We start from the raw sequence: 144179 nt of genomic DNA, 5'->3' as shown, positions 1-144179 counted from the left end.
CACATAGCTTTGCCATACACTGCGACTATACAACAGAATGATGTTAGTAAGTTCATCCTTAATTATCTGCCCAATATAGTTCATCTTTGTAGTTCAATTTATTTACGGTGACATCCTTGTGTAGATACCCAAGAGAGATTCCCCTCCTTCTATGTCAGTTATATATATTCCCTCGATTCAGAGTCAGGTTTTATACAAACGTGTCCAGTACGATATCTTTCTGGCCTCGGGGAAGTGTCTCAGTGCATACATGGACTCTGCAAATGTAAAATGCAGTTATTTATGTATAATAGATATCAGCGTAGATGGTGTTAACAACAATCGGCAGTTGTTATCATCCAACATTTGTCCACAGTATAGAATACACTGAAAACAGCAAGTACTTGAGCATGACAATTTTAGTTATATTTTAGGAACACAATTGGCAATGTCTTTGTCAAATATACAAGCCTATTAAATTAGTGTCCTCAAAGAGATCATCATACAGAATTCAATTTACTCGTACAGTAGATTCTGCAATAAATCCAATTAATTCCCGGGTCTTCGTTTCACTAGTGATCATTAAAAAATATATTTTACCTTTTAACATATTTCTGCAGGTATCTGTCATATTACCTATGGGTGCTTCGTACATTGCAATTAACCAATCAAGAACCTTTGTGGGGAGAGAGTAAAAGAAAATTAAACATACGGAGATAAGAAAATGCATCACATTGCAGTCTTTGGGCAATGTTGTTTTGTAGAAAGCAATCACAGACAGTTACAAATTGAACATTGCGCAATGCTAGGCTGGGAATATCTAGAACGTGCACTGGCACATAAACGATGAAAGAAATGAAACAGATACAAATGCAACACATTATTACAAAATTCTGTGTTTTTTTTGCATTTGTTTAGATACTTATTGTTCTGCAAATAAAAATTATTTTGAACTGAGTAAAAGAAAGAAAAGTCACTGACAGGTGTCTAAATCAACAACAAATTTTGATAAATTTGTATTTTTTGGGTCTATAGCCAGTATTAAAACGACCCTGAACATTGACAATGAACGAATTCACCACTAGAGTATGCACATTGGTCTTGAAATCAGTTTTATGTTTATGCAATAGGTGACTGAAATAGAAAAAAAAATATTTTCCACAGATTTTCTTATTGGACTATGACTTAGATAAAAATTTAGTTTGGAAAAAAGTGGCATCCAGCCAGACGGGACGAAAATCTATCATCAGTCTGCTGTTACTGTCATCAGTGATTATCGCAGGACAGCTGTCACTTACTCATTTACGAAATCCCGACGAGAATAGGCAACTTTCGCCTATCTTTAATATTTTAAAAATATTATTTTGTTGTTTCAGTTTTGAAGGAAAAAGCGAGAGAATACTTCTGGATGTCTTACTCAACATTATGAGGCTGTTAAATAGTATGTACAAAATATTTTTTGTTATTTTAATACCTTTTCAGTGAGTTCAGCCCATGGTTGCTTTAAAAGTAGACTGCAGATTGCTAAGGGTAAATGAACGCTCATTTGTGAGAGTATCAGTTCTTTATACTTTTCATTTCCAATAAACATGTGGACAGGTGCGTTTGTCGAAGGAACAGATGACAAACTCGAAGCAGCGTCTCTCTCATATGAAGATGCCAACCCCCTCAGGCAGGATGTGAATCCAGTTGATAAGACAAGCTCTTTTGTACTCCATACCACAACCGCAGTCGTAAATGCGTACATCATGAATTGCGTTGCCTAAGAACAGAAAACTCATTACTTATTATATGCCATTGCAAGTACACTAGCCTGGAGTGTACACAAGATGCGCCGCGGTGAGAGAAAAACAGGAAATTACCAAACCAATCAAATATTTGCTGTGAGTTATAATTTATTGCATTAACTCACGAGGTTATATCATGCTGGAAGTTAAGATAAACCACATAATTATTAAAGCTTTAGCAGAATGAAAATCTATCGGAATAAAACCAATTAATTTACTGTGTCATCCAATCAAGTGTTAGTTATACATGATTTGCTTTCATATAAATGCATTCAAAGTAATGAATATACTTCCTAACTGCAAAGCAAGATCATTACACAAATAAATGCATGGCAGGAACTGTGTGGAAATGAGAATTTCCTTTTCACTACATATGAATCTAATAGATTTGATCACATTATTCTGCCAGTGTTGAATTGTTGTCACTTTTATAAACATATAAAGCTAGCTTATAAATGAAAGATGTTATAAAACACATCTAATGCCATATATTATATTACATTGCATTTACTGTTTTAAGCTAAGTATCATTGCTTCAAATAAAGAATATATTGTTAGTTTCAGTCACAGTGAAATCATGGATATCCATTAACCAGATTATAAACTGAAGATGACTGCACGTGTTTCATAAGTACAGCACTGATAAGTGTACACACTTGACACAGTGTGATGATATTTCGTTCTTGTGTATGAATAAACTGATAATATTTTATCACAAAAGTACTGCAAAATGTGCACAAAGGCAGTAACAGTTCAGAACGATGGCAAGCAGAAGTCAAGATAAAATAAAAGTGTAAATTAATCGCTTTATTTCTAGACATGGAAACAATCATATTAGACAACTATATATCAAACTAATATGAAGTGATGAGACTATGATGGTTCCCATGACGATCACTGTATGATTTTGTACACAGTGATACAATATACTTGCAAGGAACACTGTCAGGTTAAATTACAACTCTGGTATACATTGCACAAAATACAAAGACGTACTCTTACGATGATGAAGAACTATTGAAACATATTCTGAATGGTCTACGGGGGATATTGATTAAATGAACAGCAAGGTGCAGGCCAGGATTGTTTGAGACACTGATGTAATAGGAAAGTATATAATAATCGCCATGCATGGGTTCTATACAGAAACAACAAAACTACAATGTAGATAACAGAAGAGAGACGACAGAGTCATGGGTGTAAACATATTACAGACAAAACACTGAAACGTCTGATCTGGTTTATTACATACATAGTGGCAGGGGCATGTATTAGATAATTACCGACAGAAAAATGTTTGTGAAGTTTATATCATGGAGTGTGCGATATGAAAATAGTGATTATCCCTATATATGTAGCATTCTCCAAAGATACGTCTTCCACAATGAATAAGCTGTTTTGTGTGAGACTGAATTAATAAAACGATGTATATGCCTCTTTACTGGGGGAGAAGGTCGACAGTGATCTGAAGCTGTGATGCACTACATGTAATTCTGCAACTGCATCAATGCAGAATAGGTTGAGATGCACCTTTTTATGGACTTTTTTATTGAAAGTCACTTTTTGCATATATTTGCATATATGGGAATATGGGTAATTGTTTTATGCTCTGAAATTTCGAATATATTGTCTTTCAGAGGAGCACAGTTGAAAAATGAATCAAAAATAGTTGCATATGTTTTGCATAATAAATAAGGCACGCTAACAAGTTCAAGGATTTTCTTCATATGCCAATTATTCCACCTACTTAAGTATAATTTTATTGAACAATTCTGTGAAGAACTGGCGTAAACTTGTTTTAATTTCATCTAGGAATGAGAGACTGTAAATGTAAGCAAACACATTTAACTCACCATCCTGTGGTTGGTAACTTTCACATCTGTTACCTTTTCATATGCCACATTCTTTGCATGCCCCATCAGCTCCAACAACCACTGCATGCTCTGCTCGCTTGGGTATGAGACCAACTGGAGGAGAGATGCCCCCAACAACCAGATGACATGTAAGTGGTGACCTAGCTCCTCAGTTCCAATTGTAGCATCAATGCAAGGATTTAGCCATGTTATTGCCTGTTTTCCTTTTCCACATATGTAGCATCTCACAAAAGTTGCTTTCAACAGATTACCCTGCATGCATTGCAAAACATGAAGATTATTCTATGCATTTAAAAAGGTCCATAAAAACCAAAAGTTAGAAATGGTGTCGATAGTAGGGCAAAAAAAGTACAACCATAATGGATGTATAAATAACATTATTCACCCATTTAATATGATCAATGAATACTACAAGAACTTTAGCGCAACTTGTGATCTGTGGTCTTGCCTTAAATAATGCCATCAATATCAATCAATAGAATCGTCTAACAAGGAAAGCAACTATTGATTTCACTTTCAGAATTTAAAAATATCTCGAAATGACCTTTCAGTCGACAGAGCACTATAATCATATAGATAGTGAAGGTAAAGAAAGATAAATACTGATTTACACACAGGGTCTAACATCACCACCACTACTTTCACATCCTGAAATCAGATTATTATCAGTGTTCTCCCCAGAAAATAAGAAAGCTTAGAATTTAAGAACTCCAGTGTCCTGAGGGGTATTTGAGACATATGAAGTAGAAATTGGTTATATGTTGGCTAATATAAACGGTACAAGTTCCCAAAATTCTAACACTAACTTTTCCCCTGCCCCATTCTAATTGTATATGCTCCCCTTTCAGACATGTATAGTTACTGTACACATTGAAATAGCTACATGCCATTTTAGCGAATTTGACTCAATACATGAATTAACAAAATCCTAATTTAGCTAAAACGCCAACAATCTCATTGCAAGAATATACTTTATTCTAAATTAGCGACATCTTAAATTAGCAAAATTACACCTTAACTAAATTAGCTAAAATGATATTCTAGCTAAAAAGACGTGTTTTACAGTATCTGGAGGGTCATTTTGTCATTCTAGTTGTGTCAACACTATAGTGTCAACACTACACTGGATGAATATAAAACTATGCACATTTATATACACCCAACATTGCATTTACAGTAGCTACTATGTGAAAAGGGAGATTTAAAACATTTATGCATGTATGTATCCAGTGATTTTCATATTCATGCCTGGCGATTGCAATCTTTCCAAAAATACATCAAACAAAACCTACTTGCGATGACGCTGCATGATTTAAATACACAACCGAGAAACAATAACTCAATCAGTACAGTGCATTGTCAAATATCAATCACGGTTGTTGTTTTTATAACTAAATATGAAAGTAACTGACATAAATAACACATGATGTACAGCAATTGAAATGTAGATACAATAACAGGACTAGAAGACCATGGCATCACTCTGTATTATAAATAACACTACCGTAGTAATATGCAATTTACGATGGAGAGAACGAGATAGGAAAGCATCATTTGGTAAATCCACAATGACATTCGAATTACGCAAATCAATTCACTTTTGATTGAACCGGCAATTCACAAATATCGAGCCATATTACAAGAAAAAAAGGCTATCAAGATTTCAATTTAAAGCAACTGTTCAAAGTTAAATTACCTTTTGGGAGTTCTATGCATGTCATGATCAAATATTACGTGATCGTATAAACCTCTAAGCTGACCTTTATATCTGACAGGACAAACACCCAGAATGCTTTTGTTCATTTTAATGAACCAATCAAAGAAGTTGGGAAGGAAATTAAAACTTGACTAAGTCAGTTTTGAGTCATGTCTTCTATTGTGGCACAGGAATCAATTGTACAATTTAGAGGGACACATCATCACAGTTAAAAATAATCTTATTAAAATGTGACGTACTTTACAGGCTTGGTTTGACAAAGAAATAGGTCATGTCTTATCAAACTGCAAAACTTCAGCTGAGTCAAAGCATACATATATATACAAGGCAAAGTTTGAGAGGTTGAAAAAAATCGCAGCAAACAAGCTTTTTCTGATTGTTAAGTGTTATGAATGGGCAGCCAATCAGATACAATCTTATTATTTGCTTTGCATTGACATTAGTTAAGAAGATACACAGAAATTGCTCATTATTTACTTATTATTAATTTATGAAATCAGCCTATAGGCATCTAGCATGATTGGAAAAATAAATTGTTGATATATATATGTGCAAGGAAAACCATGATATAACTTGAAAACAAGAGATGATAATAATGTTTTAAAACTTTGCTCATGTGATACTTATATTAAAAAAATACTTGATTAATGATATATACCTTGACCACAACTAAATATCCATGCAATGACAGACAGAAGCAGTATTGATTCATGGCACTTAATTTTTTGCCACTAGAGGGTGCTATTCAGCAATTCTAAATTTATTTCGATTAAAGGAAAAGTAAACAGAGCCCACATTCATGATTATGTAGTTGCCATGGACTAGTATGCATAAGTTAAGTAGTTTTTTTATTATTGTTTCACACATTGTGTGAATGAGAGCCTTGTGAACAAATGTGTGTAAAGTTAGATGGGGAGTTTCCATATAGAGGTGCATGAGAATCATAAATCATAAAATAAGACAAACTAAAACACTAACATTAAAATACACTGAAATTCAACAAAAGAAAAGAAATAAAAAAATTGAAAATCACTGAAAAATTGCAGCAAGTAATAAGTAATACGACTTCAGTCCTGAGTTATTCAACATTCGTGAGCATTAAATGAATGTCCAGGAATGTCCATGCTGTCGAATGGGCTTTGGTTTATTTGTAGCCACTGTTGATCAAAAACCATTAAGGAAATCATAAATGGATATTTGACTAATTAAAGGAGCTGCTACAGCTAGCCCCTTTGTCTATTAGTCACGACAATTACTACCACTATTTGTTCAAGTTAGATATTTGTCTAAAGTAGACAAAGTGGGTTTTAGTCTAAACCTAAGAAGCCGCAAACCACAGTCATCCCAAGCCTAATCCTACTTCACAGTGTGAATTAAGTGCTGTCACACACTAGTGAAAAAACTGGGTAGGCATGAGATATGTTATTCTACAGAAATGCCTACACACTGAGTGATCTCAAAGTAAATAGACCTCTACCATTTACAATGCATACAACTCAACATAGCTAAGCTAAGGGGCTCCTGGGTGAAGGTAGGCTCCCTATAGGTGTCCCGTTAAATCCTTAAACCCAACTTAACATAAAGTCCAGTAGCAAGTCACTGTGTCTGTGAGTTTGTCATCCTCTGACCCACAATGATCGTATCTCGTCTGTGAGGAGGGGTCTCGCAGCTGATGAGAAATGAATGCTGCACCATCAGGATTTATAGCTATCTGCAAATTATAGCTCTCAGATTATGCTTTCTGGCACTCCTCCACATTGAGTATGAAAAGCTGATCATCTGCTGAATATATCTGGAAAGTGTAGTACAACTTGCTGGAGGCTATGGCTACCCATAAAACAAGAGCTCATACTCGCTGCATCTTTGCCTGAAGACAAGCTGTCAAGAAATAGTATATTTCATGACTAATCAGCATGTGATGCAGCATACTGCAACCCATAGGACGCCTGCTGAAGAGACTGCAACACTATACGAAAAGGCCCAACATGGTGTTGCCAGCCTTGGCATCACCACATAGTGTGTGAGATACAGCCCCTTGAGCAGTGTTTTAATGAATTCATATCCTCTCCCACCCAAACTGATAGACAACATGGTGTTGATTGCAGACTTCAGGTTCCCTATTGTGGATGGGGCCTTCTATCCATATTTGCTGTATGGTAAGGAAATTCTACCAGCTGGGACATAAGGGGTGAGAAAGGATGTGTCTGGTGTTGTACGGTAGTACCAGCGGTGGCAGTGGTAAAACCCAATGGTGCTATCTTGGAGGACGTGGAACATAGTGTTTACCAGTCCCTCTGAAAAACCTTGTGAACATTGTGTTCCAGGTTACAACAATGTGTGAAAATAGACTGGCACTGTCACACCTGATTGATCCAACTCCAGGTTGACAGATGATGAAGCTATAATGCCGATGACTGAAATAAATGTGGCTTCTTCAAATCGTCCAAGTCCACTCTAATCTTGATTAAACAGTTAATTAATGGAAACGGCATGGAAACATTAACCATTATGTCAGAGACAACACCTGGAAGTACGATCATCATTGTATCAGAAGCCCAATTAACACAAATAACACAACAGGAGAAATGCTCACACTCAAGATCACAGGAATAACACACAAGGTGCAGGTCATAATTACACAGATCGACATGGAATCTTCAGTGATTTCATTGGAGCTTTCCAACTTTTCTCCCGCCAAAACAGGTTTGTCAGCCATCTTGAAATTGACAGCTGACTGATGTTGGCAGGTAAGAAACTTCTTACTGAATAGGTGAATGCAGACACAGCTATATACAGCTCAATAACAGCAAAATTAATGACACACTAATGACAGTGCTAACTGAACTGTCTAGCAGATCCCCAACTTCCCGATTTCGTCTTCAGCTGGAAAAATTAGAAAACTGAAAGTAATACCCATAATCCATGCCGTCCACTTTGTGAGTGACACCAATATTTTGTAATTCCGGGGGTCAGTTGGCTGGCTAAGACCCACTTTGTCTAACTTAGACCAATAGTGGTAGTGATTAGTGTGACGCTATAAACTATGTTTGGAAATATAACTGTTGTCAAACCAAAAAACAAACAAATGAATAAACAAAATTTGTGTTGCTGAGAGGCAAAATGCACAGAAAACATACATATTTGTATAAATTAAGAGATTGAAAATTGGAGGTTTGTGAAGAGTTGAACAAATGAAATACACTCAAGAGATCTAGCGAAATTATCTGAGAAAATATCAGAAAGTATATCATAAAACCATTAGATAGTATCCCAGACAACCATTCGAAAGTACAAACATTAGAGAGACCACAGACAACCGTCAGAAAGTCCACATATAATGAACTATGACAAGGTAAATAAGAAATAATTTAGAAACCCTAAAGTCCATCAAAAAACTATTAGTTCCTGCAGCAATGAGATGAGGTCATGAAAACTTTAGAGGCATCTCTCCAAAAAAAATGGTTATTTGTTAGTTGCAGCAATTTCATTTCTTGACACCTCTCGTACAAAAAGATTTTAAAAAAATGTCAGCGAATAAATAAAATAAGATAAACCATATGAAACATAAATAATTATAAACATATTTAAATAACTATGAAAATAAAATAAAATAAAGCCCAATTAAACTAGAATCTTAGTTTCATCAGATTGAATTGGGTCTCTCAGTAAATTTCTTTTGAATCCCTTTATTTCAAGTTGTTTCCTCTCTGTAGCATTCCATTTTAACTAACAATGCATGAAATCTTATAAATCGACATTCATCAAAAATACTAAAAAAAAGGTAAGACAATATAACGTTCAGTTATTGACCCAATTGTTAAGTGTTTACGAAAATATCAATAAGACAATTCGGTGCTGAGGGTCATTTTAATGACCACAGGGAAAAATACAGCAGTGCACAGCCATGTTGCTAAGATATTAACAGGCCACTTTCTTGCTCAATACAGTTCAAGAGGGAAATTGATTTTGATAATAATAGGTATATGAAACATCTGCTTGACTACCATGAATCAAATTGGGGATTCTGACATTTGTTAAATGTGACGGCTGGTAAATGACATGAAAGTATAATATAAATGGAATGAATGGAACACTTACAGGTTAAATTTGAGCAAGGAAATTGTGTGTTTTTTTTCAAGCATATGATATATATTCTAGTTGTCAGCAATTTGTTTAATGATAAATGTCCAATTCTAATGTTCATAAAAGCATAAAATTGTTATTAAAACTATTACATTTATACACTAGCAAAACTAGACTAGAAACTCTACATGACAGCAACTTATTGGCTAATCGACCCAAAATACCTCTTTAATAAAAAATAAAGAAACATCATGTTTGTTTGTATGTTATATATTGACTCCACTACAGTCTGAGTACACTGCCAGCAGTAGCTCTAAAACAAAGTTTACGGGTTTTACCTGCTCAACAATTCATGAATTTTACCAACTCAACAATTTTTGAATTATCAACAAATTTATGGGTACCACCTGTTCAATAATTCACAAAAATTCCTAAATCATACCACAATTCTCATGACAGAAGAGGCATTTATATTACACACAAATTGTTCTATGAGGGATACATTCACTGTTAAATAAATAATAACCTCTTACCTTTTTTGCAGGAGAAGTGATTTGATCCATCAAATCTGAAGGCAGCAGACATAGACATTCACTCAATAACCATAGCAACGGAATGTGGTGATTCTGTTTTTCAAAAAAGAAATATGAAATGTATAATATACCTCAATTTTTACCATGGTAATGATAACAACAATATGACATTTGAATCCATCTTCAACTCCCATCAATTCATTATAAGTGTTTATTTATTTATTATTATTATACATCTGTCACCGTAACGCCATAAGTTACAGCGTGCCGTAATTTCGCGGTGTTTTACGGGGTATTTCATCCTACCATATAAGGAAATGTGAATTCCAAATATGGAATGATTACGCGCTTAAGCCGGGGGTTTGACCGAACTCCACACAAAGAAGTTCGCCGATTCTGTTGTAAACTTTTTAGATTTCGGCATTCCTATAATAAGGTTATTACGAGGATACCTCAAAGTATGCACTCAGACAGTACTGTACTCAGCTGTACTGTCGTTGTGCATACTTTGAGGTATTCTTTTAATAACTTCATAGTATCACAATGAATTTTTTACTATTTATTTATTTGTAAATTGAATAAAGGTTCATGCATTTACAAATACTCCATATAATGGATCTGATTGTTAACTTTAAGAGGGACCAATGTGTCCGCTGTTGGTGGTGCAATGAAAAAAATTAAAGAAAGAAAAAAAGTCTTCATAGTAGGACCTCATAAAAAAATAATTAAACCAATTAAATAGACAATTAAAAATTTAGAGGGAAACATGTTAAAAAATATATAAACGACAGTAAGTTCAATTGGCAGAAGTTGATCATAAAAAAGCACTCTCAGATGTCTGCTGAGTAACCAATCAGTGCAGCATGCCCTCTTATAATTGATTAGCTTCAATGCGGAATCATTTCATATTTTGAACTCGCGTATCACATCAATATGACCGAATTCACGCTCTTTTGAGTTACCGATCAATATAACATTTCACATATAATGGAATAAAAATCAAAAGCAACTAGACTCATAATCACCGCATCAGTTTCACATCGGTTCACTCATCATGAAAAGGTTTTACTTACGGACACATGAGCAATAATTTTTAAAATGAATTTTTTCAGCTGCATAATTTCGTGGATCCTTGAAAAAGTGGAATGATTGAAAACCAAAAATTCATAATCATAAAATAGCAAATATCTGAATTGTAATATGACAAAACTCAGTGGATGTTTTATATAATATCTGTTTTGATTACTTTTTACGTATTCGTGAGACAGATGGCATGGTTAGCGTGAAGCCCGTCAGCGCTAAAAGATTAAAAGCATTAAATAATAACAACCCCTATGGGTTTGCACGCAACGGACCATAATCACTGATAAAAATTATTGACATAAAAAACACTGCATTTGGGAATTGTTAATAAACAAAATGGAAATCAAATCCTTTCTTTGAACCAGTAAATTACCTACACTAATCTTTCGGACCAAACTACTCATTCTCAGGGGTGGAGGAGTCATTATACCGATCATGGACACTATTGTACTTTTCGTCGATTTTATTCATTCTAATATTGATCATTCTTCAAACCAATTATTGTTTCTTTTTTTTTTTTAAAGAAACCTTTTTTCGTAATTGGTAAAATAATTTGATTTTTTAACTTCCCGAAGATGTGCATACAATAAAATAGACACAATGAGTAGGCCTCTAGGAATCCCTGTGGGTAACAAATAAAAATAATTGATTGCCTCAAGTGGAGATTATAAGAAATTTGTTATAACAGATTCTAATTCCCTCAATGGAGAAAAACTGCACTTCCTGTTCAACGCAGCTGAGATTATTTTCAACTACTACTGGAGGAGGGCTGAACCGATAATCACACAACCTTTAATCCTATGTATGTTGTTTTTTAGAGATTTGTCAAAGCTGAACAATATAGTGGAGATAGATTTTAACCTTTTAAGTCAACTTACCCACATAATTTTTTTCATAATTTCTCCAAAATTTTGATTACCGGTAAAAGATTTCGCCAATAGGAAATTATGACCATTTGTCCAAAAAAACGAAAAACTATGTAAAAAGTGGCAAAATGTTTCGGGAAAAAATGATGCCGCCCATTTTTTTTTAAAATTCTGTATTTGTGTGTCTACTGATCACAATAAGTTATAATAAATGCATGTTTGGGTTTATGTATGCTTCTACTAAAAGAAAATACAATTATCATATTTATTTGTAATCATATAATAGCGATACAACATTTACTCTGCTGGTTGTGCATGAGTTTTAACGTAAACAACAGAGGTGTCTTTATTGTTGTAATACATCATATTTTAATACTGTAACAATACATGTAACAATACATGTAACTTTGGGTTTTTATTGGATTAGTAGTACTACAAATATGGCTGTAAAACCTGCCAATCTGTTAGCCCATGACAATTGTTGCTAGGTTACAGTGCATGACTTTGCATCAATCAATGGAGGTTTGCTATTAAACGTAGAACTATGCAGATTCCTACGAATTGACAATACACCACTATGGCTTAGGTACAATGCCAGTAATATCTCATTATTCGTTCTGATTTGTGCGAATGTAGACATTATTGGATGTCATGAATGTCACAAGAAAGAAAATAAGGCATAAATTTATTGATTTAATTATACATAAATGTCACCAGATGCCACCTTGATCCTTTAAAATTTCTAACCAATGAAATGGGATCTCCCGGCCACGCTTGGCAAGTCAGATGTAGAATGTTGCTACGAAATGTGTAATGTTGCTGTATACGCATCTTTGGAGGGGTTTTGAAATTGACTCACTGAATTTTCTATTTTACTTTTTTTGATTCACAAACCAATGTACAGCCAATATTTGATCGTAATAATATATTACTAGTATCATACCTAGGCATTGTTGGCATGACATAATAGACAGCATTTGGGAAGAGCAGATTCTAAGCTCGAAAAGTCTCTTTGAGTTCCTCACGTAGATTCTTAAAATGGCATATATCCCAAAAAAATGAAATAAAAATCTATTGTCTAACGTTGGTTACATTGCATAATAAAGGCTGAGATAGCTCCGCTGTTAGCGATACACATTTCAATTAAAGAACTGAAGATATCATTAGAAATTGAACAATATGTATAGTGTCGCATACGACTTGTTTACCACTTCCGTGTGACTGAGAATGTTCTAGAACCGTACTGTGTCTGGGTGGAATTTTTAGAAGTTGGTTGAATAGGTAATAGGACACTGTAGAAGGCAATAGAAGGTAATGGAACATTCTAGAAATTTGTAGTAAGTTCCAGACTCATTATGTATGCTGATGTAATGGTCTATTTATAGACAGTGTGGGTATATATAGGGGAGTTGTTCAGCACCGAGATTAGATCGGAGATCTCGTTGAATTGTATTGTTGTTTAAGTATCTAGTTATTGGAGTAGTGGAGTTTTACCGCGTTATTGTACTTGATGTTTGCAGAGTATAATAATACCAGTACCAGTTGAAACCTCATCTGTTGGCTTCGTGTTCGTATTTTATCATCGCCGCCAGGGAAGTCTTTCTGTTACTGTTGCCATTTTGGTATTTGAACCATCACACCTGTACTATACCAATTACGGTAATATTACGTTGCGTGATAGTATCAAAGCAATCAGACTTGCTGTTTTCAGGAAGAATTTGAAAATATCACTTTTTACCAAAAATGACATAAATATTCATCAAAATTAGATAATTAAAGATATCATCACAAAATGAACAAATCTGAGAGAGGTCCACATGTAGTACCTATATATGTAATATCAAAGCAATTGGACTTGCCGTTTTTTTAATTGAAGTCGAAAATATCACTTTTTACCAAAAATGACAAAAATATTCATCAAATTTAGAGAATTAAAGATATCAGCACAAAATGAACAAATCTAACAGGGGTCGATATACATGTATATAGTAGCTATATATGTAATATCCAAATAATCAGACTTGCGTTTTTTTATAAGAAGTAGACAACGACGATGACGACGGACATTCAGTAATAGCGGAGCTAAAAATCATATGATTTTGTAGAGTGCATGAGGTGCATTTTACACGAGAAGTTCTCATGCTGACTTCGTTTTTAATAAATTAATATTCCACGTACTAAGAATTGGTTTTGCAATATACAAAATGCAGTACTGCAGTGAATAATATGAGGTTATGCGACCGCATACTGTCTGAATGCATACCTTGCAGTATCATCGTAATAACCTTATTATTATACATCTTTTACTACCAGGAATACATCATAGGAATGCCAAAATCCAAAACGTTTAGAACAGATTTAGCAAACTTGGTTGTGTGGGGTTCGGTCAAACCCTGGGGGCAGCTATGTTTATTTTTTTTATTTTTAATAAAAAATATGGAAGGATGAAAAGTGCAATACTGCAAAATTACGGCACACTGTGACAGATGTTTAATAATATTAAATAACATAATTATGAAGCAATATTTTCAAATCATAATTTCTTCACATGCATGTAACCAACAGCCTGTCTACAGACACCATTAATAAATAAATGAATTTTTGGCATATTGGGACAATCCACACAATTTTTTGTTAAAAATGTTTTCAAATAAATAATCGTACATGCATTTTCAGTTTTATTTCTGTACATGCATCACACAACTCGAGGGCAATTTTTGAACAGCAAATTTGGGAGAAAAATGATGAAATTTCAGCCTGTATTAAACAAACTAGAAACACACCATGTGTATATCCTGCCAATTTCCTGAGTCTAATGTGAAACGTTGGCACTGACTTTGACTTCCATTACTATGCAGTCATGCATCAAATTGCCCCATTCAGTCATAACTATGAATACTGTAAACGCTATTTTTCTATGACCTTCACATTATTCATTTCACCCGCATAACTGTCAAAACAATAACAATTGTTTATCTGTCAAGTCTGATAAATTTGAATGGCAGGGATTTACAAGTTATTATAACATGTGCAATGATGAATATCTACGCCACCCCTTCCCCACAGAATGAATTTTCCATATTTTTTGTGACTTTTTTTTAATTTGAATGCTACTTTTAGACAAAACAGATAGAATGTGACATTGTTTGATTAATTATGATTAAAAATAACTGACAATTCTTACTAATGACAAAATTCATTTTTTATCTAGAAAATCTCAGTGAAATCCAAGAAATTTACTTTCTCACTACCATACATCCACCTTTCAAGCAGTCAGCTTTGGAATGTACCGGGTATTATGTTACAGTAAGAGTACTAAGGGAACGATTAGTTCCAGACAAGTCTTCATATGCCTGCTGACAAAACCAAATTTTGAGCATCTAAAATCCACATTTTTTTAATATTTTTTTCTAACATTTTGACCAACATCAGTAATCAATTCTAAACATACATGTACGTCCAATTGATTCAAAATTTGAAAAAAAAAGTTAAAGAGAAATACATAAAAATAAGACACCCAAATTTTTGCGAGAAACAATCTGGTGCTTAAAAAGTTAACCAATCATCAATAGTCTTATGGGTGTAGGTATGAAAAGAAGACAATTAAAAAACATTTAAATGTTATAAATATGGGGAGAATTTGCATATATGGTGGGAGGTAAAACTGAGCATAAGCGTGCATACCTGTATTGTGTTTGACATACTTGTGTATATATTTTCAACACTCTGGTGCAGTGACATGGTAGCACCTGGTGGAGGGTCAGGTAATTTTAACGCCTCCAATAATCCTTCCAAAATTGAACTGCAGAGGGCGGTATTGTCAGCTGTGCTGATTGAAAATGGTTGCGGGAGAACTGATTCCATGAATGTTTTCATCTTCAGTATTGGGATTGCTTTCAACAGTACATGTAGTGAGGAAAACATCAGTTTTTGACAATCTATCTGGAATAATAAAAAATAGATACAAGATTTGATTGTGTGGCCTCCAATTTGATAATTTCTTTAATTTTTTACAGAGATATTAAAATAAAATGTTTGAAAAATTTTACTTTAAGTATCCACTATTTAATTTAAACCAAAGATGTTTTTACTGAGTAGAAAAATGTTGTATATATTGAAAAAAATTAAAATAACGTAAAAGTGATAATCACTCTATGTTAATTTGTTGTTGTGCTCATGATAGGTGGCTTCTGGAGTTCAAATCTTACCTGGCGTGAGAACACCAATGGGCTATACCTTGGTTATGTGACACAGATTCAATGTGGAAGTCAAAGCCACATTGGAACGAGACTTTGGGGCAACCTTTGGGGCAACTTTTGGGGCGACAGAGCCACAGGGTCTGGTTAAGACACCAGGAAAGCGCATTAACATTTCTACATCATTTATCGCAGGTCAACTCACCTGTAAACTATGAAACAAAGCTGGAGACAACCACGACTGAAGAAACAAAGATGCACTTGGAGACGATTGACACTGACAAATGGCTAATTGTAAACAGAGACAGTGAACTTGAGCACCTATAAAGAAATATAACACGCTTGCATTAGAACGGATTGTACAGAGACACTGAAAATAATAATTCATCACCCGAGTTGGCTTTGTTAATTTTTTTTGTATTTTGTTTATTAGCTGGCCTTTAAATATTAACCAGGCTTTTATCTCACAAGGTAAATATACATCTTTTTGTGAGCCTCCCAGACACACATATTCAGTTACAGCATCACTTTAATAGATTAATCACTTTCAAGACTTTTGAGTTCCTTCAAGTGTATGGATTAATTTGACAAGAATCACTCTAGAAAGAGCAATTAAATCCCATCTTTCACACAATGGATACATACATAAAAAAAAACGATGTCAAAAAATTAATTTTATGAAATAACAAAACATTTGATCCTAGAGAAATACATAATTAATTCACCATCACAATTTGATATGAATGACTGTAATCATCCGAGTCAGAACACATTATAATTTGATTAACACCTGAGCGGTGCCATTTTAACCCGACTGACGAAACAAAATGCCGTATTAAATTGCAAATGAACTGCAATGAGAACTGTATAAAAGATTAAATTAAGCACATATAGCAAATGAGTTTCACTGAAAAAGAAATTTTTAAAAAATTAGGTTAGAGACGAGTGATTACAAATTTGTAATCATAAAGTAAATGTCAATCTGTTTTGTGATTCTAAAGCGGTTCATTTGTCACGTTTATACTTAAAAGATATTTATAAATCCAGAGTCTGAAATTTGATTGGTTATTGGGTCTACAAATATGTTTTTACATTGAATTATGACAACTGTTGAAATACTTGAAAAAAGAGATTTAGAGGAAATATTCAAAAATTAATAACGTATTCATCAAATAAAGCCTGTCAGATAATGATATTAATGTCAGTTATAATCTTATAATTCCATACCATACATTTAAATTCCTCTGTAAGATTGCCATGGCAACCATGAATCTGCAGAGTTACCTAGCTACACCTATCAAACGACTAATTTTATTTCCCACCAAAATATATTCAGATAATTTCCCTAAAATCAAAGGTAATTTTGAACCTTAAGTTCAGAGTATGATATTTGTCAATGGTCGGATGAAATATTTCCAATTGTGATAAACTCTTTCACAGAAAATTTCAGAGATTTGATCTGTCAACTTGATGGATTAATTGTCACAATAATTGGATACAACAGTGAAAGAGACACTGACAGTCGCACACGCTATTTAATATGATGAAATTATATTATCATGGGTACATTGATGTAACTTTTCAAAACCAGAATTAATATTAACAAAATGTGTAATTTTTGATTCTTAGAACCAGGTAACCAGAATTTCATGTCTCTGATTGTTGCAAAATCATTGACAGTGAACATCAAAGATGAATTATAGAAACAGACATGTAACTAGAATGGCATGTGATAAATATTTCACTGATCCTGTGAAACCATGGAAACAAATTCGTATTTTGAAAGCGTCACAGAACAGTCATCACACTGCGATGCATTTATCATGGGTCCCATGCTAGGTATACAATGCGTCTGAATGTTTCTTGTATTGAACATGTGTTGCATGACGAATGCAGTGCTCAATGTGAGGGAAAAAACAATAAGATCTTGTTTCCATGGAAACAAATATGGCTACTGTAAAATCTGTATTAGAAACCGCGGCTTCTATTAAAATGGTACAATGCAACAGAGGGGATGCGGCTTCTATTAGAGCATCTACACATATGAGAAATGATGAATTTTTGGTTCTCAAACATTCAAAAAGAATGGGTGCGACTTCTATTAGGGATGCGGCTTCTAATACAGATTTTACGGTACTTGCTCTTTTTTTCTCTATAACTGAAATCTGATTGATATAATCAATAAATTATATAAAAATCAAGAAAACCTGGATACAAGAACATTTTTCAATAAGATATACACTAACAGTAATAAATCAAAATTCTTAAAATGAGAATTAACTAAATATACTCACCAAATTCCATTTTTGACAGGGCTGACAAAATAGCGGCCCAGTTAACAGGTGGCAGATTGACCTTAGAGTTGTTGACAACTGCAGCTATGGCAACTCGAACTAAATCTGGGGAGACTATTTCTGGCCCTTGTTTTCCAGCAGTGATGAGGAAATCCACAATAGCTCGTAATAAACTTGTATCAGGGAGGTAACTGTAGTTGGATGGCAATGATACATTGGTTTGGTGACAGGAAGTTATTGTGGTGTAGAGATAAGCCAGTGACCAAGCTGATGTGTTCCTTATAGTAATATCCTCATTGAATGTTAACGTCTGTGTAAGAAAATATCTGATTGTTGGTACTATATATCATACTGTCAGAATCTATGCATGTCACTGTTTCTCATACTCGGACAACCTATAAAATGTCACCTATATAAATCTCACCCGATATGGCGGTTATTTTCAAGAATTTCCAACATAATATATGTACAATTGATCATGCAATATTTAAGTAATCACATGCAATAGTTAAGCAATCACATGCAATAGTTAAGCAATCACATGCAATATTTAAGCAATCACATGCAATATATTTAAGCAATCACATGCAATATATTTAAGCAATCACATGCAATAGTTAAGCAATCACATGCAATAGTTAAGCAATCATATGCAATAGTTAAGCAATCACATGCAATAGTTTAGCAATCACATGCAATAGTTTAGCAATCACATGCAATAGTTTAGCAATCACATGCAATAGTTAAGCAATCACATGCAATATTTAAGCAATCACATGCAATATATTTAAGCAATCACATGCAATAGTTTAGCAATCACATGCAATATTTAAGCAATCACATGCAATATATTTAAGCAATCACATGCAATAGTTAAGCAATCACATGCAATAGTTAAGCAATCACATGCAATAGTTAAGCAATCACATGCAATAGTTAAGCAATCACATGCAATAGTTAAGCAATCACGTGCAATAGTTAAGCAAACACGTGCAATATTTAAGCAATCACATGCAATAGTTAAGCAATCACATGCAATAGTTAAGCAATCATATGCAATATTTAAGCAATCACATGCAATAGTTAAGCAATCACATGCAATATATTTAAGCAATCACATGCAATAGTTAAGCAATCACATGCAAGTTAAGCAATCACATGCAATATATTTAAGCAATCACATGCAATAGTTAAGCAATCACATGCAATAGTTAAGCAATCACATGCACTAGTTAAGCAATCACATGCAATAGTTAAGCAATCACATGCAATAGTTAAGCAATCACATGCAATATTTAAGCAATCACATGCAATAGTTAAGCAATCACATGCAATATATTAAGCAATCACATGCCATTGTTAAGCAATCACATGCAATATTTAAGCAATCACATGCAATAGTTAAGCAATCACATGCAATAGTTAAGCAATCACATGCAATATATTTAAGCAATCACATGCAATATATTTAAGCAATCACATGCACTATTTAAGCAATCACATGCAATAGTTAAGCAATCACATGCAATAGTTAAGCAATCACATGCAATATATTTAAGCAATCACATGCACTATTTAAGCAATCACATGCAATAGTTAAGCAATCACATGCAATATTTAAGCAATCACATGCAATAGTTAAGCAATCACATGCAATAGTTAAGCAATCACATGCAATAGTTAAGCAATCACATGCAATAGTTAAGCAATCATATGCAATTCTATTCAACAAAGCGAGTAAAATAAAATGAGATGATCGCTTGCTGATATCATCAAAGTAAAATATTGATGTGATATGCATAAAATTGTTTTCTTGATTTATTTAATAGTTCTAACTCTAAGAAACTGTCACATCAATAATTCACTAGATTAGTACTTGATTGACATTCATTGGAATATCACCTTTCACTAAATAAACCTGCCTATCTAGCAATGGTGAAGAATCTTTCCCTAAAATTCCTGTCTGCATGGCAACCGGATTCAGATATCTCACAAAATCAATTGGTCCTTGTCTCGAGGGGAATCTCTCCTAATAATTTCATAGAAAAATTCATCCACAACTTTTCAAGTTACTATAGTATCTGGCAATGGTGAAGAATCTTTCCAAACATTTTCTCCAACATAAAAGAATAATTACATAAAAATACATAAATATGTTCAATTTGCACATATTTATGTTGATGATGTTGATGTGAAAAATGATGGTGTTTAAATTATTTATAATAAAAACAATTGCTCTTTACGCATTTTCGAAATAATTCTAATCTTGTTATGACAAAACTCATTAAATGGACTGAATTATTCTATTAACCAAAATCATTTAAACACAAATTACAACAGTGATAACAAATTATCTATATAACAGTTTGCTTGCAAATAACATACTACGATGCATTTTACCTGTGTGAGTAACTTCACTAACTGATTCTGTCTTATCTGCGTCTCCGGAGTCATGGTCAATTCACCATCTGTGCGTATAAATGTTGTATCCATAGAAACCAGAGATGCTAGCCCACTGAGGATTGCACTTTGCTCCAAAGATGGACATTCATGCTGAACATAACAAGAAAGAGACAATCAGTAAAAGAGTGATAAAAACACTTTTTACTTTAACTATAAATCTACTGGGGTTTTAATAATAAAGACTGATCCAGTTCCTCGCTGTCGCACATCAACAAAAATATGAACAGCCATGTTTATTTTTCATACCCATAATGCCCTAGTTGTAATGTATATAGCGAACATCACATTAGTTATTAAATGTACATAATGCACTAAACATATGTCAATTGTCAGTTGACTCCACAAGTTATCAAGCTTTTAATTATAGAATAAATGTGCAATGAAGTATTCAAAATATAGGAATGGATGAAAATAAATGAAATTGAATCTTGTATCCTTGAACTCATCACATGCAATGTTTGATTGGATTTAGAAAAATGTTATGAAAACAATTTTGAGTGCCCTCATTTTTGAGCTCATCTTTGTCATAAATTTGATGAAACGTTTTGCTTAGTGAAAAATCATAATTTGTTAGCATTTTCAAATTTTAGTCAATTTTTTGTATTAAACTGTGTCAATCATTAAAGCAGATTGATCGACTGTAGCCTGAAATGCACATGTTCACATTCTACATATCAATTACTGTAGAATACTTTATTTTCGCTTGGAATATATTTTCGCTATTTTCGCTGAAGGGATGATTTTTTCCTATATTTCACATTAAACTCATCAGAAATCAGTGAAAATAAATTCTATACAAAACACCCAAAAAGCCTTTTCAGTGAAAATTAATTCCAGCGAAAATAAAGTATTCCACAGTAATGCTCTTCTGCATCGTCTTTACAGCATTACACTCTATACACAGTTCATAACATAAACATTGCTCACATAATAGTAACTATTATTATAGTACTTTAGAACAGACTTTTTTTATTCCTTGTTTCTCAAGTTTTTATAAAAGGCAATTTTTTTGAGGAGGGCGAAAAAAAATAAAATTAATTCTTTTTTTTTCATTAGATTTGTGTGATTCTCAAAGAATTGTAAGTGAGATCATTGATCATTGCCTGGTAGTGTTATTTTTCCCCATACATTTCGGTTATTTGTGGGAGTTTTTAATAGGCAGCAGTGTTTACAGACATCTCCATAATTGAACACATGTTAGTATATGCAGATACATTTTTGAATTCCAGATTTCCTTATAAACAATCGAAGACCATTATTTGAAGTATGGACTGGGCTGTAACAATGTACCAATAATGCAGACAGATGTTCATGCCACGCACAGTGACTCAAATTAGAAAAAATATCAGTCAACAAATATATTCATATTCACATTTAGAGGTGAAAGTACTTTTCAGGTAGACACTGACACTAACCTGTTTACTGATTCTTTCCATCCATTCAGTGAATATTTTGTTAATGATATCATTACTGCCACCATGTCCAGCGACACTCAAACCATTGCATAGGACACCCAGGGCAAATTTAAGACCAGGCACCTAATCAAATAATCATAGAAAGCTGAGAAATATAACTTTACTGAATGTACTTGACTGAACTGAAAATATACTTAGAATATCACCATGATTCAGCTAAATATCATCATGGTTTGAACTGAAGAATTGGTTAGTTAATCTAAATATCGTTTTGATTCAAAATGGATAATTTATATGGCTAAATAAACTAAGCTAAATATCACTAATAAGTTCTGAAATTAAATTTACTCATGGGTTCAAAACAAGCAACAATACCTGTGGGTATTCCTTACAATAGGCAGTGATCTTCTCTAAAACTACAATGCTAACATCGGAGGAAACAAACCCACTACTGTAGGCAGATGCTGTTAAACAGGCCAATGACATGCATAACATCTGCAACAAAACACATGCACAAAACACAAATAAAAAAAAGGCAACAACTATGATCACAAAAAATACAAATAATTTCCATGTACTTTTACTGATCATTATTTAAATTGGAAGGGGTATATACACATTTTTTCGTTTAAATTATGCAAAATTATTTCAGACTCAAAAGAGATTACTGTACACTTGAAATAGTGGGAAAAAAAACACTGAGACGCAATTACTGACTGATCTTTGTAAGGGTTCATCAGATTATACCCGGCATTATTATGACAAGGTATCTGTTATATTCACTCTGCATCTGAAATCCGATCCTGTCTGACAGCTTTTTTAAATTGAGATTTGAAAAAAAAATGAGGCGACCTTATTAAACTCTTCATCTCGACTAGCACATGAGACAGCTGATGCCCTGTAAAACAATTTTTCCTGACACAAGAGGGCAGCCTTGAAAAAAAAAACTCAGAAAAATGAATATTCAGGGCGGGGAGGGGGGGGGGGTCTTATGTGAATCACAATATTATTAGCCCCAAAATAAAAGGTTTTGCTTCTTCTATGATAGAATGAGAAAATTTTGTCTTTTAGATCCAAATCAACATTAAATAAATGCATTGGCATCATTTAATAAATGTTAAACATTAAACATTTATGATTTGCCATGGTATTGAATAATCTAAAACAAGTCATGTCTTGACATGAAATAAAATTTAATGCATCATTTATTACAAAGTTATAAAGTTTGAATGTATGCCAGAGACAAGGCACTAGAACAGCATCTGCATTGGGCTATTATCTTTCTGTTAAATATTTGTTCACTCCAAGTACCAGGATGATGCCAAACGCTGACTAAAAAAATTAAAACTGTGCTACCACATCACTTTTCCCCTGAGATAAGTAGCAACTTTTTTTTTTTGGCCTTATCAAAAGCCATTCTCACAATCTCAAACTAATGTGTCCAGTCAGAATATACACACTGATGGGTTATCAGTCCGCTACCAGTATTAAACTAACAGCCCCACTTGTACAGGACAAACACGCTAATTGCTGTACCACACCGGGGTGATATATACTATGATGTCATATAAACTGGTCAATGGCTTTTGATTTAATCTAATTTTGATTAATTGTAATGCTGATAAGTGAAATCCAACAATATAACTCCATCATCGTTTCACTAGAAAGTTCTGCGAAATTAAAACCCAGTAAATATGAACAAATATGAAAATAGTGAAATTAAAAAAACAGAGAAAATAAATGATTTAACAGTAAATACAAATGGTTTGCAAAATCAGTATGCAAATGAAGCTGCGATTACCTGCAATGTTGTTCCTGATTTCTGTGTGTCATCCAACCCATCTAAAGCTGCTAATAACTTAGAATGGATGGAAGTGACGTGTACCCGATTTTCTATGTTGCCGAGGCCACACATTGAGGATAAAGCTAATCCAAGACCCAATCTACAGCCGTTAACATTCTCCATTCCAGCATCTAAGCTACATTTCTCTAGATTATCTAGAGCCTTCATGGTTGCCATGGTGCCCTGACATAAGAAATACATCAAGACATTAGATGCAATACAAATATACAGTAAAATGGTATAAACCAAACTCTGGAAATCAGTCCAAACTGAAAACAATTGTACTATAAAAATCAAAGTAAAAGTCTGTAAAACTCCCATGTAAATACAAAATATGCATTCATTGTTGTTTTATAAATTCATATCTAGGAAATTAAAATTCCCAACAGTAAGTAAAAAAAGCAATGGCATATTACAGGTTAGGATCATTAACCCACAGAGGTTCAGCACCAATGAATAACAAATTTCATTAAAATTCGTTCTGAAGTTTACAAGATTTTGCTTTATAGACAGACTGTAATGAGATAGTATGCAAATTAGCTACTTAATATGCACAGACATATTATGTCTGTGTATTACCCAAATGCACACACAGGAGGTAAAAACACCTCAGTACACAAATAACTAAATACATTTTTGGCCATTTTGGTGTTTGATTTAGACATAAAAATGTTGTACCCAACATTTTTTTATTTCCATGTTGTTATTGTTTTTGGCTATACTGAGGTAAAAAAAAAAAAGTGATAATTTAAAATGTGACTTTTGATTTAACACTCAGACTGAATTAAAATATTCTGAATGACAGAATAATAACAATTTGAAGATGACAATCGTTTATATTTAGAAAAACTACCATCTGTTAAACACAGTGTTCAATTTCGTTCATGAATAGCACTGTCACAATGTCAAAATTTTACTAAAAATAAAACTAATGTAACCATAGTACTTTGCTCAGAGCATAAAAGACATGAAGTAATGACAATGTGCTCAGCTGATAAAAACAATTTCATCTCCAACGATGTTACTTCACTAAGGCTTTTCAGTGTTAATCCTGAAGTGTATTAAATCCCAAGAACGTTTATTGACCTTGATAAATCATTTCAACTCCAAAAATCTTTCCACGGCAGAATACACTTGTCACTCTTATAATTTCTGTTTACTTGTTCGTTTGTCCAAATTGAACATCTTCATAAAATATTAATCACATGACGTTATTTGTGAAAGATGCTATAGAAATATGATTTGCTTTGAAATAATTATTTGACCTGTGTGAGAATCTTATGTGCAAGTTGTCATAGCGAATTACCATGAAAATGTAAATACATATAGGGAAAACTCATTTGATAGGAATACCTCGTTTCCTGTCACTTCACTGAAGTGTTCGGCATTAAGCTGACTCAGCAACATCCCTAAACCTAAACCACAGTGAAACTGAAACACTGGTGAATCATCCGCAGACGACTGTCCCGGCAACCCAGCCGATAATACATCCATCATCTGATAGACTCTTTCAGTATCCATAGTAACCAGCCAGGGAGCAATCTGGGACAAAGCGACCGCAGCTCCAGCTCTTGCTAGAAGACTTGACGTCATGGTATTACGACTGGATCTCTAGAGTGAAGAAAGGAAATAGGAGTGTAAGATGTCTTAAAGAAATCCATTGCTTTCCAGAAAGGTCTCATTATCCTGATCTCCAATTCTGCTACAGGCATTAAACACAGAAAAAATGAATCTGATATTTTCAGAAGTATCGGTACATAGAACGCCTAAATCTATTATTTCAGAGAAATTATAAGCCCAAAACCCGCACACTGTGATTGAATGATAACTTTTACAAGCAAAAGCAATTAGGGTAATCTTAATTTTTTAAATGAAACAGATTATTTTTAAAAACTAATATCGACTGAATTTTGTATAATAACTGTATTTGCTTTATTAAAAGCACATCACTATATTCTTAAAATATTATTAATTTTGACCATAGAAATAGTTTGTAATTTACATATAAGCTTATTCTCCACTAATAGAGAAAATACAGTATACCATATTTGCTCATGTATTTATGTATGCTGAATCATTAAAAAGAAATAAACAATAAAAAAACACTTTAGTGATTTACATAAGCATATATGGTATTTGTTCTATTAGTAGTGCATGGATTTAAGTACAGAGATGTATGTCTAGCACATAGTAAATAAATGCAATAATTAGAGCGCTTCTATTAGAGATCAAAATTCTCTTTTGTATCAATGAATGGAAACATTATTTGTTTTGGGTAAATGAAATAAAATGATTTGCAATAGATCATTTTCTGCTCACTGCGAGATCCCGCGTTATGCTTGAAATCGAATGTAAAAACAGAACAAACAAGGGTCATAGTGTCATAGTCGCGACAAACATATGACAAACGTGAAAGTATTTTGGGGGATATTTCCATGTGCTGTACACATTTGATGATGGTCAATTACAATGAAGTGAGCGTCTTCAAACACAATATTCCCCTGTCAAAGATTGGCCTTTCGATGTGAGCTACGAAATAAAGAATTTCGAGTTTAAAATGAAATCATTTGATTTTTGTGGCTGATGTTTGGCGTGTGTCTTTCACACAACTCGTGACATCTCGCAGTTGAGCAGAAAATCACCTATTGGTACACAGGAATTTTGTTTTGATGATAATTTGTTTGCCAATGCCACAACGTGTCTTTATTTATTCACAATTGATACAAGTGATGTAAGTGAACTTCCACTTGTAGGTGGGTGAAAGGTCATAAAAATTTACGACAACACAAATTTATACACTCACCTGTTGACACATGATAAAAACTCGTCCCTTTGGTGCAACATTTCCATCAAGTACAGTTATCAAAGTATCTGTAACCATGGCCAACCACTGACTCTGATTTGTATGTTCTGGTGCTAGTTTATGTGCAGCATCAGTCTCTGATTGACCAATACTAGCTGCATGTTTGGCCATCACAACAGCCAATCCAGCCAGAGCCATTACAGAGTTAGATTGAGTAGTGGGGTTGCCTCTAAAAACAGGGAAAAAAACACTTTATTAGTGACTGTATAACATGCTGTAAACAGAAAATGTTCACAATGACACTGGAAAACCAGTGGACATTTTATTTGGACATTTTATCTGGAATTACAGTGACTATCTCAAGATATCTATTTTTAATATATCATCTTCTTCAGCTAAAACAGTATCATTTGAACACAGATTTTTTGCTTTTATTTTTGTCATAAAAACATATGGGAATGCGATTTTAGTTTTCCATATGGAAATTCGACATATACACTGTATTTATCACAAGCTGGAAAAAAAAAGAGAGTATAACACCACACTTGCAATCTAAAATTAATGGTCCACACCAGAAATTCAAAGCACATGTGCATTTGATTCATTTGTTTTTTCATTAAATAAATACTGTTTTGCAATTCAAATTTATCAGATTGCATTGTTAATTAATTTAATTTGTGCTGTCTTTATTCATGTATGCCAACAAATAATATCAGAGAATGGGATACTTTTTGTGAAAGACGCCTGTTCAAATCTTAAATCACTTTTATTCATGATTTGCCTAATCACGATACGCAAACAGTCACATTATTAATTTTATTTGAATCAAACCTAAACAAACGTAATTTCACAAATGAACACCAGAGGGCGATATTCACCACCTTCGAGAAAAGTGACAAAACCTCTTTCTTACTCACTTAGCAGAAGACTTGAGTTGGTCAGTGATTTTATCACGAACCCACAGCCATATTGTCGTCTGTTTGATTTTCAAATCTTCCTCACTATACTCTGTGTGCTTGTGGCTTTGTTGCATCTCTAATTCAGCTCTTCTACCCTATATGGAAGATTGTAAAAATTCTACTATGCAAGAAAATATTATAACTGCATTCTTTGGGCGGAGCTACATCACAGAATGTTCTATGTTGCTTGGATTTTGTTAAAATTCACAATTAGAAAATTAGATCAATAAGTAAAACAGAACAAAAGTAAAAAAAAATACAAGAAATGTAAAATTGAGTGATTATTTTGGGGCAGCTGGTGGTTTTTTTCAGTGTAATATCTCTGCGGTTAAAGCAGTTAAAAATGTTTTTTGCATAGTCAGTGATTTCTTTGTTGTCGGTATGTATGTATGACATGAGACAAAAACAAAAATGGTTGTACCACAGTACATCAGCGGTGCACAATATCGACTTAGAGGATGCTCTGAGGAAAGTTTAACCCTAGGAATGCCAAATTTTTTAGAGGGAAAATTATGAATATTTTTGGTGATGGTTTTATGGTCCTATAGAGCAAGAGTTCTAGTTATATTTCTCATTGATATATTGATAAATTAGTTAAAATATTCAAAATGACAGCACAGGTCAAACTCGAAACTCAAATGCTGAGAAAGCAATCTTTTTTTACCTCAAGCATTGCGGCAAACAACCCATGCATGAACGATGTCCAAGTCTGTGGCATCAACATTGTACGTAACCATTCTGCAGGCTGAACGGGAACCTATAAATACACAGCGTCACACATAAAACAAATACATTTCAGAAAATCATCAAGAAATAAACATTCATATTCATTAACACTTACCTCATTCAATAAGACGTTCAGCATCTGTTGATAAGAACGTCCAAAGCTAACAAGGTGACGTCTTGCTGGTTTTCCATCTCTGCCAACATCCAATGTTGGGTCGTAGCATAACAATAGAGCAGCTAAAAAAAAATAACAAATAAACATTTGTATACTTTTTATTTATATATTCATAAATTAACCTTTTGAAAGTTTTAATTTTTCCCACCAAAATTTTACACATTTTTTTGTATTTTTTCGTCAATTTTCGGGGTAATTTAGAACCAAATGGGTAAAATTCTCCAATGCCGACATGTCTCAATCAGGATTATTTGAAAAATGCTGCAGGCTGATTCGATAAAAGGTGATAAAATTCAACTTCGCAGTTTAAAAAAAAAAAAATGACATATTTCCTGAAAGTAAATTCATCATCATTTTTCGTACCACATCTAAACATAATGCAATCTTACCAGCCAGCCCTTGCTTTAAGCTGGGTAGCCTGTTTTTCTCATACTGTTTTTCCATCAGTGAAGGAATACTAATGACAGCTCGATTTTGATTGGCTGCTTTGTTCTGTCCCTTCATAGCTGAGTGATGAATACCTCGTGGCATCGCTTTGATTTCCTGTGCAACTAGCGATGTCAGGAACATCTCAAAGTCTATAACATATTAACAGAGATACATGAATGAATTCATAGCAAACTTTAAAAACTAACAATATTTACCCATAATGCACTCCTAGGTGAGATGAGTGAACTTGGGAAAAAAAGAAAATATTGGTTGAAGAGTTCAAACACCAATGTAAGAGCAGTCCATTCTAAGGGTTATAGTGTTCCACAAGCTTAATACGAATCCAAAACCAATTGTCACAGATTTGATCACTTCCAGGAAAGACTTTTGTGAAATTAATCTTGATCAAGGGCCATTGATGTGTATTAAGCTGTGATAGCATATTTAACTACACAAAGTAACAAATCAAGCTGTATATTACTAGTAGTGTTCATGCACAGCTACTTTGCACGGGCTAAGAAGTCAAATACTTTAGCCCATGCTAAAAAAAATGTGCGTGAATGCTTACCACTGGCTGAGAAATTCCAAGTACAGATTGATTCTGGCCCGTTTTTAAAACTCGGTCCTGATCCTTAGCACAACAAAGCACGCATGAATGTTTAGCTCGGGCTAAGCCCCCAAAATGCCATTGGATTCAATATTCATTTGAAAGATTTACTATAATTATATTCATAAATATTTATTTCGGCAAGCCATTTCAGAAAAATCAATGCGAACACACATAGAGAGATTGTTCTCAAGAAAAATTAACTGACGATGAGACTCTGTGCTAGCTACTTCCTTCCTGGTATTCTGCAATCTGCACTTTCTGAATTTGCTTTGTTATTGTTTTACCTTCTTAGTTACTGTACTATTAATCATAGTTAAAATGACTGAAGATTTTTGTATATTATTATTAACAAGTTTGGCCATTCCTTAGCCTGTGCTTGTGCGTGAGCCTATCTTATATGCAAACATGTGTAGCATGAATACTACTATTGTTTCAGTGGGGAGGGTATCATAATCATACCAATTTGGTTTTGAGTGTGTCGAGAAGCTCCATTGTCATAATATTTTCGATCAAGGTTACTGGTATATATTCTGTACATGAGCTATGATATGACACTCACTTTTCAGTATATCACGGTGAACTTGACACATCAATTTAACATAACTTTCTCCAGGGATATCAAGATCTTCCAATTCTTCCTCTTCATCCCTATCATCCTCATATTCTCTCCTATTGGCTTTTATCCTCAGCTTGACTTCTTTACTCAGCTAGCAAATGAACGTAAAGTACTCCAGTAACACGAAAACAATTTTGGGAATTATTTTTGGGATATCACAGACATTATATTGTGAAATAGCCAGAACATTTTTGGGTTATGCAGGAAAAAATGCCAGGATGTACCTGTGACCTTTGGAGACACAACAAATTGCAATGACAACTCCTTTGATAGCTGTGTGTGCAGGTCTGTGATTATGGAGGTTCTTGTTTTCATTAGGACCTTGTCGGTACTCCACACAGCCCAGTGAACATCCATCCAGGCATTTTCAAAAACTCTGATGTGTTTATTTTAGGATTAATTTGTTCCTCACTTTACTTTAACTAATGCTCTACTGTCGCGTACTGTCAAGATGGCTGCTATGCATTGTTGACAGTAGCAGATCTGACAATAAAGCATATATTTTTCAAAATAGACAATCATTAAAGCGAATGTCTGAGAAACGATCAATGCAATTTATTGGTGAAGAAAGGTAGGGATTTCCCATGCCACGTCTGATGATGTGGTGTTTTGGAAAACCTTAATAACCACTGACATGGCTGTGCTGGCATGCAACCAAGTCCCAATGTAAATACCACCCCTAAAACAGCCATGTACATAGGGCTAACATGATATATGACATTTAGAGGTCAGGAGGATATTACCATGACATCTGACCTTTTGGGTCACAAACAATTGACATGTGTGACCTTTAGAGGTCATGGGGTTATTAACATGATATCTGACTTTTTGAGTTGCAAAGAATTGAAATGTGTGACGTTTAGAGGTCAGGGCGATATTAACATGATATCTGACATTTTGGGTCACAAAGAATTGACATGTTCTATGACCTTTAGAGGTCAGGGGATATTAACATGACATCTGACCCTTTGGGTCATGAACAACAGGAAAAACTGCCATATTTACATCATTCAGAGGTCAATGAGTATAACTTACATTTTCTGGTAAATCATCCAATCTAAACTCTTGTTCATCAAAATTAGCCAGGGCCTTATAAGCAGCTCCACTTATAGACGGGTCATAACTCTTAGCATATGACCACAGGATAGTAACAATATCATCACGAAATTCCTGAAAGTAAAGATAAAGACAATTTTTCACAATTATTTGTTGATTCCCATTCATTTTTTAATCATATCAAAAGCATTACATAATCTAATGATTAATTCATGAGAATAAAAACATCAAATAAGGTGATTGGTGCACTTTAAATAATTTATTCATAAATATGTATACAATCCAAACACTGCATTCATGTGTGTGACTTAGCCTTTAAATCTGAAACTGTACATGGCCAGATGATTGCATGGCTTGTATCAACATACCTCATACTCGTCAGTTTCAACGTTCAATACAGGTACCAATGAAAATAGTTTACACACTTTCCTGTTAACCACTTTCCTGGGAGAAAAAAAAAAATAATTGCCACAATTAAAGCAGATGCAAAAATGACATAATACACTGAAACTTAGAATCAGTGAATGAAGGTACTGGCATTTTTGTTGATTTCACTGTGAAAAGTATTTCTTGATAAGAACACTCACGTAATTGTTATATACAGTGCATTTCGAGCTATACTGTGACGTTATCAACAGTGAAATTGCCAGCTTTTTTGCTTGGACAGCTCACTTGTACATTTTTATTTTATTTTATCTTTCTGTCACAGCCCACAACAAAATATCAAGTTTTATCTGATTCATCACTTAGAATTACCGCTTGTCTTTATTTAGTTTGCGAGATAATGCATTCCATGTGGTTCGGATATCCACTACTTCTGATTTGCATAAAGCGTGGAGAGAATCTAATGCTAGCGCTGCTATGCTTTCTTCATGGTCTGCAGAGCATTCATTGAGAAACCATGACACGGTGGATAGCATATCGGCTCCATGTTGGAATGGTCTAGGTAAAATGAAATTAATTATAGTGTAATCCATGCAAGTGTATGTATGCGATCTATTGGTATTGAGGATTTGTGAAAGAAATTCAGAATTAAATTAATGAGATTTATTCAGATTTATCCTGGCCAAACTATAAACATTAAAATTGTAAATTTTATTCAGATTACTGGCTAAACTATACAAGTTAAAAGTGTAAGTTTTTATTCAGATTACTGGCCAAACTGCACATGCTAGAATTGTAAGTTTTTATTCAGATTCCTGTCCAAACCGTACACATTAAAATTGTAAGATTTTATTCAGATTCCTGGGCAAACTGTACATGCTAATATTATAAGTTTTTATTCAGATTCCTATCCAAACTATACACATTAAAATTATAAGCTTTTGATCAGATTCCTGGCCAAACTGCACATATTAAAATTGTAACGACACAACATGTCATTGAAACAAGATCACTAAACAACTTCAACTTTGATTTTGACCTAAATAGTAATGTAGTCCACTTTTTGAGCTGATGCTAAAGTTCACCACTACTGACCCGACATAAAAACAGCTGACATTTGTTCTTATTGATATTTACCCAAATTTTAGCGAGCTCATACAACTCATGCGATGAACATTCCATGAAATCATTTTCTTTACAATGTGAGATCCTGTGTTATGTGTGAAATCGAACGTAAAAACATGACAAAGGTCATAGCGTTGTATTGATGTCAAAATATCTTGTGGGATTCAAACGCGAAAATAAATTTCGGAATGTATTTCCACGCTTAATAATGTGCTATACACATATGATGAAGATCAATTTGGATGAAGTAAGGTTATCTCAATGCCATATTTTACCTTCAGAAAAATTGGCATTGAACTTTAAAAAAAAAATGTTAAGTTTAAAATCAATTTGTTTGATTTTTGTGACTCATTCAGTCTGTGCCTTTTTTACATTATACAAGCTTGTGCAGTGAACGAAAAATCAACAATTTTCATCATAGAATTTTTTGCACATACTGTATACGTATTATACAAACACAATAAATGGGGCATTATGATAACCATGTTGCTAAATAAAACATAAATCTGTATGTTTACAATACTTATTCACAGCCACAAATAACACACTTATTCTCAGACAGACATTCGTGTATTTTTTACCACCTGGAACATCACAGTGAAAACAAAGGCCAAAAACTCTAAGAAAACTGTACTTTGGGATAGTTGTTGCGACTCTCCTGAACAGTGTAACAAGATTGCCCCTACATATGCAATAAATTTGGCTGCTCAGGATTACTTCAAAGTTTAGTTTGTGTTGTTTCCTTGATTTCAACTGTTTTCATCAGCTCTTCAACCGGCGTTCCACAGCAGCTCGCACAGAGCTAATAGAAATACAGGGTACTGTGGTGCACGCCTTAGCAATTACCATAGAACATTTTATAACGTAGCTCCACCCACAGGATAGACGGAATTTAGGCGAGGGTTCTCCGAACCCGCCTATTCACATAGTTCATACCCACCATAGACTCCGGTCAGTCAAAATGATTATTTTGAACTGTAGGCATTAATCAGCGATTCTGCCGGTGACGGAGAGATAGAATCTAGGTCAGGGGAAGCCCCATGACCTCAAGATTCTTTTACCCCTTACATCACGAACCCACGTGACCAAGGCCACATGGCAACGCCATAGGTAGCCGTCCATCACTCTGGTTCCTTTCTCTCCGCCTCGAGGACTTAGACCAACGCGACGGAAAGAGTGGGGAGGTTGGGGGGGGACCCGGAGTCTATGGTGGGTATGAACTATCTGAATAGACGGGTTCGGAGAACCCTCGCCTAAATTCACTACGTTCAATTACCCACCATAGACTCCGGTCAGTCAAAATGACTATTTTGAACAGTAGGCAGAGTCAGACACCAATAGGTGGTGAGTTTTCCGAGCAAACAGAAAAAAAAGGAGAATGTTGAAAGACTTTTCCCCAGTCTGGGATGAAAAAAAAACACAAAAACCTAAGTTAAGACCCAAGAAAGGTGGTGTCTTACCTTGCCTGTGCTGTTCCCGAAGCAAGAAGCCAATGCTGCTGTGGTGACAGGGTTCGGTGTGCCCAAGAAAGCTAGACCCAAGCGGAATTCGGGGGTGATAAGCTTGAAGTAGGACCGAAACAGTTCGCATGAGGGCGTAGGTTGACAGAAGCGAAACCTGGGAGCTTCCAGGAAGTGCTAGTGGAACAGACAATCTGCCCGCAAAAATGCCGAGACTGACTTATCGCCTATGCGCAGAGGCTCCTGCGGTCGTTCGGGCTGGGTCAGCAAACAAGGCCTGACCCGCTACGACGGGGCCTAACCTGAAGAGACCCTGCTCAATAGATTGGGTGTCTCTTAGGTAGTAGTTGATGAAGACGTTCTGCGTTCTCCAGAAGCCTGCCCACAGAATGTGTTTGAGGGGGGCACCTGACGCTAGCGCTAGTGAGTTAGCAATCGCACGGACCTCATGTTCTCGTTCTTGGTGTCTCTGCAAGGTCTGTGTTGAGGAGGATAGTGTATTATAGCCCTCCAGTACAGTCGCAGTAATCCACCTGGAGACGGAAGTCGGGGAAGCCGGCTTATCCTGTTTGCCAGGGCCGTAACACAAAAACATGTATTTGATTCCCCGTCTATAAAACCTGGTATGGATCTCGTAGCAACTCAGCGCTCGGACCGGGCAGAGAAGCAATTCCTCCTGATCCTCCGGACCGACAATATTTGCCAGCCGGAGGATGACAATCGGTTGAGGATCGTGTCCTGGGATTTGGTTCTTGGCGAGACACCCGATTCGTGTCTTTAGTACAACTTGATCGTCCATAAAAGCGGCACAACCGTCCGCAAAGGACAGTGCGCGCCTAGCTCTGACCGGCGCCTACCTGAGGCGAGGGCCAGTAGGAAGACTATTTTCCACGTCAAAAATTTGAGTGGTGCTGATTGGAGAGGCTCAAAGGGTGGTCTGCTTAGAGCAGACAACACAGCCGACGAGTCCCAGTTGGGCGGCTCCCTTGTATGGGGTCTTGGCATCTGGAAAGCAGTAAATAGTCTCCTAATAATAGTGTTGTTCCCATACATTCTGAGTGATGGGGGACAAGACCGACCTGTAGTCAACGCTCGCTGCGTAGGACAAACCCACTTCGTCAAACAGGTGGACGAAGGAGCCTGCTACCTGGCCAATAGAGGGATGGTATGAATCCCTGTTCGCCCTGGCCAGGACGTTGGCAGCTCGCTCAGATAAGGCTTTCGTATGTGCGGGTCTACTGAGAGCCTCTATGCATGTAAGTGATACCTGCTGGGCTCGTTGGTAGTGCACTGTCTGGTTGGGACGGCCGGTCCGGTAAATCCGGAAGCACTGCTGGCGCTTTGACTAGCATTTCCAACAGAAGTGGAAACTAGGCCTTGCTTGGCCAATTGGGTGCAACCCATGATAATATGTGGCTGTGCACCTGTCGAAGTTTTCTCCGGTGCCCGGTGAACTAGCGGGAAGGAAGGAAAGGCGTACACGACTAAGTGGGTCCACGGGGCTAGCAAAGCGACCCTGGCCCAGGCTCCTGGAGTCAGCAGGAGTGTTACGTACGTCGGGAGCTTGGCGTTCCGGGGTGCTGCAAAACAGTCCAACATTGGACCGTCCCACAGCCGAAACAACCTGGAGGCTACCCACTGGGGTATCAGCCACTCAGTGTTCTGGAGACTGAGCTGCCCTGAAAGGGCGTCGCCAGACTGTTCCTCACCCCTGGAAGGTGGTGTGCGGTTAGCTCCACATTGTATTCCAGGCACCAAAGGAGGATTTTGCTCTGCTAGGACTGACAACGATGAGGAATGCGTCCCCCCTCCTTCTTGAAGGAGACCACCGCTGCGTTGCCTGTGCGGAGCAGGACTCTGGTCTCGAACTACGGGTAGAAAACGTGGTAGTGCTAAGTACATTGCTCTCAGTTCGAGCCGGTTGATATGGTAGTCCCGAAACTAATGTGGGGGCCATATCCTTGGGCTTGTTGGCCCAATAGATGCGCTCCCCAACCCTGGGGGAGGTATCTGTTACCAGAGTCATACCTGCGGCGAGCGGGCCCAAGGGGCTCCCCTGTCCGAGGTTGGCCAGTGATGACCACCAGGGCAGGGCTTCCTTCACTTGATCCGAGATCGAAACCCGCCTATCTAGTTCCCATAGGAGAGCTCGGCGTTATAACAAGCGTTATACCGGGTGGCTGTGTAGTGCGGCCTGGGGAACGACCCTTCGAACCGGGGTCATCATTTCGATGATCCGTATTAGTTCACGGAGGGACACCGAGGGAACGCTGACTAGGCATTCGGCTAGGCTGCTTAGCGCTAAGCAATACGCTTGAAATAGCTAAGCCAAGCTTACCTCTGTGTCAAAACTCCATGCCCAGGGACACCAACTGCGTGTTGGGTCGAGGTGGGACTTGTCGATTTACTAACGAGCCCAACTGGTGAAGTAAATCCTGTGTTAGCCTGACGCGTTTGGCTATTACCCCTTGCCCGGGTTGTAGGTAACCGGAAGTCTGGGTACGGATTGAGGTGTACCGACATCTGGTGAAGCAGCAGCACTACCTGTTTCATCACTCTGGTGAACACGTAGGGCGCTGTGCCTAACCCGAACAGGAGGCACCCGAAATTCGAATACTTGGCCTAGGTCCAAAACTGGACGCCTGCCACTTGTAGATTTGGTACTACGAACACATTTGGCCTGGCCTTAGTTCCGGCTGATGTACCCTGTGTATGGCATCTTTCCCCAGCAAACTGCTACTTCTTGTCTGATTGCTTCCGCCTTGCGGGAGTCCCCTGGCAGTGCCCAACAGGGGAGACACTGACAGGGGAAAAGGATATTTCAGCAGTATCCTGTAAACGGATGTCACCACCTGGGAAGGTCCAGGGGTCGGTCACCCACCGTCTCCAAACCGGACTACACCGGCGCAATCTGTGTACGACAGGGATATGTGGCCATGTGTTCGGCAGTTGCGAGGGGGGTGCTCCCTTTCCCCACGAGGTGAGTTCCCCAAGGCCTGAAGTAGTCACTAAGTTGTGACCTGGCCATTCACCGAACACGTGCCTGTCTCCCCGGTTGCAGAGGTGAGCGTCAAACATGCCTCCCCTGCTGCCGGGTAGACGTCCGCCCAGGGAGGGCGAGGAGCCACCACCTGGCCCTAGGGCGTTGTGTTTTCTGTGCTTGGGGTGCCCTCCGTTTGCCCATGGCAGGACCAACTGGCCAGCGGATTCGATCTGAACCCTGTGGTTCATTGCACTCCGAAGCTCCAAGACTGTACCCACCATTCCCTGAACAAAAGAAGGTGGAGGATGTCCAGTCTGCGTCACTGAGGTGGGGACATACCCTGGCTCAGCTTGTCGGCAAAAACACGTGCGTCTAAGGCCGCGTCTCGTAGCACGGTAGTGGCCCTGGCCAAGAGAGCCAGGCGACACTAGGGGGTGTCACATGTAGATGTGCGGTGGCCCACCAGTAAAAATGTCGCCTGGTCTAGGAGGCTGGTGCGTTCTGCCTCCAAGGTCTCCAGAGTGCTGGTCACGCATAATAATGTACTCAAGCAACTTTGCCCTCAGGGCTGGGTGGGTCGTCTTCAATTGGCAAAGACACCCATGAAACACAGCTATCACCCTTTGCCTGGTTTGCCAACTTCGTGGTACCGAGGTCTGGGGAAGGAGCCTTGGAATCCGGTTGGGGGCGTTTTGGTCTCATCCCACGCTATGGGGTCTGATCCCGAAACCAGTGGGAAGTGTTGCCTAATGTTATCCCCACCCGGGGGCCCTGAGAAGAGAATTGAAGAGTGATGGACAGCTACCTATGGCGTTGCCATGTGGCCTCGGTCACGTGGGTTCGTGACGTAAGGGGTAAAAGAATCTTGAGGTCATGGGGCTTCCCCTGACCTAGATTCTATCTCTCCGTCACCGACAGAATCGTTGATTAATGCCTACAGTTCAAAATAGTCATTTTGACTGACCGGAGTCTATGGTGGGTAATTGAACGTAGTGAATGTGAAGATGTTTAAAGATGCATCCCTACCTCACTGTACATATATCCCTAACAGAGGTTGCCTTGGAGAGTAAAACTATGTCAATGTCACCGCTGGACGTTGATTTATTGTTTGGGATTGCAAGTAGCTTCTGTAAGTGCGGAAAACAGCGATCCTACGTAAAAGAAAAAAATGTGATTTACATCACAATTTTAGAATGCATGTAGGAAATGTCAGATGATATATGCAATTTTAAAAGCTGTTCAAAATGAAAATACGCAAATGTAGTAAAAATATCTTCCTCCATTGTATGCTCTAGCGCATTACATTAGAATATTAAGTATTACGAAAAGCATACCTCTGACAGAAGCATATATTAGTAAAGTCACTCCCTAGGTCCCCAGTGAAAGTCACTGTGACCTCCTGAGACCCCCAGTGAAAGGCACTGTGACCCCCTAGGACATCAGTGAAAGCCAATGAGTCCGTAGGGCTGTTGAAAAAATTTACCATGATTCCCTAATGCTCCAGCTAAAGTCACTATCTTAAGGATATTATTTTACAGATCTCAATAAAATATTTAAAGAAATCACAGAATTTGTCTTTAGGAAACATATATACAGTTTCAGAGTAGAAGAATAGGCTTTTTTACTGATCACAACAGCACATTCAAATAATAAATTATACATGCATTACTGGTACCTACATATGGTGTGGCAATAAAATGTACAACATACCAGTGTGTGTGTGTGCACTTCTAAAAGCACTTCTAATAAAGTAAACGATTTACCTGCAATTTCCATAGTGACGTTACAAGTCTTATACCAATGTGTTGCATGCTGGGTAATGCAGCTAAAGTTTGTAAAGTTTTCAGTACGGGACCAACACATACTTTATGTGTTCCCAGCTCTGGCATCGCATACAGCAATTTCAATTTAATTTCGGAATTTTCAACTCTGCTCAGAATATAAAGGAGAAAAGACAAGAAATATGGTGCCTAGAAGATAAAAAAAAAAAACACTAAATATTATGAGAAGTTCACAAAAAGTATTTTAAAACTTTTAATTATGTTAGGTTATCAGCTAATTAATTACCTTTTGATCTGATTCACTTCAATCATTGTTGAGAAGAAGAATATAAAATGACATTTTATTTCTTATTTATTTCATAACCTTTGGATAATGTATTCAATGAAAAGAAAAGTATGAAAAAATGAAAAGTATTTCAAGTGTGATTTTTGAATTCAGCATTAATATGCAATAATGAATGAAAACATTCCGTGATAGTATGTTTCACACTTTTGGCCATTTGTTTCGCATCATTGAATTTTTGCCGTGCGCATTTGACGTTAAAGTTCCTAATATCCTCCTCAGACAGGCTTTCACATTATCACTTTTGGCATATCAAATTTACATTTTGGTTTGGTTCGCATATCTTTGCATTTTCAACTTGCAGATTCAACGATTTTGGATCCTCCTCACTTCATCTCAGACAGGCTTGTACTTTTTGCATTTTTGCCACGCTTCACATCTTTTTGCTGATTAGGGAATTGGAAAATAAAGGATTAATACGTCTTTCTTGTATAAAATAGATCTTATACTTCTATAACCAACAGTTCAAGATTCTATGTGCAGGACAACAACAAAGGGAAAGCTGGTAATTCCATTTTTTTTTATACTTGAATAGATATACATTGTATTTATCTTATTTAACATACACGAATTGAAACCAACATTTTAATAAATCTAACAATATACATCTATGTACTAAATTTTATTTGAATAACATAATAGTTTTGAAATACGAGTAAAACAAACATTGGCCATGCACACATAGATAGACTCTCTTTTATGCTTCACACACAAGAATAATAAACTGAAGCACTTGAAAACAAAGTAAATGTATAACAGGTCGCTAGTGGCACATGTCAGAGCAGGGTCTTGCCAGAGTTGGCACAGTATGAAGGTCAGGCGGGTCACAACCACACCTCAGTCACATACGAACAGCTACCATTTGTGAATCTGAAATTTTCAGGAGAACATTACAATGATATTTGGCAGCTACAACAAACTAAATACAGTCCATGATGGCATCTAACTTCCCAACCACTAATGAGAGGATCAAAGAAGAAATGCTGACATGCAGTCTTTGTTTAGAGCCTTTCAGGACTCCCAAGGTGCTGCCGTGTCAACACAGCTTTTGCGAACACTGTTTGAAACTTTGGGTGAAGAAGAACGCCGGAAAGCTGACATGCCCAATATGCAGACTAGAGATGCCAGACAATGACGTAAGTGCCTTGCAGACAAACTTTATACTAACAGGACTTTCTGAGTATATAGCAACAAAAAATGTTCTAGAAATAGAAGATAAATCTTGCGAAGCTTGTCAAGAAGCCGTCGCGGTATCCAGATGCACTGACTGTGCACAGAACTTGTGTAAAATCTGTACCAAGGCGCATAAAAATTTAAAATTCACAAAAGGTCACAGGGTCATAGATTTGAAGCATTATACCGACAACGCAACTACTGATATGGATATAGCACAACCCATTGTGTATTGTGATAAACATGAACAAAGTCCAGTAGAAGTTTACTGCACAGTGTGCCAGACACCGATGTGTACGAAATGTGCACTCGTTGAACATCCACCTCCACGACACAGACACCAATACCTGGAGGAAGCGGCAAAGGAAGGCAAGCAACGGCTGCAACCTCTGGCAGCAGAAATGAAGAACAAAATCCAAGCAGTTTATGTGGGAATGAATAATGTTGACCAAGAAATAAGAAAACTGAGAGAAAAGCATGACAAAACTGAAAAGGAAATCGACCAGCATGCACAGAAAGTCATGAATCACGTGGTAACAAAACAGCTAGAAGCCAAACAGCGACTCAGTCTGATCTTAAACAGCAGAAACAGCAATTTAGAATCACAAAGAAAGAACTTGGAATGGACAAAAGCAATGTTAGAGAGTGCACATGAATTTGTAGAAAATGTAATAAAATTTTCCAGTCCTTCAGAATGTTTATTTTCACTAAGAAATGTCACAGAGCGTGTCAATCACATCTTGAAATTAGAAATAGAAGACATACCAAATGTGGATAGCAACTTTTGTTTAATTGCAAATGAAAAAATGCTTCATGAAGAACTTGTCTATCAACAGGATACAGAGAATGTGGAAGTGGAAGGGATGAAAAAATCAATAAATATGGGGAAAGAACTCAATTTAACAATCAGATCCACCAAAGAGGGGCTGTCTGTGCAACAACAGTACATACAGGTGACAGTGATTACTCCAGTTGGAGAATATCAGAGCGTACCATTATTATCAAGGGGTGGTAAAGGAAGGGGAGTGATTCAATGCACAGTGATATTCAAACAAGAGGGGAATCATTCCTTAATGATAACATATGGCAACCATCAAGCTATAGGAGCACCATTTGATATTATGGTTTTACCATCAGTTGGTAGAGGATACCGCTTCGGGTCAAAAGGCTCAGCCCTGTCATATTTCAATAAACCCAGTGCAGTTGCTATAAATAATAATGGTCAGTTAGTGGTTGCCGATAAATACAACCATAGAGTTCAGATTCTTGACCGTAAAGGTCATTGTCTAAATTCTCTAAAATTTGACCAATTTCCAAAGCCATTTACACCAGTAGACATAGCTGTGTCAGAAGATAGTCGATATTTCATAAGTGACCGTGGAAATAAACAAATAGTCGTATGTACAGAACATCAGTTGATAACAACCTTTGGTCAGATTGAAGGGATCAATCCTGAAAGTATCACACTGACCAATGATGGATGCGTACTGGTTATTGATTCCCAGCAAGGCAGACACTGTATTAGAAAGTACACAGTGGATGGCATACACGTCATGGTAATGGGAAATACTGGATCCAAAAGAAGACAATTCAACCATGCTGTCTCAATCGTAATGAACAAAAACAACCAAGTATACATTTCAGATATGGTTGACCGATGTATTCAGATTTTGGATCCCAGTCTCCACTATGTGTCAAGATTTAGAACACACGGGACAGAAATTAACCAATTTTACTATCCATGTGGGATAGATGTTGACAAAGACAACAATATCTATGTATGTGATCCTAATAATAAGAGAATATGTAAATACACTGTAAGTGGTGAACTGTTAGGATACATTGCAGAGAGAAAGGTGAACTTTCCAACATGCATAGCAGTGAGTAAAGATTACCCACTGATAATTGTAGTGACTGAACCCAAACAACATGCCATCACAATATTGTATTTATAGAATAGTTGTGTTCAAAAAACAATGACGGACAATACTGTAAAGGGGGTAATTATTCACTGGGTTTTAATTTAGCTTATTACGCTGACTGGAGAAATGCGCTAAATTAAAACACAGTGAATATGTAAAATTTAGCATAGAACACATTATATAAATGACGAAGCCGTGAATTTAAAACCCACTAAATATGCCTGAAATGGTAAATCAGTGAAATTTAAACCCAGTGAAAATTAGTCATTTTACAGTATATACATTATTTCATAATAAATTTACTGTTGTACTGTTATACAAACATATATAGTTTGGACTTTTGCTAGCCCTTCTCCAAATACCAATTTTGCCGCCATCTTGGATATGTAACATGTATGGACAATGCTTCTTAAATAAAAAAGAAAATAATTGTCATCTGTCGCATTGTTTGGCCGCAATTTTGACAAAATTGACTAAAAGTTCGGGCATTTGTTTCTCTCGAATGCTTCAACCAATGAACTTGATATTTTATATAAAACGTGTATGGTCAATGCTTCTCACAAGAAAAAAATAACAAGACATGACATGTCATGTCATAGCCCTCGCTTAGAAAAAAATTTAAAAACTTATATTGAACTTAGTTTGTGTCAGAGTGAATTAATTCATTATGAGCTGTATTAAAATTCTGTTATTAAATGTTCAGAATTGATGTGTTACAATTTTAGGGGGTGGGGTAAAAATTTATTCATTTGGCTTTTCTGAGACAATTTATAACTTGTTAAACATATAATGCGATGTGCACTTGTAAACAATTATTACCTGTCCCTGAACCAACTTTGAACAAAACTGGATGACACATATCTGAGAAAAAGCTAGAAAAAGCTTCTTTTTTTTTTGATTTTTGAGGAAAAAAATGGCCTCCAAGTCGTAAAAATTGATCCAATCAAATAGGTCATGAATGACACTGCCTTCACTTGTTGTTATTTGAAAGTTGCAACATACAATTTGTTTTTGGCATGGACATAAATTGGCAAACATGATTTCTATGGCATTTTCAAGTTTATAGCACTCTCCATCCTGGTCTCAGGAAGAACACCAGAGCAACAAACAAGTACAACAGGTAAAATGACATGCAAGTATGCAAATCAGATCTGCAAATATGTTGAAGAGTCAGTGTTGTGTCTGTTTGGATAAACTTCCTTGTACAACTGTCAATCACAGAACTGTTCCAGCGAAAAACTTCCGATATTTTAGACAGTAACAGGGCAAAGATACCGTTTGTCATACAAGTACTAGCACCAGATGAGGAACTGAAAAACTGCAATGATCCTTGGTGTACATTACCTGTGTCAACAACTTTACTTCCCATGTACTTCATGTACAGAAATACATGTAGTTTGTGGCCCTGAATTAGTTTCAAGATCTCTAAATAAGGACAACAGTACTTCTCATATGACAATTGATACAAATAAAGTGCAAGAATCCAGAAAAATATTATCGAAGTTAATATTATCATACATTAATATTAACAAATCATGTGAAATTGAACTTTTATGTACAGAGAAACACATATTTATGCTTTGGTTGACAGCACTTTTCAAAGAAAAAAAAAAGACGACCTGCAAAACTTTATACAATTGTCAGACATGCAGCGAATAGTATGCTTTTGTAATATATGCAGTTTCAGTGGCTTTGCTTTCTGAGAAAAAAATTCTGGCTCTGCACCTGAAAAAAACAAAAAAACATTTAGTCAAAAGTAAGCAGAGGTTGTAGCATATGTGCTTCCATTAGCTGTTAAATTTAATTAAAAAAGATATTTGTGTACCGTCTTTTCGGTACGAAAAAATATTACTTAATATATTCATACCAGCCAGAAAGAAATTGCAGTTTACACTGAGCAATTGGGAATATACATGAACAATAATTGATGCATGTCTAGCAATATACTGTTTGAAAGGCCGCAAGATGTAATGAAATAGCAACCAATCACTACTCGAGTCAGACTCGCTGGGAAACTGCACAATACATACAAAAATGTATGCAAATGATATATGAGCAGCTCCACCAAATATAAAAATATTCTTTCCATAGTTATGACTCTAATGTGAGTGTGATTTTCCACTCCTTAGCAATAGTAGTTAGAGTATTGTATTGTACTGTATCATACAAGTTTATTGTGATTCTATATGTGTTTGTAATATTATTTAGCTTTATTGAGCATTCTGTTTAGTTGGTTAACTTTACTGTATTTTAATGTAGTTTATTTTATTTTTATACGACCATAGAACAACTCACTGTAGATTGCTTTAATGTTGAATAAAAATTAAAATCTGTCACTGTATAGTGGTGACGTATTGCGCGAAATTGTTGCAAGGACAATACTTTTCTTGATTTGTGTGCAGTCGTGCGTCGATAAAAAATGCATGGAATGGTCGGCAGTATCGATCAAGTTCGTCTAGTGTGACATTCGTGGCTGGTGAAAAGCAAGATGCCGTATAATCATTTAAATACGCGTCAAGGAGGAGTGAAAGGCCCTAATTTGGTTCTACAATAGGCGTCATGAAGTGTTGGAAAATTACAGTCATTCAAAAAAACTGTTCACATGACAACAAATGATCACGGTACGGTAGCTTACTTGTTTTCGAAGTGTTGTAATTGTTGATTAGTACTCAGTAGTGATTATATTAACGTACAAAATATAAATTCGTTGAATTAATATGAATTGCAAGTAAAATTCAACTTAGTTTTATCAAAAGCAAATGTTTTCAGTTACATGTTAACGCCCGAAGCGATACGATATCCGCCACGTTATCCTTCGCACGAATTAAATATGACAGTTCAGCGACCTCATGGTGAAAGCAACCCGGAAGACAAGATTTACCGATGTTTCAGTGTGATCTTTTGGCTTCGTTTTTCATGGGGAAAAAGGCATAAACGTACCGTCCCAAATAAGAATGTACCAGGTGGAATTTTTCTGGGAAAAAAATAAACGTACCGGTACGTTTATTTGGGACATTTAGCGTTGTGGGCAAGCTCTCCTGAGTAGCGACATATTTTTAACTTCGCCTATGGCGTGATCAGTGGATTACGTAAATAAACTTTCAATGAGTACATGCCGACCTAACTAAACTTGTTTATGTCTGTTTATGAACAGCGAGGACGCATCTCATAGAACAATAGCTGCGAAAATCATAAACAAATGTAAATGTTGCGGAAATCAAGCATGACGATAATGATTTTGAGCGAGGCAGAGTCTGGCAAGCGTCTCAGAGCAGCATTGCGCCGACACCACTACGACGTTTGAATCTCGGTGAGAGCACTGCAAACCTCTTAAATCACGATGTAAACTTTCAATTTATACAATACATAATCAGTTCCTACAACAATAATAGAAAGGCAGTTTTTCTGGCGAAGCTCTCGCCAGGTTAGCAAAAGTTTCTCACGATCACCAAACCCGAGACACAAACGATAATACAAAGTGTATAAATACCATAACAAGCACAGTTTCTTACCTTTGAAATTGACGAGACACAATTTTGTCCATATAAAGCGTTGCGCAAATAAAGATACAATTCCGGGATACAATATCCTCAAACAAAAACGACTGTGATTTCCACCGAGACGAGAACTGCGTTTGCGCCATCAAAACTCGAATTAAACTTGGGTAATTTCGGGAAAAGTCGAATTTTCCAGCAGTTTTGAAGGAAAAATGTTAAAAATCGAAGAAAAACACAGTGAAACTTTGAAGAATCGAAAAAATAACTTGATGTGCATAATAGCACCATCAATTTCTGTCTCTGTACCAACTCTGAACTGAATTGGATCACACATGTGAGAAAAAGCTGATAACATGAAAATGTGCACACACGGATGCACAGACACGACCCAAATTAATACCCCCCCGCCCAGATCACAGATCCGGCGGGGGCTAAAAAAGAATGTGGCCTGGTGAAAAACAAAATTGGTGCAATTACGTGTGGTGTGTTTGTCTGATTTGTCTGCAATTTGGCACATGCCATTTGCTCTGGAGATGCATTCTTTCCTAGGAATAACTGTCATATTAGAAACATATGCAACCAATGTCACAATAAAGACATTGAAAAAAAGATGTAACTTACATAAACCTCATTAATATGCATAAGCATATAGCTCATTATATTTTATTTGAAAATCAACAGGTGCAAGTCCATTTCCAAAATTCCACTCAGGGACTGTCAAGTTGATGTCCCTCCAACTGAACCTCACTCTCCCTACAATAAATGCAATGAGCCAGACACAAGCCAGAATATAATTATTTTTGTCACAGCTGAGTGACACTAATACTTGGCAGTCACACTTAACTAATGTGCCACATTTAAGGTTTTGGAATAAAAGATTTAAAAAGCATTTTTATGGAAACATCATCCACAAAACAATTTTATACAGTATACTTCACCTTTTTTGATTAAACACTAAAAGCGATATGTGAAACTGACTGTATGGTTAAAAATGATGAGGATATTTAGTGAAAACAAACATGAACATATTTGCACTAAATTTTGGGTAAAAAAAAATATTTGGACGAAAATGACTACTTTATACATTGTATGTAGTAGTAAATCACGAACAAATAATGGAAGGAAAGTGGTCAATGACATATGAATGACATTTACTTACTTTAGTAACATCTTTGTTCGCAATATCTGTCAAAATCTCCAGACACCGATCAACCAATCCTAAACCAGTGTTGGTCAGCAGACAGACAAGCAAGATGATGACATCATCAGGTACCTTGTCACCTTTTTTCAACTCTGATTGGATAGCTGTCAACCAATCAGCAGCCAGGTCTGAGTCCTCTTGAAACTGATTTGCATAGGTGGCACAAGTCTGCATTCTTCTGAACCAGGGATCAAGACATGGTAGTTCTAGTGATATGGATGCAGGCTGTATGTAAATGAGATAGAGAAGGATGAAAAGTGATTTACAGACTCGTACACAGGTGAAAAATTCTGAGAAAATTGTGTAGCAGTTAAAATCAGAATCAGAGAGTCACAGTGCCCCCCCCCCCCCAAATAAACAGTTAAGGTACATCTGTAATAAGTATTATTAAAATCAATCTCAGCTTTGGCTCCACATTGAGTTCATAACACACTCACCCATGGTAGGCAATTGTTCCCTTTTTTGTGTGTTAAACTTAAAGGGCGGCAGTCTCGCGCCGCGTTCTGTTCGACATGGGACTCATAGCAACATATACTTCGCATGTAAAATACATTGTTTATTTACATGAATTTCGAACATGCGCGACGACCACCGCGCTTTAAGTAAAGTCTATGAGTGCAACTTAACCATTATGCAATTTAGTCATGAATGAATAAAGATATCAAGCTGTGGAAATACATGTACAGGAAAAGTTTTAATTTCTAATTTTGAAAATAATGTACAGCAGGCAAATTAGTATAACTTTGACACTAAGTTAACTCCTTACCGTTATTCCATGCTTCATTGTGTTATGATCAATTTGCAAAAGAAGTTCTGTCGCAAGAGTCTGGAGGATTTGTTTTTGCTTGGTATCCATGACAATAGACGTCTGAGATATTGAAATTATCTGCAGTAGTGGTAGAATCATTGCCTTTGAAGTTGAAGAATGGAGACTTTTCGCTTGTACATTTTTAGCTATAGAAGATTAGAGATATTTTTGGGATTGCGTTATGACCTGTTTCACACTCACTCATCTCAATGTAATTCAAAAGATGCGTACTGTATTTGCTCTATTAGTAGCGCATGACTTTACGAAAATGACAAATCATATTTCAATGATAACAAGATTTGTGCAAATGTGTACTAAATAAAGTGTTTCTTTTCAAGAAAAAATAATTATTTTAGGAGATAGTTGATTTTTGATTATCTGTGTTTCTAATAGAGTATATACGGTAGGTATGTAAGTTCTCACAACAAATTACTTAAACTTACCAATCGTAAGCATTTCCTTGACATAATTTGTTGGCATTTTCATCAATAAAACACTGATCATGATAAACGTAGTCTCGTTTACGACCAGTATTGACTCGGCTATACGCTGCATTAATAACAACATCTGCGACAATTCACCACCCGTCTCTAAAAGTGTCTTCATAATACAAAGTATGTTAAGTATGAGAGTTGTCAGGTGACTTTCAAAGAGCTGTGGATGCAGCAAGATGAAATTGGTGAGACTCTGCAAATAACGGTTTGTTTCTGATAAATTGGTGATTGGCTCAACCTGCAGAAAAGAAAAAAAAATTTACAAAACAGAAGAAATATCTGGGAGGTTTTGATGTATTTAGTAATGAAAAGATGGGGAAAAGGTACAGGATTGAATACTGTAGAATACTGTATTTTAGCTGAAATTAATTTTCACTGAAAAGACATTTTGGGTGTTTTGTATGGAATTTATTTTCCCTGATTTTTGACAAGTTGAATGTAATATATAGGGAAAAAAGATATATTCCCTGGATTTTATTTTCACTGAATCATTTCTTCAGCGAAAATAAAGTATTTTACAGTATTAGAAATTGGAGGCGAGTATATTTAAAAGAAAAACAATATGCACAGAGGAACTGTTCAAAGAAAGCATCAAAGAAATGAAAGATTTCCTAAGTCAACCCATAGCAAGCTTCATACATAATCTATAGTCACATATTCTGGTACTTTCTCAACTATTTTTCAAATTTAATGCAATCAAAACACACCTATAAACTCTTAATGAATTTCACAGATTTTCTGATTTCAATGTAAAAATAAAAATGTAACTAGGTAAAAAAAAACATAAAAAGGGTTTTTTTTAGACATGAAAAATGAGAACAATTTGTCTCTGGTCCACAAATGTTAAAAAAATATGAATATTTGTGTTTTATTCTCAGGAGCGAACATCCAGGCATTTTCACCACCTGGCAAGCACAACTGATGATCAAAACTCTAATATACTTTGGGCTTGTTGTTGAGACTCTCCTGAACAGTGACTACCCCTACGTGTGCAACATATATCAATTTGGTTGTTCAGGATTGTCACATAGTTGAATTTTTGTTGTTTTCTCTAGTTTTTTTGCTCTTCGACCAGCATTCCATAGCAGCTCGCGCAGAGCCTATAGATATACATGGTACGGTGGTACGCGTCTTAGCAGCGTAGAACGTTCTGTGACGTACATTTGTAGCTCCGCCCCAAGAATATATTAAATTATTTTGGCACCTTACCTGCAGGCATGGTATGATAGACACCATGAAATCTACCAAGTAATTGACACATTCACTGCATTTAGCACGTCTCTCCACATTTGTTGCACAGAACTGAAGCAACACTGAGCATAGCATGGTTCTCATAGGACCATGGAATGTTGATGGGTTTGGATCTAACAACACATACTTCAAAAACGGCTCTAATAACTTAACTACACAAGAACCATATCTATGAGAAAATAGGAAAATCAAAAACATTTTCAGGGTCCAAGTCCATTTGTTTTTGTTCAATTTGTCTTTTTCATCTTTCATTGTCATTGTATAACTTGAACACCATAGACTTCTGAACTTTCTCAAGCTTATTGGGAACTATGAGAACTGGTTAACCTAACATTAGAATTTTCATTGGTTGACTGGTTTAGCAGCCATCATGGATCTTTTTATCCCTGTGTGATGGTCTAGGCATTCTGAATTTTTGTAGTACATTATTGATATATGAGCTACATATTTCATGAGTAAAAACATTAGCAATCACATGACTTAATCTGCTTATTATTACCATGCTTCCCCCCCCCCAAAAAAAATGACAAAAGAAACCACTTGTAAATCTTTTTCTTCAGAATCACTGAACACATAGGATCTGAAATTAATTTTTAGGTATATATGTATAAAGCTATTTTAAAGTTTGCAAAGCACAATTGATCACATGGTTTGGCTACCATCTTTGATTTCTTTAAACAATTGAATTTTGTATGTAGCATGTACAGGCAATGCTTCTTACTAGGAAAAGAAAATAATTTGATCAGTCAAATTGTTCGACTGCCATCTTGGATTTTCAGCAAAAATTGTCACAATTTGGGACATTGGTTTTTCACGATCAACTTCATATTTGCATGTATGGCCGAGGCATCGTCTGAGAAAAATAACATATATATCACCAGAGAGCATATTAAGGCATATTCTACTGTCAGCTTTCAAACTTGGACCCAACAGAGCGGCTCTACAGGTTTGATTGGATATAGTTTTTATTTCAACGAGTTCTCAGCACAGCCACCCCACCGAATATTTGTTCACATATTACTCTATACTTGCCAGCTAATATTAAACCCAAATCTTTTTTAATTTTTGATTTGCAGTTATTTTCAGTTTTTATATATCAAACTGAAATAAGACCTACCTGCTGCTACCATGGTTTAGAATATAACAAGTATGGTCTATCAAGTGGCACCAACTATTGGGAGAACTGGTCAGTACTGAAATAAACGGATGGGTTGGTGACCTGGAAAAAACAATCATAATTACTTAATACCTACATTTTATGCACTTAATACATGTCTTTACTTTAATGCAAATAAAATATGTGGTTTAAAACTGAGAATCATATTGGCTATTTTGTGGTCCAGTGATGCATACAGTATATTGTGCAGATGGCAGGCATTGCCATAGTTTGGCCTGTTTTTTGTTAATGTTGATGACTGTGATTGCATGTATAACATCAGAGGGGCATGCCATAATATAAATAATTTCAGGTAATGATCTTGTTTGCATGGTTTTTTTTTTGCCTTTAGCAACTACCAAGTTCACTACAACTGATGTCACTATTTCAACGAAGACTGCATCATATTAGATTGAACCATTTGAATGCCAAAGTTTACTTTTGTCACCTTTCTCAAAATAGTTTTATCTACCGTATGTGCATATTAATTAGGTATTTGCATATCATTAATACTTTGAATGCCAAAGTTTACATTTGTCACCTTTCTCAAAATAGTTTTATCTACCGTATGTGCACATTAATTAGGTAACTTGCATATCATTAATACTTTGAATGCCAAAGTTTACTTTTGTCACCTTTCTCAAAATAGTTTTATCTACCGTATGTGCATATTAATTAGGTAACTTGCATATCATTAATACTTTGAATGCCAAAGTTTACTTTTGTTACCTTTCTCAAAATAGTTTTATCTACCATCTGTGCATATTAATTAGATAACTTGCATATCATTAATACTTTGAATGCCAAAGTTTACTTTTGTCACCATTCTCAAAATAGTTTTATCTACCATCTGTGCATATTAATTAGGTAACTTGCATATCATTAATACTTTGAATGCCAAAGTTTATGTTTGTCACCTTTCTCAAAATAGTTTTATCTACCGTATGTGCATATTAATTAGGTAACTTGCATATCATTAATACTTTGAATGCCAAAGTTTACTTTTGTTACCTTTCTCAAAATAGTTTTATCTACCATCTGTGCATATTAATTAGGTAACTTGCATATCATTAATACTTTGAATGCCAAAGTTTACTTTTGTCACCTTTCTCAAAATAGTTTTATCTACCATCTGTGCATATTAATTAGGTAACTTGCATATCATTAATACTTTGAATGCCAAAGTTTACTTTTGTCACCTTTTACAAAATAAACTTAAACTTTTTTTTTAATTGCCAGCTGGAAATTATGTTCAGTGGGTCCTAAATCAACAAACAAATTAAGGGAACTTTTTTTGTAAATATAAATGCTTTCATACCTGAGAGAATATGATGGCTGGTAACTACACACATCTACACTCATCGACTGTAAAGTCACCGACAGCTCCATCAGCAGTAGATCACTCAGTGCTCGTACCAACACCGCCAAACATTTAGTGGATGGCACGATGTTGAGCAAACCGTTAAGTATGTAACTAAACTCAGCATGACCATTGCTAACTAAAGCCAGCAAAGCATCACAGCATGCGCTACATACGGTAGGGTTCGTATCTAAGCATTTATCCCACAATAGCTGTAATTCTGTAATCTGTGAAAAAAACATATTGTTTTACATTCAAATTTGGAAGTCAATGGCTTACAGATAAATTTTTACATTTAGGTGAAAGTATAACTGTAGATCCTTGCATTTCATTCTCATTGTACATGTAACCCTACATAAAGCTACGGTTACTAGAAGTAATCATGGTAAAGCGCTGTGTTGATTGCAGCAAACTAATGGACAATGCTCTACGAACGCATGTCCGAATTATGATACTAAGCCCCCGACATAGTCCGTGTACGCAGAGCTATTCTGGATTTAGCTATTTTCACATCATAGTCAGGATTATGACTTTTGGTAAACTCATAACCAACCCGTATGCACCAATCATGTGCAATGAAAATTCCCGGCCTTGGGAGCCGGGGTTGCAAATAGATCGCCTGTCCGTATTATGATACCACCGTCTGATACTAAGCCCCACAGTATATATACGCAGAGCTATGCATAATACTAGTTCTAGATATTACAACTCGTATTCAAAACATAGTTGAACTCTGGTGACCTTGCCCTTTGTTATATAATATAATTCCCTTTATCATAGTTTGATTCAATATAAATATGCATTGTCATAATTAATTTTGAATACAAACAAGTTTTGGAGTTGAACCAACAGTGGGGAATCAGTCTACCGAATGTCCTTGAAAGATGTAAATATCTTACAAAAACATTGGTGCATTATTTGTTTAATTATTTTAAGGGACATAATTTCCAGCTTTATTCAAAGTAATTCAGATATTTTAGTATAAAAACAAATGTCTCATTGCAAAAAAAAGTGCTGCATTTAGATGTGAATAGATTCATAAAACATGCAAGATAGCAGAAAATTTTAGCTGGCTTTAGTCCAAGTATTTTGTACAGGTGTCTGTCAAAAATTAATGATTTACTGAGACAAATATGAACTGCCTCATTGTATGACTACTGTATTATATGAAAAGTAAAAAAAAAAAAACACCCTTTATGAATAGCTATCATGTTGCAAGCTCTGCTTTGTATGCAAATCAACTTAAATAGTTAGTTGGTGTCCAGTGGAGGGAGAAGTCAACAGTACTGTTGCCTCTTGAGAATCTACATCTTCAAACACTGCAATCTTTGAAGTGCGTTTTTTAAACTAGTATTATAAAAACTATCATTCTGTTCTAATAGCTGAAACATATTCCTGTGAGTTTTCATTTGTCGAATGAACTGTTTGTCAAATACAGAATACATATATTTTAGAATAATTTTCTTTTTAAAATGTGGATGAAATGTTTTGCTTTTAATGTATTTTTTATGTATTGTTTTTGATTTGATAACTTTGAACTAAACAGATTTTCTATTAGCTTCAGATCTTGATCAAAGTTAGGCACCCAGTTCATAGGAGTGCTTATATTGATTTTCTGACATCTTGTTTTCTGTAAAGATTTTATTGGTAGGTTTGCAAATGTGTATCAGACTGTGCAATCTCTCCATGAGTTGGTTTTGAAACCCAGTATGGGATTCTGAGATACATTACCAAGGATATTATTACAAGATAAATCATTTGCTTCATTGAACACATACAACAATGCATATTTCCACTGAAATCAGTGACCTTTGATGTGTATCACCAGTGATCAGTCAAGTAGAAACAGTCAAAATATTTTATCAGATTTTCTCAATTTTTGCATGATATTTTCATACAGGACATCTGTTGTTCAAACTCAGGGAAGACTTTATACTGATGAATAAGGTGACCAAGTTTGATAAAGTTTGGAATAGAATTAGTAAAGTTATTATGCACACAATAACAATTATTAACGACAACGACGACGACAACGACGACGACGACGACGACAACAACAACAACGACAACGCCGGACAAAATTTTTCCCTTAATATACCTTTCCCTTCCATCTTTGATGGTACGGGCAAGGTAATTAAAAAGTACATAAAAATTATTCGGTCAATGATAAATTACCTCGGGAGTTGATGAATTGATTTGCTTTAAGTCAGCACTGCTCTTTTTTTCCAATATCTGTCTATACACACCGTTCACCGTAAGTATCCGAACTGTGTTATTGTCAAAGTCAAATCTGCGACGAAGTTCCTCCATTGTTGATTGTAAAGTAACAGTAATCTTGTCAAAGTTGTGGCACTTCCGGTAGAAGATCTATCGTAAACGTAGCAAAGTCCAACACATCAGGTAATGCATCGTTAGTTCAAATACTGTGAATACCTTGAGGAATCACTCTATCGGGTATGAGATTAGAGAATTACTGTATAATATGCGCATACATACATCGGGAAATTTTTCACGTGTAGCAGTAGCACGTCGCCATCTTAGTTGGTTCTGGGGATGCCCTCTGACGTCATTTAAGATGTTTCTGTTGGACCGTTGATGGCGCAAATCGCCTGTCGGTGCTGAGGGACTGTGAATGCACGTATAAAAAATGAAAAACATGTGGCATTTTTTGACAACCCTATTTTACCAGCAGTCTGTAAATACTAAAAACCCATACAGAGAAAGAACAACACAAGATCTAATCAAACTAATCAATTAAATGCAATAAATAATACTGATGAAAGCACTTTGAACGAAGAGATTGCTAAGCTTGAGAAGGAAATTAAACCAATTTCTGAGCTAGACCAAAATATTTCAGTTAGAAATACAAACTGCAATTAACAACTTGAAAAATAAAAAATCGTCATACATTGATAATATCAGAAATGAGATGATTAAAACAGGGAGAAATGTGCTCATCAAACCTTTACAAAAATTGTTTAATCTTATCCTAACGAGTAGCCATTTCCCTAGCTCTTGGAATTTGGGCATTATCACTCCAATATTTAAAAAGGAGAAAAATCTGATCCAGTTAACTACAGATGGATAACTCTTAAACAGTCTTAGCAAGCTCTTCACAGCCGTATTGAAACAAAGGCTGACCAAACATGTAAAAAGTAATAACATTACAATTATTAAGGTAGAGATGCAGTTTATTTGTGAATTTCAATCAAAAATAGTTTTTTTCGTTTTTTATATAGATTTTTATCTAAAGAACATTCTGTGAAAATTTGACCAATGAATTCTTATTGGAACACCGTTAAAATTGCTGTTTATTTTCTGGTTAAAAATAAAAAAAACACTCACACGTGGCAATGTTTATGTCCAATTGCCTAATTTGCATGAGTAACCAAATAACAGGACCTTTGATTGACAATATGCAAATCGAGATTGTACGGGTCATAGTTCATTCAATTCACGCGCATGTGCAATTATTCTCAAATCAGTTCTCGCTCGCTAGCAAACCAAACATTATATTTCCTCAGCGTTTTTTCCTAATTTTTATCATTACATTATGCGTGGTGTGAAAAGAAAGAGAGGTAGAAAGAAAATTCAGATGATTTCTATGTCGGAAGAGGCAAAAGCTACACTGAAGGCATCAGCCCACCGAACGAAAAACAAAATTGATGTGAGCGTCCAAACATGACTTTCCCTGAAGGCATGAATCCGAGTTTCTGATTGACTGAGAGATTTTATTTTTAAATAATTGTTCTCAAAAAATAAACTGAGCATGTGAAGAATAATTTAACATTGTTTACAGTGATAACTGCTCATTGTCGAAAAGAAGCTTACCCATTCACGCTAGTCACAATAAACATCATACTCTTGAATAGGCGTCAATGACTACGGTAAAACTTAGACTCTATTTTAGGCATCAGGAATGATTGAAATATCCGAAAATGACGCCAAAATACACCTAAAAAGTCCCATTTTATTTTTTTTCTAAATCCCATCCCGAATTTACGGCAGAATCTGGTCCCTCAAATAAGGGACACGTGAGCTTTGATTCTAACCGGATATATTGCACTGGGTTGGGGAGATACAAACTTTTGTGTATCTTTTATCCAATGGATACCTCTACTACGATCATTCGCAAGTTTTGCTAGGTGGTGCGAGACAGCTTTGTTTGCAACCGGACGAACTTCGTTTAATTCAATGAAGCAAACAACTGACAATGCTAAAATAAATTGCAGAGGTACGCTAAAATTAATTGAAAACAACCAAATAATTTCAATGAAAAAATAAATCACAGAGAGAGGTAACTTGATACATTACGGTAACAACTCTTTTGACGCGCTGACCGCTTCTGCGCGTCTGATGTTTTGTTTTCCTTGTCATAATACTTACTGATTGATGATTTTGTTTTGATTTTTGAGTTTTTTAGCCTGCAACTCGACCACGACCTTTGCTTTTTCCGTGAAAAATGGGGAAGTTTACGTCAATTTGACGGACATTCCATTTTTTTAAACTAACGAAGCACACTGTTTAGCACTCCTATTTTTTTTCATTTGCCGATTTCTATTCAGAAAAATCCGACCGCTCGAAAATGCACCTCAATTTTGCACTATTAAAACATGTCAGATTTCCAACACTAATTATTTAAAACCGGTCTAAATTTTAAATCTTTTACGTTAGGAGCTGGAGCTCTCTTCTTGCAGGCGACCGTCGCCGGTAGTACAACAGCATGTTTTGTACGTACATCCGTGCGCTGATTGTCTGCGACTGTCTTAGAAAATCCCTGAATAAGGCGTTGCTAAAATCGGAAAAATAAAAAAATGCCTCCTTAAAAAACGAACATAATTCAAATATTTCTTTTAACAAATATGTTGCAGTGGGAAAAATGGAATTGGAAACGATGAACAAAACTTCTGTGCCTCGCGTTTCAATCCTAGGATTACGCGATTATTCATTATTGTGCGTTCGCTTCCTGGAGTTGGTTCTCAATACTACATCAAAATCATCAAGGATAAATAATTTAATATCCCACTTTGTACTCTTCACGGTAAACCATAGGCTCTGAAATACTCGTAGATTGTTTATTGAAAATACATCGAAGAGAAGCCATGATGTTTTGATCGTGATAAAAGGTCACCTTCCTAGGACCGCCCCCTGTTTAATAATTCATGAGATTACGTCATATTTACTGGGCATTGCCACGTGTTTTTACCGACCCCATCAAAACACTGGTATGAATGACGTGTTTCTGATTTATATATTCAAGAGCAGTTGTTCTGGTCCAGCGATTTTACATAAAATGTCTATGTCTATACGTCAACTTTCAATTTCAATAGTCTAGAAAGTATGACAAAGTATGACAAAGCAGTAATTCCCGGTTTAACGCGCAAATATGCAAATTAGCCTTTTTCTCGTCTTCTATTTTTGGTGAATTCTTGGGTTTCAAATTAAAATAGCTGATAGACGCTTTGGCCATTTGCCCCGAAATTTTCACACATTATTGACAAGGTGTTTCCCCTTCAAAATGCGTCCGGACAGTTTATTACGGCGAGTGGAACAAAAATAACAAGTCCCCAATTAACATGGATATATAAATTATGCAAAAATAGAAAAGAGTGAACTTTGAGGTCATGCTGTGCGACTTTGAAAGTCGTTAGAGAGATGAGTGGACGCATTTGAATTAGTAGTATACCAAGGTATCCAGTGATGTAATTTTACCCACAAATGGACTTGAAGTTTTTAAGCTAATTTTTTTTAAACCACTTTTGTCCAAAAAAGCATATTTTTGACCCAAAATCAAAAACGCATTCTGGATATTTAAAATAAAGACAAGTTTTACAAAGTTTGTATAATAAGCTTTCAGAAAATATATAACATGTTGGATATATAATACCATCTTCATTGTCTAATTACTCAATTAAAAAGCAAGCCAAATAAACTGCATCTCTACCTTAAAGAGCAAATTGGTTTTCTTCCAAAATTCAGTAGAGCGGACCATATCTTTGTTCTCAAACAGCTAATAACAAAATATCTTAATAAAGGAAACTATTTATTTGCATGTTTCTTCGACTCTAAGAAGGCGTTTAATTCCAGTTGGCACCTTGGTCTTTTATATAAACTTCACAAAAACAGGAAATCTCAGGAAAATTTCACAACATAATTAAATCTATTTATCAGAATGCCACTGGCTGTATTAAACTAAAAGGTGGTTGAACTGCTAGCTTTCCAATTCAAAGGGGTATCAGACAGGAAGATGGTTTAAGCCCACCCTTTTTCAATCTTTTCATTAATGATATCAAATGTCAGATAGAATCATCCAATAATGAACCTTTTTTACTTTTAGACAATCATTTGTCATGTTTGATGTATGCGGATGACCTCCTATCACAGTCTAAAAATGGTCTGCAAAATGCAATACGTACAGTGTAAACATACTGCAAACAATGAAAACTAGATATCAATGTGTCAAAATCAAAAATTATCATTTTTAACAAGCCAGGTAAAATACTAAGTAAGTTCAGATTTCAAATTAATAGCCAAAAATTGGAAAACGTCTCATCATACACTTACCTCAGTGTTAAAATCAATGCTACTTGAAAACCGAACAGAGCTCAAGAAGACCTTAGTCATAGAGCAATGAAGGCACTTTTACTCTATGTAGACCCAAATATTCCAATCAAAACATATCTGAAATTGTTTGATGATATGGTTAAACCAATTTACTCTACTGTTAGTGAAATCTGGACAAGTGATATTATTAACATGCGCTCTACAGACTTGTTTAAACAATCCTTGCCCATGGAAAAATTAGATCACAAAATGTGTAAGTACCTACTACAAGTAAACTGTAAAGCTACAAACTTGGCATGTTCTCTTGAATTGGGAAGATATCCGCTTATCATCTCACGTATCAAAAGTATGATTAATTACTTGCTGAAAATAAAACATATAGATGAAAACACTCTGATCTCTGAGGCCTATACCCTTGGCACCAATTTGGACAAAGAAAACGTCAGTAATTGGACCACAGGCATCAACAAATTATTGAACCTTTTAGAAATTAGCGATGTTTGCGAAAAAATCAGTAATAATATTATCCCATTAGCTACCAAAAAACTAAAAAATATGTTTGAAAAATACTTCACAAAAACAATGCATAATGACAATAAAGGCACTAGTCACAAAAATAAACTACGTACCTACATACAGCTGAAGACTGGTTTTACACTTGAAAAATATCTTGAAATTATTAAAAAAAAACATTTACAGATCATCTATGGCTAAACTGAGGATAAGTGCCCACATACTTCAGACTGAAGTTGGGCGATATCACAACATAGATATCTTAAATAGAACATGCCCTGTCTGTGACTCCAATGAAATTGAAGATGAAGAACACTTCCTCTTTAATTGTAATCTGTACAAATCTGAAAGAGATGCTTTGTTTGAAAACGTAAACTTATCCGGTAATCTGAAAGCATTTCTCAACAAAAATTCTAAAACTGTCCAAGCAATTGCCAAGTTCATCAGCGACTGTTTCACTAAAAAAGAGAACTTCATGAAAAGCAATTTACCAGCTGCCTCAAAATAACACCAAGGTAATTATATAATAATATTTTCACAGTATTACTATTTATTTTACTATATTTTTTAGTATTATTTTTATTATTCCTTATGTATTTTATTGTTCCTTATATCCGTATTATATTCTAATCTAGATCTCAGAGGGATACGATATCAATAAACTTTAAGGTTGTTATTATTATTATTGCAACTACAATTTGTGTTGCAAATACTCCTTACCATAATTTGCGAGTGAAAAAAAAACATATCTCTCCAACCAGTTGACCTCATAGTCTGTGAACTACAGAGAAGAATAATTCAACTCACCGTGTTATCCCTAGTATGACCAAGCATACAGCGATCCACATAGAAATGAAAATAAAATAGATAAATTAAGATTTGTCTATGAGGTGATTATCCAACGTCACGGCATTCAGTTGTTTACACAAATATTTGATACATTTTTTAAATAGTTTATTTGTGCCAGGCGACATTTTCGGACTTTAAATGTCACTGTTGTCTCTCCTGACTTTTTTTGTATGTGCAAATTGCAAGTGCTAGTGCTGACACATTTTGCCACAGAAGTCATATTCATGTTTGGGACTACATGACAGGGCTGTGTGGCCATCTCTCTATCAAATGGCAATTTTAATGCGCTATCCTGGCGTCAAACCAGGCTCGGTCCACCAAGGTTCCCCCAAAATTGCATTCGTTAGTGAATGAATCTCGGCCAGTCGAAATGGTCTTCCCATTGAGTCCGTGGCACACTCACCCAGGGCAGGGGTCGACCCTTTTGATGTTCAGCCTAAGGCCTAAGGTAGGATTTAAACTTGGGTCTACCGGTCATGAGTCTGATGCGACAGTCACTAGGCTACCAGTGACCGGTTAATACATAGGCTATTTCGTGATATATGCATTCAGTTGTTTCAGAAATATTTAATATATAGTCACTCTGCGGCTAAGATCATATTACCATTGAACTCTTAGTCTATTTAGGCCGAAACGTCCGCCCTGGCCGAAACTCTTGGCCGAAACGTCCGTCCACCTGTCCACCAATCCTTCTACGGACGCAATCTTAGATTTTGCAGTGTAACATATGGATTTGTAAATTTCTTTTGCAGTTTTGCAGCTGGAAACACTAAAATTTACATTAGCAAATAATTAACTGACACTTTGCGATCGTGGGAATGGCAACAACGTTCTCATAATACCATTATATACTATAATGTGCACAATAATTTCACCAAACTTAAAACGTGATTTACAGTGAGTAATCAATATATTTCCCTGAGCATATCTAGCACGACACTGACGACACATATTTCGGTCATCAGTGATGTAATGACCCAGGTATTTCCAAAACCACGCTTTTTTTCAACCAGGTTGGTTTCCTCAAGTCAATGTCTATCGGGTATTGTATGGCACATTGCAGTGACTGTGACACACTGCATGCGTAAGTTCATATCATCTTGCGTACAATAATGTTTATATTACTTTTGGTGCTTTTGTCAGAATGTGGATATATAATTTGAGCTTTTATAAATAATTTATTCCATAAACATCGGGATATTTTTTAAATAACTATACATATTGGTAAAACTTGGACTCATGTGCATTGGAAACTTTCAGTATGTTCTCCAACGGAAAAAATAGGATTTATATTACGAAAAATCATTTTGTACGAGTTTACATATTAGCTCCGTTGTGTCCCGGGCTGTAAAAATGAAATAAAATTAATTATTTTTTTCCAGTAGATTTGTGTGATTCTCAAAGAATTGTAAGTGACATCATTGATCGGAGAGAAGAAATGAAATAAAATGTTATTCCATGTATAATTTTGTTTCTCATCTGCGCAAGACTTCGGTACTTTGATCATGATACTCCAACGAAAATGCAACTTGGATTTGTTATGCGGCGGGCGGAAACAAAATGAAGATAAAAATAATTTTTCTTAGTAATTTTTTGCACTTACAATTCGGCGGGCGCGAGAAATTACGCTGAAATAAAATTTTATTTTAAATTCATTTTCGGCTCCTGTTCATTCGGCGGGTTCGCGAAACAAGGGATGATAAAAGTCTGGCCTTGTCCGTCAACAGTAACATTTTCATATTATTGAAAACCAGTGGCCTGAGTGATTTGATATTTGGTATACAAGTGCCTTCTGTGGTTCTCTATCATATTTGTGAATTTCATGTTATTATCTCCAATTTCTGGTGAATATTTTAGATAATTTTTTGGTCAAAACTGATGTTTTCGACTTCTCCAAAACCGAGTGTACAAGTATCTTGAGTGGCTCTCTGTCAAATTTACTTTTTTGAAAACTATGGTCCGATTGCTTGAAACCTGAAAAGTAAGAACAGTTGGTGGCCCTATATGAAATAATTGAAATTGCCATGGCAACAACCATATACACTGCCAGGAATGTTACAAGAAAATTGCGGTAACTGTAACGGAATAACTAATAACTTTGTTTTGAGGAATTCTACAAGGACAGTGGAACTATTTCGACCGTTTCCGTGGGGATAAATTTCACCGAAACACCTTGACTTTGATTGGTCAACAGGTCCAGCTGTGTGATAAGGCATGTCAAATTTAATTTGTAGATTTATTCATTCCTCTTCGCGCATGTACGAGGTGTGATGTACTGCATGTTCCCGTGTGTCATACTGCCCTCAACGCTATTTATTATAAGTTTTACATGCGTGAGGTGATATCAAGCTGATGTCGGCAGTACGTGTCGATGTCGAATCGTGTTCCACAAATACCTCAAGATTTGGATGGATTGAAATGTAATTTGTACAGACACGTTTTTGATACAAATCCCCACATAGTAATGAGGTACTTTGCATAATAATCTGTTTCTTCCATACGTTTGTACAATGCATTGAAAATTTGTTGTTAGTATAGATTAGTATCTGATAAAAATTTATAGTTTCTAATTAAGGTAGAGATGCAGGTTCGTGGGCACTTTGAAGTGAATTTTTTTCTTTCTTTTTATTTTCCAAACAGTCTTGGCTATAGACTGTTAAAATTTTGTAGAATTGTGAATAGTGGAACATACTCAAAAGACGATTTTAAAATATAGATAAAAGGTGCAAACATTCTCTCTTTTGAATGCTTAGCAAGATTTAGCAAGGCTGTACATAAATAAAAAAGAAACATGGTGAAAAAAAGAAATGACGGGATCTCCATATTATGCACTATATTTAACTTTTTACAAAACGATAATACATTTAAATTTGGAACTGTTACAGCCATTTTAATTATTAGCATTAGCAAATTTCTTACCGAGTGAATGGTTATGCAAATTAGCAATTATCTCAGCTTCTCTTTAGTGCACATCCCTATCAGAACTTTAAAAACAAATAGCTCCTAGACCTTATGTTTTGAAATTTTCACAAATGATTGACAATGTGTTTATCTTCGAAACATCGTCGGGGCATTGTTTTTGGTTGAACAGTGTTACAACAATCATACAGACAACTAGCCTGGGTGTTAATTTATGCATAAACTTGAAGTAATGAAATTTGAGCTGCTGCCCTGCAAAATTGACAACTGGTAGACAGTTTTCAAGACTGCACTTTCTTCATAGTAAACAGATGTACCCATAAACCAATTTTGATAGGGAACAGAAGCATGGTTTAGAAGCTATTTTTTTTAAATCACTTTTGACCAAAAAAGCACATTTGTGTGCATATTTCAAACTACAGTGTCCATAAGAAAAAAAAATACTAACAAATTTTTAAATTCACGCAATAAGCTTTCCGAAAATATAGTTTTGTGGACAAGAGAGGTCATCTTGGTTTCCTAATTAACTAATTAAAATACCTGTCAGGTAAACTGCATCTCTATCTTAAACTGTTCATGTTTGCCAAGTTGCCTACTAATACTGATGATTTACTGGAATGAACAAACCATAGACCTTAAAAGACGGTCTATGAACAAACTTAGTAGTCTCAAACACTAGTACCAAATACTAATAAAAAAGTTTCTGTTTATATCTCAACAGTTTCAATATCAGTAGATGCAACTGCTTGTGAAGATGCACCATTGAATAATTTATTTTAATCAATCTTGGCTATAGCTAATGTGTATAGACTGGAGATGCACGTTTTGTATATATTTGCATATTTGTAGAGATGTTGAGTTTCGTTCAGTATATACATATTAATTAGCTAATTTGAATACTAATTATTGGTTTTATAGGTTATGTACGGTGTATCATAATGGTTTGCCCAAACTTTTTCACCAATACTGGTATAACACCAACTAAACAGACTTCAGACACATTCGGCACTACACGCCCGTTTTTGAAGTGAACAGTGAAGTGTATATTTTGTTTTCTCTCTCCATACTTACATTAAAAGTGCATTGCTTCAAGAAATAGAAATGAATTAATACAACCACACATAACCATGGTGAATTTTAATAGCCTTGAAGAAACATAAAATAACAGAAACAAAAGAAACTTGAAGGCTAGTTTATAGAGCAAACATGTACGTTGGAAGAAACCAACAAATATTCCCACCTACCCATGCGTGTAAAAACATAGACAAGTGACAAAACATGTAATGAAACGGATATGTGAAAGTTTGAAAACAGGACATGAATACCCCCCCCCCCCCCTTTGAAGTATTTTACATGTATACCTTTGGCTATATTGCTTCTAAAAATCCTAGTTGAAATGGACATGACATTTGAAAAAGAAACAAAATCTGTAATTTATCATCTGGCGAGTAACATAATTACAGAAAAATGAAAACAAAAAAATAAACTACTTATACAACTTTCCATTTCAATTTCAGTAGACTGTACATGCATAAATGGTTTCACTGTTTGGGCTTTTTAAATTTGTTGGTCCTTTATTTTTTGGCTTTTCGATTTGTTTTCCTTTTTTTTTTAATTTTATAGCTTTTATGTCTACAAAAAGGTCTATTCTAAAATGAGAAGTTTTCCAACTTGTCCATCATGGAAAGAGTTATGTAAATTTCTAGTCTGGTTTTAATTATTGATGTCAGTTGCACACTGAACTGCTTGCACATTCAAACCTTGCGTACACCACAGGAAAAAAAGAATTTGTACATTTGGAAATTTACACAAACAGAGTCGAGTGGTAAACCAAGGAAGATTTTTTTTTGTTTTTAAGAATTTTAATATCGAATATTCTCCTTCAACATATAGTTGCATACAAGCTGCAATGCAATGCAATTTGAGTAAACCTCAGACTAGTAATACTAGTCTGAGAGTAAACCTAAAATAAAACAGTGTCCACTTATCACAAGTGAATCTGACACAAGAAATACTGGTTTTAAAATTTCCTACATGGTACATATATTCCATAAATAATCAATTGTATGAAAACTCAAGCAAAAATGAATTCAGACAGACTTACTCAGCAAAATGGACTTTGGGGGGAAAAAACTTGACTGAAAGAGCTAAAAATAATTTGACTGACTGTGTTTTGTGATTCTAGCATTTCAGTTGATATGCAGTTTTGAACTCTCTTTTTCTTGGCAACATACCACCTCATTTGTATCTCCAATAGATGCACATGTGACCTAAATAAGTTTGTTTTGGTGGGATTTCAAATACAACAATGTATTTATAGCAGTTACTAACGGGGCATCTATGCAAGGTGTGTGTGCTTCTAATACAGCAAATACAGTGGTTCAAGTGCACCAAATTACAATGCAACATTGAGGGTTAATGGTGTTCACAGGCAATATCAGGGCTCATTACGTACAACTAGATAGTACAGATATGAAATCCTGACCACCATCACCTTACACCCGCCCACTCTGCTCAAAGCATGAAAAGGGAAATTTACAAAACTGCTGATGCAATGTACAACACATCAACTCAGAGCACCTCAATTTCCCATCAAACATTTCTATGTAGTTTTAAATAATTTCATTGTGAATTTTGGATTAAGATGGACATTATTAATTTAGGTCTTTATCAAAATTTCAGAAAAAATGTGAAAACCAATTGAGGTGGTTTATGTATAGGTACCACAAGTTGACTTCAGTGTCATGTAGGTATAGGTTACAATTTTTTTTATTGTTATTTTTGTTTGTTTATGAATATATTTTTGGTTTTACATGCCTTTATTAAGTTTTTATATATCTTAACTTGATTGCCGTAACTACTGGGATATGATAGAAAAAAAAAGAAAAAAAAAAGTCATATATGAAAAAAAAAAATGGAACCTATACCAACATCAGATTTTAATCAAATTGACTATGTGTTCAATGGTTTAAGATTGTTGTGGTCATTGTAATCCACTTGTTAACATTTTCACCCTATAAACAGTATGGTAATCGATACATCGTATAGGCCCAGATAAGAGATCATTACAAATAAGTTACATATGTCAAATGCTTAAAAAGTTCATGAATTGTATCAGATGGGGATGGAGATGGGGGATAAACTGGCACACAATGAATCTATCTAAACTATCTCTACACAGAATTGAAAAAAGCTTGTTGTACTTGTATCATGAGATTTGAATGAAATTCAATGACTATTTTTTGAAAGTCCCTGGGAAGTATTTTTTAATAACGGTCATGCATGATAAAGTTTATTCCTCACTACACATGTTGACAGCTCCATTTATCACAGTTGTACAAGTAACAACACAGTGTCATTACAACCGACAAGTTGGGTTGTTCTTTGAATGTGCAATTATTCTTGTTCAGTTCATGAAACAATCAGAGATTGGCGACTCTTCTGCATTTCTTCCATTATCATCTGAAGCAGCACATACAAAGCAATGCATGCTGGGTATCATGATTCACAAACTGACTTTGTATCCAGTCACTCACGACAAATTGATTGAAGCACGGTTTGTTAATAAAGACCAGCTGTGGCCAAAGTCCTGCACCTCAAACTTGAATGAGATATGCCAAGTTGGAGATAATAATAGTGCTACAAGCATAGTCTGGTTAACTAGTATTTGCTGATACTACAGCATATTGTACAATATTTCGACAGCAGGCATTCCCACATAAGATTGAGAATATTTCTCATGAGCTGTGACAGACATCTTAGGAGAAAATTATTAGTAGAAAAAGACAAAAACAGTTCATATGAAAGAAAAGCATCAAGTCAGATATCAACTCAAATCACTTTGTAAGATATTGACACTGAAAGTAATTTGCTTAGAAATAAAAATTTTGTTTGATGTGTTACATACATCTTGGAACCAACCCATGACATTATCTGCTTTACAACTATACCAAAGTTTAAAATGAAACTCTAGTTGGCAAAGTTGGCATGCCTTCACTGTGGGCACAAGCAACATTTTAAACCCGATTAAGATAATTTCAGAAAATTGCAAGATTGAACCCCCAGTACTACAAGGATCATTACAATCTTTTTTATTCATACTGTACGTCTCACTGTACAGTCAGATGGAATTGGCACCCCCACCCCCCCCCCAAGGAAGCTATTCTTCTCGTAATGCAACATACAAGGCTACCAAATAAAATACATGTACTGCAAGTCTTCAGCTGCATCTGCCAAACACATGAACAAGTGGTACTCGTATGAGTTTATAGAACATGTTGGGCACATGTCATTGAGGATTTACTTAAAGTGTTTCTTTCGGAATATTAAAAAAATCATTAATGAAGGAAGCAGTGACACGTACAATCAGGTATTTTCGTCACTAGGAAAGGCCCACAGTAACAGTAAGTTTTAATACACATTTATAATAATTTCCCACAAACACAGGAACAAATTAATACTAATTTAAGAAACAAATTCACCCACGGAACCCCACATCTACTCAGTTCTGTTTGTGACCCCCCCCCCCCCCACTTTCAACAATGCTGCAAAACTATACGTTTCATACATTTAATACTGCCATTTTTTTTTCAAAGAACCATTCCTGTAATGCATGTAAAAAGGGCAGTCTATATTTATATGTAACTTTCCCCATTAACTTTAAATTTGTGGATCAGAAGGGCACTGTCCAGTGTGAAACGACCTAAAAGCAAGCTGGCTAGCAATATTAAGTTTGATGAAGGTGAGGATTAAAACTATGATTTACCAAACAATAATCACAGCCATCACCAAGTTTTTCCTCCATAGTTACTTTTTGCTGTAAGAGTTTTGATAGACTTGGCACATAACTGGTCAAAAAAAAAAAAAAAAATCTGAGTAGTCATAACTGAAATAAATAATACATTATGATGCCTAATCAAACTTGAAGTGAAGTAAACTTAAAAGACGCGAGTAAACATTTACTTGCGAGTTTTCTGTTACATTGAACATAAATTCTTTTGCGATTCAAACCACAAACATCAAATCGCATTTCTCTGTATATACTTGCCCCAGAACAGCCAAAGTTTAATGTACGGCAGTTAGAAAAGTTAAAACCAATTCAGGCCATACATTACCATAAAAGGGACAGATTTTTTTTTTCAAACAATGGCTACAAAGGCCACATAGCTTGTACTATTAATTTGAGAAAAGCAGTCAGTACTCCCAGACGCGGCTCAGACCATATCAGAATCCCATGTAATATGTACGGCGGTGACGCGAATGCTTGAAGATGCAAACAATGTCAATATATAGTGCATTTTCTCCAGTGCCTCTCGCAATAAACAGTGTCAACGAGCTTCAGTTCCAGGAGATGACATCGGTGGATAATACAAGCCAGCTGATTGGACACGGTATTAGCAGATGAAAGACAAAAATGGTAGGAACTTTCTCTTTTCTGCCTTCCAATAGAATCACAACATTGTTCATAAATGCCACATAAATTAAGATTCTATACAGGAATTATCTAGAGACTAAAAAAAAACTATAAACCAGTCTAAAAACAAGAGAACCTAACACTAAAAGCAAGACTTGTAAAGTCCATCCACAGGCTCTTATCCGTCTTCCTTTGGAGGTGTAAACCAGCCTGCAGAGAGAGATAGAATAAAGAGCATCAGCATAAAACTTTTAAGATACCATACAAAGCATTTCCATGTTTCAAAACAGAAACCGAAAAAACTGATGGAACAATAAAATTTGATTAACCTATTAACCTTGGGATAATTTAGAAACTAGTAATCAGAAAAAATACTGATGGGAAAGAATCTGATGTGGATTGTTGTCAATGCAGAAAAACACCAAATAGCAGAGTTAATGAAGAAGATGAAAGGGCAACAGTGTTAGTAAAATAAATGACATAAACATAACTACACACGGCTTACCCTGTATATGCAATGGTGGGCAGACCATAGAATAGGGTGGGGGATATCATAACATAGGTGGGGCAGATCTCAGCATAAGTTTTTCACTTCATTATGAGCAAGCAAATAAAACACACTGAATGCTGTATAATGAATATTTAAAATTTGAAAATATTATCAGTTAAAACAAGTCTGAGATATAGGTCTAGAAGCCCATTCATTAAAACAAAATGGCAGCCAGATAGCCATTTTGAATCCGATCTGAAAAATAAATAATGTGCATCAGGAACCTGTAATGTCTAATATATGTACTAAGTTTGAACGAAATCCATCCATAAATGCCAGAAATGCTTGATATTTGATGATTGTTTAGCACAAAAAAGGACACCATTTGGCCATTTTGAATAGGATCGTCAAACCAATATATCTGTCTATCTATGACATGATGTATAATGAATATTTAAAATTTGAACATAATCAGTGAAAGCAAGTCAGAGATATGGCACAAGAACCATTCATTAATACAAAATGGCCGCCAGTCGGCCATTTTGAATCTTATCTGAAAAACAAAATAATTTGCATCAAGGTCCCATAATGTCTAATGTATATACCAAGTTTGAACAAAATCCATCTGTAAACAGCTGAGAAATAGTTGATTTTTAGGATTTTTAAGCACAAAAATGGCCGCCATTCGGCCATCTTGAATCAGATCGTAAAACAAAATGATGTGCATCAAGGTTCTATAATATCTAATGTATATATCAAGTTTGAACAAAATCCATCTGTAAACAGCCGAGAAATGCTTGATTTTGATGATTTTTAGCACAAAAATGGCCGCCATTCGGCCATCTTGAATCAGATTGTGAAACAAATTGACGTGCATATGTATAATATCATGTATAATGTATGTGTGAAGTTTGATTGTGATTGGTCCAGGCATTTCTAAGATACAGGTCCGGACGCACACACACACACACACACGCACGAACACACGGAGGTCAAAACATAAGTCCTCGTTTTCGGACTGCGTCCGAATGGGGACTAAAAATACAATTTTTGGATGATCAACTCCAAAATCTATACAATTCATAAGTTTGATAGCAATTTGCTAAAAATTATTGGGGTTATTAGGTCCACAAGAAAAGTTTATGTTGACAGGCATTTTGCCACTACTAAGACTTTTCTTTCACTTCATTATGAGCAAGCAAATAAAACACACTGAATGCTGTATCTAATATATGACCAGACATAGAAAAACAAATCCTAACTTACCATTCTTTTCATGTATCTGTACTAATGATTTAAATGATTGTTGTGCTCTTGCTAAACTATACTGACTCTGAAAATAAAATATAACATCAGGAAAGTATGAGTAAAACATATTATGACACAGACATGTAGAGTGCCCAATTGTTTTTTTCAATATTGTGTCCAAGCATGGCTGATAATTTACATACGAATGACATCTAATTAGCATAAATAATCATCAAACTTTCCAATCAAGCATGGCAGTACCGATCGTGGGATAAACACTGGCTGTTAAAGCACATAGATATAAATTGCAAGTAGGCGTTTAGCCAGTCACTTACCTGGCTGTCATTTCAGATTCTACAAATCAGTCAATTTTTGATTGAAAATTTCCATTTTTTTTACAAAATAGCTATAATAATCCCAGAATCAAAGAAAGCTTAGAAAGAACTCCTGTGTGCTGAGAAGTATTGAACAGAACAGAACAAAAAGATTATGAATTATTATGCTAATTAGAGAATTAATATTAATCAAAATTAATCAGGCCTGTCTATTGTCCTAGAGCATTTATGTACCAAATTCTCTTCAAATGTGATGATCAGTAATTGAGATATCAGTGTTAATTAGGTGATTAATAAGCATAAATATTTACCAAAAACTAATTGGGTTTCTGCATAGTTCTCTTTAAAAGTTTCATTAAAATCCAATTTGTGGTTCTTTATATATCAGTGGAACATTATGCAAATTAGGTAATTAATATGTACTCATATCACCCTAAAAACTATCAGGTCTGTGCAGTGTTCTATGACATCTATGTACCAAGTGTCATTGAAATGTGATGATTACTACTTCAAATATCAAAAGCTGAAAATTAATTAATTATGCAAATTAGGTAATTAATATGTACTCATATCACCCTAAAAACTATCAGGTCTGTGCAGTGTCTCCTATGACATCTATGTACCAAGTGTCATTGAAATGTGATGATTACTACTTCAAATATCAAAAGCTGAAAATTAATTAATTATGCAAATTAGGTAATTAATATGTACTCATATCACCCTAAAAACTATCAGGTCTGTGCAGTGTCTCCTATGACATCTATGTACCAAGTGTCATTGAAATGTGATGATTACTACTTCAAATATCAAAAGCTGAAAATTAATTAATTATGCAAATTAGGTAATTAATATGTACTCATATTACTCTAAAAACTATCAGGTCTGTGCAGTGTCCTGTGACATCTATGTACCAAGTGTCATTGAAATGTGATGATTACTACTTGAAATATCAAAAGCTGAAAATTAAATAATTATGCTAATTAGGTAATTAATATGTACTCGTATTACCCTAAAAACTATCAGGTTTGTGCAGTGTCCTATGACATCTATGTACCAAGTTTTATTGAAATATGATGATTAGTACTTGAGATATCAGTGGAAAAGCCGAAAATTGATTAATCATTATGCAAATTAGGTAATTAATATTGCACAGATTTTTACCCAAAACTAATCAAATCGGTGCATTACTTTGGAGCATATGTGTGCCAAGTTTCATCAAAATCCAATGAGTGGTTCTTTAGATATCAGTGGAACAGTCATGGAACAGCTAAAAATCAGCTAATTATCAGGCAAATTAGGTAATTAATATGCATAGCTTTTTACCAAAACCTAATCAAATCTGCGCATTGGCCCAGAGCATCTATGCACCAAGTTTCATCAAAAACTGATGTATGGTTCTTGAGATATCAGTGGAACAGACGGACAGACACACACACACACACACATACAGACACACTAACTGCAGAGACTCCCTTTTTGTGCTTTGCACACGGGAGTCAAAAATAAACTACAAGTCTGTAGGTATAGACCAGCAAATATTCTATTTCATTTCAAAATAGATTTTAGACAGACACATTTAATTTATTGGTATAACCCTAATTTGCTGGTACAAATATGTTCAAGATGCACATTTGTACTAGCAAGAGAACACAGTAACTGTTTCTATATCACAGAGCCAAGATGACAACTCCAACAGAAATCAGTATAGGAATAATCAAATAATATTGTATCACATCTATTATACTCACACTGACTTTAGATGCTCCAAACTGTATCCTAGCTTTTCCTTTCACTAATGTTGCTGATATTTGCATGATTACAGCTTCTATTGTGTACGCACTACTCCAGCCTTGTTTTGTTAGCAGCTCCATACAAATTGCGCCACCGCCGAGCACATAACCTCCAGTAAGAACTGGAAACACCACTCGCACAAACGGTGGTTCATAGGGAAAATTTTCCTGGGTGGTAAAAAAAAGAAAAAGAATCACGTTACCAAAGAGAAATATATCGAATAACTAATGACAAAGGTTTGAAATCAACTACCGGTAAAGTCAACATGACAACAGAAAAGAATGGAAAAATACAACAGGATTTGACTTCATGGCTCTCAGAGCGATTTGTGAGAAGTATATATGATACTGTGCAATCATACCACAGATGTACGAGAATCATGAAAACGTAGTGTAAAAAGACATATCAACATTTCTGTCATCAAAATGTGCACATTGCTTTCTATGCATACACTTGAAATGGTTAAGTGAAAACACTGAACTGGTGGAGACTGTATACTAACATAAAGTAACCAATGTACACAGTAAATATGACTACTGAAATAGTAGTTGGGAAAGTACCGTGAACCAATTTTATTTCACAAGACATACATTTCACAATAATGATGATCTAAATGTTTCCTGTCTAACCAAAGTAGAAAGTACTTCACACTGATTTAAACTTCTAATTTTATGCACATTTTGTGAGTGAAAAAAAATCTATAAACTTTACAAAAGTAGAAGTTTCACTAGGGTTCATTACGGTTATGTAATTTGAAGCACTACGGCCAGGGTGCCACATTGTTTCCGTTGCTATGGGCACCATCAGATGTACACAACTCACGTGAAATACATTGTTCATTTAACAAATTCAATAGAAAAGCAAAACATATTTTGGGGGCATTTATAAATATTAATAATGTGATTTACACATTTGATGATGTTTAGTTTTGATGCAGTAAGGATATCTCAAACCAAATTCTTTTCTGAGTTATAAAAAAAATCAAGTTCAAAATCAAATCATTTGATTTTTCGCGACAGCAACTTGGTTTGCGCCTTTCATGTAATGCACTATTGGAGAAAGAGGGAGAGGAGTTATTGGTTGTCATGAATGTACAAGAAGCATACAACTTACTTTAAAGGTCATATTGAGCAAGATATGATCTTTGCCTTCTTTTTCTTTTAATGTAAGTAAATCACTATGTAATGGACTGTCTGGATCTACACTATACCTGTGGGTAGCAAGTAAACAAAGACGTATTAAAAGTGCTCCAATCGCAGTTATAGAGTAGATTATAGGTAAATTGGCTCAGACAAATCTGATGATGACCCTGCGAGTCATCAGCTCATTTGGGATTACAGTATTCATATTTCTAACAAGAAGTTAATCCGACCAAGCATATCAACATATCGACTGCATTCATTTTGAGCTATCCATTGAAGCTTTCAGCAGGCAATTTTTATATGTATGTTTCAAGTGAAACAAATTAGACACTAAATCCTAGCAAATAAACAACATCATCTGACATTATTATTTACTATCGTTTCAGTCACTCTTTGAATGATATTGTATATGTAAATGTTGCTACACTGCTGTAAGTTATTATCAACATTGCTAGTAAATGTACAGCGATTGCTCTGAATGTTATTGAAGTTGTTTTGCTAAAATAAATATTGTTTTGATACATTCGAGACGCACCCAGACTTCATGTCACCAGCATCAGACCACGCACTGGACCACGCACGGAATGTGGCATTCAGAGTCATCATGTTGCGGAGTAAGCAAGGATTGCCGACCCCGTCTTCGATTTATGAAAAAATAGTCAAACTGTCATTGGACGGAATGTCTTAAGCTAACATAGTGAAAAGGATTGGTGTGATGAAATCAACTTCTTATAATATATGCAATAAATTCACATCAACTGGCAAAATTGATGATGTGCTGGCAGTCTCTCGGAATGCGTGAAGCTTACTGACAACTTATTACAGCACATCGAATTATACAAGAAGATCAAGCCAAGTATTGATTTGAAGAAGATTTATTAGAAGAAAGTTGACCGGCGAAAATGTGTGTACCATCGATACTGTCCTGTGTTTTTTCAACCATTCATTGTGCTATCACAAAAAGTTTGCCAATGAGGCAAAAGAAATTAACCAGTGTTGCCGCTGAGTCTAGGACAGAACGTAACTAAGATTGGACTCTATGGATACTGTCACCAATTATGATGTTGAACAACTCCACTACTTTGATGAATCGTCAGTTATTAAAACAACCGATAATCCTGTGTATGGTCACGCTGAAAGAAGAAAATCTGCAGTAGAAATCCAGAGATACGCCACCAATGCAAATTACACTGTAAATTTGTTTTTAAGCACATCCATGATTGACTACGCCGACATTATTGATGGGCATCCAATGATTTTGACATTCTTTGAGGAAGTGCGGAGAACTGAAAATGTATTTTAAACAACTGCGGGTTTCATCATGGCAGTCATGACGACTAGGGGTTGAACTTTTGTTTTAACCACCTTATAGTTTGCAGTTCAATATATGTGATATTTAAAAGTATGTCTGAAAGATAACGAGGAGTACATACAATTTCGCTGAATTTGCCAGCTGGTTAACATTGGACGGGGTGCATGCCGACACAAATCAAACAGCCCTTCAGAACCACAACATCCTTCGAAATAGAACTACTGTACTGTATGCGTGTGAATATGTCTGTGTATAAATTTGTGTGTATTTGTTGGTTTCAATTGTAGTATTGTACCTTAGTCGTCCTCAAAAGAAAACACAAAATATTGGGTGAACCACCTGTTTTTTCATTTATTTTGCCCTTCAGTATATTTCAAGAAAAATGGAAAATAACTGTCATACAAATTCGACATTCCGAAGTATTTCAGCCAGTTATATAAACAAATAAAATCAGCGCACAGTACATTTTAGGTTGGAAAAGTATTTGGCTGATTACTGTTCTTGACTATATGCATGGTGATATTTCCCTCTCGAAAATATAACTACATGTATGTGCCACAGGATTTGTGTTAAAAGTAGTGTAATGAAAACACCAACCATTCTTCATGTGAATTTGAATTTTTGTATCACACTGAAATATTCGGTCTTCAAGACTTCAATCTTACTTGTACAATCTACAAGGTTAAATTTACTCTTATATATTGTGATCAATATAGAGGTTTACTCTACTACTAATAATAACTTGAAAATAAATGCGTTGTCGGCTGCACCAATGTTGACGACATGAAGTCTGGGTGCGACTCGAATGTATCAAAACAACCTTTATTGTAGCAAAACAACTTCAATAAACATTCAAAGCAATTGCTGTACATTTAGTAGCAATGTTGATAATAACTTAGTGTAGTGTAGCAACATTTACATAAACATTATCGTTCAAAGAATGACTCACTGAAACAATAGTAATGCAAACACAAAGAAAGAAAGAGTAGCCGGACAACAAGGTGATGAAAATATAATACTTACGCCATTAACTTAACATTCCAATCATACAGACTATCATTGACTAGATCCACTTGGTAGACACCTTTTTTGTAACTATCAGACCTATATACATCGCGTAATTCTTTCATTAACCTATCTGTTGCTTGCACAGACCCAGATACAGCACCCTAATAATGTATAAAGACAATATTCAGTATAAGTTAGCATGCTCCAACAACAACTGTAATGCATGGAGATGATGGTATAGGAGTATGTTTCAATCTAAGTACAGAGAACAAACAGGTCATTTTATCATCTGTATCCCCTCAGTGTCAATGAGACAACATCAAGACATGCCAATTCAGGCCAATTAATGGGGATTCCAAAACTATTAATGAATCACCAATAATACAGTATTTTCAACTGACGATTGTGATTGCTAGTAAATGTAGTATTTACAACCTGTAAATTTTAATATACATACATGGATTTGTTGTCTGAGCTGCACACTGAAAATGATGTGATGAAAATTCAACAACAAGGCATTATGTAAATTTAAGTACCCAACCCTTCCCAAAGTAGTGAACATGTGAATATGTTTTATAATATGTCAACATTTTATTACAAATCCTAGATGAAGGAAATGAAATCCTATATAGCCTATACACAAGGAAAGATCATCAAGAAGGCAGGGAATGATGAGACTGCAAAAAAGAAAAAGAAAAAAGGAATTGGCCAGTTGCATCACAGTTGACAACTTTGGAAGAAACCAGAGCTATGAAAAGAATATGGACAGGATGGTGTAAATGATCATGCTTATTACCTTCAAGTAATCTCTCCTTTGATTCAATTTTATTCTTTCTAATATTTCCATATTTTGACTGTCAATCTCTTCATCTTTCTTGTCAGCTGCCAAATGACTAGAAGCAAATTAGTACAAGGGTGTTAAAACATGATGTTCTACAGGATGTGCATGATATCATTATATATAATCCCACGATATTCAAATGGTTGACGTCAGCAGCCACAAGTGATTACCACCAGAGTTCTGTATCAATCTGAGCCACAGGCGAGGATTGATGCTACTCTGGCGGTAATCATGCGTTTCTACTGATATCAACTTAAGGTAGAAGCCTATTTATAAATTAAAAAACCCAGAATTTATTCATTTTGCAATAAATTGTACTCCAAGGCAATATAAGGATATTGACCTTAAAAAAGTTGGGGTCACCAGCCTTTTTTTCGAGAAATGGATGGTTGTATTTTAGTGGGAAGTCGCCATTTTGACACTATTATAACACTTTTACCACAGATTCCCATGGCAGAGATATTATGCAATATCTCAAAATCTAGCCTGGTGACATAGGCTGAAAAAATCATATATTGTTAATGATGGAGTACCTTTTGTTGTTCTGAATTATTAAAAAAATCTGGGTTTTAAAAAGTATCAAAAAATGCAATTTTTCTTTAACATTATGTTCTATGGAATTGTTCTAAAAATAGCAATTTTTAAGAAATATTGGGACACGTTTCTCAAAAAGCATAACTGTAACACGAAAAATAATGCTATTTCATTATACCATGGGACATTAGCTTCATGATTGTACATAATAAACTAATGAACATTGTCATGCGATTTATGACCAATTTTGTCAAAAATTATGACTAGGCTTCTACCTTAAGACAAAATATGGTTGGATCTTGTATTTATTACATGCACATTTCCACAGTGCGAAATAGTGAAACAGTGTGAACTTTTCTAGAAACACCACCAAATACAAATATATTATGCGCACATCATATGCTAATTTTGTCACAGTGTTCTATTATTTTGTCTTGCATATGCTGTGTGGCGATTCTGCTTGTTTGTGATTATTGCTCCAATTACCGATAGCTAGTATTGCAGTGTTCTCCACAAGGGGTTTTAGTTGGGTGGCCCGCCCATCAAGTTTTACGGCCGCCCACCAGGCTGAAATTATTTGTAAAAAGCTTGCATTGTTTTTCCCAAGCCTAAACAAAAGAGTAGTTGCCCAACCCTTTATTTTGCTATTGTTTCAAGAGTCCTGACATAAACAATGACCACTGGAAGTCTGCAAGCAGTTATCAAGTGCATTCATGGCAATGTGTCAATCGCCTGACATTGTTCACAATACGCAACTACAGTGGTTTCAATTTACAGCTGTATTTTTAATAATCGTCTTCCGATCACGAAAGAAAGAAGTAAATACGAACGAAATGTATATGCACAGAAAATAAACAAATATATTAGCAGATTGCATGTAAACTCGAACAAAAATTTTAATTCTAGCCGTATTTACAACGTTCGCACGATTTTCATCGTGAAACAGCATGGAGAAGGCAAACTGATGACCTTTTGGCCTACCCCATTCAGTGACCGTCAGCCCACCGTTGTTGGCGCTGTAAGGATTTAGTATCTAAGTTGCATAGAGAAACAGCACATTCTGGGTGTTCGTGTACTGAATTTGGAAAGCGGTAAAAAACATCAAACATGGCTGTCGGGTTCGTTTACCGCGAGTATTTGTAATTCAATACATATTTTAGTTATCTTTTCCACATACTTTTTTCAATTTATCGATTTTTTATGTCGAACCTTTCGAGAACATAGCAGATTCTTTTATTTTGCCGATTGCTAGCATTTTTTCTTGAATTCCAAAATAACCCTGTGTGAAAACACAACGTGTCGTAGCTGACAGTACATGTGTAAATGTATCGACCGTCGACAGTACGGGTGAGTACTGATGCCACAAATAAAAATGTTATCGGTTTTATTTTGACAAATCGTCCGTTTTGACTTCGGGGAAACCTCGTATATTTTCTACATTATAACTCAATTATGTTTTGTACTTGCTCTTCGTTACTCGAACTGAATTTCATGAACGTAGAATAATTTAAGAATGTATAAATCACAGATTTCAAACTTTGCATTTCGCAAATATATTGATTGTAACATGTTTAAATTAAATTAAAAAAGAATAGTAAATAACTTAGTGTGTATTGCAGTTCATGACATAAATGCTAGAATGTTGTATGTAAATGATACGCAAATTATATGTAAATTTATGCTAATTAGACCGACCACCAGCTATTTTGGATTGTGGAGAACACTGTATTGTTTGTTTTTTTAACATTTTTTGTAGGCACTGAATAATAATTCCAAAAATACACACATGAACTTGCCAAAATTACCATTTTTACCACTATCCATAGTTAACTTATATAAACCCAGAAACCCCGGACAACTTTGAGGCAGAGTATAAGAAAAAGGTTGACAACATGTGACGTCAAACTTTGTGATATGCATTTTCGATAGTCCTTTATTACATCACACTGGAGATATGCACATGATACTTAGCAAAACAAATCCATGAAAAGCCCGCTACCCATGAGCTTAATTAGCATAACAATTTATGTAATTGTTATGCAAATCAGCCATTACACCATACTATTATTTGGGAGATGACACTACTGGCCAGTATGACCTCTCGTAACATAATTACTACCATAGACCATTAATAAATCAAAGTAGTTTCCAGGGGGGCCCCTTAATTTCAGGCTGACTGTGGAATGACTAGATGGTTAGTTACCTTGGTTCTTCTTCCATCTCATAATGGTCTAAACAATCTTCCTCCTGTTGCTCCTCTTCTTCTTCCTCTTCTTCCTCCTCATCTTCCATGTCATTGTCCTCACTGTAACTCTAAAAAACAAGGATAACTCTGTTAGATTACTGTTCTGATTTTGAAATTAAGGTGGGTCTACTGAGTGTTCTTCCCAGGAAGCAAACAGTACCACCAGTACTTTGACACTGGTCTGACTCTCCTACAAGCATTATCCTGACAGCCACAGTGCTATTTCCACTGTGCCATTGCTGACTTTTTAAATGGAAGTGATAAGTTACTGAAAACATAAAAATTAGTGTGTAGTTGTAATACTTATGCAGCAATCACAATGTTGTGTTACTGAGTAGGTTAATCATCACAATTTCTCTTTGGAGTAATTATGCAATTAGTATGCAAATGTTATGCAATTTAGCATGTAAATTTTCACCACCACAGTGGTTTGAATTTCTGGGGAAAACACTGTGTCTACCAGTCCCAAAAAAGGCAAATTTTAAGTACAGGTAGATGTATAAACTGCCTGTCACTGTTTTTACTAACTTACCAAATGGGCAAGTTCCAAGTTGTGAATTTTATCACAAACTAATTGCTTTCCGAGATTTCAAAACTTAAAAACAGTAAATTTTTTGATACCAGAAATTTTTTTTCACCATATTTCACAGACCGTGGGAAACAAAACTGTATATGATGATATATACATGTACATTGTATATACCGTAAAAACTCTGAAAGTTGCCTACTCATTCTTATTCGGAAATTTCGAACAGTTTTGGTTTTCCCACAAACGAAAAAAACAAAACGATGTGAGCGTTCAAACGGGACTTTCCCCGAAGGCATGAATCCGGGTTTCTGATTGACTGAGAGATTTTTATTTTATTGGTAACGAAAATATATTATAAATAAACGAAGTTTCAAATAAAAACGAACACAAAAATCTCAGCATGCTGCGTTTCTGAATTGTTGATTATTACTCAGTAGTGATTATATTATAATAATGTACACAAAATAAAATAGGTCAAATCGCTAATTAACCAATCAAAAAGCTGGATGATGCCAACGTGTTCAAATTACCATAGCTTATTTAAATATGTTAATGTTATTGAACGCAATGCGGAAGAGATTGATGTTGTAGTACGATCTTTTGGCTTGGATTTTGATGCGAAAACGGCATGATTTTTTTTTAAATCAAAAAATTAGTTGTTTTTAAAAAATAAACTAACGAAGCACACTGTCTATCATCCCCATTTTTTCATTTGCTGATTTCTATTCTGAAAAATTCGACCGTCCAAAAATGCACCTTAATTTTGACTAAAAACACATCACATTTCAAACACAAATTATTTAAAACCGGTCGAAATTTTGTAGTTTTTACGGTACATGATAAATGTACATATGTAAAATTAAAAAATGCAGTATTTTTAAGAAATTTTAGACACACACAAAATTCACAAAGCTAATCTCAAAGACCATAATTTTGTCCCTATATTTAGTGGGAAATAAGGTATCCAAAAACATTGTATCAGGGGGACATTTGATTTTTTTCTAAGACAGAAATAAGTAACACATGAATCAATGCTTGAGTTAATTAATTTTAAAAACAAATTCTAATTAATAATAAAAAATAACTAGTTTGCAGTTTGTTTAAATGTTATGAATTTCACTGATATAAATAATTTTGTGTTTTCTTCTGTAAATAAAACTCTTTTTCAAAGCAACATCAAAAACATCAAATAAGTTTTCGTGTACTCTACTGTCTCATGACTTCAATAATCTATAGATTGAATGTCTTATCATTTACTGGGCATGACCCAGTAGTAAGGAGTGTGCATGCATGTTTATATTGCGGTGACCCACAACATGAAAAAAAAAACAGTTAAACTATGCATGGCTTGCCCTATATACGAACAAAAAGGTGACAATGTTGAAAATTTTGTGAGAATGCAAATCTATGCAAAGCCTCTTGCAGGACAATGTCTGATTGGCTACCCAACCCTAACACCTAACAGCTTGTTAACAGTTTTTTGCAATGTATCAGTTTCTGCCTTGAATGGAGAATGATGCATAGGCAGATTTAGCTGAAATTCTGTGTGCTTCTTTTTTATTAGTCATTTCAACGGAATCTCAAATGGAAATATTGTTCCCTAAATGTTGTTACACTTCTGTAATTGGTTTGTAACTTTATAGAGAGTATCATTCAGCACTAGAACAGGGGTTCCTAAGAATATCAGCGTATGAAGTTGTTATGTACTTTTTGCAGTGATAAATGCACACATATAAGAAATATTAGAAACCAATCGCAATACCATAGTAATACAGCCATTCAAAAATTTAGAACAATAGAAATCACTCCACTAACACAACAAAAGCCTGTTTTACATTTAGTGTGCCAACCCAAATTTGTTGTTTGTTGAATAAACAAGAATAAAATTTGGTTCGCTTTCACACACTACACAGTCAAATCACGTTTTCAGCATTTTCTATATTCACGCTATTTTGGCCACTGCAATTATTGTCAATTGCTTTAAAATCCGTGCACAGAGTCTCAACTTTATTTTCATTGGTGCTACCGTCATTCTCTCTACTAATATTTCAATATCTTGAATTTTTAAGGTGGATGTTCCGGCAAAGCACTCGACTATCACATGGTGTTGTGGAGGAAGGAATGTCCGAACGGAAAAACACTATGCAGGCGGACAATGATATTTCACTATCTCCTAACCAGGCTTTTCACACACAACATTTAGTAAAGCCTAATATTCGGATAAGCCTAAGGCCTGTCTTATTTTCAAATGTGAAGCCACCTAAAACGAAAAGTTTGGGACTTGTATTAACCTCTGAGGTCAATGTTTTGTATCAAAAATATATTTTTTACACTAATTTCACATATAAACAGCAACTTACCCTTGAAGGAAGAGCATCATCTAATTTATTGACTCCAGCTGGCACAGGCACATTATGGAAGTTGCATAGGTTGGTAACTAAATGTTTGGTCATCTTGAGAAGCTGTAAGGATTGAAAAAAGTTTACAGATTTTAGCGCAAAAATAGTAATACATGATGGTTGGGGTATCACTGTGATAATGTTGTATGATGAAAAAGCTGAATTTTAATGCAATCTGTAATAGCATGTCTTATCTATTATTAGCACATGTAATTAACACAAATGAGGCGCGTTACAGAGAAAGCTAACACATACAATCTCTTGTATACAATAAATACTGTTTTTAGTATATGTGTGCTTCTATTGTTTGTAACAGTGCAAATATAGTACATGTACATGTATATCTGTATTACTGGCTTTTACCAAGATCAGTCAGGAAAATACTTATCAAATACTTATCAAGCCTCCACTATTTATGGTGTTTACACACAATCCTAGTATAGTTTATACTATGAGGTTATTGTCCAGCACTGCACCTTGCTATCAAAATTATTGTATTATTAAATATTTGAAGGTCTCAATTAAAATAAGAGGGTTGGTTATCATTTGTTTTTAGACTTAAATCAAAATGTGTACTTGCATACACACAAAAACAAAACTATGGATCTTGATGAACATTTTTTTTTGTATTTTTGTATCTATTACAATTTTTAAAAGTTTTTTTTATTTGTGACAAAAGCATTATTTCCTTCTACATATGTGAATCCCCACAAAAAAGTTGTCAAATTTTCTTTGTAATAAAGCATTATTCGAATCTGTATGTAATGACCTTTTGCATGTAATTTAAAAGTACTGCACTGCACAACAAAATTGAATATAAAACCTGAATACAATTGAGTTACCAATCATCATCTAGTTATACAATAATATACGCCACTTTAACATTCTACTAAGTAAAATATGAAGAACAAATATTTTGAAGAAATACAAGTTTCAGAATATAATCCTGATCTTGCGGCAGAAATACTGGTTGAAATAAATTGACAATTAGAAATAAATATAGTAGTACATTTGTGATGTAATGGAATACTTTTTTTTGTGTTATGTAAGGTTACATTTACCTTCAGTCTCAAAGAATCACACTTTGCGTATACCTCTAACCACCCATTCACCCAAGTTTAGGACTTTCTTTACGTATGTTATTTTCAGTAGACGACTGGCTGAATGCAGCATAGTAGTGACGTAGATAAAGGCTGGTACTTGGGGCCCCCAATTATATACGCATTGCGACTGGCTACAAATACGTGCAATTTTTATGTATCAATTGCACAACACATGTACCGGGTACATAGAATTACCTAGGAACTTTTCTTTTAGTGTGACGGTTAATCAGAATTATCATGTCTGAGATAATCAAACTTCAGAATCATGTACGATTTATTTACTATTACTGTATTAGGTAATTAGAAACAACAATGAAAAGGTTGCCGAGTCAGTGTACAGAGTTCAACTATCTAATAAAATCCATCAAGACTCATTCCAGTAATAACTGTACAACTCTAGTCGGTCGAAGGTCAAAAAATGAACAGGTATTGTATTCCGAAAACACTGATATAACTTCAGAGGGATCTTCTGATGATGTTAAATATTTAAGGGTAAGAGTATGCATAGATTGTGGGAAATATTTGAGGATTCGCTCAGATTCAAAACAGAGGTTAAAAACTTACATCGAAGAACACAACTCAAAGTAAGCAAAGGAAATTCAAACAAATAATTATGAAATGGACAATTGAAACACTTGAAAACCTTCAGACGTGCTGAAGTCAGTGAGAGTGTAGTACACATATCCAGCAATCTATACAAATTCCAACGATCAAATATTTCACATAATTATCCTAAGACCAATATAAACTTTAGAAAGTATACATATTAGACGAAAAACAATACGTTAACATGCAATTTTTACTATACTTACATGTACAACATGGTGATCAGCAATGTACATGTACAAGGAAGTAAGAGCAACCTATTTATATTCACCTCATAGGCAACAACAAATGAAGGAATTACCCTTCGTAAACACAAAATACATCTATTATGAAAAACAGATGGTAGAAATACCAGTGAAAAATAACTTGCAGGTAAACAGAACGCTTGGTTGGAGAAAGACTTAAATGAAATCAAAGAAAGTTTAGAAAGAACTCCCGGGTGCTGAGAGTATTGAAGACACATTAAAAATCAAAGAAAGCTTAGAAAGAACTCCCATGTGCTGAGAGTATTGGAGACACATTAAATATAATTTGAAATTACTTAGCTGAAAACTAATTATGCAAATCAGAAAATTAACATGAACAGATTTGATTGTAAACTAATGAGGTCTGCGCAATGTAACAAAAACTCTATGTACCAAGTTTAATTGAAATGTGATTAGAACCAAAAAATTATGAATTATTATGCTAATTGGGGAAATAATATGAACAGAGTTTTACCCCAAACTAATTAGGTTTGTACATTGTCCTAGAGCATCTTTGTACTAAGTTTCATTAAAATGGAAATTAGTACTTTAGATATCAGTGTGAAAGCTTAAAATTGGTTAATTATGAAAATTGGGTAATTAATATGTACAGATTTTAACCCACAATTATCCAGGTCTGTCTATTGTCCTACAGCATCCATGTATAAACATTCATTGATATGTGATGATTACCGTAAAAACCCGCAAATAAGCGCCACCCTCAATTAAGAGCCACTCAGTGAAAATTTGTTACATTTGACCCTCCATTAAGAGCCACCAAGAGTTGAGTGGTTTTGTCAATAAGAACCCTGAAATAAGCGCCAGCCGCCCGGTTGTTTACAATCAGGCAGACACCGAGCTTGTCATGCCTCACTTCCACCTGCATTGTTTATTGCCCCACAGAAGGTGTGAGACAAATAAAGATTATCCCCATAACTTGCCTGATGTCCTGTGTAATTGAGAACGGAAGAATGATAGACGAAAGAAATGCACTGAGAGCGTGAATGTGACTGTCAACTTGTCCATTTTATATTTCTGACACACAATCGACCAATTCACAAACTATTCAGTAGTAACTACTAGTATGTTTTTTGCCGAAACACCGAAGGACACGTTGAGATATTCATTGTCAATGTTGTCTTTATAACCAAGTAAAGAACGTCACGATTTTAGAACGCCTTTATCGGAAAATCGGAGGTATCGAAAATACATTCTCACAGACGGACCGGAACAGGAAGTCAGCAGAAAACAAAAGATTTTTTCCTTAGCGTGGGGGGAATTTGGTTAGCGTGGGGGGAAACAGAGGTGTTAATCCGGTCCTGGCAACGTTTGAGGGATCGTGACGTAGCTCCGACTGTGAGAATGTAATGATTACGCAGCCCACTCTCGCTGATCGTGATTTTGGGTTATTTTTTGCATTTTATTTGAGACGTTCGTTTTTGGATGATTCGAGACAAAATGTTCAGGGAAGTAACAAAATAACTGGCATTAGTTTGGAGAGGACTCTCTTGCCGAAAATAATCAAAATTGAAGTCGAATGGATTAGTTCCACAAACTTGTGCGATCAACTTGTCTTACAGCAAAGTGAAGTCTACGTGACCCGCCTGACCCAAATATTTAAATTAGCTATTTGTGAGAATTGAAAATAATCTGAACTTGTACCAATCAGAAAATGCCTTGTAACAGGCCTGGGCTTTCGTGAATGATTTCGTCTCTCCGATTGGTCACAGGAAATTATTTTTAATACATGTAATTGTTACTTTCTCGGTATCGTTTCGTATTTGGTTATATAGGGGTGGGGCTATAGTTTGACCCTGTTTGCGTGGACTGTGAAGTACGTGAATATCATTATAAGCTGGCTTGATTATGAAACAGGAAATATAAACCAAAGCTGTACTGTCAGACGTCTAGCGCAATTAAAACAATGCCCAAGTACCCAAGCTGTACAAATCTATAGAAAAACGTGTTTTTATTTATTGTTTTTGCCATAAATACAAGTGATTGGGCATCATTTTTATCATTCGTTCCATGCTTCCTTTGCAAGTATGTCCTCTCCTGTTGCTGCTGATCAGATCAATTCTATCCGAAACTATTTTATATTGTCACCAAATCAACCACCACGCCAGCCACAGCCACGCAAGTTATTCCCAGTTTTCAAGAAAAAAGTTTGCCGTACCAAACTTGGTAAACAATTGTACAAGTGATTTGAGTGTTGGGTCAGACACTGAGAGTGCTACAAAATCCGACTTCAGGCATCGCTACGCATTGTCAGTGAAACGTGACTTCAGGCATTGCTACACATTGTCGATGAAACGTCGAATCGTCGTATTTATTTGACATTTGTTATTCCCATAACAGTATTTTTACAGAATAAATTAATTGCAATGATACATCATTAATAATTACTTGTCTGTTTTGGTTGTGTGTGTTTGCCTATCCCCTTCCCTATTTCACAATGAAAAAGTTTGATGACCCTGGTTTAAGAGCCACTGGCTACAGGGTTGTCAACATGTTACCTCAAATAAGCACCACCCAGAAATGAAAGTGTTACAAAGTGGCTCTTATTTGAGGGTTTTTATGGTAGTACCTGAGATATCAGTGTGAAAGTTGGAAATTGGTTAATTATGCAAATTAGGTGATTAATATGCACAAATATTTACCAAAAACTAATTGGGTCTCTGCATAATTTTAGATTCATTGAAATGTGATGATTAGTACTTTAGATATCAGTAGAAAAGCTGAAAATTAATTATGCAAATTAGGTAATTAATATGCACAATTATTTACCCTGAAACTAATCAGGTCTCTGCATAGTCCTAAAGGATCTATGAACCAAGTTTCATTGAAATGCGATGATTAGTACTTGAGATACCCGTGGAAAAGCTGACAATTAACTAATTATGCAAATTAGGTGATTAATATGCACAAATATTTATCCGAAACAATCAATCTCTGCATAGTCCTTGAGTATGTAAGTACCAAGTTTCATTGAAATGTAATGCTCACTACTTATATCAAAAGCTGAAAATTAATTAATTATGCAAATTAGGTAATTACATGTACTGATATTACCATAAAAACTATCAGGTCTGTGCAGTGTCATATGACATCTATGTACCAAGTTTCATTGAAATGTGATGATTAGTACTTGAGATATCAGTGGAAAAACCGAAAATTGACTAATCATTATGCAAATTAGGTAATTAGTATCCACGGATTATTACCAAAAACTAATCAAAACCTAGCATTAGTTCAGAAAATCTATGTACCAAGTTTCATCAAAATCCAATGAGTGGTTGTTTAGATATCAGTGGAACAGTCATGGAACCACTAAAAAATAGCTAATTATCATGCAAATTAGGTAATTAATATGCACGGATTTTTACCAAAAACTAATCAAATCTGCGCATATGTTCAGAGCATCTATGTACCAAGTTTCATCAAAATCCAATGAGTGGTTCTTTAGATATCAGTGGAACAGTCATAGAACAGCTAAAAATTAGCTAATTATCATGCAAATTAGGTAATTAACGAGCATGGATTTTAACCAAAACCTAATCAAAACCTAGCATTAGTTCAGAGCATCTATGTACCAAGTTTCATCAAAATCCAATGAGTGGTTCTTTAGATATCAATGGAACAGTCATACAACAGCTAAAAATTAGCTAATTATCATGCAAATTAGGTAATTAACGAGCATGGATTTTTACCAAAACCTAATCAAATCTGCGCATTGGCCCAGAGCATATATGCACCAAGTTTCATCAAAAACCGATGTATGGTTCTTGAGATAGCAGTGGAACAGTCGGACACACATACACACATACATGTACACACACACATACACACATACACACACACTAACTGCAAAGACTCCCATTTTGTGCTTCGCACATGGGAGTCAATTAATTAAAAATTAATTGTACTTGAGATATTGATGGCTGAAAACTAATTATGTGAATCAGGTAACTGATTTGAACAGATTTGAGTGTAAAACTAATAAGGCCTTCGTAATGTAATATCTATGTACCAAGTTTCATTGAAATGTGATTAGAACAAAAAACTATGAATTATTATTAGAGAATTAATATGAACAAATTTCAACCCAAAATTAATCGGGCATGTTTATTGTTCTAGAGCATTTGTGTGCCAAATTTTATTCAAATGTGATGATCAGTATTTGAGATATCAGTGTTAATTATTTTAATTAGGTGATTAATAAGCATAAATATTTACCAAAAACTAATTGGGTCTCTGCAGTCCTAGGTTCATTGAAATGTGATGCTGAATACTCTATAAAAGTTTCATTAAAATCCAATTAGTGGTTCTTTATATATCAGTGGAACATTCGTGTTAAAAAATTAACTAATTATGCGAATTAGGTAATTACCGGATTCGGCTGATACCCCGCCCTGGGCGATCTTATGGAGGATTCGATTTTTTTAAAGAAAAATGTGGACCAAAAGATCGCCCGGGCGATCTTTTGGCAGATATTACGAGGCCCATCTTGTCTAAAAAAAATAACCCTGCGTTGATAGAAATGGTCTAGAAAAAATAATGTTTCGCGTTGACCAAATATAATCATGCAAAGTATAAATTCAAAGTGTTTTAGAACATTGGTGAGAGGTCGCATTTTACGTGAACAAGAACATGCACTAAGAAGGAAAAGCAAGTCAAAGTCGAAACGGGGTGCATCATGGACATGACACAACACACGCTGCGACAACTGAGTGATTAGCGACATAATTTTGGGACGCAATTGAACTTGAAGTACTTCTTTGCGAAACTTGCTGCGCGGTGATGCTGGCATCAAGTGTGTGTTGACCGAAGTTTGACCCCAAGTCACGCGCTGAACTGGCGCGTTACCTTAGCAACCTTTTTCTTCTTAGCAACCTTCCGCGCATCGATCTAGTAAAATTTTTATTATATCCGACGGTACTGTAATTACGCAACTTGTATGCAACTCTGTACTGGCTTTGAATATATCAACGTCGTTTACTTAGTGCACTGCTTTTCTAATTACGCAAATTTGTTTACAATATTGTACCAGCTCTGAATATTTCAACTTTGTATTAAATGTATTGCTTTCATGATAATTACGCAAACTCAAGTTAATTTTTACTATTGTTAGGGCACTGACCCGGGGTATTGGGTCTGTGAATATTTCAATATTACCGACTTGATAATGCGTTGCATTCGTAATAATTACGCAAACATAAACATTGGCGCATTTAAATCATTAAAAATGATAGTAGTCGGGTATCTACGGAAAGTCGAGAAAATATTTTAAATACTTGTGATTCACCAATGTTCCAATGGTGATTTTTTTATTCGAAATGAAGTGAACATGTAATATAAACCATACCATGCGTCAAGTTAAATTTTACTATAATATAATAAACTCTGGACAGCGCACTTCGATCGCAATATTCACGTACATTTCGACTGAACTCTAATAACCACGCGTTTGAGTTCACGCACTGATATTTAAATTCGAGCCACCCAGCTTGACGCAAATCAATATAGTTACTTGTCATGTGTTCAAAAAATCTTTCAACTCTCACAAATACCATGAAGGCGAAGAGCTAACTGGGGGTTAACTGAAAGAGAACGTCTTTTTTGGAGAAAAAACACGTCAGTACAAGATTATGTGTACAAGGTTAGCTTTATAGAACGTACATGATCGCTTAACTGGAATGCGATACAGACAAAGATTAAACATTACTGATAACAACCAAGAGGCTCGAACCAGGAAGACTTGGATAAATAACATTCTTTTCAAGCGTAGACTTTATTAGAGTGTAATAATACGCAACAACAATTCGTTTACAGCATTGGTTTTATTGAAGTTTTTAATGCTTTTCGGCCTCACAGTGAATTATTTTAGCGTCATATTTGAAATAGGGCGCTCGATACAAGATGTCGGACGGGAAAATTGGGGTCTGTAAAAATGTTTGTTGGTTCAGTCAGGCAATGTGTGGACCAAAACATCGCCCACTATTTGAAACATCGCCCATGGGCGGGGTTTAGGATGGGCGGGGTATCAGCCGAATCCGGTAATATCCACAATTATTTATCCTAAAACTAATCAGGTCACTGCATAGTCCTAGAGGATTTATGTAGCAAGTCTCATTGAAATATGATGATCAGTACTTGAGTTATCAGGCAAAAAGCTGAAAATTAACTAATTATGCTAATAAGGTGATTAATATGCACAAATATTTACCCCAAAACTAATCAGGTCTCTGCACAGTCCTTAAGTAACTATGTACCAAGTTTCATCGAAATGTGATGATTACTACTTGAAATATCAAAAGCTGAAAATTAATTAATTATTCAAATTAGGTAATTAATATGTACTGATATTACCCTAAAAACTATTAGGTCTATGCAGTGTCCTATGATATCTATGTACCAAGTTTTATTGAAATGTGATGACTATACTTGAGATAACAGTGGAAAAGCCAAAAATTGATTAATCATTATGCAAATTAGGTAATTAATATTGCACAGATTTTTACCCAAAACAAATCAAATCTGTGCATTAGTTCAGAGCATCTATGTGCCAAGTTTCATCAAAATCCAATGAGTGGTTCTTTTGATATCAGTGGAACAATCATGGAACAGCTAAAAATCAGCTAATTATCATGCAAATTAGGTAATTAATACGCACGGATTTTTAGCAAAACGTTATCAAATCTGCACATTGGCCCAGAGCATCTATGCACCAAGTTTCATCAAAAATCAATGTATGGTTCTTGAGATATCAGTGGAACAAACACACACACACAGACACGCACACAGACAGACACACTAACTGCAAGACTCCCTTTTTGTGCTTCGCACACAGGAGTAAAAAAAATGAAACTGATTTAACCCCCGTATTCTACTTTTCTTGCTTTATTTTACGGGGGTTATCGGATATAATTGGAGGGCAAATTCAATAAAAGTTCACAATCAGTAGGCATTGATTTTACCTCAGGAAACAGATTTTCACATTCATGAAATCTGTTCTCTGTTGTTTTTTACACACATCTTCACAATTCTAAAAAACTTTTGAATGTTCTGAAATTTCAAACATGTTTAGGGGCAAGAACAACAAGAAAATATACTTACCAATTTAGTTGTACCGCCAATGTCTGTTAACTGTTCAATACTAGTCGATACTACTGGGTCCTCTGATTCAGAAAACCACATGGGCGGTGAGGAGGGATAAGTTTCCTATTAGTAGTGAGAACAGAATACAAGGTAATTCACAAAGCATTAACAATTATGTATGTTGTTGGGGGTATGCTGAACAAGGGAAGATATTGTCCAAGACACGAGTACAGGTTATTGTGTAGCGTAGGGGCAACATAAACATTTCAGTGTAACATAAGAAAAACAAAATTGCTTTAGTTTAAAAGTGGTCAAGGAAACATACAGTACAGAAAACAACCTACTTAACACTTTGACTGTTGAAGATAAGGAAGGAACACTTTTTTATCTTACATGTACATTGGAACGATTGGTGATGCCTCTTATTATAGAGGACATAATGTCAATAACGAGGAAGAGGACAGAGAAAACCATTCCTGAACTATAACAATTTCAAAACACTATTTTTGGAATTCTCACTATCTTGAATAGACACATGTGAGACGGTTGTACTCTGTTACAAATAAAACTGTATCAAACAAAAATTGTAAAGAACTCAAGCTTTGAAAATGTAATATTATCAGCTACACAACATGTAAGTCGCATATATTAATTAACCCTAATAGAGGATTTAGTTTAAGTTAGTTTAATTAATATTACACTTGCTGTCTCTAGAGCTAGTTGACTTGAACTAATTTGCTGATTGATTTTCTTAGATTTTGTAGATATACTTTATGTGCGCTAATCATTTTTAAATATGTAAAATTATTATATCCTTTTTTTTTTCAAATGTGCAGATGGTCTTTTAAGCCAACAATAGTTTTTTGATAGAAACATTATCTCAAATAGTTGATAAAATTTTTAATATTTTTAATTCAATACAAATATTGTTGTAATGAACAAGAATTATACTGAAAGTTTGACTCAGAATGACAGATGTAAGCAAAACATTGACATTCTGAACATTTGAGTCATTGATTTTTTACAACAAATTTATGCTTGAAATGAGACGACTTTCAGCCTTGTGTTGGTTTTTTGGTAAAGTTTGAAGTAACATTCTGTTAGAAAACTATTATATGGTGGACACATCCTGCTGATCCAAATAGGTACTATTGACTAATTCATTAAACTAATTATCTTAACAATGCACTGCTTGTTGTTGTGTTAAATTAATAAACACCTTTTATTTACCAATTTGAATGGTAATTGTGATAGAGCAATGCAAAACACTGCTGAAACAGAAACCAGACAGGCCACATCAACATTCAGAGCAATGCAAAACACTGCTGAAACCAGACAGGCCACATGAACATTCAGAGCAATGCAAAACACTGCTGAAACCAGACAGGCCACATGAACATTCAGAGCAATGCAAAACACTGCTGAAAACAGACAGGCCACATGAACATTCAGAGCAATGCAAAACACTGCTGAAACCAGACAGGCCACATGAACATTCAGAGCAATGCAAAACACTGCTGACCCAAGACAGGCCACATCAACATTCAGAGCAATGCAAAACACTGCTGAAACCAGAGAGGCCACATCAACATTCAGAGCAATGCAAAACACTGCTGAAACCAGACAGGCCAAAACAAAATTCAGAGCAATGCAAAACACTGCTGGAACCAGACAGGCTACATCAACATTCAGAGCAATGCAAAACACTGCTGAAACCAGACAGGCCACATCAAAATTCAGAGCAATGCAAAACACTGCTGAAACCAGACAGGCCACATCAACATTCAGAGCAATGCAAAACACTGCTGGAACCAGACAGGCCACATCAACATTCAGAGCAATGCAAAACACTGCTGGAACCAGACAGGCCACATCAACATTCAGAGCAATGCAAAACACTGCTGAAACAGAAACCAGACAGGCCACATGAACATTCAGAGCAATGCAAAACACTGCTGGAACCAGACAGGCTACATCAACATTCAGAGCAATGCAAAACACTGCTGAAACCAGACAGGCCACATCAACATTCAGAGCAATGCAAAACACTGCTGACCCAAGACAGGCCACATCAACATTCAGAGCAATGCAAAACACTGCTGAAACCAGACAGGCCACATCAACATTCAGAGCAATGCAAAACACTGCTGAAACCAGACAGGCCACATCAACATTCAGAGCAATGCAAAACACTGCTGACCCAAGACAGGCCACATCAACATTCAGAGCAAAGCAAAACACTGCTGAAACCAGACAGGCCACATCAACATTCAGAGCAATGCAAAACACTGCTGGAACCAGACAGGCCACATCAACATTCAGAGCAATGCAAAACACTGCTGAAACCAGACAGGCCACATCAACATCCAGAGCAATGCAAAACACTGCTGAAACCAGACAGGCCACATCAACATTCAGAGCAATGCAAAACACTGCTGAAACCAGACAGGCCACATCAACATTCAGAGCAATGCAAAACACTGCTGAAACCAGACAGGCCACATCAACATTCAGAGCAATGCAAAACACTGCTGAAACCAGACAGGCACATCAACATTCAGAGCAATGCAAAACACTGCTGAAACCAGACAGGCGACATCAACAATTTTGATACATAGTTTTTGTATATGTAGTAGCAGAAACTATCAACAAGTAAAAGTCACTGCCTCTTATCGACGTGCAAGACATACGGGACAGCTATTATTTCAAAACACGAATATTTAAAGTCAAATAAATTTCACAATTGCAGTGAAAAATTCATTGCAGTCCCTAAAGACAAAGTCACTTTGCCCTCACAAATGTTATTAAATCAAAGACAACAGTTTTATAGAACCTTATTTACTTGATTAGTAGTCTTAATATCTCAGAGTTTTTTTATGGTCAAATTAAAAGTCATATTTTTATGTCTCATTATACAAAAACTTTGGTTTATGCACAAGTTTTAGTATTATAAATCACACACTGGTTCCAATCGTAGGTCTTAACCAACTTTTGCAAAACAAATACAGATCATAGTACATGTACATAAAAACTGTCATATATTAATGTTAATGGTAGAAGCACGTTGGTTTGAAACTATAATAAACATTCACAGTTACCGGTGATTAGATCATGGGGGTAAAAAAAAAGTCAAATTAATTGCATTTGATTTTTTTTGTTTCCTATTGTTTAATCCTCTCAACTTGCAGCAATAGTTGTGTTCTCGCTACAAGATCCCGGTGCATGCCACATAATTTCAATCCTATATGTTTGCATACATTGTATTTGTGTTCATTCATGTTCACATTTATTAGGATTCTCTTGACATATACCAAAATCACACCTTCATTTGATTGTCTATTAATTAATTGACCTAAACATGGCAGCTGATATACAAGTTCGAAACACGTGCCTGATGCCAGAGAAGTTACTTAATACTTCTGCATGAGACAACATTTTTTTTTTGAAGAATTATAAATGGCTGTGTCCATCTTTGCCATTTGCTCTTAAGTTCATGACCAAGAACATGATTTCAGCATTAGCACGTTCCAAGTTTGGCTAATTCGAACTGGTCAGACACATTTTAGCACGTGTTAGCATATTTTTCCTTTCTTCTCAAGGGTGATCACTGATGTTTTCTTTCAGCCAACAATGCCATGCATAAACTGCAAGTTTTTCCACAGGGTTTAGTCCTTGTTTAAGGCCTTCCCTGTAAATGTGTCATTACATTAGGGCTTAAACTTTACGGGCACATAAAAGGCAATTGCCTTGATGCCCAATGAGTTTGCCTTGATACATATTCCCTATTCTATTTCTAAAATGCCTAAGCAATTCCATCAATTTTGCCCCTAGAAATTGGAATGTCAATAAATGCGATTTGTCTTTTCAAGAAAATATTAATAGGAACATAATTTTTCTTTTGCATTAAATTTTAAAATCATGTAGAACAGTTGTCTCATTTCCATGAAAAGTTTATTTTTATTTTGCTTCTCATTAAACGGGGGTTAAAATAGAAAATTTCACCAACATGCACAGCGAGCAAGTTGTAAGGAGAATTACTTGCATCAAGGTCAGAATTGAGAGTGGCACAAAAACACAGAGGATCCAGTGATGACTTTAATGTGTTAATTTATTTTAATCTTAGTCAGAACTGCAGTAAACTGCCCTAACCCAGGTACCATTAGATAAGATCAGAAAATACACACTTCCTGGTCAGCCATGATTATACAGAGTTGTAATCATCAAGTTAGCTATTGAAGTAATGTTCAACTTGGCAGTGATCACATATTTTCATCTCCATCAACAGATTACACTTGAATGTTCCAACTACTCCATGTCTTTAATCCCAAACTCTTATTTGTGTGTTTAGTACAAAATACAGGGAAATGTTATTAAATACTATCACAGAAACACTAAAAATAGTAATTGTTTATATACATTATAACAGGCTGGAAACGTGACTTTAAAAAACCCACATTTTATCACCAGCCAATCAAAATATTCACTGCTATTTATATGAACATTCACCTTGTTTTGAATCGAACATTTGTCAATCTCGGGAAATATTGTAACTGTTCCCTCAATCTCAAGGTTGAACGGAGAAAGAAACGTGAAACATGTCGCACGTGAATCACGCGACGGGTCATCGTACTCGGTACCCACACTAGGGTTGAATTCGGTGGTGGCAGAGGTGAGTGTGACGCAGTCGTTTCAATGTTGGCATTAGTAACCCACGTTACAGATAGTAATAATTTTGAAATAAAAGATGTTGATGTCGAACTACAAAAGGAAAATCAATCAGCTTTCTCCGTAAATAATTGGATACGTTACTCATCGCCACAGAACAAAGCGGACATTTGTTCGGACACGGATATGTGTTCAGAAAATGCAGTTTTGTTGATCACAGTATTGAACGGATTGTAATTATGTCGACTAAAGTTGATCACTATCTATCCCCTACACCAACTTTCAGCCTTCGATGTCTATAAACGCAATAAAGCGTTGACATTTATAAAATGGTACTTACTGTGATATTGCAATGAATGAGAAATTCTTCGCCATTTGAGCCGATGAACTTGAAAGTCAGTTCGTCTACAGTAGCTGACACTACCCGAAAACGACTGTCATCTTCATTGAATGCAGCTTCGAGTAGCTTAAGCTCTTGCTTGAGAGAATAGAAGCACGCCATTTTCACATTTTAACCACAAAAATACAAAATATTCCCTAAAATAGTACCTCTGTTTTCTCCTGTGCAAACTTTTATTTTCCAAAATGGCGGCCTTTGCCGGATTGCGCATGCCCCTTTAATATACCTCACTCAACAGCACTTATTTTAAAGAACAAATTAACATTTCTGTCTCTGAAAAAAAAAAAATCCATCACTTTTATTCATTACATATGAATAACAATAAGTGATAGATTGATATGTATAATACGTGGTGCGTGTAAATATGATAAAAATAGAGACAAATTTGCACTTGTACAAATTTTTGCGTGAGGTTAAACCAGCTCATTGACCACACGAGGGCGCCACACTTAAAAATAATTTAAAAACCACGATTTGCGATGTTGCAGATTCACTTGTCAATTTCCATCGCTACAAGGCGGCACGTTGCTGGGTTCGCGATGTCAGAGACGTGGCTTGGACCAGTAATCAATGATAGTTGATTGTATCGCCGCGTTCGACTTGTCATAGGTGACATGGCTTCCGAAAACACTGAGTCGACGCCTGACATTCGTAAATTCTTGCGGAAAAAAGTAACAACGAGAAACCGTCTGCTTCTGTGCGGATATTCAATATTCGCTGGCGCATTGGCAGTGGCATACATCAGTAAATCACTAGCGAGCTCAGGGGAACCAAACGAGCTTCTTGATCGTCTTAGGAAGAGATCTACAGGTAAGCTAAACTAAAGCAAATATGTGAAAACAATGTACGTTTTCGTTCACTAATTAATTTGTCACAACTTTTGACAGCGATTCAGAAATTCAGTGTTATAAAATTGATAAACATGTCCTTACATACGACATCAGGGATAAACGTAAACCAAAATCTCAACTAAATCAAAACCTACAGTCAATTCGATTTTAGCACAATTCATCATGACATGCGAGCACGCTCCATTATCGTATAAGAAAGTCCAGTGCATGATCCACTGAAACCTATATGTGAATACCCGCTACGAAATCGCCATACGAGTGGACCGACAATATGTTAGTAGTATACCGAGAGCGTGGGCATGAACCTTGTATTTTCCCGCAACGATGATTAAACGCTTTCAAATTAGGGCCATCCTTATTAAATTATAAATAAAAAAAAAATTAAAATTCATGATAAAGTTGGAAAAAAATACAAGTCATGTTGCCATGACTTTGCCCTGATAAATATTGTTCAGGTTTAGGCACCTACCAGCATATCCACTCTCGGTTAACAACCCTTTTCATCGGTCAGCTCATGTCAATATGGGGTTTCCATGTTAAAAATAGAGATGTTCACCTATCATTGAGTGTGTGCTGCATGCTATGTGTATACTAGCTCAAAGATCAACCAGGCAATGTATGTAGCTGTCATAGCGGGATGATCATCTGCAGGACAGTGCATGGTACAAACTTTCATACTTTGTCAGGTAATTAAATTTTTTTTTTAATTTAATAGTTTTGGAATCTTTGTTATAGGAGTCATAGGAAGTTTTATTTGTGAAGTTAGAAATGTTCAATGGTGCAAATCAACAAATGCAATCAAGGATATGCATTGTAATAAGGGGCTGGTGGTAATTAAAATATGTGCTTAGCAAACCTTATCTCTTCATTTTAACTTTCAACTCCCCATAAAGAATCTTTGCAATTACTAAAAAATAAAAATTATGAAACATTAAGCTTTATCTTGTCAGGCACAACATTGTGGTATTTGCACACTGTAATTGAAATTATTTTTGATCACTTTGTTCCCTGAACGAAGAGATTACATTTTGATGTATGTTTTTTTTTTAAATCGTCGTGGTCTCCAAACACTCAATGAGTATGAAAGAACTGTAGCAAAAAAAAAAACCCGAGACAGACACTAACAATTTCATGAAAAGATTTACGCAAATATGTTTTTGTTGCAATTTCTTGTGATTGCTTCCTTCATTGCATGTCATCTTTGCATAACCCTTATCTGTTGTCAATCTCTGTGCAGAGTATTTCCCATGATGCATTATTCCCCTTGCACCACTGCAACTTCAAATTTCATCCCAAATATGGATTATTTAATACTAGTATGAGTATCATTGTTGAGATCATCAATACCGTATTTGCTTTATTATTAACATGTATACTTAAGTAAATGATATAGATGCATTTATAGCCATGTCAGTCATATTTTAATGATCTAGTAATTTTTGTTTAAGTGTGCACTTCTAATAGATCAAGTACAGTGTATCTTTTCATGACAAAATAAAGATTTTTGGAGATGGCTGAAATTTTGGAAGAAAAATTAAAATTGTATTGTTTGAGTGGCTCAATTATTATAGAGGGGGCTTGAAAGAGATGACCCAGGTGACTTGATAGTTGTGTTCACGTTACACGAAGTACAGGCTAAGATTTAAGCTGATTTAGGCTTATCTAGCATATTTGCATTTCGGCTAGACCAAATTGCGTCCACGCACAGGGAGGGCCAGTCGTTAGCACGGGCTAAGGGGTGCCATTAGTCGGTGACCTTTGGTAAGCCGCTAATTACGAACGAAAAATGGATGACACGCGCGAGGTTCTATTTCTGCTGCTGGCATGTTTCGTTCTAATTTTGAAGTGACGTGCACAGGAACGCGAGAGAAGACGGACCCAACTTATTTGGATGCACAGAAACAGCATACAACGGGCGTAACAGAATACAGCGTTTTATTAATGCATGTCGTAGACAGCAAACCAAATTTATTTTGTCTACGATTGGAGCTGCTGTACGCTCTACTACAGTGACCCGATTAGTGTGGAAGTGAGCACGGAGTAATGACTGGTGGAATAGTGTCGTTATACGAACATGGGACAATTTTCACACCCAAAGGTCGCCGCAGAGGGTGCTTAGTCCTGGGCTAAGCGTTCACGCATACTTTGTTAGCCTGTGCTAAGGTCTAGACCGCGTCTTAAATTCGGATCAGATTTAACCCGTACTTAGCATTCCTTAGCCCGTGCTAAGCGTTCACGCACGTTTTCTTAGCACGGGCTAAGGAATTTGACCTCTTAGCCCGTGCTAAGGAGCTGTGCGTGAACGCAACTAATGTAAGAACAATAAAAAATGTTTGTGATTTAAAAAAAAAAAAAAAAAAACTGGAAGGGATTACAGAAAGATTAAAGTACATTTATTTTTTATCTGTGGTCACTCTATTGTGATGTGTTCAGTGTGATTGACATATGTTGTACAGTATGCTTGTCAATTGCATTGTTTACAAACAAATTTAAATTTTGTGATAGAGCCTTCAAGCAATACTAAAAAACAATTTAGAAATTCTTGTATACCCAGCCAGCCAGCCAGCCAGCCAGCCAGCCAGCCAGCCAGCCAACCAGCCAGTAATAAAGAACTGGCACACAACTGTATTCTCTACAGTTATTATATTGGAAGTATTAATTTAATAATTCATATCTGGACCTCCATTTATTTAAACCTTTCACCAGAGACAAATTTGATTTGGTAACAACAAATTTTGCCAGTTTTACAACCAGTGGCTTATATATTAAAGGCTGAATTAAAAAATAAGTTTGGTTCTAAGCCTACAAGAAACCTTTTTTCGGCCAAATATTGGCCAAATTGGCAAGACTTTGTTTCTAAAAACAAAATCCGTATTTAAACTATAGATTATTACAGTGTGGTTCTGATGACCCTACCCCACCTAAAATTTATTGTCTACCCTGTATTTTTTTTTTGCCAAGACATGTGCAAGGTAATCACAAGACAAGTGAAAATAAACATGTATTACTGTAAAACCATTTATTTTCACTATTTTGAGCATATTCACCGGGTTTTACGTTATTGAAAACATTAAGTTTGATTGTTATTTTACCCGCCCAAATGGATTTAATTTAGCCAATTTTCTAAAAAAAACCAGCTGAATAATTAATACATTTACAGTATTTAGAATGTTCGATGAAAAAAAACGAACAAATTTAATTTAAATCTGACTAACCTTACCAGTTTTTGAAGTGCATGTTATCAGAACCGAATAGTTTATTTTTCTTGGCCGTAAATACATCAGTTTCCCCTACAGGTATCGAACAGCCAGAGAATTTTATTGCAGTGCAGGTAATTAACTTATCACAAATTTCAGTAATACAAACCAGAATAGAATACTCTCAGCTTTAATTTTCAACATAACCTTAATTTCCAAGGAGGATATTGCAAAGCTTTGCCAAGAGACTTTCAGTTGTATCGTTAATGTCTTTTGTAATTTGTTTTTTATAAGTTTCAGTCACACATTAAAGTTATAGAACATCTCATTTCCTGGTTTAAATAATTCACTGAACCATAAAGAGCGTAATTACCAATTATGTATGTAATTAACCAAATTTAGCAGAAAAAAAACATATGAATGATTAAACAAGCATTAATCATAAAACTTAATTGTATCCATTATGTACTTTAGTTAAAAAAAACCTGTAAATCTGTTAATTTTTGCTTCAAGGAATTTTCACGATTGAAGGATTTTCTGGCATTCGTAAAGAATTTTTTTTTCCAAAACTCACTCACACTTTGTGTCATCGAACATCTGAAAATTTTCATTACGACAAAATTTGCTGACTCGTGAAAATATTTCTCGCCAAATTAAAGCTGTTTATTTACTGGGTTTAATTTTAGTGGATTTGATGCAGGTATTCACAATATAGGTTACTGAAAGGGAAACTGTATATTCCATGCGAGATTTATTCACTGGGTTTTAATTTAAGACATTTCATTTAGAATGGAATAAAACCAATTCCAATAATACAGTGCCTAAGGAAATTCAAGCACAATTCAAAATTATATGTAGTTTTCATCATACTTTTATTATTAAGAGTCCGTACTTTTAAAAAAAATGGAAATAAAGAAAAAAAAAAGGTCCCTTGTTTCTATGGTGAGATTATTTATTCATATCTCGAAATTTTGCTTGGCGACATGGAAGGAAAATCTTGTATTATTATTGATATAAAATTTAACATTGTGAAACCATTTGAATAAAATTTACATAATTTAGTGAGTTTCCAGGGTTAATACTAGTTTTCCATTATATATGATGGGAGGTTTTCTCCCATAATGCATTGCATTTATGTGCAGAAACATGCTCAGTAGAAGAAAATTTGAATTTGGCTGAAACTGCCTCAAGCAAAGTCATAAATGCAAAGGATACTGCAAAATCTTGAAATTTTACATAACGAAAGGTTAGCGTCATTAAGTCAATAAAATCTGTTGTAATTGTAGCTGCCGGGGTATATGTACCTGCTTTATACTGATCTTCACAATAACAGTGGTTACTGAACTTCTTTTTGCACAAAAAATGGGTCAAACATCCATGAAAATGGCAATTGTTGTACCATTAGTTTCTAAGGTCTCATTATATTTCAAAATTTTGTTCATAAAAATATCATAGAATACCATTTTGTTTGATGTAAATGACATCCATGATCAAAAAAGCTAAAGCTTCAACAACAAAATACATAACAATAACAGAAATTCCATTTAAAAATGGATTGGAAAAAACAATCATAACAAATTATTAAAAAATTGTGATGAATACTATTATTTTTTTTTTAAAATAATTCTTTAACATGGATTTCTATGGTAATTATTATTTTTTGAAAATTTTCAGCCATTTGTTCTGATCAATAATTAATTACATAACATAAATTGAAAACAAAACAAAATTGTGATGCTTTTCACCCCCATTAAATAATATATAATTTAAATTAAAGGACGGCCGGTGCTGGTACAATGTATCTTGTATTCCATATGGTTCCATCTGATATACGTAACATATAAGAAGACATTTCGCTGTTTACACAAAATTCAAACACTGTGTGATATCTACTGCTTTAAAAAAATTGTTTGTTTTTTTAGGATTTCTAGAAAAAATATACACTAATAAACTGAAATAGTAAATGTTCTGACGGATTCCTGGTGCATGTGATACTGTGAACTGGTAGATTTGTTATGCAATTTGATGATTACATGTATATGTCATTCATGAAGACAAAATTTCGTGAAAGTCTCATTTTTGGATTTTTACCAACTCACAAAATTAAAGTGGTTTACAGTATACTGTTCAATATTGTCAGCAAATTATATCGGTGATCACGACTCTCGGTCACTAATTTATGCATATTCAAATTCATCAAAAGACGAGAATAATTGAATTGCAACAGTCAATACATGTATGTACATGTGGCATATGTTTTGTTACCGGTATATTGTATTGTTAAATTTATGAAAACGTAAGACAAACAGATCTACATGTATATAATTGTATATAAATATAACTGCGTTGCAAATTATTTGTGTAGAGTATTGACTGCATACATCACATTTTTAACTAATTTTTGTATTCGTGACAGGTGAATCTGTCTCAAATTCATTACCGATTTCAGGTCGTTTTATCAGGTATGAATCAAACAATTCGGACGGTCAACTGTATATAACAAATCATTTACTCAAAAATACCTCCTCGACTGGGAATTGAACCCAGGCCGACCGCGTGACAGGCGGAGATACTCACCACTATACTATCGAGGAATTACCTGAACATACTTTCAACACTCGCGATTTTCAGTGATCTAATGCTCAATTTCTCCATCTGTAACTTCCTTCACTGCAACATGTGGAGATAATCACAATGTAACGATCGATTAATTGCATAATCTTCAGGGATTTCCAAGTCACAGATTCATTGAGTTGAAGAATTCTGTATTTGTGACAGGTGAATCTGTCTCAAATTTGTCTGTGTAAACAAAATCTCTATGTTCTGAGTTGATTTTGATTTGTGTTAATGCATATTAAGTAGCTAATTTGCATATTAATTATCTCGTTTCAGCCTCTGTATATGCAAAATTCACAAAACGTCAGAACAGATATTGATCAAATTTGCTATATTGGCGCTGAAAATCTGCTGGTTGATGAACCTAAACTGTAATGTCATTGCTCCTTCACTGACTGTTGAAAATTTTCATTTTCTAGATAATTTTTTTTATAAAACAACAATGATTGAATATATTCTGTATTGACACGGAAGTTTGGCATAGTTTAACTTTGATTGATTCATCAATGTACCGGTAATTTGTCTTGCATTGTTTCACAAAACCATAAAATTCAGGATTGTTTTTAACCGTCTTTCTTTTGCACATAAAATGTTAGGGAAATTGTCTAAAATCTTGATTGAATGAATTTAGTGAAAATTACAGAAAATTTGAACAATTATTTTGAGCGAGAGAAAACAATTTGCTGCTCAAGTGTTAAATCTTTTTTACAACTGGTATACACTTTCGAGCATTAAAATGTTCAGAATGTGTTGGTGAATTGATCAGAAGAATTAAATATTTGTTTCTGTGGATATATATAGACTATTATATAGATTATCAGACTACTGTTTTGCCCAGACTGCTACTATGAGGACCATATGCTGCATATTTTTCCCCTGCTTTTTTTCAGTCCCTGTTCAGACATATCGGAAATCTGATCGAAAACAGTACACATGTTTTTTAATCTTCCTGAAATGTCAGCTCCCTCATTTTGCTGAATGCTTTCATAGGTTCCTTTTTCGCAAAAAGTCGTCTGGCAAGAAAAAACAAATGCTTTTACCCCCCCGGTAAATGCCATACAGACAGCCTGATATGATAGGGCAAGCAGCCTGTCAGAATATCGGAAAATTGTATCGAGAGAGAGAGAGAGAACAAGAAATAGAACAATGTTTCTCTAGTGTGATAACTTTTATTATTAGTTCCCATTTAATGTTACACAATCATCATAATCATATTCCTGACATGGTTATATTCCAGCTCTATTACTATAAACAAAACTATATATCTTAAATTTGATAACTAACGGGGACTGTGCCATGCATGGCTTGTTATAATATTTAGTTAAAATGTTTGGTAAATATTGTTTTTTTCAACTTCTTATTGTAGACCACCAGTCTGATTGCTTTGATATTTTATATGTGAAGATTTTGATTTGTTCATTTTGTGGCGGTAACATCAAATTGCAAATTTGTGTGAATTTATTTTTGGTTGTAAAATGCTATTTTCAACTTCTTGAAAAAAGCTTGCCCAATTTGCTTTGATTTTTCTTTTACAATGTATATATGTCTGCCAACAGGCTGCCGGATTATTGTGAGCCTTTGACCATTTTAAAACAACTTTTGTTGCCATTATTGCTAATAATTCTGGGCTGAGTAATTACCTACAACTGAATGCAGTCTTAAACCCAACTGTGGATTTTACTTTATACAGCACATCGTAATACAACAAAATATTTTAAAAAGATAAAAACATATTGAAATTAGTCGAATCTATATTTTGGTGATTGAGGCAATATCAAATTGCAATGTTGTGTCATTGTCAGTAGGTCCAAGTTGAATGAATACAACAATTAGTATTATTTAACACTTGCATCCCACGGATTGAGTTTAACAATGATTTGATGAAGATTACAACTAAAGTCAAGTCTAAGTACAGTGCCTAAAAATTTACCAGAAAATGTTTGTGACAATCTTCCTGCCAGGTGACACCTCGCCCCTTCACTGATTATCTTTTTTCACAATAATTTGGCAAAAATGATGTTTCAGATTGAAATCACAACTGGGCACACCTGAACACGTTTATTTTAGAATCAGCCCACCATGCATATTTTATCCTCAGTTTTGCTTAGATTGAAAAATGTTTAAAAAAAAAAAAAAAATGAAGCACATGCTGCTTTAATGACCTTTGACCTTGACAAATGACATGCATGCATGCATGCATACATACATGCATACATACATGCATACATACATGCATGCATACATACATGCATGCATGCATACATACATGCATACATACATGCATGCATACATACATACATGCATACATGCATACATGCATACATGCATACATGCATACATGCATACATGCATACATACATACATACATACATACATACATACAAGTTTATTCGTGTGCCAGTTTGCGAGGCAATTACCTGGAGCTTAGCGTTGATTTGTATTTGAGTTGGCAAAATTGTTGGCATCATATTGTACAGGCTTTACATAAACCAACTTTAAAATAGATACATTTCCACACAAATTTATCTTTATCTTTTAATGTTGATGACGAATATCGGTACTTTTAATTTTGATAATTTAAAAAAGGGACGGCCCCTCCCATTTGAAGGGGGAGTATTTAGCATATCAGGTATGTGTCAAATACAACAAAATACAACTGGACAATGTTTTTTGTTTTGCAAAAAACATTTCTCACTTTTTAATAAATACACCATAATTTTTAATAATCATGACTTGTTGGTAATTTTGGAAAATATTGTCCATTTGACCCAAAGTTAATTAAAGCATCAAAAATTGGGTGTGAATGGTGTTTAATTTAGGGTTATAAGCAATACAAATCTGCAGCATACAAAAGTGTGCATTGTCAGTAGGTATGTTTTTCAGAAAAGTTCTTCTCAGACAAAACATTTAATTACTTGGATTGGAGAAACTATTTTTACTATAACAGAATTTAATAACTGTAAACCTTCATATTTTCACTGGGACAAATTTCAGAAAAGCCACGACTTCAAGTTTTAAAGATCCCTAATTAATGTCCTTCACGGCTACTAAATTTCAGGATTTTACCTGATTCCCGGAATTTGTGAATACTTGTCTCTCTTGAAAAATTAAATGGTATACAGTTGACTGCCAAATTTACACTGCCTGAAATTTATGAGTGCTTTATTGTAATGGATGTCATTCGATCACCAGCATGAAATTTTGCTGGTACACTATTTTTCTCTGGATGACAAAATTCACCAAAAAATTTTTTTAATATATATAGATAGATAGATAGATAGATATTATTTCTCTATAATAATGTTTTATTTTTCGATGCCAATATACATGTACATGCTAGTATTTAAAACTGTTAAATTTTCAATCCTGAATATTTACATGTGACTTGATCCAATGTATGAATGACCTTAGTGAAAATTTTACTTCAATTTTTTGAACTTTTTGTCTTATCTGAACAACTTCAAGAATTATTAATCACGTGACATACATGTAATGCTTAATGACATTTTTTTTTATAGAAACTTGTTGTAGTCTGTAAAAACTGTTATTAAAGAGTTGTCTTTATATTATTTATATGTATTTATATTATTTTTCTCAGAAACCAGACCCATTTCCATCATTTTTGAAAATAAAATTAGTCCCTTGGATGGTTTCCATCTCAACGAGGGTGTCCCAAAAATAAAATATTATTGAAAAAACAAATCTGAAGAAATAAAAACTGAATTTTCTATGCCTGAAAAATTAAATAAAAACTTAAATAATTGAAATTTTCTATATCAGGAAGTGCTTCTGTCGCAAAAATAGTTAGATCTACTTTTTAAGGCATTAACTTCCTTTAAATGAAACTAAATTGATAAAGTATAAGCCTGTAAAATCTGTCCAATGCATATATTCAAATGCTTCCCCCATTTGAAGGCATGTACCATGTGTTATAGGTAGTCAGGTCAGATTGAGTTCAATTCAATTAGTTTTTTCTAAAAAAATTTCTCATTTTCGCCATCATTAGTTCCCTGTGCAATGAAAAGAATGTAATTGAATTAAAACATTATAGCCTTCATCTAAATTCCTGTTAGATTTTAATAGACAGTTTTTCTTGAATTTTACAAAATGTGGCTGCATATGAAATGTTTTTGACTCCTCAAAACATAGATCACATATTATTTCATACTATTTTCATTATTAAATTCTGTCATTGATCAGGTTTCAGTTAGAATGTTGAACGTAATACTCAGTAAAGTGTCAGTAGTCTAATTTTGTCATGCTCAATATGTGACATGTACAATATGTGTGCATTGGTGACTTCACAATTTCGCTCCATACGTTTACAGCAGCATACAGAGCTGTATGCTTGTCAATGTGTTAACATATTGGAACCCGTGCATGCAAATGTTAGAATTTATTATTGGCAGTTTACAGGGCTGTGTGTGTGTGTGACTGTGATAAGGTTTATATTTTGAATCCTGTAAAATCAAGAATATTTTTGTTGGAATGAATTTCAGGATGGAATTTGTTCTTTGAACATTTCTTCACTATTTTATGTGCATGTAAACAAAAGTGTAACACGCATCATCTGCTTACAGGCTTCAAAATGGCTGAAATGAATGGAGAAAAAAAAAACGTCAACAGATGTGTTAATGTTGTTGGGATCTCATTGAGAGTGAAAGAGACGTGCTCAGGACTTGTTTTTCCCCTTTATAAAGTGTTCTACTCTCTTCTGTCATCATGTTCAGTTTCACATCCCAGTTACATGCATGTAGGTCAGGGGAATAGTACAATGCCACAATGATGAAAGAATATATAAAACAAATTGAGAGGTAAAGACAAGTCTCACAGCTCTCTCTCACTCTCAATGGGATCTTAGCGGCCATTAATGCAACTCTGCCCCTTCACTTATTGAGGACTTTGTCACCTTCCATAAGTATGTCTGTCCCCTAGAAAAAAAAATAGTTATATTCCAACACCCATCAACTCGGTGACACCCACCCCATCTGTACACCCACCAACTCAATGACAGCCACCCTATCCGTACACCCACCAACTCAGTGACAGCTACCCCCATCATACACTAACCACAGTCAGCTGGCGCACACGTGATACATGCGATATTTACTATTCGGGGGACGCCATCTTGAATAAAGAAACAAGTTGTGAAACACGTTTTTCAGATTCCTACAAATCAGGAAAAAAATACTAATCTTTCACAGCCAAACGATTCGCTGAGATAATATTAAGCCAACTGCTAACAAAATTCGACCTTAAATACGAACACCTAATGACAAGAAGAACATAGAACACTGTCCTGGGGTATTTGAAACTGAAATTGTCATCTGACTGTAAGGCTGTCACTGATTGGCTGCTGAGTTTAAATGACAATTTTTGGTTTCAAATACCCCAGGAAAGTGTTCTGCTATGTTCTTCGTGTTATTAGGTGTTCGTAGGTAAGGGATTTTTGAATCTAATAATTTTTGAATCTTAAATCTAATGATACAAGCTGACAATAAGTACTTATTACTAATCTTTACATCATAATTCACTCTGGAAACTAAAATTTAATTTTACATTTGTGTGATTTGAGTTAACTGAACAATATGATTATCCTGTCTCACGATAATGTGCTGTTCAGATTCATTGAGCTTCATTTACAAGACCCTTAGTGTTTAATATGGTTGATGTATTAAAATGTTATTTATAATATTTACCACATGATAACATGCTATTCTAATTCAATGAGACCAGATACTGGTTGATTAATATGGTTGATGTATTAAAATGTTATTTATGATATTGACTACACAATAATAATATGCCTACCTGATTCAGTGAGCTTACCAGACCATGGTTGTTTAATATGGTTAATGTATTAAGATGTCATATACAGACCTCCCAGAAATATGTATATCGCACTGCACGCATTTACTGTCTACAATGTCTGGTTTGAATATATTTATATATTAAAAAAAATATGCATTTCTACACAAAATAAACAGAAAAATACAATTGTCATACAGGATCAACAATCCAAACTAAAGTATGGAGAAGACTGTGTTAACACAAGCTCATGAATATTCATGAAATAATAGAATGTGTAGATTGTCAATAATGCATTTGTGTACTTCTTTGCTTAATAACTTCTCTGAGCAGTTTTGCCATGGTATCAGCGGTTTTGACACATGTTCACTTCAAACTTTTTCTTGGATGCACCTGTGAGTCGAACAACTCCCAAAGGTTCTCAATAAGGTTCAAATCTGGAGACAGTGCAGGCCAATTCAAAGTGGTGAAATTGCCAAAATGATATCTGTAGTCTTGTTGATTATTTACGAAATCTTTTGTAAAAAAACATTATGCATCTGATACTCGGACCTTGACAGGAATATTCTAGTCCTGAAGCGAGTTTTGAAATAATTTCTGTTCTTCAATTGGTTTGAATTTGCATTAAAAGGACATAACTGTCCCACATGTTTTATGGTGTATAATTTCAATGACATGCAAATGATATGTAAATTAAGGCACTCCCATAGACCACAGATTTTTGCTCACTGAAAAATCTTCTACATTTCATAAAAACTAAACGCAAATCAACTAAATTATTTTCACTAAAATGCTTGAGATCATCTAAAATTTAGTCTATTTTAAAGACAACACAGAAAGTTACCCAGAATTATTTTTTTTTTATTAGGAAAGCAATCAAATGATAGGTGTGTAAATACTTCCTGGTAGGTCTGTACATGTATAATATTGGGGCCATATGATAATGTTATAATATGCTAATCCGCTTGCATATAATGACTACTAAGTCGGTCAGTTCAAAGATGGCGGGCATGATCATTAAATCATTCATTATTTTCTTATTTTTTAATATTGTAGTGTCCAGATACTGTACCCATTTGATTTAATATAATAATGTCTATCAGTACTGAATGCATTCCTGTTATGAAACCAATAATTGGAGTCATTTGTTTACATTTCAACGTATTGGCATGCAAACATCAGACAATCGATGTCGTGAATGCATCGAGTGCTAGCTCACAGGCTATTATTTGTGAAATATGTCAATATTTTTCTTATTCCCCAGGAAACTTATTTTTTAAATGTGATATATTATGACAAAATTGTCAACATATTTTTGTGAAAGTAGAACACTATATTTAATAACAGCAGTATTGAGAACCATCATTAATTTTCTTCAAATGAGAACAGCATAGTTGGTCACTTTGCATGCGTAAAAAAAAAAAACTCAAAAAAACAAGTTTGTACAAGTACAACATGTATGGAACTCAACCAATGAACACCTTTTTATCAGTCCATTCCTGTGCTGGAAATTGTATACGTGTATATAGCTGGCACCAAAGTGATGAAATGTTTTAAATCAATACAATATATTCTGTTTACAGTGTAATCGTTACAATATACCGATTATTGATGCACATTAACCGATTAAACATTGTTCAAATACCATTTATTAAGTTGTTTTTGACTCCCATGTGCGAAGCACATAATGGGAGTCTTTGCAGTTAGTGTGTCTGTGTGTGTGTATGTGTGTACCGGTATGTGTGTCCGACTGTTCCACTGCTATCTCAAGAACTATACATCGGTTTTTGATGAAACTTGGTGCATAGATGCTCTGGGCCAATGCGCAGATTTGATTAGGTTTTGGTAAAAATCCATGCTTGTTAATTCCCTAATTTGCATGATAATTAGCTGATTTTTAGCTGTTCTATGACTGTTCCACTGATATCTAAAGAACCACTCATTGGATTTTGATGAAACTTGGTACATAGATGCTCTGAACATATGCGCAGATTTGATTAGTTTTTGGTAAAAATCTGTGCATATTAATTACCTAATTTGCATGATAATTAGCTGATTTTTAGCTGTTCCATGATTGTTTCACTGATATCTAAACAACCACTCATTGAATTTTGATGAAACTTTGTACATACATGCTCTGAACTAATGCTAGGTTTTGATTAGTTTTTGGTAATAATCCATGGATACTAATTACCTAATTTGCATAATGATTAGTCAATTTTCGGTTTTTCCACTGATATCTCAAGTACTAATCATCACATTTCAATGTAACTTGGTACATAGATGTCATATGACACTGTACAGACCTGATAGTTTTTATGGTAATATCAGTACATATTAATTACCTAATTTGCATAATTAATTAATTTTCAGCATTTGATATAAGTAGTGAGCATTACATTTCAATGAAACTTGGTACTTACATACTCAAGGACTATGCAGAGATTGATTGTTTCCGATAAATATTTGTGCATATTAATCACCTAATTTGCATAATTAGTTAATTTTCAGCTTTTCCACGGGTATCTCAAGTACTAATCATTGCTTTTCAATGAAACTTGGTACATAGATCCTTTAGGACTATGCAGAGACCTGATTAGTTTTAGGGCAAATAATTGTGCATATTAATTAACTAATTTGCATAATTAATTTTCAGCTTTTCTACTGATATCTAAAGTACTAATCATCACATATCAATGAATCTAGAATTATGCAGACCCAATTAATTTCCTGTAAATATTTGTGCATATTAATCACCTATTTTGCATAATTAACCAACTTTCACACTGATATCTCGGGTACTAAACATCACATATCAATGAATGTACATGGATGCTGTAGGACAATAGACAGACCTGGATAATTGTGGGTTAAAATCTGTACATATTAATTACCTAATTTGCATAATTAACCAATTTTAAGCTTTCACACTGATATCTAAATTACTAATTATTCCATTTCAATGAAACTTAGTACAAAGATGCTCTAGGACAATGTATAAACCTAATTAGTTTGGGTTAAAAATCTGTTCATATTAATTCCCTAATAAGCATAATAATTCATAATTTTTTGGTTCTAATCACATTTCAATTAAACTTGGAAACATAGATTTTCTGTTACATTGCGCAGACCTCATTAGTTTTACACTCAAATCTGTTCATATTAATTTTCTGATTTGCATAATTAGTTTTCAGCTAAGTAATTTCGAATTATATTTAATGTGTCTCTAATACTCTCAGCACATGGGAGTTCTTTCTAAGCTTTCTTTGATTATTCATTTCTGTGAAAGCAATTTTAAGGTATATTGTTTCATGCAGATCGGGATAATGATTAAATATTTTATAATTAACATAATTATTAATTTAACACAGATTACTTTAGCATTTTCATGTAGTGAGTCCCAGATAGTAAAGGAAGATGCATTGACATTATATGTGTATTTTAATTACAAATCGGACCATTTATTTTAGCTAGTATTTAATTTCACTATTTTGATGTTTTTGAGCAATTCCACTGGGTTCCACAAACTTGCAGAGAAAACCATGTATTCTACATCTTCACATAGATTTAATTTAATTTTACTTCTTAACTAAAATAGTGAAATTAAAAACCAGTGAATGATTATGCTCCAGTCAATTTCAACCCCCCCTCCCCACTTCGGGGTTTAGTGGGGGATTTGGAAATAATTGTTGTAAAATTTGCCAAATGCCCCATAGGCATAGGATACGCACCTATGAATATTTCAGCATCATGGTCCTGAAGAGCGTCTATAAAAGCAGCATACCAATCGCCACTGTCCGCCATGCTTGCTATATCAGCAGAGTACTCAATGAACGTATACGCATGCGCAGCTAGTAATGACGGGACACGAAACACGGCTATTACCCCACCTCCACAGACACAGTTTGGCAGTAAACCCAGTCTAATGCCCCACATTTGTCCCATATCGCCCGATAAGGGAGGGGTCGGGGTTGACATTGACTGGAGCATTAATGCAGTCGACACTACTTTGGGTGTCTTTATTATTTTACTTTGAATGAATTTTTGACCAAACTTTTAATTATTTCATTACGTCTCGAAATGAACTGATGGATATAAACCAAAGTTAAGTTTTTTTGTAGCTACAGGTTTCTGTGTTTATCTTCACACTTCAATGGTTTGATCAATGTCTTGAATCAATCAATCAATCAATTAGGTGCACCCTTAACTGGGGACAGTCATGTTCTTGGGAAACGCATGCTGATATTTTCAGTGGCTAATTATATAAATAATATCCTAGACTATGAGATCATTCAGATTTTAATTAGTATGTCTAATGTTCTGTATCTACTGTAAAAGGGTTAATTACACTGGGTTTTAATTTTGCTTATTTTGCTGACTGGAAAATACATCAAATTAAAACCCACTGAATATGTAAAATTGATCATAGAACACATTATCTTAATGATAAAACCGTGAATTTAAAACCTACTGAATATGCCTGAAATGGTAAATCAGCGAAATTTAAACCTAGTTTACAGTATTAGGCAAAAAAAATATTTCTCATCAGCCCATACAACAATTCAAAAAAAGAAAAGACTACAGTATTACTGTATTTATATACTAGTATATCGCTGTAGCCTAAACAACAAAGATGGTGACCCATGTTGAACTTGTGCCACAATGCAATGCAATACAGTATAACATTTTGACAACAATGATGGTAATTCCAGTGAAGCATAGATCCTAAAAAAGATCAATTCACATAATTATGTAAACGTCTATTTTGGATATATCTGAAAATCAAGCATATATAAAAACATGTACGACGACAGTCAACTAACATTTTCTGTTGGTACATGGTTTTAACACTGTTTTTTTCAGTGGAGTGATATTGTGTTAATTTTAAATCACTTCACAGCCAAATTAATTTGTCTCATCATACCATAATTGTATGTTATCTTTTTTGTTGGGGTTAATTCCAAGCAAAACTTGCATATATAGAGATGGATTCATTTATTTTTAGATTTTGATCAATTTTAAAGCAGGGAAGACGTCACCTGTGTATGCGTCAGATGGCCATAGCGTATCATTGTTTACAAACAAGTGTCTATCCACGAGCCTTTGCGTTCTTAGCGCATGTTATCATCGCTTGGAACTCGATTCCCACGCATGTGCAGGTGACGACCCTCTCGCTTTAAAGCCCCATAAGTGCAACGCATCACATGTTTGTTTATCCGCGTATAGCCATGTTTATTATTTTTATTATTAATATTTTTGGACATGAATTTTGGATCAATCATTTGATATGCAAATGTTGTCTACTCCGTATTTGGTTATTGATGTTCTCTTGATTCCATTGTGTCACATAATATATGTGGGAAGCTTTGGGGGGAAAAGACGGTAATATTAAATCGATATGTACCCTTCACTTGATACCACCTTTGACGCTCTATATTATTTATATGCATGTTACTTAAGATAGAACGTTACCTACCAGTGTATGTCTATATTGCTTCAAATCATAGTGTGTACAGTATGTGTTAATTTTCTGCTTGTTGTATGAATGCCATGGAGCAAAATTTGCACAGTTTTATGTAATTTTACTGCAATTTATTTCTCACTTTTGAACCAAATGGAAATAGTTTTGCATTGGCTACTAGTCTTAGTTACAAATTTTTGAAACCTCTTTTATGGTGAGATAGGTTATATAATTTGTCACTGGCGTTTCAAAGGTTAATTAATGAGACTATTTGTAGCCATGTACTTCTGTTATTCAATTCAAACAAACAAACAAACAAATTTTCAGTAAAACAAAAACTAGCATATCTACAGATACATATTTATAACTGTAATTTTGCAAGGACTAATATTTTGTTCAGGCAGTAGACTTATTGTGCTAATTCCTATTTAAAGCCACTGTGAAATATCATAGTCAGAAATTTAAGTATATTTACACTCTGTGCATTCTGTCTGCAATTTGATCTGGGCACCCTAACATGAGCTCTTCAATCTGAGAATGATTTCAATAGACCATTTTCCGTTTACTGCGAGAATCGCGCGTTGTGCGTGAAATCGAACGTAAAAACAGGACAAACAAAGGTCATAGCGTCGTTGTGGCGTCAAACATCGCATGTGTAATGTGCTGTACACATTTGATGATAGACAATTTCAATTAAGTGAGGGTATTCGAAAGCAATATTCCTCTGTCAAAGATCAGCCGGTCAATGTGAGCTACGAAATAAAGAAATTTGAGTTCAAAATAAAATCGTTCGATTTTTGCGGCAGACGTTCGACGCGCGTCTTTCATGCATCTCGCGAGATCTCGCAGTTGAACGGAAAATCACGTATTATCATGACATGTGCAATTCAGACCAAGACTAGATTGTACTTGGGTATATATAAAGAGTATAATTTTCATTCTCTCAATTTCAACTACTGTAAACTACTTTGTTTTAGCAGGATAATTTTGCGCTGAAAAGACTTTTTGAAGTTTTATATGGAATTTTTCACTAATTTTTGATGATTTGAATGTAAAAATATAGGAAAAAAGGTACATTCGCTGGATCGTATTTTCACTAGATCATTAATTCAGCGAAAATTAATTTGAAGTGAAAATAAAGTATTTTTCAGTATATTTCAATTCATCCACAATAATTGCAGCATATTTTCCTTGCCATCATTTTTGCACTAATTTTTATACCTGATAGAGATAAAAGTGCAAACTCGCATAATTGTATTACATGCTTTGCCAATAAACCAGGACACTAACAAAAAAACAGTCTGAGATGAACTCAAATAAGTTCTTCCAGAAATTTGCATTTGTAGAAATGTATCTATAGGTTAAATTTCTCTTCTGAATTTTGTGATTATCTCGCAATATGTATGAATTATTCAATTTGCGTTAGATCTCCATCGCATATCGAAGCATATTGCATACCATAATCTGTAAAATAATTCTTGCTAAAATATATTTACTTTGTTTTCAGTGTCTAAAATAAAATACCGGTAGTTTCCCAATCTTGGTGAGTTTTTTCCTAATACTTATTAGATATTTGGGATGGGATTTCTTTTAAATGCGCACTATAAAATTAGTTTGTTTCCCTGTATAAACCATAAAAGTTAAATAATTCTTGTAAATATGTTTATAACTAAAACAATTATGTATTGCAACTCAATACAATATTGGTTTAAACAAATCCAGCAGAATAAAACTTGCCCCCTATCATGACTATGTTGGTTTTTTAAAATGCCAGGTGCTTTCTAATTAAGTTATTCCTCCAATTAACTGAAATGAAAAGAAACTAAAGCTTGGTTTTATAGTATTTTTTCTACCCTTTCAAATTGTTAACAAACCTACAGCTGGTGCCTCAAGCTCATAGATCCATTGCCTATGCTGAATTGGAAAACAATTCAAACATAACAAATGACATAGTTCTTGTAAAAATGTATCTCTAAATTATGTGTTATTGGGAAAAAGTACTCTGGTGTTCAATAATTGAATGAATTATGTATATTTGCTCTATTAGAAGCATATCCCTTATAGAACCACATATAAACCAAAATCATAAATTACATTTATTATGCACTAGCTGGATCATTAAAATGACATTTTGATCAGACATACCTGTCATTTACTTAAAGCCCATGTACTGCTAATACATAATACTATACTTACTTTCTTGTAGTCGTCATGCATGTACAAGCCAATGATAGGCAGATTTTTGTATCTACAGAAGTATATATATATATTGGGTGCATGTGTTCGTCTAAGTTAACGTATTTAATTGCTATAACAATAATGACGTGTGAAAAGAAAGTGTGTAAAAATAATTATTATTACAAATGAGACATTTATGATACATGGATGAAGAAAATGAATTAAAAATATTGGGTCATTGTACTTCGAAAATTAATTACATACACACTTCTAGACTAATTTGTTAGTTCAGTATTGCAATGTGTACAGTGTCACACGATGATGTTGTATGTGTAGAACAGGTTCAAGTTCAAAATAAATAAGACACTAACTGGGAAACAAATGGCTGTTCACAAATAACAAATATTAAGACAGAATGGCCCAAGTCAACTTTTCTAACCATTTGCAAAATACTGTAGAATACTTTATTTTTGCTTGGAATTTATTTTCACTATTTTCGCTGAAGGAATGATTCCGTGAAAATAAAATCCAGCAAATATACTTTTTTTCCTATATTTCACATTAAACTCATCAAAAATCAGTGAAAATAAATTCCAGGCAAAACTCCCAAAAAGCCTTTTCAGCGAAAATTAATATCAGCGAAAATAAAGTATTCCACAGTAAACATCCATATATTGTTTCTGTATTATTTCTGTATGCAGAGGGAATTGTTTCTATTTGGTTTAAAATTATTGAAAATATGGTAATTTACTTGCCCAAAATGTTTTGATGAAAAAAAAATATGTTGGCATGCAGGCGAAGTGTTGATCTTCGACAGTCCCTCACAAGTTACAGCAAGACAGTGTATCAAGATTAGATTTAAACTCCATGCCTCTTCAAAAGAAGTTGACATTCAAGATGACAGATTTCACAGTAGTGTCAGTGATAGCATTCATATTAGTCACCTTTACCAGGGGCAGGTAATTGCGAAAATCCCTAACGTGTAAAAGCTATTTCCTCTTTACCTAAAGTACCGGTCCATTATTTATATTAAGGATAGCACAGTTTCCATTCGAATACAATTAACCTAATTTCCTCTTTTCAATCACCGTATCTGTAGAATTGATACTGTTGTTTTTGTAAAAACAATTTATTTTCAATATTGATTCTAATATTGAATATTATTCTAAAAAATATAAATTATAATTTGGCGCAGAAAACAAATTTACTAGTTTGATGGTCAAACTTGCTTTTTTTTTTTACCGGTATGTACAAAATTATGCAGGTTTAAATAGTGACAGTTCATAAAATATGAATTTGTTTAATTATTGTTTTTCAAAATTTTATTTTTTTGAATGGGAAAGTTACAAATCATTTAATAACATGTTCAATATTTATGCAATAACAACATTTAGCAGAAAAAAAAACATGTTGGTCGATTAGAGTGATTGTGATTTATAGAGTTGGAAAACAGCATGAATTCCCCTAATGGTTCATGTTCAATTACTCACAGCTGAATTCAAAATTGAAGGTGTTGATGGAAGGGGCACATATACATTTACTGCTACATCATTACATACATAAATAGTTATTATGCGTCTAAAGAATCAATGTAGTTGGGCTGTTTTGAATAATCAAATATTGTCACAGTCTGCAAATTGTGAAATGAAGTTGACGAAAAATATCATCGAATTAGTCATCGTAGACATCATGTGATTACTGAATGTGTCAGAGAGAAAGTAAAATAAACATATGGTTCGTATTTTTACGCTGAAATAATTGGGGATGAATATATTATGTATGGATCAATAGGACATTCAAAGCATTATGAATTTATGCAATGCTGTTTTACATCAGAAATCATTAATTCAATGGAAAAAAAAAATGTGAAAGCTACTAGTGATTTTTTTTTGTTATTCATTTAAAAATAGTAAATTAATTTGTCAGAGTATGCCGAAATTTGTATCTGCATAATTGTTATATTACAGTGTACATGTAAATGCATGTCCCCTCTTTTAAAACCATTTTGACAACATAGTCATAATTCAGGTGGTATACAAGAACATTGAAGCGAGAGGGATGTCACGCGTGCGCATATTAAGTTCCAAGCGACTGTAACAACACGTGCTAAAAACGCAAAGGCTCATGGACAGACACTTGTTTGTAAACAATGACAATTCCCTCGCTTTAAACCTAAAAATAAGTGTTTTTAGTTCACACAGTTTGTGATTACTGTGAATTGCTTTAATTTTGCAAGTTATGAATTTTCATAAAATTCATCTTTACGATTTCCGAATAAATTCTTAAGAAGAAAAAAATTAAACTGTGTATTAAACAGTACCGTAAAATCTGTATTAGAAGCGGCATCCCTAATAGAAGCCGCACCCATTCTTTTTGAACAATTGAGAACCAAAAATACACCATTTCTCATGTGTAGATGCTCTAATAGAAGCCGCATCCTCTCTGTTGTATTGTACCATTTTAATAGAAGTCGCGTCTTCTAATACAGATTTTACAGTACTTCACATGTACACACTACACATGTACCTATACTTTTATTTACCATTACTACCTGTAGTTGCATAAAATACTGTTATTTTAACGGTAGTCCCCATACACTGATAAGCTATTAGATACATGTAAGACATATTAAGGATTACTAAAATAAGGGTATGCAAGAGTATGATATATGATGAAGATCCCATGCGATGTAAATGTAAATAAGAGTCTGTGAAAGAACTGATTCGTGTTCATCTCTGACCAACCCAATAGTCCTTGCTTATTTGTGAAAATCTTTCATTTCTTTTTGTGCAATCAAACATTTTCATGCACCATTGCATTCTGTGACGTTATTGGTCAGAACTGTGTTCGATTGATGTGCATGTTATAGGTACTGTCTGCAGGTATTGGTACCTTAATAACTGCAACAATATTTTATTTATTGTACCACGGTTACTAGAAGAACAGTTAGGAAACTCACACTTCTTTTATTTGGATGAGTGTCTCGGTAAACATTTCAAACAAAGGGAATTAGCGTACTGCAGATGTTGCAGCGATCATAATTTGCATAAAATTACATATTCGTTCGAAAATTTATTAATTTATTAAAAATCAAGCATTTATGCCATAACTAGATGAATTTTGTTCACATTTGGTATATGCATTGAAAATAATGGTACCTTGGTGCATGTCATTTTGTTTCTACTGTTTTTACCAGTACATCATGGTGTACCTGGCCAATTTTCATCCGGTTCATCACTTTGTATATTTTACTGCGAGGCCATCAATGTGTTCCTGATGTATTATGGTGTCTATTTTAATTTAGTTGGATCAAAGGTTGTAAAAGAATATAATGGATAATATATATTTCTTCATACATGTGTAAATAGCAGTTATTCTGTGGGAATCCTGTATTGCAGAGTAACTGCATGGCTTTGCATTAATCTTCTGAGATCTGAATCAGCATTATTGTCCCTTGTATTGATATAGTGGGCATTTATGTAGAAATTGGAAATGGCAGATAACGAGAGCAGTTTGCGAAGCCACTCCATAGCATGTTTATTTGGAGATGTACTAGAGTGAATTAGGTGCATTGTTGTCATTTTATTGATGTAAACAACTACTTGACGCCAGTTCCCGAAAAACAATACCAGCAACAACATGACAGTAGAGCTGTAAAAAGTACCTCGAGGTTGATGCTCGTGTTTTTAAACTGATTGTTTCTCAACCATTCATAAAACCAATCATTCCCAAATATTCCCTCTCCGGGTATGCTAAATAAATCAGTGATGAAAACCTGTCGAGACAGCAGCTGATTCGCAATGAAAAATGCTATACCATTAAAAGTAGTGCTCAGGTTCTACTAGTTTACATAGGTCAGCCTTTGTCGTATTTTTTAGCCGCACATGATGTGACCGTTGATATACTGTGCATAACAAATCGATCAGTGTGTGAAACAATGTATGTCTGCTATGAATCACACAGGGGTGCCCAATTAAATTTGTCTATTAGCTGCTGCAAGTCTCACTTAGTTGCCCTTTGGATTTGATTTGGATTCTAAGAAATATTAAACACGTTGTCGATTTAATCACTTTGTTCTAGTTAGCAGTAAACTCCCAATTGCAGCTGTAACAATACAATGATTTAAATGCTATTTTGTATTCCTGTTAATCTGCAATCGCAAGAAAGTCATCAATATAAACAATAATTGCCTGGTGACCTTTTCTGTTCACATTTGTGTAACATTTTGAGAATATTTCTGGGCTTTTTGCAGCCCCAAAGGGCAGCTTAGTATCAATCATGTATGTCCATTTATCGGCAGTATTTCCTGTAAATCTATATACTTAAAGGCCAGTGGCATCCTGTGAGTGGATGGCACTGAACGATAGTCTGATTTTAAATCAATCTTGGATGAGAATGCTCCAGGGATTAAACGAGAAACTGCCTGATCGACTGTTTATTTGAATAGTGTTGTCAATTTGTAAGAATTAACAGCGTACCCTGTTGGTTAGCTGCAATTGTGGAGACTGATATTATTTGTGTTTTTTTTTGGTACATGTATCTAACCAATGTGGCTTACAATGTGCAGTGTAGTTTCATATCCATTGTTATATTTATGTATTATGGTGTCCAGTCATCCTCGTACCATGACACCAACACCTATCCCTGATTCAGACATATTAGCATACCAATACCATACCATACTGTCATTGTACACTATATTTCTCAATATGTGGTTGGCGTTTCGATTTTTTTTTAAAGATATCGTAATAGGTTAGTTGTTTACATACTTAACAATTCAAGTTTCCTCGCTGTTTAAAAGACTTTTCGTTTGCAAAAAATAATTTTATGAGGGAAACAAGGTACAATAATAAAGCTATGTTTTTTGATAGTCATTTAATGCTGTTGGCTACCAAAGGAAAACATGTGATCAGTGTCTGTGACTTTTACAACAACACTTTTAGCACCAGCATAAATTTACAAACCTTATCGCTGCACCTTGTGCATATGAGATAGTTGTTATTTAATGACCAGATTCGTAATTATATGCTTATTTGAATTGGAATTATTCCATTGTTTACTGCATGCAATTATCATTATGAGTTATGTTTTATTTGAATGAATCATCGTTGATAATATTCGTTATACGTTTCTATTCTATTACACTGTCAAAGTTGCTAGCGTAGTGTATTTCTACCATCATAGCAATTATGTTACGATACGATGGAAACTACCATCGTCCGGCTATTTTAAGTCAATTCCAAATATGGAGTGCTAGCGAGAGCGAGGCATTTTGTAACAGCCAATCAGAAGTTTGGGCTGACGTTTTGAACTTTCTAGTTCGGTTGTCTCTTTTTCTGTCCATGTTTGTTGTGCTGTGCAGCCATTGTTACTGTCTGAATAAAAGGGTACTCTCTGTTTTGACTACTGATATGGTTACATTTGCGTAGTGTTTATCATCTACCGAATACAGTATTGGTTGATAGTTACAAGATTCCTGATTCAGTAGCATACCCCGCTACAAACCTTTTAGTCCAAAACTGAGTGCAATATGTGAAACATTCTTATTTGCAGTGATATAACCTGAACTGTGGTCATCAATGTTCCTGAGTTATTTAATATACATAAGCCAATTAGTATGCATGGGAAACCATCACGCCTGCTGTGTGCACAGGTTAGATCTGTTGATAACAAAGTAAAATAAGGGTCAGAATATGCAAGTATATGAGAATATGTTGAGTCAATTATTTATTGTTGAATTTACAAAGAAATAAAATATAAAACGTGCATATAAAAAAAAATGGCCGATTATTGGCCACCTGTTGATGTCAATAGTTATTTAATGGTGTATGTCATTCAAACGTTGTACTTATAATTATGCATGTATTTTTTCACATTGTAATGTTAATGCTATGTGGGTTGATGGTTAGCATGTCACCCAGTATCTGGGAAAAATCGTGAATTCAACTACCGTGGTAGGGTGCTCACTCGGCAGTGAATGAAAGTACATACTGCCCCTGTCAGGCTTGTGGCATACAGTTTTGTTAATATGGAGTTGAGTCGGATGGGGTTTAAAGCTGCCAGTTCAGTGTGCTGTTCTTTCTTTAGCTCATCTTTGCAAGATTTGCAGTATCCGTGTTGTAGTGAGCAATGGATAACTGGAACTTTCAATGAAAAAGATGATATGCCTTTGGCTACCCTCTATAAATAAAGATCAAATCAAATCAATGATGGACAAATTCCATGAGATATTTAACCACAAAATAAAAAGAAAACAGAGTTAATTTGTTTCAAAATGTATTGTAAGTGAAAATATAAAAAAAATATAAAATATAGACAATATTTTTGTGGGTTTATTTTGTGGAAATGTGTTTTCATTGCGGTCTAAAGTATACAAAAAAAAAAACATGTTAGAACTTCCCAAATGTGGAAGAATGCAATTTACCTTTTTTAATGTTGCTTTTTATTCTCTGTATATTCAACTTTTTTAGCTCCGCTGTTGACTTTGTCGAACGGAGCTTATCATATGAGTGATTGTCCGGCGTCCGTGTCAATGTTTTACTTTTTCGACTTCTTCTTGAAAACTACAAGCCTGAATGCTTTGATACTTGGTGTATATGTACCTTGGGTGGACCTCTCTCAGATTTGTTCATTTCATGATAATATCTTCAATTCTCTAATTTTGGTGAATATTTTTGTCATTTTTGGTAAAAAGTGATATTTTCAACTTCTTGTTAAAAACCGCAAGTCCAATTGCTTTGATATTACATATATAGGTACTACATGTGGACCTCTCTCAGATTCATTCATTTTGTAATGATATCTTTAATTCTCTAATTTTGATGAATATTTTTGTCATTTTTGGTAAAAAGTGATATTTTCTTCTTGTTAAAAACCATATTGTTCATTTTCTAATGATAATCATTTATGGTGAAAAATGATATTTTTGAATTCTTGTTGAAAACAGCCAGTCCCATTGCATTGATACTATGCATATTGTTCATTTTCTAATGATATCTTCTGTTCTTTAATTGAAATGTGCATTGCTAACAGCGGAGCTTGTTGCAAAGTAAAATAAGGTAAGGGCTAAAATAAATAAAAATGCATGTATAGAATTGAGAATTTGGTAGAAATGAATAAATGAATATTTTCAGTTCTGTTGCCATGACAATCATTTTATATGTATGGTTGGCAGTGGTACATGCATGCTACCATGTTCTGAACTTTCAACCAATTTCTCTTACTTTACCCACAAGCCTTTGCTGGAGAAAGGACAATTAACATACAGTAATACTGATACAAATTTGACTATCTGAAAAGTGATTTTAAAAAAAACTGTAAATTTTATTCACCTACATTTGTGGAGCTTTTTCATCAGGAAGCATTGTGGTGTTTGCTTGGACTATCCCTTTAATTTACATCAATGCAAACACATTTTTTCATACCATGAACACGACTGAAAGAATAACTTGATGTCATTGATGGATCCTGCCGGTATAATCATTTATAAACCAACTTAAAAAAGCATAGCTTAATTTTTATGCTACTGGTAATTCTCATTTGTGACAGGATCCTTGGAGCCCATATGTTAGATTTCATGTGTTTCACTGTGACAAATCTTCCATGTGGATTGTGTTCAACCAATCGTAAAATAAGCTCCCTAGGTTTCTTTTTGTTGAATGATGTATGCTTTTTTTTGTCTGTCATTATTATTAGTGAATCTACTACTTGACCGTATGGTTTCATCAAACAATACAAAGAAATAGTTATATAGTTTTTTTTTTTTACTGTTTTCAATAAAAAATGCTTTATACTCGAGATGTATATATTTTTTGTGTGTGGTCTGGGTTTGGTGTTTATAATTCTAATAATCAATGCAATGTGTATATAAAGAAATTGTTACCATGGTAATGTACATATCTGGAAAAATAGAATTTTTCAGATGATGCAAACAATCGAGTAGCTAGGATTTTATTAATGTCAGTTCATTTGAAATTTATGGCTTTCATGAATGTGTTTTTAGCTCCGTTGTCGACTGTGTCGAGCGGAGCTTATCATATGAGTGATTGTCCATCAACCGTGTCAATGTTCATGAATATTTTTGTCATTTTTGGTAAAAAGTGATATTTTCGACTTCTTGTTGAAAACCACAAGTCCAATTGCTTTGATATTACATATATACAATGTAGGTACTACATGTGGACCTCTCTCAGATTTGTTCATTTTGTAATGATATCTTTAATTTTCTAATTTTGGTGAATATTTTTGTCATTTTTGGTAAAAAGTGATATTTTCGACTTCTTGTTAAAAACCACAAGTCCGATTGCTTTGATACTTATACATATTGTTCATTTTCTAATGATGTCTTCAGTTCTTTAATTGAAATGTGCATTGCTAACAGCGGAGCTATCTCAGCCGAGAGGCTGCTTGTCTTCATACCACTAAGTATGCACAAAGGCAGTATATTGAACATATTGACTGTATTCAGCATTACCATATTCAAAGGTATATCAGTACATGGTACTAATATCCCTTGTCAACAAAGTTTTTCTTTCCCATTCATATCATTAGGTGATATGTTTAGGCAAAAGAATAAGGATCTGAAAATAGCTTACAACTATAGTTTAGTACTGGAACTATATACAAATTAATTTAAGTATAGCTATACAAATTAATTTAAGTATAGCTAATGTAGTTAAAAGTGTATCCAACTAATTTTTTTTAAATTTTAGCTCATTATTTAACCAATAATAAATCTGCCACAGTGTCATATTGAATTAGGAGAATACTCTATGGCAAAATAATGTGCGAGAAGAAGCTGAGATCGAATCATCATGACCATTCTCCGAATCCAATATGATGCTGGAAGGATTCAATATTATCACCACCATTCGATTTAAACGAATTCAGTTAAATTTGTTTGTTTTTGTTGTTGTTGAAAAGAATTCACTTGCGAATAGAGGTTATTGTATACATTATAGTGTGATAATGTAAAGCTACCAGTATATACGATGTCAAAAAAAAACCTCTTATTCTGATAGTAATAATTTACATCTTTTATGTGAGATGCATGATCATTTGCTCTCGGTGACATATTGTTGCATTCAATGTAAACAAACTAAAGAGAATTTAAATGTTAATAACAAAAATGAGTCAATTTAAGTCTTAATGCAGATTATTATAGTCTCGTATGCACTTGTATTTGCTCCATGGCCAAGTGGCGGCCATTTTTGTGCTAAAAAATTATCAAAATAAAGCATTTCTGCATTGTGGAACCGGATCTTGGTCGTTTATGGACTGATTTTGTTCAAACTTCGTACATGCATAAGACATTATGGGTCCCTGATGCACATCATTTTATTTTTCAAATCTGATTCAAAATGGCTAAAAATGACTGGTGGCTTATTTATTTTAATGAATGTGGTATCTCTGATATGATTTTACTTCAAATTTGATATATTCATTCTGCATCATGTTACATTGTATAGATATACAGATGTATTCAAAATGGGCGACTAGTGGCCATTTTGTTTGAATTAATGCTGTTCCACAGCAATATCTCTCAATATGGACAAGTACCTACTCATTTGACGATTAGATACAAGATAACTGAATGTCAATCATTTTAATGTTAAAAAAAACATTATAATCAAGCATCAGCTTCTGGATCCATAACAAAACTATACATCTTGATAACTAACGGGGACTGTGCATGCATGGCTTGTAATACATTTTTTCCTTCCAAGGATACATCATGGGAATGCAGAAATCCAAAAAGTTTAGAACAGAATCAGCAAACTTCTTTGTGTTGCGTCAGGTCAGCCATGTTTGTTTATATTATTAGAGGAAGCGTACGCGCCTAATCATTCCCTATTTGGAATTGGCATTTCCTAATATGGTAGGATGAAAATACCGCAAAATTACGGCACGCTGTAACTTGTAGCGTTACAGTGACAGATGTACGCGTTTTCATTGCACCAGTATCTCATTCTTTTCTGGACAAATATACACAAGTTTGTCTGTGCCATATTTACTCTACTAGTAGTACAAAAAATGCAATATATTTGATTTCATTTGGTCGACTGGTGTTTATTAGTCAATAATATCATTTCTTGTTTATTGAAAAATTAAAGTATTTAATCCTGTTGATGATTTATAAAGTTAACATACTCTATTTATTGCTTCATCTCTGAAACCTCTGAATCATGCAAGTGTTTTAAGTAGATTAATTCATCTATAGTTTCTAAGTATTCTGTGAATAGCAATAACTAGGTACGCACGTTTCGCAATTTTTAAAAACCCAATATTGTTGTATTACATTAAATTTACCTCTCTTGTTTGCATTAGGCAACAATGTACATGTGGCCACCTGAGTTGACAGTTGACAACTAATACAGCACTCCTGTATCACTGAAAAGTATCTCATTATAGATCAGTAGCACATGTTGGAATAAAATATCCCTTCAATATGTGGCTTGATAAATATCCATGTGACACCTTTGCAAAACAATCATTGAATGTATATTAATTATTCTTTCAGTGGCTGCATGTATGTGACTTGCAGTTCTTGACCAATTACCTATTAAAAATACTCATCGTAAACTTTTAAATTTGTATTGTCAGTACAGTAATAATCATTTTGTTTGAAGTCTTTGACATTGTCTCACAATTGCAACTTAGTTATGGTATTTGATTATGTATCGGTATTTTTAATGAAAAATGTCCAAACATTTCTGTAGATTTAATTGTGATTGTGAGCTTTGGTGTGATCTTGATATTATGTTGACGATTTAATATGGACCATATCCCAAAACCAATGTGAAATAAAACTAATGACTCATTTTTTGAATTAAGAATAGGAATGGAGTTGTTTCCTCTATAGTGTTTTAAATCTTCTATTATGAAATTATATACAGGGTAGTGTCACTAATTAGAGAGACGGAAATATTTTCTGCGTTTAATTTTTGCGGATTTGAGGTTGCAATGCAGAGATATTCACTTAGTTTTTAATTCACTGATTTGTGGAAGAAACGATGTGTTGTATTTAATTTGAATATCAGTTTTAATCCAATGCGGTTAGCTATCTGCAAAATAAATCGATATAAAACCCAGTGAATAATTAGGTCTGGTCCATTACATTATTTTACTTAATATGTTCCTTGGTTCAATTAGCCTGGAATCCAGAATGTTCATCCTAGTGCACTCTAGAATAGCCTGGTGAATCACTATGTAAATATGTACGTGGCACAGAATTCTATGTCATTACTGATTGGCATGGGACTTCAGTACATTACCATGGGATCTTGCATACCCAGACAGCAGACTGACCTCTACGTAAGGCTCGCCCACAGCCCTTGGACTGATTCACTAGTCTAATATTCATAGAATTTTAAACGTCTCGCGTTATTAGACAGCATCTAGTCTTAAGGTTCACTTCTTAGGTTAGTTGTGACTAGCAAGCAGTATCTGTAGAATAATTTAAAACTAACTACCTTTATTGTACTGAATACAATGATAACTAGCTTGATAAATAGTGAAATATGTCTGATTTTGGTCAGTAAAATCGCTAAATGACATAAACTTTCAGATTTGTGGCCAATTAGGTTATTCAAAATTTAAATGCTTTTAGATACGTTTTAACTTTAAAATGTTGTTTGTAATTAATGTAGGTCACAGTAACATTTATTCAGGTATTTCTTAAAGTACTTCATTTCATTTTAGTTTATTTTTAAATTAATAATTATAATTAATGATCAATCAGAATGATAGTATGGTATAATTACCTGGCTACTTCATCCAAAATATAGAAAATTGTTGTTGGGTAACAGTTATATGTATGCATAAAATGAAGTGTAATTATCAAGGGTATAATTACTGACTGGGCACAATCACGGGCATAATACCGCTCCAAACTTGTCAATAGCATCAAAGAAATACAGACACGGTTAGGTTTTTTTTATAACGATGCAATGTGCAACCTGTATACTATTTATTTCCAAAATGACTCTACTAAAATACAGTGATAAGAAAGTGTTCGACCGGTACAGGAACGCATGAACCGAACTGAATTGAAACAAACTCTGATTGCTCAATGCCGCCTGTGTGTGGACGTCGATTGACCCTAATTACCATAACAATAATTAATCTTTTGCTATAAACCAGATGGCTGCAGACAACTTATTTACAAATTACACATGAATATATGTTGTGGATAGGTTAATGTATCCACGATGATGTCATTTCATAAATTATGTAAAAGTATAAAATTGTGTAAACTGCAACGCGACCACAGACTGACCCGAATTACACAAAATCTTGTGTATTTGTGATATTTTGATTTTGTATAAACCTGGGCAAGTAAATATTCAAGTTGGCTACCAATATCTTACCTATTCTTGGGTTCTACGTTGCTTTGAAATGTACCACCCAACCATGTATATCCTATGGGCTCTGTGTGAGCTGCTGTGGAAGGCAGGTCCAGGAACAGATAACATCTGAAGTCCAGAAAACAGCACAGACTCAACTTTTGAGGCAATGCTGAACAGCCAAATTAATATACGTTGCACATGTAAGATTACCCTCTTGTTGCACTGTTCGAGAAAGTCAACAAGTACAGTTTTCTGACTGTTTATTACTGTTTTCACTGGCAATGGTGGTCAAGTGGTCAAAATGCTTGGATGCTTGCTCCAGAGGATACAGGGCCAAATAAGTTCTATACAAAATAAAATTCTTTATGGGATTTACTTAGTACTGTAAAATGACTAATTTTCACTGGGTTTAAATTTCACTGATTTACCATTTCAGGCATATTCAGTGGGTTTTAAATTCACACTTTTATCATTTAGATAATGTGTTCTATGCTAAATTTTATATATTCACTGGGTTTTAATTTAGCGCATTTTCCAGTCAGCGAAATAAGCTAAATTAAAACCCAGTGAATAATTACCCCCTTTACAGTATATATATTTTTCACTAATCAGTGTCTAAATTCTCTTTATTTTCAGATAATGTGACATTTACAGCTGTATTGTTGAATGATGTTAACCTGCCAAACTGCACTCCTCCAGCAATTGATCAGTTTCCAGCCGACCTATTTTCTCGTGAGCAGCGTCAGCATGGTGGCGTGCTTCTCCATTTCTTAATCTCCTTGTACATGTTCATCGCACTAGCCATTGTCTGCGATGATTATTTCGTCTCTTCCCTAGAGAGCATTAGTGAGAGTAAGTCATTGAATACCGTAGTTTAGATCGCATTCTCGAAACGCATTGTGTCAATAGGCCTCGTGTACATGTATGATCTTCTTATTGCTACCCTGTTAGTCATAATTGTTAATCAAATTTTCATTGATAGTGAATTTGTACCCCCAGAAAGTACCAGGATGTGTGACCTTGAGGGCATCCTGCTATAGGGCCGATAGATTAACTTTTGATTTCATGAACATTTGCCTAGTACTCTAAAAATCTGATCCCCTAATTATTTAGCAGATTTTCATAATACATTAAATTGTTCACCAAAATTTTTAATTTTGCCCACCTTGGATTGTTTGAAAAAATCATCCTGTTCAAAATTTCAACTTAATTTTCTATTCAAAATAGTCGTTTCCCGCTATAGTGGAGGTATTTCCATGTTTATGTATATTCCATGAAATTAAACCCCTTAAGTTATATCCTGACTGAAAATAAATCAAATTCTGACCGTTAAGCATACATGTATAAGCTGCCATTGAAATATGAGGGTGGTGTTAGAGTACACGCCTTTAAAACTTTAATTTGTTTCTGGTCAGCAGGCAGAATTTCGGTTCTGAACCAGATCATCATGTATTTTTAATACTGTGGCGATAAACTCTAAACAAATGGAACGAGATAGTACTTAAAATTTTTCATCAGGATACTGTTAATTTCAGACTTGTTTGTTGAGAGAAAATAGTCAGCACAGCTTTGGCTGTAAAATACATGTCATGTTTTTTTTAAGAGGACAAATTATTGTAAAAGAAATACGAAAAAAAAGGTCATCCTACATTTTTTGTAACATTTCGGACCTCATTATACATTCATTCATATTAGAAGATATAATTATTATTTTTCCATTTTTAGAACTTAATTTACAAAGCGATGTAGCAGGTGCCACCTTCATGGCCGTAGGAAGTTCGGCTCCTGAGCTCTTTACGTCAGTGATTGGTGAGTGTGATAGTGATCAAGTGGGAGGGTGGGATAGAACAAATCTAAGTCCTGATCACAAAGTGACGAGGAAATAGACAAATGAAGAATTATTATTTCTAATAAGCAAATATTTTCATTCTTGAGGATATCTATATTAAAACTATTAAAACCACTCTTTTCAGGCTTTTCTTTTTCAAATGCCAGAGAATCTTAGGATGGTTTTCTTGAACAAGGGAATGCAAATGATAAGGGAAGCTACTTATTAAAATTATCATTATAATTAAAATCTCTTCAAAATTGATTTGGAGAATAATAATTATATTTATCTGGGTTTGATTTGTGCGAGTGATAGATGAGTAGAATCACAATCTCTTTAGAAAGCCAGCTTAAAATCGCTGAAATTAACTCGTTCAGTAACATTGGAAACTCAAAACTTATCTTTTGTTGAATTATGAATAGTTAAAATCATTGCCTACAGCATCTAAAGTAGCAGGAGCAGTCTAACTGTTTTGAATAGTTGAACAGACCTTAAACTTGCTCTTTGATATATGATATCTTACTTTCATTACAGGATTCACATGGGTTAAAACCATTCCCATATTTTTTTTTTCGCCATAACTTTGGTACAATATTTTGCAAATTTCTATGTATTTGTAAAGATGACAGGGCTGCGCTGTTCATATAGATGATTATCGGTCGCCTGTCTATTGCAATCAACAATTTCTTTTTCAACTTTTTCTTGAAAACTTCCAGCTCTATTACTTTGATAATATGCGTATGTACCTTGGGTGGACCTCTATCAGACTCCTTCATTTCGTGACGATATCATTAATTTTTTGCAAACATTTTTGGTAAAAAATGATATTTTCGACTTCTTCTAGCGCGATTACTTAGTTTGTATGATGACGTTAAATTCTTGTTCTTAACAGCCAGAACAAAACTATACTGCATTACTTGATTTGGCTACCATAATGTTCTTGTAGGACGGCGGAGCTATTTCAGTTTAACTTCTCATTGGCTACATGACTTTTTCACAAATTTTGAAAAAATAATGAAAAATTGACAATAGTTGACTTTGCCATTCAAAGGTGGACCACAAGAAAGAGGGCTAGGGGACACATTGAGACAAAAATATCTGTCCCAGATAACAAATTGAGAGCAACTGACTAGTCTAAAAAAAATATCCCAGGTAGTGTAGAATAGAGTACACAGCTTCATCCAGGAATATCTCAAAACTACCAGTAAAAACCCAATACTTTCTCTGCCCTTCAATCGATGATGAAAAAAGATCACCTCTATAAATTAGGTCAACTGGCCAGATTCTGGAAACAATGTACTAGTATGTCCCTCTATAGTTCATTTTCACCTAATAGCTGGCATATTGATAAGAGAATTTGATTTTTTTTTAAAAAGTGCACATTTAGGTCAAAGGTCAATTCTTTATTGGTTCAATCATATTTGTATAACATATTAAATGGTGCATGTTATACAGACTTGAAAATGTATATGCAAAAAAAGGTGTATACAAATGACACCACTGATTACAAAATCACATGAAAAACACATAATAAATGTATTAAATTATCGCAATTGAGTTTAGAATTTTTCTAGTGACTTTTTTCTTGAAATGTTTACATGGGTATGTTCAGTTATTTTTATATTATATATTATGGCTTGACCTTTTCACTCGAGTTCCTTCTTATCACAAATTCACAAAATAGTCCCATTTATAGTCTGCACTTTCCATCAGAAGATTGGAACAAAAATAGCCAAAAAGTTTGAGTGAAAACTGAAACTTTACTCAACTTTTTTCTGCTGGCTCCAAAATTAAGGTTCATTTCCAGAATTATTGAAGAATATAAGAAAAAAAGTGCAGAAAATTTGGGTGACGAATTATGGTGGTGAAAAGGTTAATGTGATGTTATTCACAACAAGTTTAATTAATGCAAACAAGAAACCATCATCTGATTCACATGGCTTCACTAAAGCCCAACATCCTATGAACCTGTGTGATTGTGTTAGGGAAAGTTGTATTTAATTTCAGTTAAGTGAAATGATCGGGCATAGATTGATCCATCATTCAGCGTTCTTGTAACAACAAATCAACCAATCGATATTGCAGTCTGGTATCACGTCATAGGTCATAGACAAAAACACATGACTTCATGTTCAACTTCCTATGGAAACCTGTCCCCACACTTGACTTGAGTTTTATTAACCTTGGAAATGCACCAAATGTATTTCTATTTGGATTTTGCTAACAATAAATACAGGTTTATAATGGGAATTCTGCCATTCTGAATATTGGCTGGCAAAAATGACAAGGAACTCTCATGGAATGAGGCTTCATTACATATCATTACCCCCCAAACCTTATTTACCTTTGAAAAAAATATATTTTGTTTGTATCACAAAAGAAAAAAAAATAATTGCTTAATATGAAATTTTATGTATGGTATGCTCAAATATTTCACCACAATTACATTTTGTAAGTTAAATGTTTATAATGATTCATTGATTTGTATTTTCCAGGAGTTTTTATCACAGAAGACGATGTTGGCATCGGTACTATTGTTGGTTCTGCTGTTTTCAATCTTCTCTGTATTATAGCATTATGTGGGCTTCTTGCAGGCACGGTAATTACTTTTAGTTTTTTGTCTTTTTCATCTTCTAGGTTACAGCACTGATAATATTTCATCCTTGCATTAAGAGTATTGCATTAATTTCTCTGTGGTTGATAAATCAGAGTTAGTATGTATTTTTAGTATCCAGAAGTGTGAAAAAAACTTGTGAAAATTTGTTCTTAACTTTTCCCATTTTTCAATACAAGAAGTAAGTTAGTATGTGTTTGAATTACCCAATTTTGAGCTTCTGAGTGTGCAAAGTACACAATGTTAGGTCTATGTGTTTCTGTGTAGCCAAATCTCAAAAACGTCTGAGCAGATTTTGATCAAATTTAGTACATAATTTTAGGGTCATGTATGTGCATATAAAGTAGCTAATTTGCATATTAATTATCTCATTTCAGATTTCAGTCAAATTTATTACACTGTACCGGTTACCTTTTTGAATCAATTTTCTACACCTAAATTTGTTAAACATCGAAATTGTAATATTGAAAATTTATAATATAAGAGGAAAATACAGTCTTGTTTCATGATTCATTGACATGATAAGCGAAGCGAAGTGATGTGCTGTGACTGCATCATAGTATATTCATTTCATAATATTCAAGAAATTACGGACGGACGGACGGTTTTCACATTTGTACTACAATATTGTAGTCACAAACATGCTCAATAATATTGGTATTGACTCCATAAATATGAGATAAAATAGTTTCTTTCAAAGATTTGTTTTCTAGGAATGTCATGCATAACTTGAATTGCCACTGTGCAGAATGTTATGGTTATACATATTTAAATAATAATAAAACCTCCATAGTTGCATTTTTACACAAACAAGTGTATGAAATAATTTAATTTAATCACAATCCCACAAAATTCGGTTTTCTTCAGAAATTTAGCAACAAAACAAACTGCTGTTTCTATACAGATCAACCATTAAAATCATATCATGTAACTTTTGAATGCATCAAAAACCAATAAAGATTATGAATCAAAACCAGCAATGACACTTTCTGGACTCTTGTCAAGATGTAGGCGCATTTAGAGCCACATTTATTCTTTGATATTGATGCTAACATACTGTAGAATACTTTATTTTCGCTTGGAATTTATTTTCGCTATTTTTGCTGAAGGGATGATTCCATGAAAATAAAATCCAGCGAATATACTTTTTTTCCTATATTTCACATTAAACTCATCAAAAACAGTGAAAATAAATTCCAAACAAAACTCCCAAAAAAGCCTTTTCAATGAAAATTAATTCCAGCTAAAATAAAGTATTCCACAGTACAATACTGTATATGAAGTCATCCTGCGTCTCGAATACTGGTAAACAAGTTTTTAGTTATACCGCCATTAGTCGGTTTCGAAATTGGAACATTTTTTGAAAACGAAGCAGGGAAGCTCCAAAGGTTATAGCTTGTTTTGATTTTCAAAAAAATACTGCATGTATTGTATTAATCCTGATGAATATGTTCTGATCTTTGTGGAATATGGAAGTTATTTTCATTCACTTTGCTCCTGAAAAGGCGACCGGAGGACACACTGCATCACTCATGAAAAATAATTTTCATGTCCATCAAACATCACAATGAGGACATGGTGTTATGTCTTTTACCGTACTCCCCGGCATTAGCGCCCACTGTCCTCAACTCAGAAAATCATGATTTTCTAGGGGTTGGCGCTTACCCAAGCCCCCCCCCCCCCTCAGAAAACAGTGCAAAATGACAATTTTAGTTCACCATGTGATAGATTAAGAGGATATTACATGTATGTCTTTGGGGGGAAATAGTTGTGTTGTCATTGACTTTTACAATGTTGAAACAGAAATGGTAACAAATTACATGCAGTTTTCATTACAATATTAACTTACGTACCACCAGAATTTACGTGGTTAAAAAATACAGTCAGTCAAAATCTTCATCGTCATCTTCATTGTCGAATGTGTTTTTATATTTCTGTGAAAACAGATGGTCTGAAAAATTTATTATCATCCGTTATTTGCTCGAGTGCTATTTGAAATAACCCGATCTGTGATCATTAATTGAAACAACCATCAATGTATTAGCTCCGCTGTTGACTATCTGTTGACGACCGGTGTATGTCGTTCGTGTCAACTTTTTATACTTCTGACTCTAATTTTGATGAATAATTTTGTAATTTTTGTTAAAAAGTTATATTTTCGACTTGTTGAAAACTGCAAGTCTGATTGCTTTGATATATATATGATCTCCTACAGATGTTTTTTGAAGAATAAAAATTATATATATATATAGGTACGTACATGTGGACCTAATTTTATGAATATTTTTGTCATTTTTGGTAAAAAGTACATTGAAATTTGCATTGCTAACAGCGAAGCTATTTCAGCCGAGAGGCTGCTTCTTTGTTTTGATATCTTGGCTTTTCTACCTTTATCATTTGTGTGTGATGACGATCCAATCATGTTGTTGCGTATGAATTTTATAAATGAATAAATATACAGTATATATGACTAACCATGTGTAATGGAGATTATTATATATCGTCAGCATGTTGCACTGCTGTAAAACCTTATGGCGGCCACAGCTTTATCTCTTCCATAATCCCTTTAAATTTTCTTGGAAATTTTGTTGCTTGTAGTGTCATAATTTTTCCCAGATGTGGATTCAATATTGTGCCCAATTTTATGTCTTTGATTGTAATTTTGGATCAAAATGACATAATTTTCTTTTGGCTACTGATCTTGATCAAAAGTTTTTTAAAATGATGAAAAAAAAATTATGTAGGTTTTATTTTGTGAAAGGTTGACTTTGGCACTCTAAAAGTTAAACCATAATTTCTTGAATTAAAATGAAATTTTATCACCACAAATGCATTTGATTGATCAAATTATGAAAATTCTTATCAATTAAAAACAATTTACATTAATATGCTAGAGAAAAATTTATAAAAAAAAAAAATTGGTTTCAGAAAAAACCAGGTGGTAGGAATATGTTAGTAATAGTAATGCAAGGTGTGCTCACTGGATTAATATGATATGCATGATTTGTTCATTACAGGTAATAAACTTGAGTTGGTGGCCATTATTCAGAGACTCAATTTGTTATATAATCAGTATTTTAGCATTGGTTGTTGTCATGGCAGATGAAATCATTCAGTGGTACGTATACTACAAATCTAACCTTGAAAAATAGGGTTTTTAATTTCTTTATATTTAATAATCTTTTAAATGCAAAAATGTTTCCCATTGTTTTTGATGCAACATTTTTCATTTTTCTTTTTTTTTTGTCAGTTTTGTTCAAATATTTTTCTTTAATTTTTTCCTGAAAATTTTTCACGGGGAAAACGGATTTGAAAAAAAATAATATGAAAGAAAATTAAAGCAGGTTTATTTTGTGAAAAGTGACGAGAACGTTCTTAAAGAGTAAAGCATCATTTATAAATAACTACTTAGCTTGGTTTTGCTGCTTTACACCAAAAGTCAGGTTAAAACCTTGGAAAGCCCAGATTTCAACCAATTTTCAATCTTGTGCCTTTTTTAATACCAACAAATCTCATAATGATTCCCTTGAAATATGCAAAGCAGGCTCAGAGTAGTTCTCGTTAAACAGAAATTGCATATTTTTTCTCTTATTTATTAAAAATACCTGTAGCTAATGGGGAAATTTATATCCATTAAGTTCCAAATTAACAAATAAAATACAAAAAATTATATATACACGCTTTGCGAATAAGCAAGAACTGAAATGAACAAAAATCAGTTTATTCACACACTCTACAAATGTTAGTTTTCAATTTTGTGGTCATATCGCAATTCCCGCGACTTGTTCAATTCAACACACCCTTGTATACATGTACCTTTATCTTCTAAATACTATATTTATTTATAATATGTATGTTTTTTTCTTTTCTTATTTGTTTTATCAGGTATGAGACTGTATTTCTTTTGATTTTATATGCACTGTATATACTTTTGATGTTTTTCAACCAGCGTATAAGTAGTGTAATTATCAGTCGAGTGACCCTGTGGAATAAACATACATGTATGCTATACAATAGAGTGTCAACGGAGGAAAAGAGCCCCCTAGTTTTTGATTCCTTAGCCACGCCTTCCAATCGTAGGGATATAGGATTGGAAGAGATTGAAATGATGGAGGAAAATATGAACACTCTTAAGTTTGAGATTGTGGAAGAATCGGAGAAAAAAGAATCCATCTCCACTGCAAATGGTGTTATTACTAAGGAGAACGACTATGAAAGCCTCCAAGCAAAAAGTCCATCTGATTTAGAAAAGAAAGGTTTGTTGAATTTAAAACATAAAGATCAATGTATGGCCATCTTTATTGTGTGGAGAGGCTCAGTGTAGGGCTCATGCCACTAATTGAAACAAAAATTAAAAACAAGGCTCAAAAATGAAAAATCAACATGCCAGTAATCAACCACATGAAAAAAAATAAGATGTTGGCCAGCTCAAACTCTTGCAAATCTCGGGTAAACACCTACTGTATTTGGATTGCACCAAGAGAAATCGGTGGAAAAACACCAAAATTAGAACATCCAAATTCACACAATAAACCCACAGGTACACAGCCTCTAAGTAGTAAACAAAAGACCACATGTTAATCTAACCTTTGACCCAGGTGATCACGCCCTCAAACAAGGAGCACCTGAGGAAAAAACAATTTTTAAAAATGTCATTGGTTCCTGCATTGGTTGATAAGTGGCATGTGACCTGTAGCCAATAAAGAAGTTTGTGTTAATGAATACTGCCCTCTGGAGTCCAATTTCATGATTATGGAATTATCTGTTTGAAAGCAGAGTTCATTAATTGCGAGGAGTGTGTCATGTCAAAGTTATTTATTAAAACAATACTTAAATTAAAAATCAAATAAATTTTCTATTGATTAGAAGTTAGTTTGAGAGTGCATATGAGTAATTGTAAGTCATTCTCTGCAAATGAGCTTCAGTGACCTGATTGACTCAGTCATACATTGTTGCAAGGTAATTTTAGATTTAGGGTAGTATTGAACACAGAAAATGGTCCAATTTTTTGCAACTGACGGTTCTCAAAACTGAATACCATGATACAAAAGTGGCCTCTACAAAAAAAAACACAAGATTGTTGTTGAAGAAGTAACATGGCTGAAACATGTTGGCACTGAATATTGGGAAATTTTGTCTAGCTATTTCTTGCGTATGGCTAGAGAAAAATTCAAAAAAATATTTACGTAACTGAACTAGGTTTGGGATATACTTCAGTTGGATGCATTTTGATCAATTTTCAATTCAAAATCAACTTCAGGTACTTTTTTTTATTTGATGAAACCTTTCACTTGACAAAATAGTACATGTACGTGCTCTATTGTGCATCTTCAATAGTGCATGTAAATGAACAATTGTGTTTATGTACTAATAGTGAAAATACAGTAGTGCTTTGACTTTTTTCACATTTTTACGAATTAGCCACTTCTAGTAATCCTCAAAAATAATATTTTTTTTCGTATCTCTGAAGATGAGGTGTGTATAGAAGAAAATGAGACTAATTCACCGCTGAATATTCCAGACAAAAATTGGAAGAAACTACTTTGGATAATTACCATCCCAATTAATGCCGTTCTATATACTACTGTCCCGGATTGTCGTAGCGAAAATTGGAAGAGGTGGTATATTTTCACGTTTATGATGTCTACGCTGTGGATTGCCGTCTTTTCATATATTCTGGTTTGGATGGTCACAGTAATAGGTTAGTGTATCGCCAACATTTTGCATCCTTTATATCCAATAGTTGAGCATTTGATAAAACTTAATTGCTAATTGTCTGGGTTTGACCCTGGTTTGGAAATGGAGCTTTTAGCTATAAATAATACCGGACATCTAGGGGGCCAAGTGCTCCCTAACTCCAGTCATAAGATCAAAGAGACATGATTGCTCACTCATCACCATTTTCTACTTTTGTCACTTTCCATGATCTAAATAATCTCCCTTCCTCTATAAAATTTGTTGATCAGTTTTTGAAATCTCTGATCACAATTTAATAGCAGTGTTTTGTATTCTTGCTGTAACAAAAGTTTTCGTTAAAACTTGAAAAAGTTGCAAAAAATGTGAAAAATTGTTCATCATAGATTAAGTTCAATATATGGCAGTGAAAGTTGTTTTGCCAAACAAGCAAGGTGTTCCCTGATTGGTTTACTGCTTAGTTGTTAGGATTTGCTAGCCAATCCGTGACATTCATTGATTGGTGCACGACTCACTCCTTTTGTTATTTTAATATTTGTAGGTGATACTTTGAATATACCAGATACTATAATGGGTCTTACATTGTTAGCTGCTGGTACTAGTGTACCAGATGCACTCGCTAGTATAATAGTTGCTAAGGATGGTAAGTGTTCTGCTCATGTCTGTTAACTCTTGTGATATCTGACACATTACTGGTCATTTATTCCTGTCCAGAGAATCGCATGACAAAACTGGAAATCGGTGTTAAACCAGAACAGTGTAAATTTATAAACAAAACCCTCTGTAAACCCAAAACCTGCATAAACTAGAAAACTGTCTAAACTGAACCCTGTTGGAATGGAAAACTGTAAACTGAACCTTGTGTAAACCCAAAACCTTTGTAAACTGGAAACCTGTCTGAACCAAACTCTGTGTAAACATAAACCTCTCTAAACTGAATTACTATAACAAGTGTCAACAGGAAATCTGTGGATACCAAACTCTCTGTATACTGAAATTGTGTGTAAACTAAAACCTGTTTGAACAAGAACATGCAAGAAATGTCTATACACTAAAACCAAACTCCTAAAATAAAATGCTTCATTTTTTAGGCAAAATTGAGAAGTTAATCCAGAAATGAAGCAGCTTAATAGTAATAGGTAATTTTTGTTTTTCAATTCTAACACAACAATGTAACTGTTTATTTTGTTAGGGTATGGTGACATGGCTGTATCCAATTCCATAGGAAGTAATATATTCGATATTCTGTTATGTCTGGGACTACCATGGTTTATTAAAACTGTTGTCATAGCAACCGGAAGCGACATTTACATTCACGGTGCTGGACTGACGTATACCGCCCTGATGTTGTTGGTTACCGTCTCCATTTTACTCATTTCCATAGCACTCAATAAATGGAGATTAGACAAAAAATTGGGATATATATTTTTATTAATCTACGCTGTATTTATGAGTTTTGCCGTGATGTATGAACTCAATGTATTTGGAATGTTCAGCTTGCCTTCTTGTCCGAGGCCGTAAATTACAAGTTGCATACCATAATATTGCATCATGGGAAAATCTCCTGAGACCGTTGGGGCTGCCATTTGGTTATTATAATTAAGTGATCTTGTAAGATCGTTTGATAAGTTTAATAATTACTCCAAATAAGTATGAATTGATGTTGTAGAAGTGTCCAGTGTATGAAATAGAACAGTGTTAGGATGCGAGAGTTGGTGACATCCAATCAGGACAATTTATACTGTTTGTATTTATGTTGATCTTGTTCATTGTGTTAAAACTGCACATGGCAATATTGAGGGTCTTGGGACAATTCTGTGAAATTTATGATGGCCAAAATTTCGCAAAAAATTCTGTGAAATATATGCAACAAATTTCCAGCATACTGTATGTCCAAATGTTGAAGATTATCTTGGCCAACCATTTGATTGTGTGTTCAAATTTCATTTTTGAATATAGTGTTCCAATATTGATTTGTAGGGATTCACTTAAATGCAATCTCCAGGGAGCAAATCATCTATAATTTATCACAATTTCTTTGTATTTGCACCATCCAATATTTCACATGATAGTCCAGTCCAGTGCAGACCAGTCCAGAATTAAAACTCTAGGAATGCTGAACTTTAAAGAACTGAGAATAATGATCAACATCACAAAGTGTAAAGAAGTTTTTTGTAAATGATTGTCTACTTTTCTTGTAAAAGCCTTGACACACCAAAATATGGAAAGAATACCGAACCTTGTATAAAATGTGATGGCTGCCATCTTGGTTTCACAATGCCATGCACAGTGAATACTGGGAGAGGTTGCCAAAAGTGTCTATAGCTATGTATATATGATTAATTATTTGTAAATTCTTATCAAATCAACATGACAGTTATGACACGTTTAATTTCAGAATAAGATGCTCAATATTTGTTTATTTTTTTGTTAATATTTCTCATGGTCACACAGGGATTTATTATTGTATATACACTTTGTAATTAAAGTTTTCTCAAAAATTTTAAGCTGTGCGTAAGGCCAACAAAATATGTTTCTGGAATATTTTTTCAGTTCTGGATGTAATCGAGCTGATTACATTTATACTTTATACATGCATCATATATCTTATACATATGTATTTGTTTCATATTCGTGTTTGGTCATGCATGGACATATTTGGTGTGCCCATTTGAATATGATGGGTTCTAACTGCCAGTCATTTTGTTCAAACGAATGCTGTTCCAGATGCACACAAATAAAGATGGCTTCAGTTTGTATCATGTGTCTCGTATTGAGGTTGATGATAAAGACATAAATTGTCTTGTACAATATCTGCTGACGTACCATCATCACGAACTGTATCGCCACCACTCTATTGATGTAATCTACCATCGTACTAACCTTGGCCCAAATAAAACTGTCACATTTACATGTAAATAGGTCATTGTTTTCTTCTTCAATTGCATGAAATTGTTTTCCTTACACACAGAAGTCAACCCTTTTCATTAGAATGTCTGATGTTTAGCTCATAAGAAAAAAGACTGGGACTATGTCATTATCAATGTCTTATTTTTATTCTGGAATTTGTGCTTTCATAATGATTTTTTATGAAAACTAAAAACGGATCAAAAATACAATATATTCTTTGGAGGCCCAATAACAAAATGTCATTCCCGTACAGTTTTCTTACAAAAGTTATCAAATAATATTATTTAGTATAATAATTATAATAATTTAATTAATTTTTTTTAAATTCTTGTTTTGTCACTGGGTAGAATTAATCCTAAAATGAAGCAGAAACTGAAATAAAATTAGAAAAGTATGAGCAGTGCATATGTTGAACTTCCTAATGAAATCGTCTAACTGCATGCACATTCCATATCATCAACCGTAATGCCGCCTTGCTGCCCTTTTGATCAAATTATGGGATGACCAAATTTCAATAAATTCATTTAATATTTATTTTTGTAATCGTGTATAGTAAAGTACCAGGTAGCCCATTAGCTGACCTAGCTATGTACAAGGTTGTCCGTTAAGACTTTATATTAAACAAAACTGCTTCCTGTCATTTTCTTACCTTGTCTGTATCAAGTAGATGAAGGTCAAGGATATAAGAAACTTGTCTGTCGTCGTCATCATCATCTATGTTACAATCACTGACTACTGTCATGACTACAAAAGTAAATGTAGAACTCCTAGGACAAAAATGATTTGCAATCAAAAAGTAATCGGGCTCGATATAGAGAATAAATAGACAGGACATTTACAAATCTATCAATTTTGCAGAAGTTAATAGACAATTTGAAATGTGGTTTAATAAAATATTTATGATTATAGTAGAAATCTCAATTTGTTGATAATTTCATACATGTGTATTTAATGTGTTTTTAATTAGTTTATTTCTTGTTGCAAAAATTATTTTTCATTTTGCTCAAATTCATAAACTGAAATCAACACAGTTGTTGTGCAGGAGGTTTGAATTTCAAGTATAGACTGTAATGTATATTGTACTCGAGACCCAGGGAAATATCAAACTCAATGTGATGCAGTGAATATGTATAACAAAGCGATGGTAATACACTGTAAGGCCTGAAATAGGGTATCATTCTGTCCACTTTTGAATTCTGTGCTACTATTTTTTTTTTCTTTCAAACATTTCTCTATATTAACATATCAAAATAAATATATCCATGCCACTGCATATCTACTATCTATAATATATTTACAATAAAAAAAAGTTATTTAAAGTTTGTGTTTATTGTCATATTTTTCTATATACACACACATCGGTTTCATACAATTGTGAAACAACTTTATGAAAGTTATAAAACATTTACCCTGGAAGACCTTTGTTACATTCAAATGCTATGTAAGCAGCTGTTGAGTAGAGTCATTGCACATTTCCTTTACTGGCAATTTCAAATACTGTCCTTCATTAACTAAGGCGATGTGATTTGTCAAGTTGATTGGGGTAGTCATTTGAAATTAAATATTTATATTAAAAACATTCATACCTATATGAAACTGAGGGTATATAGTTGTGGTGTAATCTAATATGTTACCGAGACCATTTGCAGTTTCATGTAGAGGACAAAATCTTGCGAAACTAAAATGTCCGTTGCTATAGAAATTAACATCTCTTGCATTTTTTTTCTTCATGGGATTAAGTGTATTTATATTGAACCCAACCGCAGTTACTTTGTAACAAATGGCAGCAAATGTGAAGTGTCGTAAACTATTTCCCTAAAGTCGCATTAATAGACATTCCTATAAATCGTGGCTACAAGACCAACACGATATCGACGATCACCTCGCATACTTTTTGCCATTCTCTTTCATCAGTCCCAGGCAAGTGCGACCGCAGGATGGCGCCTGACCCGTGTGATGAAATCACTTCTTCACTAGAGGG

At 34.5% G+C, this 144179-nt stretch overlaps 4 protein-coding genes across 4 annotated transcripts in view; 2 read left to right on the top strand and 2 right to left on the bottom strand.

The window, feature by feature from the left end:
* The window catches only part of LOC102806825 (focadhesin-like), a 56058-nt gene extending 1054 nt beyond the window's left edge, over nt 1-55004 (bottom strand). The window contains exons 1-31 of the mRNA XM_085507378.1: nt 54621-55004; nt 52404-52672; nt 51047-51148; nt 49888-50098; nt 48628-48916; nt 48143-48330; nt 47335-47601; nt 39223-39429; nt 38486-38610; nt 32264-32449; nt 31876-31951; nt 31487-31621; nt 30395-30542; nt 29186-29374; nt 28737-28858; nt 28560-28652; nt 27854-27990; nt 26937-27165; nt 25487-25744; nt 24092-24316; nt 22666-22785; nt 22291-22413; nt 20813-20965; nt 18413-18722; nt 16324-16439; nt 15607-15864; nt 9974-10066; nt 3620-3892; nt 1454-1741; nt 580-655; nt 1-257 (exon numbers count right to left, since the gene is read on the bottom strand). The exon at nt 1-257 is cut by the window's left edge and continues 1054 nt beyond it. Coding sequence (XP_085363504.1) covers nt 184-257; nt 580-655; nt 1454-1741; nt 3620-3892; nt 9974-10066; nt 15607-15864; nt 16324-16439; nt 18413-18722; nt 20813-20965; nt 22291-22413; nt 22666-22785; nt 24092-24316; nt 25487-25744; nt 26937-27165; nt 27854-27990; nt 28560-28652; nt 28737-28858; nt 29186-29374; nt 30395-30542; nt 31487-31621; nt 31876-31951; nt 32264-32449; nt 38486-38610; nt 39223-39429; nt 47335-47601; nt 48143-48330; nt 48628-48916; nt 49888-50098; nt 51047-51148; nt 52404-52672; nt 54621-54755 — 5475 coding nt within the window. The 5' untranslated portion in view covers nt 54756-55004 and the 3' untranslated portion in view covers nt 1-183. The remainder of the gene's footprint in view (nt 258-579; nt 656-1453; nt 1742-3619; nt 3893-9973; nt 10067-15606; nt 15865-16323; nt 16440-18412; nt 18723-20812; nt 20966-22290; nt 22414-22665; nt 22786-24091; nt 24317-25486; nt 25745-26936; nt 27166-27853; nt 27991-28559; nt 28653-28736; nt 28859-29185; nt 29375-30394; nt 30543-31486; nt 31622-31875; nt 31952-32263; nt 32450-38485; nt 38611-39222; nt 39430-47334; nt 47602-48142; nt 48331-48627; nt 48917-49887; nt 50099-51046; nt 51149-52403; nt 52673-54620) is intronic.
* On the top strand, nt 40519-42711 carry LOC144355728 (E3 ubiquitin-protein ligase TRIM45-like). The gene has a single exon (XM_085506818.1). The coding sequence runs from the start codon at nt 40519-40521 to the stop codon at nt 42709-42711; it is 2193 nt and encodes a 730-aa protein (XP_085362944.1).
* Nucleotides 55005-64396: 9392 nt separating the features above from the next.
* LOC102806562 (ubiquitin-conjugating enzyme E2 Q2-like) lies at nt 64397-96913 on the bottom strand. The gene is made up of 10 exons (XM_085507142.1): nt 96635-96913; nt 91648-91752; nt 82539-82640; nt 79608-79717; nt 76826-76922; nt 76045-76190; nt 73681-73777; nt 72525-72734; nt 70460-70526; nt 64397-68913 (listed from the first exon to the last, which is right to left on the bottom strand). Exons 1-10 carry the CDS (start codon nt 96794-96796, stop codon nt 68882-68884), a joined length of 1128 nt encoding a protein of 375 aa, XP_085363268.1. The 5' UTR covers nt 96797-96913; the 3' UTR covers nt 64397-68881.
* A 223-nt stretch (nt 96914-97136) lies between these two features.
* Nucleotides 97137-142207, top strand: LOC100368596 (sodium/potassium/calcium exchanger 5-like). Its single transcript, XM_006821810.3, has 9 exons — nt 97137-97504; nt 129789-130004; nt 130878-130961; nt 133476-133579; nt 136612-136712; nt 137480-137850; nt 139065-139295; nt 139830-139931; nt 140481-142207. The coding sequence occupies exons 1-9, from the start codon at nt 97309-97311 to the stop codon at nt 140807-140809; spliced, it is 1734 nt and encodes a 577-aa protein (XP_006821873.1). The 5' UTR covers nt 97137-97308; the 3' UTR covers nt 140810-142207.
* Nucleotides 142208-144179: the final 1972 nt, after the last annotated feature.

This window comes from Saccoglossus kowalevskii, chromosome 13 (assembly GCF_978046115.1).
Source record: "Saccoglossus kowalevskii chromosome 13, keSacKowa6.1, whole genome shotgun sequence".
NCBI classification, from domain to species: Eukaryota; Metazoa; Hemichordata; class Enteropneusta; family Harrimaniidae; genus Saccoglossus; species Saccoglossus kowalevskii.
The sequence above is the reverse complement of the archived record's forward strand: the minus strand, read 5'-3'. Positions and strand labels throughout refer to the sequence as shown.

Bases quoted from the DNA above. Each gene is read 5' to 3' on its own strand.
- LOC144355728 (XM_085506818.1), top strand. From the start codon at position 40,519: ATGGCATCTAACTTCCCAACCACTAATGAGAGGATCAAAGAAGAAATG.
- LOC102806562 (XM_085507142.1), bottom strand. From the start codon at position 96,796: ATGGCGTGCTTCTATTCTCTCAAGCAAGAGCTTAAGCTACTCGAAGCT. The intron at 70,527-72,524 runs GTGAGTATAATA...TTTTATTTTCAG, and splicing joins TTGGAGCATCTAAAGTCAGT to AGTCAGTATAGTTTAGCAAG. The intron at 68,914-70,459 runs GTAAGTTAGGAT...CTCTCTCTGCAG, and splicing joins ACAGATACATGAAAAGAATG to GCTGGTTTACACCTCCAAAG.
- LOC100368596 (XM_006821810.3), top strand. From the start codon at position 97,309: ATGGCTTCCGAAAACACTGAGTCGACGCCTGACATTCGTAAATTCTTG. The intron at 130,005-130,877 runs GTAAGTCATTGA...TTCCATTTTTAG, and splicing joins CCTAGAGAGCATTAGTGAGA to AACTTAATTTACAAAGCGAT. The intron at 137,851-139,064 runs GTTTGTTGAATT...GTATCTCTGAAG, and splicing joins ATCTGATTTAGAAAAGAAAG to ATGAGGTGTGTATAGAAGAA.